Source organism: Leiobunum rupestre, chromosome 10, assembly GCF_980474605.1.
Source record: "Leiobunum rupestre chromosome 10, qqLeiRupe1.1.hap1, whole genome shotgun sequence".
NCBI lineage: Eukaryota > Metazoa > Arthropoda > Arachnida > Opiliones > Sclerosomatidae > Leiobunum > Leiobunum rupestre.
Genome location: NC_143393.1, coordinates 28,317,369 through 28,461,547, shown reverse-complemented (window position 1 = coordinate 28,461,547; position 144,179 = coordinate 28,317,369).

Sequence of the window (144,179 nt, the reverse complement as noted above, 5' to 3'; positions counted from 1 at the left end):
GAAATTTTGACACTAGCAATTGATTAACAAATCAATAAACTTGAATAATTATTGATATTAATAAGCCTGGCAGCTCTGTTTTGTTAACCACACTAAGAAAATAAATATAAATTTTGAATTAATTCCAGGTCCAAAATCCATTTATCTGGCAGATTGCCGTGTTGAAATGCCAAATTTTGGTAAATTTTGGTAAATTTCTTCAGTCAAACATGGTTTTGAAGAAATATTGACAATAGCAATTGATTAACAAATCATTAAACTTGAATAATTATTGATTTAAATAAGCTTGGCAGCTCTGTTTTTTTAACCACGTTAAGAAAATAAATATAAATTTTGAATTAATTCCAGCTCCAAAATCCATTTATCTGGCAGATTGCCGTGTGGAAATGCAAAATTTTGGTAATATTCTTCAGTCAAACAGGGTTTTGAAGAAATTTTGACACTAGCAATTGATATAAAAATCAATAAACTTGAATAATTATTGATATTAATAAGCCTGGCAGCTCTGTTTTGTTAACCACACTAAGAAAATAAATATAAATTTTGAAATAATTCCAGCTCCAAAATCCATTTATCTGGCAGATTGCCGTGTGGAAATGGCAAATTTTGGTAAATTACTTCCGTCAAACAGGGTTTTGAAGAAATTTTGACACTAGCAATTGATTAACAAATCAATAAACTTGAATAATTATTGATATAAATAAGCCTGGCAGCTCTGTTTTCTTAACCACACTAAGAAAATAAATATAAATTTTGAATTAATTCTTAAGAATAATGAATAGCTGCAGCTCCAAAATCCATTTATCTGGCAGATTGCCGTGTTGAAATGCCAAAATTTGCTAAATTTCTTCAGTCAAACAGGGTTTTGAAGAAACATTGACACTAGCAATTGATTAACAAATCAATAAACTTGAATAATTATTGATATAAATAAGCCTGGCAGCTCTGTTTTTTTAACCACGTTAAGAAAATAAATATAAATTTTGAATTAATTCCAGCTCCAAAATCCATTTATCTGGCAGATTGCTGTGTGGAAATGCAAAATTTTGGTAAATTTCTTCAGTCAAACAGGGTTTTGAAGAAATTTTGACACTAGCAATTGATTAACAAATCAATAAACTTGAATAATTATTGATATTAATTAGCCTGGAAGCTCTGTTTTGTTAACCACACTAAGAAAATAAATATAAATTTTGAATTAATTCCAGCTCCAAAATCCATTTATCTGGCAGATTGCCGTGTTGAAATGTCAAATTTTGGAAAATTTCTTCAGTCAAACAGGGTTTTGAAGAAACATTGACACTAGCAATTGATTAACAAATCAATAAACAGTATAATTATTGATATAAATAAGCCTGGCAGCTCTGTTTTATTAACTACACTAAGAAAATAAATATAAATTTTACATTAATTTTTAAGAATTATGAATATTTCCAGCTCCAAAATCCATTTATCTGGCAGATTGCCGTGTTGAAATGCCAAATTTTGGTACATTTCTTCAGTCAAATATGGTTTTGAAGAAATTTTGACACTAGCAATTTATTAACAAATCAATAAACTTGAATAATTATTAAATAAGCCTGGCTGCTCTGTTTTGTTAACCACACTAAGAAAATAAATATAAATTTTGAATTAATTCCAGCTCCAAAATCCATTTATCTGGCAGATTGCCGTGTGGAAATGGCAAATTTTGGTAAATTACTTCCGTCAAACAGGGTTTTGAAGAAATTTTGACACTAGCAATTTATTAACAAATCAATAAACTTGAATTTTTATGTATATAAATAAGCCTGGCAGCTCTGTTTTGTTAACCACATTAAGAAAATAAATATAAATTTTGAATTAATTCCAGCTCCAAAATCCATTTATCTGGCAGATTGCTGTGTGGAAATGCAAAATTTTGGTAAATTTCTTCAGTCAAACAGGGTTTTGAAGAAATTTTGACACTAGCAATTGATTAACAAATCAATAAACTTGAATAATTATTGATATTAATTAGCCTGGCAGCTCTGTTTTGTTAACCACACTAAGAAAATAAATATAAATTTTGAATTAATTCCAGCTCCAAAATCCATTTATCTGGCAGATTGCCGTGTTGAAATGTCAAATTTTGGAAAATTTCTTCAGTCAAACAGGGTTTTGAAGAAACATTGACACTAGCAATTGATTAACAAATCAATAAACAGTATAATTATTGATATAAATAAGCCTGGCAGCTCTGTTTTATTAACTACACTAAGAAAATAAATATAAATTTTACATTAATTTTTAAGAATTATGAATATTTCCAGCTCCAAAATCCATTTATCTGGCAGATTGCCGTGTTGAAATGCCAAATTTTGGAAAATTTCTTCAGTGAAACAGGGTTTTGAAGAAACATTGACACTAGCAATTGATTAACAAATCAATAAACTTGTATAATTATTGATATAAATAAGCCTGGCAGCTCTGTTTTATTAACTACACTAAGAAAATAAATATAAATTTTGAATTAATTCCAGCTACAAAATCCATTTATCTGGCAGATTGCCGTGTTGAAATGCCAAATTTTGGTACATTTCTTCAGTCAAATATGGTTTTGAAGAAATTTTGACACTAGCAATTTATTAACAAATCAATAAACTTGAATAATTATTAAATAAGCCTGGCTGCTCTGTTTTGTTAACCACACTAAGAAAATAAATATAAATTTTGAATTAATTCCAGCTCCAAAATCCATTTATCTGGCAGATTGCCGTGTGGAAATGGCAAATTTTGGTAAATTACTTCCGTCAAACAGGGTTTTGAAGAAATTTTGACACTAGCAATTTATTAACAAATCAATAAACTTGAATTTTTATGTATATAAATAAGCCTGGCAGCTCTGTTTTGTTAACCACATTAAGAAAATAAATATAAATTTTGAATTAATTCCAGCTCCAAAATCCATTTATCTGGCAGATTGCTGTGTGGAAATGCAAAATTTTGGTAAATTTCTTCAGTCAAACAGGGTTTTGAAGAAATTTTGACACTAGCAATTGATTAACAAATCAATAAACTTGAATAATTATTGATATTAATTAGCCTGGAAGCTCTGTTTTGTTAACCACACTAAGAAAATAAATATAAATTTTGAATTAATTCCAGCTCCAAAATCCATTTATCTGGCAGATTGCCGTGTTGAAATGTCAAATTTTGGAAAATTTCTTCAGTCAAACAGGGTTTTGAAGAAACATTGACACTAGCAATTGATTAACAAATCAATAAACAGTATAATTATTGATATAAATAAGCCTGGCAGCTCTGTTTTATTAACTACACTAAGAAAATAAATATAAATTTTACATTAATTTTTAAGAATTATGAATATTTCCAGCTCCAAAATCCATTTATCTGGCAGATTGCCGTGTTGAAATGCCAAATTTTGGTACATTTCTTCAGTCAAATATGGTTTTGAAGAAATTTTGACACTAGCAATTTATTAACAAATCAATAAACTTGAATAATTATTAAATAAGCCTGGCTGCTCTGTTTTGTTAACCACACTAAGAAAATAAATATAAATTTTGAATTAATTCCAGCTCCAAAATCCATTTATCTGGCAGATTGCCGTGTGGAAATGGCAAATTTTGGTAAATTACTTCCGTCAAACAGGGTTTTGAAGAAATTTTGACACTAGCAATTGATTAACAAATCAATAAACTTGAATAATTATTGATATTAATTAGCCTGGCAGCTCTGTTTTGTTAACCACACTAAGAAAATAAATATAAATTTTGAATTAATTCCAGCTCCAAAATCCATTTATCTGGCAGATTGCTGTGTGGAAATGCAAAATTTTGGTAAATTTCTTCAGTCAAACAGGGTTTTGAAGAAATTTTGACACTAGCAATTGATTAACAAATCAATAAACTTGAATAATTATTGATATTAATTAGCCTGGCAGCTCTGTTTTGTTAACCACACTAAGAAAATAAATATAAATTTTGAATTAATTCCAGCTCCAAAATCCATTTATCTGGCAGATTGCCGTGTTGAAATGTCAAATTTTGGAAAATTTCTTCAGTCAAACAGGGTTTTGAAGAAACATTGACACTAGCAATTGATTAACAAATCAATAAACAGTATAATTATTGATATAAATAAGCCTGGCAGCTCTGTTTTATTAACTACACTAAGAAAATAAATATAAATTTTACATTAATTTTTAAGAATTATGAATATTTCCAGCTCCAAAATCCATTTATCTGGCAGATTGCCGTGTTGAAATGCCAAATTTTGGAAAATTTCTTCAGTGAAACAGGGTTTTGAAGAAACATTGACACTAGCAATTGATTAACAAATCAATAAACTTGTATAATTATTGATATAAATAAGCCTGGCAGCTCTGTTTTATTAACTACACTAAGAAAATAAATGTAAATTTTGAATTAATTCCAGCTACAAAATCCATTTATCTGGCAGATTGCCGTGTTGAAATGCCAAATTTTGGTACATTTCTTCAGTCAAATATGGTTTTGAAGAAATATTGACCATAGCAATTGATTAACAAATCATTAAACTTGAATAATTATTGATATAAATAAGCTTGGCAGCTCTGTTTTTTTAACCACGTTAAGAAAATAAATATAAATTTTGAATTAATTCCAGCTCCAAAATCCATTTATCTGGCAGATTGCCGTGTGGAAATGCAAAATTTTGGTAAATTTCTTCAGTCAAACAGGGTTTTGAAGAAACATTGACACTAGCAATTGATTAACAAATCAATTACCTTGAATAATTATTAAATAAGCCTGGCTGCTCTGTTTTGTTAACCACACTAAGAAAATAAATATAAATTTTAAATTAATTCCCGCTCCAAAATCCATTTATGTGGCAGATTGCCGTGTTGAAATGCCAAATTTTGGTAAAATTCTTCAGTCAAACATGGTTTTGAAGAAATTTTGACACTAGCAATTGATTAACAAATCAATAAACTTGAATAATTATTGATATTAATAAGCCTGGCAGCTCTGTTTTGTTAACCACACTAAGAAAATAAATATAAATTTTGAATTAATTCCAGGTCCAAAATCCATTTATCTGGCAGATTGCCGTGTTGAAATGCCAAATTTTGGTAAATTTCTTCAGTCAAACATGGTTTTGAAGAAATATTGACAATAGCAATTGATTAACAAATCATTAAACTTGAATAATTATTGATATAAATAAGCTTGGCAGCTCTGTTTTTTTAACCACGTTAAGAAAATAAATATAAATTTTGAATTAATTCCAGCTCCAAAATCCATTTATCTGGCAGATTGCCGTGTGGAAATGCAAAATTTTGGTAAATTTCTTCAGTCAAACAGGGTTTTGAAGAAATTTTGACACTAGCAATTGATTAAAAAATCAATAAACTTGAATAATTATTGATATTAATAAGCCTGGCAGCTCTGTTTTGTTAACCACACTAAGAAAATAAATATAAATTTTGAAATAATTCCAGCTCCAAAATCCATTTATCTGGCAGATTGCCGTGTTGAAATGCCAAATTTTGGTACATTTCTTCAGTCAAATATGGTTTTGAAGAAATATTGACACTAGCAATTGATTAACAAATCAATTACCTTGAATAATTATTAAATAAGCCTGGCTGCTCTGTTTTGTTAACCACACTAAGAAAATAAATATAAATTTTGAATTAATTCCAGCTCCAAAATCCATTTATCTGGCAGATTGCCGTGTGGAAATGCCAAATTTTGGTAAATTTCTTCAGTCAAACAGGGTTTTGAAGAAATTTTGACACTAGCAATTTATTAACAAATCAATAAACTTGAATAATTATTAAATAAGCCTGGCTGCTCTGTTTTGTTAACCACACTAAGAAAATAAATATAAATTTTGAATTAATTCCAGATCCAAAATCCATTTATCTGGCAGATTGCCGTGTGGAAATGGCAAATTTTGGTAAATTACTTCCGTCAAACAGGGTTTTGAAGAAATTTTGACACTAGCAATTTATTAACAAATCAATAAACTTGAATTATTATTGATATAAATAAGCCTGGCAGCTCTGTTTTGTTAACCACATTAAGAAAATAAATATAAATTTTGAATTAATTCCAGCTCCAAAATCCAATATCTGGCAGATTGCCGTGTTGAAATGCCAAAATTTGCTAAATTTCTTCAGTCAAACAGGGTTTTGAAGAAGCATTGACACTAGCAATTGATTAACAAATCAATAAACTTGAATAATTATTGATATAAATAAGCCTGGCAGCTCTGTTTTCTTAACCACACTAAGAAAATAAATATAAATTTTGAATTAATTCTTAAGAATAATGAATAGCTGCAGCTCCAAAATCCATTTATCTGGCAGATTGCCGTGTTGAAATGCCAAAATTTGCTAAATTTCTTCAGTCAAACAGGGTTTTGAAGAAACATTGACACTAGCAATTGATTAACAAATCAATAAACTTGAATAATTATTGATATAAATAAGCCTGGCAGCTCTGTTTTTTTAACCACGTTAAGAAAATAAATATAAATTTTGAATTAATTCCAGCTCCAAAATCCATTTATCTGGCAGATTGCTGTGTGGAAATGCAAAATTTTGGTAAATTTCTTCAGTCAAACAGGGTTTTGAAGAAATTTTGACACTAGCAATTGATTAACAAATCAATAAACTTGAATAATTATTGATATTAATTAGCCTGGCAGCTCTGTTTTGTTAACCACACTAAGAAAATAAATATAAATTTTGAATTAATTCCAGCTCCAAAATCCATTTATCTGGCAGATTGCCGTGTTGAAATGTCAAATTTTGGAAAATTTCTTCAGTCAAACAGGGTTTTGAAGAAACATTGACACTAGCAATTGATTAACAAATCAATAAACAGTATAATTATTGATATAAATAAGCCTGGCAGCTCTGTTTTATTAACTACACTAAGAAAATAAATATAAATTTTACATTAATTTTTAAGAATTATGAATATTTCCAGCTCCAAAATCCATTTATCTGGCAGATTGCCGTGTTGAAATGCCAAATTTTGGAAAATTTCTTCAGTGAAACAGGGTTTTGAAGAAACATTGACACTAGCAATTGATTAACAAATCAATTACCTTGAATAATTATTAAATAAGCCTGGCTGCTCTGTTTTGTTAACCACACTAAGAAAATAAATATAAATTTTAAATTAATTCCCGCTCCAAAATCCATTTATGTGGCAGATTGCCGTGTTGAAATGCCAAATTTTGGTAAAATTCTTCAGTCAAACAGGGTTTTGAAGAAACATTGACACTAGCAATTGATTAACAAATCAATTACCTTGAATAATTATTAAATAAGCCTGGCTGCTCTGTTTTGTTAACCACACTAAGAAAATAAATATAAATTTTGAAATAATTTCAGGTCCAAAATCCATTTATCTGGCAGATTGCCGTGTTGAAATGCCAAATTTTGGTAAATTTCTTCAGTCAAACAGGGTTTTGAAGAAATTTTGACACTAGCAATTGATTAACAAATCAATAAACTTGAATAATTATTGATATTAATAAGCCTGGCAGCTCTGTTTTGTTAACCACACTAAGAAAATAAATATAAATTTTAAATTAATTCCCGCTCCAAAATCCATTTATGTGGCAGATTGCCGTGTTGAAATGCCAAATTTTGGTAAAATTCTTCAGTCAAACATGGTTTTGAAGAAATTTTGACACTAGCAATTTATTGACAAATCAATAAACTTGAATAATTATTAAATAAGCCTGGCTGCTCTGTTTTGTTAACCACACTAAGAAAATAAATATAAATTTTGAATTAATTCCAGCTCCAAAATCCATTTATCTGGCAGATTGCCGTGTGGAAATGGCAAATTTTGGTAAATTACTTCCGTCAAACAGGGTTTTGAAGAAATTTTGACACTAGCAATTTATTAACAAATCAATAAACTTGAATTATTATTGATATAAATAAGCCTGGCAGCTCTGTTTTGTTAACCACATTAAGAAAATAAATATAAATTTTGAATTAATTCCAGCTCCAAAATCCATTTATCTGGCAGATTGCTGTGTGGAAATGCAAAATTTTGGTAAATTTCTTCAGTCAAACAGGGTTTTGAAGAAATTTTGACACTAGCAATTGATTAACAAATCAATAAACTTGAATAATTATTGATATTAATTAGCCTGGCAGCTCTGTTTTGTTAACCACACTAAGAAAATAAATATAAATTTTGAATTAATTCCAGCTCCAAAATCCATTTATCTGGCAGATTGCCGTGTGGAAATGGCAAATTTTGGTAAATTACTTCCGTCAAACAGGGTTTTGAAGAAATTTTGACACTAGCAATTTATTAACAAATCAATAAACTTGAATTATTATTGATATAAATAAGCCTGGCAGCTCTGTTTTGTTAACCACATTAAGAAAATAAATATAAATTTTGAATTAATTCCAGCTCCAAAATCCAATATCTGGCAGATTGCCGTGTTGAAATGCCAAAATTTGCTAAATTTCTTCAGTCAAACAGGGTTTTGAAGAAGCATTGACACTAGCAATTGATTAACAAATCAATAAACTTGAATAATTATTGATATAAATAAGCCTGGCAGCTCTGTTTTCTTAACCACACTAAGAAAATAAATATAAATTTTGAATTAATTCTTAAGAATAATGAATAGCTGCAGCTCCAAAATCCATTTATCTGGCAGATTGCCGTGTTGAAATGCCAAAATTTGCTAAATTTCTTCAGTCAAACAGGGTTTTGAAGAAACATTGACACTAGCAATTGATTAACAAATCAATAAACTTGAATAATTATTGATATAAATAAGCCTGGCAGCTCTGTTTTTTTAACCACGTTAAGAAAATAAATATAAATTTTGAATTAATTCCAGCTCCAAAATCCATTTATCTGGCAGATTGCTGTGTGGAAATGCAAAATTTTGGTAAATTTCTTCAGTCAAACAGGGTTTTGAAGAAATTTTGACACTAGCAATTGATTAACAAATCAATAAACTTGAATAATTATTGATATTAATTAGCCTGGCAGCTCTGTTTTGTTAACCACACTAAGAAAATAAATATAAATTTTGAATTAATTCCAGCTCCAAAATCCATTTATCTGGCAGATTGCCGTGTTGAAATGTCAAATTTTGGAAAATTTCTTCAGTCAAACAGGGTTTTGAAGAAACATTGACACTAGCAATTGATTAACAAATCAATAAACAGTATAATTATTGATATAAATAAGCCTGGCAGCTCTGTTTTATTAACTACACTAAGAAAATAAATATAAATTTTACATTAATTTTTAAGAATTATGAATATTTCCAGCTCCAAAATCCATTTATCTGGCAGATTGCCGTGTTGAAATGCCAAATTTTGGAAAATTTCTTCAGTGAAACAGGGTTTTGAAGAAACATTGACACTAGCAATTGATTAACAAATCAATTACCTTGAATAATTATTAAATAAGCCTGGCTGCTCTGTTTTGTTAACCACACTAAGAAAATAAATATAAATTTTAAATTAATTCCCGCTCCAAAATCCATTTATGTGGCAGATTGCCGTGTTGAAATGCCAAATTTTGGTAAAATTCTTCAGTCAAACAGGGTTTTGAAGAAACATTGACACTAGCAATTGATTAACAAATCAATTACCTTGAATAATTATTAAATAAGCCTGGCTGCTCTGTTTTGTTAACCACACTAAGAAAATAAATATAAATTTTGAAATAATTTCAGGTCCAAAATCCATTTATCTGGCAGATTGCCGTGTTGAAATGCCAAATTTTGGTAAATTTCTTCAGTCAAACAGGGTTTTGAAGAAATTTTGACACTAGCAATTGATTAACAAATCAATAAACTTGAATAATTATTGATATTAATAAGCCTGGCAGCTCTGTTTTGTTAACCACACTAAGAAAATAAATATAAATTTTAAATTAATTCCCGCTCCAAAATCCATTTATGTGGCAGATTGCCGTGTTGAAATGCCAAATTTTGGTAAAATTCTTCAGTCAAACATGGTTTTGAAGAAATTTTGACACTAGCAATTTATTGACAAATCAATAAACTTGAATAATTATTAAATAAGCCTGGCTGCTCTGTTTTGTTAACCACACTAAGAAAATAAATATAAATTTTGAATTAATTCCAGCTCCAAAATCCATTTATCTGGCAGATTGCCGTGTGGAAATGGCAAATTTTGGTAAATTACTTCCGTCAAACAGGGTTTTGAAGAAATTTTGACACTAGCAATTTATTAACAAATCAATAAACTTGAATTATTATTGATATAAATAAGCCTGGCAGCTCTGTTTTGTTAACCACATTAAGAAAATAAATATAAATTTTGAATTAATTCCAGCTCCAAAATCCATTTATCTGGCAGATTGCTGTGTGGAAATGCAAAATTTTGGTAAATTTCTTCAGTCAAACAGGGTTTTGAAGAAATTTTGACACTAGCAATTGATTAACAAATCAATAAACTTGAATAATTATTGATATTAATTAGCCTGGCAGCTCTGTTTTGTTAACCACACTAAGAAAATAAATATAAATTTTGAATTAATTCCAGCTCCAAAATCCATTTATCTGGCAGATTGCCGTGTTGAAATGTCAAATTTTGGAAAATTTCTTCAGTCAAACAGGGTTTTGAAGAAACATTGACACTAGCAATTGATTAACAAATCAATAAACAGTATAATTATTGATATAAATAAGCCTGGCAGCTCTGTTTTATTAACTACACTAAGAAAATAAATATAAATTTTACATTAATTTTTAAGAATTATGAATATTTCCAGCTCCAAAATCCATTTATCTGGCAGATTGCCGTGTTGAAATGCCAAATTTTGGAAAATTTCTTCAGTGAAACAGGGTTTTGAAGAAACATTGACACTAGCAATTGATTAACAAATCAATAAACTTGTATAATTATTGATATAAATAAGCCTGGCAGCTCTGTTTTATTAACTACACTAAGAAAATAAATATAAATTTTGAATTAATTCCAGCTACAAAATCCATTTATCTGGCAGATTGCCGTGTTGAAATGCCAAATTTTGGTACATTTCTTCAGTCAAATATGGTTTTGAAGAAATATTGACCATAGCAATTGATTAACAAATCATTAAACTTGAATAATTATTGATATAAATAAGCCTGGAAGCTCTGTTTTGTTAACCACACTAAGAAAATAAATATAAATTTTAAATTAATTCCAGCTCCAAAATCCATTTATGTGGCAGATTGCCGTGTTGAAATGCCAAATTTTGGTAAAATTCTTCAGTCAAACAGGGTTTTGAAGAAACATTGACACTAGCAATTGATTAACAAATCAATTACCTTGAATAATTATTAAATAAGCCTGGCTGCTCTGTTTTGTTAACCACACTAAGAAAATAAATATAAATTTTAAATTAATTCCCGCTCCAAAATCCATTTATGTGGCAGATTGCCGTGTTGAAATGCCAAATTTTGGTAAAATTCTTTAGTCAAACATGGTTTTGAAGAAATTTTGACACTAGCAATTGATTAACAAATCAATAAACTTGAATAATTATTGATATTAATAAGCCTGGCAGCTCTGTTTTGTTAACCACACTAAGAAAATAAATATAAATTTTGATTTAATTCCAGGTCCAAAATCCATTTATCTGGCAGATTGCCGTGTTGAAATGCCAAATTTTGGTAAATTTCTTCAGTCAAACATGGTTTTGAAGAAATATTGACAATAGCAATTGATTAACAAATCATTAAACTTGAATAATTATTGATATAAATAAGCTTGGCAGCTCTGTTTTTTTAACCACGTTAAGAAAATAAATATAAATTTTGAATTAATTCCAGCTCCAAAATCCATTTATCTGGCAGATTGCCGTGTGGAAATGCAAAATTTTGGTAAATTTCTTCAGTCAAACAGGGTTTTGAAGAAATTTTGACACAAGCAATTGATTAAAAAATCAATAAACTTGAATAATTATTGATATTAATAAGCCTGGCAGCTCTGTTTTGTTAACCACACTAAGAAAATAAATATAAATTTTAAATTAATTCCCGCTCCAAAATCCATTTATGTGGCAGATTGCCGTGTTGAAATGCCAAATTTTGGTAAAATTCTTCAGTCAAACAGGGTTTTGAAGAAACATTGACACTAGCAATTGATTAACAAATCAATTACCTTGAATAATTATTAAATAAGCCTGGCTGCTCTGTTTTGTTAACCACACTAAGAAAATAAATATAAATTTTGAAATAATTTCAGGTCCAAAATCCATTTATCTGGCAGATTGCCGTGTTGAAATGCCAAATTTTGGTAAATTTCTTCAGTCAAACAGGGTTTTGAAGAAATTTTGACACTAGCAATTGATTAACAAATCAATAAACTTGAATAATTATTGATATAAATAAGCCTGGTAGCTCTGTTTTTTTAACCACGTTAAGAAAATAAATATAAATTTTGAATTAATTCCAGCTCCAAAATCCATTTATCTGGCAGATTGCTGTGTGGAAATGCAAAATTTTGGTAAATTTCTTCAGTCAAACAGGGTTTTGAAGAAATTTTGACACTAGCAATTGATTAACAAATCAATAAACTTGAATAATTATTGATATTAATTAGCCTGGCAGCTCTGTTTTGTTAACCACACTAAGAAAATAAATATAAATTTTGAATTAATTCCAGCTCCAAAATCCATTTATCTGGCAGATTGCCGTGTTGAAATGTCAAATTTTGGAAAATTTCTTCAGTCAAACAGGGTTTTGAAGAAACATTGACACTAGCAATTGATTAACAAATCAATAAACAGTATAATTATTGATATAAATAAGCCTGGCAGCTCTGTTTTATTAACTACACTAAGAAAATAAATATAAATTTTACATTAATTTTTAAGAATTATGAATATTTCCAGCTCCAAAATCCATTTATCTGGCAGATTGCCGTGTTGAAATGCCAAATTTTGGAAAATTTCTTCAGTGAAACAGGGTTTTGAAGAAACATTGACACTAGCAATTGATTAACAAATCAATTACCTTGAATAATTATTAAATAAGCCTGGCTGCTCTGTTTTGTTAACCACACTAAGAAAATAAATATAAATTTTAAATTAATTCCCGCTCCAAAATCCATTTATGTGGCAGATTGCCGTGTTGAAATGCCAAATTTTGGTAAAATTCTTCAGTCAAACAGGGTTTTGAAGAAACATTGACACTAGCAATTGATTAACAAATCAATTACCTTGAATAATTATTAAATAAGCCTGGCTGCTCTGTTTTGTTAACCACACTAAGAAAATAAATATAAATTTTGAATTAATTCCAGCTCCAAAATCCATTTATCTGGCAGATTGCCGTGTGGAAATGCCAAATTTTGGTAAATTTCTTCAGTCAAACAGGGTTTTGAAGAAATTTTGACACTAGCAATTTATTAACAAATCAATAAACTTGAATAATTATTAAATAAGCCTGGCTGCTCTGTTTTGTTAACCACACTAAGAAAATAAATATAAATTTTGAATTAATTCCAGATCCAAAATCCATTTATCTGGCAGATTGCCGTGTGGAAATGGCAAATTTTGGTAAATTACTTCCGTCAAACAGGGTTTTGAAGAAATTTTGACACTAGCAATTTATTAACAAATCAATAAACTTGAATTATTATTGATATAAATAAGCCTGGCAGCTCTGTTTTGTTAACCACATTAAGAAAATAAATATAAATTTTGAATTAATTCCAGCTCCAAAATCCAATATCTGGCAGATTGCCGTGTTGAAATGCCAAAATTTGCTAAATTTCTTCAGTCAAACAGGGTTTTGAAGAAGCATTGACACTAGCAATTGATTAACAAATCAATAAACTTGAATAATTATTGATATAAATAAGCCTGGCAGCTCTGTTTTCTTAACCACACTAAGAAAATAAATATAAATTTTGAATTAATTCTTAAGAATAATGAATAGCTGCAGCTCCAAAATCCATTTATCTGGCAGATTGCCGTGTTGAAATGCCAAAATTTGCTAAATTTCTTCAGTCAAACAGGGTTTTGAAGAAACATTGACACTAGCAATTGATTAACAAATCAATAAACTTGAATAATTATTGATATAAATAAGCCTGGCAGCTCTGTTTTTTTAACCACGTTAAGAAAATAAATATAAATTTTGAATTAATTCCAGCTCCAAAATCCATTTATCTGGCAGATTGCTGTGTGGAAATGCAAAATTTTGGTAAATTTCTTCAGTCAAACAGGGTTTTGAAGAAATTTTGACACTAGCAATTGATTAACAAATCAATAAACTTGAATAATTATTGATATTAATTAGCCTGGCAGCTCTGTTTTGTTAACCACACTAAGAAAATAAATATAAATTTTGAATTAATTCCAGCTCCAAAATCCATTTATCTGGCAGATTGCCGTGTTGAAATGTCAAATTTTGGAAAATTTCTTCAGTCAAACAGGGTTTTGAAGAAACATTGACACTAGCAATTGATTAACAAATCAATAAACAGTATAATTATTGATATAAATAAGCCTGGCAGCTCTGTTTTATTAACTACACTAAGAAAATAAATATAAATTTTACATTAATTTTTAAGAATTATGAATATTTCCAGCTCCAAAATCCATTTATCTGGCAGATTGCCGTGTTGAAATGCCAAATTTTGGAAAATTTCTTCAGTGAAACAGGGTTTTGAAGAAACATTGACACTAGCAATTGATTAACAAATCAATTACCTTGAATAATTATTAAATAAGCCTGGCTGCTCTGTTTTGTTAACCACACTAAGAAAATAAATATAAATTTTAAATTAATTCCCGCTCCAAAATCCATTTATGTGGCAGATTGCCGTGTTGAAATGCCAAATTTTGGTAAAATTCTTCAGTCAAACAGGGTTTTGAAGAAACATTGACACTAGCAATTGATTAACAAATCAATTACCTTGAATAATTATTAAATAAGCCTGGCTGCTCTGTTTTGTTAACCACACTAAGAAAATAAATATAAATTTTGAAATAATTTCAGGTCCAAAATCCATTTATCTGGCAGATTGCCGTGTTGAAATGCCAAATTTTGGTAAATTTCTTCAGTCAAACAGGGTTTTGAAGAAATTTTGACACTAGCAATTGATTAACAAATCAATAAACTTGAATAATTATTGATATTAATAAGCCTGGCAGCTCTGTTTTGTTAACCACACTAAGAAAATAAATATAAATTTTAAATTAATTCCCGCTCCAAAATCCATTTATGTGGCAGATTGCCGTGTTGAAATGCCAAATTTTGGTAAAATTCTTCAGTCAAACATGGTTTTGAAGAAATTTTGACACTAGCAATTTATTGACAAATCAATAAACTTGAATAATTATTAAATAAGCCTGGCTGCTCTGTTTTGTTAACCACACTAAGAAAATAAATATAAATTTTGAATTAATTCCAGCTCCAAAATCCATTTATCTGGCAGATTGCCGTGTGGAAATGGCAAATTTTGGTAAATTACTTCCGTCAAACAGGGTTTTGAAGAAATTTTGACACTAGCAATTTATTAACAAATCAATAAACTTGAATTATTATTGATATAAATAAGCCTGGCAGCTCTGTTTTGTTAACCACATTAAGAAAATAAATATAAATTTTGAATTAATTCCAGCTCCAAAATCCATTTATCTGGCAGATTGCTGTGTGGAAATGCAAAATTTTGGTAAATTTCTTCAGTCAAACAGGGTTTTGAAGAAATTTTGACACTAGCAATTGATTAACAAATCAATAAACTTGAATAATTATTGATATTAATTAGCCTGGCAGCTCTGTTTTGTTAACCACACTAAGAAAATAAATATAAATTTTGAATTAATTCCAGCTCCAAAATCCATTTATCTGGCAGATTGCCGTGTTGAAATGTCAAATTTTGGAAAATTTCTTCAGTCAAACAGGGTTTTGAAGAAACATTGACACTAGCAATTGATTAACAAATCAATAAACAGTATAATTATTGATATAAATAAGCCTGGCAGCTCTGTTTTATTAACTACACTAAGAAAATAAATATAAATTTTACATTAATTTTTAAGAATTATGAATATTTCCAGCTCCAAAATCCATTTATCTGGCAGATTGCCGTGTTGAAATGCCAAATTTTGGAAAATTTCTTCAGTGAAACAGGGTTTTGAAGAAACATTGACACTAGCAATTGATTAACAAATCAATAAACTTGTATAATTATTGATATAAATAAGCCTGGCAGCTCTGTTTTATTAACTACACTAAGAAAATAAATATAAATTTTGAATTAATTCCAGCTACAAAATCCATTTATCTGGCAGATTGCCGTGTTGAAATGCCAAATTTTGGTACATTTCTTCAGTCAAATATGGTTTTGAAGAAATATTGACCATAGCAATTGATTAACAAATCATTAAACTTGAATAATTATTGATATAAATAAGCCTGGAAGCTCTGTTTTGTTAACCACACTAAGAAAATAAATATAAATTTTAAATTAATTCCAGCTCCAAAATCCATTTATGTGGCAGATTGCCGTGTTGAAATGCCAAATTTTGGTAAAATTCTTCAGTCAAACAGGGTTTTGAAGAAACATTGACACTAGCAATTGATTAACAAATCAATTACCTTGAATAATTATTAAATAAGCCTGGCTGCTCTGTTTTGTTAACCACACTAAGAAAATAAATATAAATTTTAAATTAATTCCCGCTCCAAAATCCATTTATGTGGCAGATTGCCGTGTTGAAATGCCAAATTTTGGTAAAATTCTTTAGTCAAACATGGTTTTGAAGAAATTTTGACACTAGCAATTGATTAACAAATCAATAAACTTGAATAATTATTGATATTAATAAGCCTGGCAGCTCTGTTTTGTTAACCACACTAAGAAAATAAATATAAATTTTGATTTAATTCCAGGTCCAAAATCCATTTATCTGGCAGATTGCCGTGTTGAAATGCCAAATTTTGGTAAATTTCTTCAGTCAAACATGGTTTTGAAGAAATATTGACAATAGCAATTGATTAACAAATCATTAAACTTGAATAATTATTGATATAAATAAGCTTGGCAGCTCTGTTTTTTTAACCACGTTAAGAAAATAAATATAAATTTTGAATTAATTCCAGCTCCAAAATCCATTTATCTGGCAGATTGCCGTGTGGAAATGCAAAATTTTGGTAAATTTCTTCAGTCAAACAGGGTTTTGAAGAAATTTTGACACAAGCAATTGATTAAAAAATCAATAAACTTGAATAATTATTGATATTAATAAGCCTGGCAGCTCTGTTTTGTTAACCACACTAAGAAAATAAATATAAATTTTAAATTAATTCCCGCTCCAAAATCCATTTATGTGGCAGATTGCCGTGTTGAAATGCCAAATTTTGGTAAAATTCTTCAGTCAAACAGGGTTTTGAAGAAACATTGACACTAGCAATTGATTAACAAATCAATTACCTTGAATAATTATTAAATAAGCCTGGCTGCTCTGTTTTGTTAACCACACTAAGAAAATAAATATAAATTTTGAAATAATTTCAGGTCCAAAATCCATTTATCTGGCAGATTGCCGTGTTGAAATGCCAAATTTTGGTAAATTTCTTCAGTCAAACAGGGTTTTGAAGAAATTTTGACACTAGCAATTGATTAACAAATCAATAAACTTGAATAATTATTGATATAAATAAGCCTGGTAGCTCTGTTTTTTTAACCACGTTAAGAAAATAAATATAAATTTTGAATTAATTCCAGCTCCAAAATCCATTTATCTGGCAGATTGCTGTGTGGAAATGCAAAATTTTGGTAAATTTCTTCAGTCAAACAGGGTTTTGAAGAAATTTTGACACTAGCAATTGATTAACAAATCAATAAACTTGAATAATTATTGATATTAATTAGCCTGGCAGCTCTGTTTTGTTAACCACCCCCAGTAACATTAGGGGTCCGTTTTGCAGTCGGCTGAGAGTCGACTCAGACGGATAACAGTCGAAGTCGGCATTGAGTCGGAGAAAGACCAAAAATTGGCGTGAAGTCGAAGGTCGACCCTTACCCGACTGTCGGGCCGACGGCCGAGCCCCGATTGTTAAACGTCTACACAAACCGACCCTTACTTGAATGTCGGCCCGACGGTCAGGCCACGACTGAAAAGCGTCAGTACAAATTATGCCTGTCTGATTTTACTACGGAGACCCCGTAGTGACTTTGCCCCTCGTCTTACAGTAGAAATCGCAGAACACCCTTGGCGTTTTGCTTCTCTTTTCCGTTGTTACGCTTCATGAATTAAATCTTATATAATTTGAATATGCTAATGCATTTACAAATTTAAAAAAAAATGTTTTAAATATTTTATTGTCGGTTTAAAAAAAAGAAAGAGATCACTAAATGTTCCCCTCCACCAATGTGGGGAAAATTTAAATTTTTTCTTAATTTTGCTTTCTTTTAGGCATACCAATTGACTAACTAAAGTACTTTTCAAAGCGTATTTAAATTAGTCTTAGAGCTCATCGTTGGCTGAAAGATAAGCCCACGTAACTTGAATTACGTGGTTTTGCATTAAAGAGTTATTTAAGTTTATTATAGAACTATGATCTAGAGCGAAAACTGCAGTCCTTGATGGTAAATGCTCGCCTAGATAAACACGTTCTAAAATGAGTGTACCTTAAGAATTGATTATTATTTAGAATATTTAAATCAATATGCCAGTTCAAAAGATATGTGGATTTTGCTTTAAATTGACTATTTTTATTATTATTTATCCTTTTTTCTTGAAATAATCAGGTAGCCCTGTCACATGCTTATCTTGTCCACCCCCCTCCCCTCCCCCCCATTCGCTGCATTTCCTCGGTCTTTCTTTACACATTCGAGACTTCGAGTCGGTTTAACCTCAGTTACCTCACTTCAACGTAAATTTTCGAAAAACGGATCGTTAAGCCTTTTTAGTCGCTCGTGTATTTTTTTAAAATCTTCAAAATTATTGCTGTTATCTGGATACGAACAAGGCGAAATCGAATTGTTAAAGGTAAGAATAAGATATTTTATATAATCCTAATCCTATATTTAATCTGATAGGTTTTATCTTGTGGGCTTTAATCTAAGCCTTAATACCTCGTGGAGTCTTGCCTAACTTAAAAGTAGCCTTTTATTGTTAGTCCTTATTTATTTTAATCATTTGTTTTAAAATAAATAATTGAATTTAGTTTAAAAAGCAGTTATCTGTTTTCGGTAAGGTTAAAATTAGATTAGTAAGTACTTCGTCTTAGAAATTTATTGTACTCTTATACGCCGAGTTACCCGAGTATGCTCTAGGAATGCTCAATGCATAGCGCGACCAATGAGGCTGCCAGACATTTTTTCTAAGCATGCTCAATGCATAGCGCGACCAATGAGGCTGCCAGACATTTTTTCTACTCTTTCCACAAACCAAATTCAATATTAAATTTACTAGTCCAACCCTGTTTTAGTTAATGGAAGTGGTCTACTGGTCTGTCGGCCGTTTTCGCTTGGTCGCTTTCTTATATTGCTATAGATTTCTTTCGTGTTTGGAGACTGAAATTTAAGTCAAAATATTACTTTTAGCCTAATAGTGTAGTAGAAATTAACCTCACCTACTTCTATATCTAAAGGGCTAAACAACCATGGTCATTTTTTTTTTTTTTAGTTACTATTCTGCTCTGGTGGTCTTATTTTTTTTTGCGAAACCCTATGGACGGAAGTGATAAGAAAGTGAGTAAACTTTAATTCGTTTAGCTTGAGAAATAAATAATTTTTCAATATTAAATATGTAATTTAATAATTAAAAAAATTAGTTAAACTTTTCAGTTTATTAGTAAATTTTGCCTTTCCATTTAGCTTTTTATTTTATTATATATTTTCTGTTCATATGTTGTAGAAATAGATTTCAATATGGATCATTTGGCATCACCTGATGATGGCTACAATCTGAAACCCTTGTCTGCAAGGCAAAGACGTCGAAATAATAAAATATCTTACGAGGAATTGTTTCATAATGAAAGCAATATTGATTTTATATCAGATAGTAGTAAAGAAAGTGAGATAGATTTAGAAATGGGTTTAGTCAGTGATGAGAACGAGATAGATGATGTTTTGAGATCAATTCAATGCTCACCAACCCATAGCGTATTTGAGAGCTCAGACAATCAGTCTAATTTAGAAAGTGATAGTAATGATGAAACTAAATTAATTTCAACTGATACAGAAGATATTAGCCAGGCTCCCAATATTCAATTTGACACTGACTTAGCTGTTTGGGCACTTAGAAATAGGACCACACACGTAGCTTTGGATAATTTATTACAACTGTTACGCAAACATGGGCATGATCTACCAAAGGATAGTAGAACACTTTTAAAAACTGAAAAAACGGTTGCCGTTGTTAAAACTTTTGGAAATGGAGAGTTCGTTTACTTTGGGATTAAAAAGGGTTTAAATTATTTTCTACTACAAAATTATCCATATGATAAAGAAATTTCACTTGCGGTGAATATTGATGGTATTCCCATTTCCAAAAGCGGTACTCTGGAGTTTTGGCCAATTTTAATTTCAGTTTTTAATTTTGATGATGGGCTTGTTGGTAAACCCTTTATTGTTGGGATATTTTGTGGTGAAAAAAAACCAGTTCCATTAAGAGATTATTTGGAAGATTTCATTGAAGAATTTCTAGAGCTTATGAGAAATGGTTTTAAACTGGGTGACAAATGCTACCGTGTAAATTCAAAGGGCCCGTTTATTTTAGACACCCCCGCCAAAGCGCATTTGAAACGAACTAAAGGGCACGCAGGGTACAACTCTTGCGATAAATGTGATATTGAAGGGGAACGGGTTGACCATACCATGACGTTTATTGGTGATAATTCTATATTGCGCACAGATAAATCCTTTTTGGATAAAGTAGATGAAGAACACCATTCAGTTGGAGAACAGTCCCCTCTAATAGAACTCAAAATTGGTATGGTATCTCAATTTCCCTACGACTATTTACATTTGGTATGTTTAGGAATTATGCGAAGATTAATCTACTTTTGGATGAGAAAAGGCCCTTTCTCTGTTCGTTTAGGCCAGAAAAATATAGGTTTCATTTCTGAAAAACTTTTAAATGCACGAAAATTCATTCCTTCAGAGTTTGCTCGAAAACCTAAGGCACTCAAACATATTGATAAATGGAAAGGCACGGAATTGAGACAATTTCTTTTGTATACTGGCCCTATTTTACTAATTGGTATTCTCGGCAAAAACTGTCTAAAACACTTCAGGCTTTTCCAAACTGCTATCTATATTTTATCCAGTCGCCATCTATTTAGGACCCTTAACGGTTATGCATCTGAACTTATTAATATGTTTGTAGTAGAGTGTCAAAAAGTTTATGGCGAAAAATTCATTGTTATGAATGTGCATAGTCTAACACATTTGCATTTAGATGTTTTAAGATATGGCCCTCTTGATAATTTTAGTGCCTTTTCATTTGAAAATGAACTACAATTTATCAAAAAGGAATTGAGAACTCCAAATAAACCTCTGCAGCAGTTATGCAAGAGACTAAGTGAAAAAGAAAACTTTGAATTATTGAGTTTTGGCAGTAAAAAAGAATACCAATTTATAAGTCCCTGTGACTTTAACTACAACAAGCAGGGTTGTACTCAACTGCCTAAAAGAGGAAAATCATTTCATAAGATAAAAACCGAGAAATATGTTATATCAAATTGTATGGCTGATTCCTGCGTGTTGTTAGAAAATGGTAATTATGCGAAGGTTGATAATATATTCCAAAATTACGATAAAAAGGTCTTCATATTTGCACGAATCTATAAAGTGGTCAGTGACTTATTTGATTACCCTATGAAGTCTTCTCGTATAGGAATAGTTAAAGTGTCTAGTTTATCAAAAACTGTCCATGTCTATGACATCGGTAGTATTAGTAAAAAATGTGTAGCAATTCCTCATAAAGGTGAAGTAGCGGTTGTGCCAATGCTTCATTATTAATGTGTGGGTGAAAAATTTAGTATTTATTTTTTGAACAGTGGCTGACTGTCAATATAGCTTGTCCAATGGGAAGTGGCCCCTTTAATATGATAACTTTTAGTTGTTTTAAGTGGGGCCTTTTATCCCCTGGCAATTAATATTTTTAGACCCAGTCAGCTACCGTTTATGAATATTTTATAACTGAATAACATGGTTTTTTTTACATTAGTACGCGGTGGGTCATTTTACGGAAGATGACACAGTTGAGGTGATCTTAACATTGTGGTTAAAGGAAAATGGAACCAAATGTTATTACCCCCCAAAAGGACCGTCATATTTCTTCAGAGCATTAAAACATTCTATAGTGCCTGATAACTCTTGGTCACTTTACGACGTAGTTGTCGTGTTGATTACAAGTAAGTTATATATTTTTTCAGACAATTGAATGTATTTATAATAATTGATTAATGCTAAAATTTAAGATGATTATGAAAAAGCGATGGAAAAAGCCAATAGGAGCAGAGATGAAATGGAAATATCCAAAAGTACGGATAGTGAAGAAATTAAGAAAAGAAGAGTGAAAAAACCCATATCCGTTCAATTTGAAAGAGAAAATGGTGATGCAAGCCAATTGTCTTCAGATGCCCCACCGTTGAAAAAGAGAAAAAAAAATAAGGAAGTATATGAAGTACCTGCAGCACCAATTTTCCCCAGTCTTCTCTTGAATGGTAAATTTTATTAAATCATTCAATATTTATATGTGCGTATATGTGTATAGGGTTTTAAAAACTGATGAGCTTCGCTATATTTAGGAGACAATTCATTAGAAGTACACATACAGGATGCGGAGTTATTAGAAAAACAGCACAATGATTTTTTAAAAGAGCGCTCCAAAAAAAATTGTAACGTTAAAATAATGAAACCGCTAACTATTTTTCATACTTGATATTAAATATTTCAGACGAGTCTCTTGAGGAAGCTACGGACAAAGCTAACCCCAACAGTAAGTCAAGCCCAACTGTAAAAAGCAAGGAAAATATTTCATTTGTAACCGATTTTTCAAGTGATAATGGTAAATATATTTTCCCAAGTTTATAAAAATTAATAGCGGAAAGTAAAATAACAATAAATTATAGATTCAAATCCTGAATGCAACCGATCTAACTCTTGTGAATTTTCCGAGGAAATCCGTTCACCTTGTAAGTTGAAAAATAAATAGCTTTATTTATAGTAACAAGTTTATTGAAATTGTAATTTTAGGCAAAAAACGCAGCATCGGTTTGGTTAGACCTAAGAATTCTAGGGACTCAACTGAGTCTGAAAGCGACTTTGAGCCTCGTGAAAAAAATAAAATACCTGGTAAGTCCAAAGTGTTTGTTGAAATATATGGACGGAGCATGGCTTAATTTTTGGTTTTACGCCAATAGGTGCATGGACCAACCCTAAAATTCGAATTCCATCATGTGAGAATGTCCTAATAAGCAGGGAAATGCAATCCCCTCATTTGTGCCTATGAAAAAATTTAGAGCCAATGGCGTAGCCAGGGGGGGGCACTTGTATTTTTTTCATTGTGTACCACCTCCAAAACCAAATCCTGGCTACGCCACTGTTTAGAGCATCCCTAGCCTTGTCCGTTAAGACAAGCATGTCCACATTCTAGAGGGATAGAATACACATTATATATACAACATATCCGCTTGACAAATTAAATTACCGTTTTATTATGCATCGAATATTTATCAGTTAATTTATCTCTTTTAGGTAAATTTAAATCAAGTCAAAGTGGGAGTCATCAATATTTTAAAAAAAACCGAGGTTGGTAAAGTTTATTCTTAATTATTAAATTCCTCTTTTAATAATTAGCTCTATTAAAAAAAAATTAATTTGTAATCAATTGTAGCTAATCAAGGAAAATGCCAAAATGGCTTTAAAGAAACTGTTGAAATGAGTAAGATTTCATTATAATTTTTTGTGCTGGATTATTTCTAATAAGCTTTTTCAGAGTTTCGAAAAAAGGTCATCTACCAACTTCAAGATATGAAACAACAAGTTGAGCATTTAACAGCTATATGTAATAAAATTTCCACTGCTTTATCTGGCAACCACCAACTAGAGGTCGAAGAAGTTCCATTTGTAACGTTGCCCTTAAAAACGATAGAGGACGTAAAAGATCTAGAAGAAAGATTGGATGAACCAGAAAATTTAACAAAACTAGTAAGTCGACTATAATTTTATTGCTTTAAAATAATATTCTTAACTTACTTTAAAATTATAGGTGCGTAAGCTGTCATCCTGGGGTGGAAACAATTCCAAAAACACAACCAGAAGGATTTTAAAGGAAGTAATTGGACACGATCTTTCATTGAAAATAAATTGGATTGGAGCCAATGGAAAGTGCGCTTTGAAAAATTTGAAACTACTTAAATCAATGAAAGGTATGTTATTTAGATTTAATATTTTATATTTGTCCTTTTAATTAACACTACCGGGCTGATGTTAACAAAACTTTTTATTTTAAAAACCATAAAATTGATAAAATGGCCTAATAGTCAAAAATATTTTAAAAGCAGTTTTTGCCACAATTAGCCTTTAAATAAAACCACTCTCTACTCTTATTGCTGCCAGAACTTTGAATAAAAAAACTGGATAAAGACGAACCGATTTTGAGTCCGATCGCGCTAGCACAAACTCTAGTTCTAAAATATAATATTTGATAGAAATGCTAATGGTTGGTTAACCCTAGACGATTATATTTGCATTGAAGGTTTTACATATACATGCTTTTAAAAAATTATTGAGAAGTAAAACATTTATTACTTCTAAAAAAACTTTGGGTTTTTAGTCACTAATTAAAGCAATCCTTTTGTTTTCAAACTACTAATGAATGGTTATTTTTTTGTATTTTTCCTTAGATGCTGTTCGATCCAACTCTAAATGCATTAGAGCTACGGATTTTGAGATTGAGCAGCATATTCGAGATTGGATCAAGCATGCAAAAGATCGCTATGGAGGAAGGAAAAATAGGGAAAAAGTTAAAGAGAATTAAGTGTTTGTACATAAAACAATAAACCATTTTGAATGAAAATACTGGTGTATTAATTTTATTATTTTTCACATTTTATCGTTTCTAAGCCTACTGCTAACTGGGTAGTCGTTTTTCAGTCGGCGAGGAGTCGATTAGGCTTCATGACCGTTTCTCAGCCTACTGCTAAATGTGTAGTCGTTTTTTAGTCTGCTAGGAGTCATTTAGGTTTCATTACCGTTTCTCAGCCTACTGCTAAATGGGTAGTCGTTTTCGAGTCGGCTACGAGTCGAATAGTCTTCGTAACCGTTTCTTAGCCGACTACCAAATGGGTAGTCGTTTTCGAGTCGGCTAAAAGTCTAGAACGTGTCCTATCCGACTCTTATTCGTTCACTATATGGATAGCCATAATTTAGTCGGCTGCCAGTCATTTAGGTTTCATTACCGTTTCTCAGCCTACTGCTAAATGGGTAGTCGTTTTCGAGTCGGCTACGAGTCGAATAGTCTTCGTAACCGTTTCTTAGCCGACTACCAAATGGGTAGTCGTTTTCGAGTCGGCTAAAAGTCTAGAACGTGTCCTATCCGACTCTTATTCGTTCACTATATGGATAGCCAAAATTTAGTCGGCTGGCAGTCGACCCGACTGTTTTTCGACCGTCCATAGGGTAGCCATTGCCGAGGACATCGACTTCAATGGACCGACTGTGCGAATAGCAAGCCAGCCGACCCTTTTTAATTCCGTCGGCCCGACTGTTTTATGCTACTGGGGACACTAAGAAAATAAATATAAATTTTGAATTAATTCCAGCTCCAAAATCCATTTATCTGGCAGATTGCCGTGTTGAAATGTCAAATTTTGGAAAATTTCTTCAGTCAAACAGGGTTTTGAAGAAACATTGACACTAGCAATTGATTAACAAATCAATAAACAGTATAATTATTGATATAAATAAGCCTGGCAGCTCTGTTTTATTAACTACACTAAGAAAATAAATATAAATTTTACATTAATTTTTAAGAATTATGAATATTTCCAGCTCCAAAATCCATTTATCTGGCAGATTGCCGTGTTGAAATGCCAAATTTTGGAAAATTTCTTCAGTGAAACAGGGTTTTGAAGAAACATTGACACTAGCAATTGATTAACAAATCAATTACCTTGAATAATTATTAAATAAGCCTGGCTGCTCTGTTTTGTTAACCACACTAAGAAAATAAATATAAATTTTAAATTAATTCCCGCTCCAAAATCCATTTATGTGGCAGATTGCCGTGTTGAAATGCCAAATTTTGGTAAAATTCTTCAGTCAAACAGGGTTTTGAAGAAACATTGACACTAGCAATTGATTAACAAATCAATTACCTTGAATAATTATTAAATAAGCCTGGCTGCTCTGTTTTGTTAACCACACTAAGAAAATAAATATAAATTTTGAAATAATTTCAGGTCCAAAATCCATTTATCTGGCAGATTGCCGTGTTGAAATGCCAAATTTTGGTAAATTTCTTCAGTCAAACAGGGTTTTGAAGAAATTTTGACACTAGCAATTGATTAACAAATCAATAAACTTGAATAATTATTGATATTAATAAGCCTGGCAGCTCTGTTTTGTTAACCACACTAAGAAAATAAAAATAAATTTTAAATTAATTCCCGCTCCAAAATCCATTTATGTGGCAGATTGCCGTGTTGAAATGCCAAATTTTGGTAAAATTCTTCAGTCAAACATGGTTTTGAAGAAATTTTGACACTAGCAATTTATTAACAAATCAATAAACTTGAATAATTATTAAATAAGCCTGGCTGCTCTGTTTTGTTAACCACACTAAGAAAATAAATATAAATTTTGAATTAATTCCAGCTCCAAAATCCATTTATCTGGCAGATTGCCGTGTGGAAATGGCAAATTTTGGTAAATTACTTCCGTCAAACAGGGTTTTGAAGAAATTTTGACACTAGCAATTTATTAACAAATCAATAAACTTGAATTATTATTGATATAAATAAGCCTGGCAGCTCTGTTTTGTTAACCACATTAAGAAAATAAATATAAATTTTGAATTAATTCCAGCTCCAAAATCCATTTATCTGGCAGATTGCTGTGTGGAAATGCAAAATTTTGGTAAATTTCTTCAGTCAAACAGGGTTTTGAAGAAATTTTGACACTAGCAATTGATTAACAAATCAATAAACTTGAATAATTATTGATATTAATTAGCCTGGCAGCTCTGTTTTGTTAACCACACTAAGAAAATAAATATAAATTTTGAATTAATTCCAGCTCCAAAATCCATTTATCTGGCAGATTGCCGTGTTGAAATGTCAAATTTTGGAAAATTTCTTCAGTCAAACAGGGTTTTGAAGAAACATTGACACTAGCAATTGATTAACAAATCAATAAACAGTATAATTATTGATATAAATAAGCCTGGCAGCTCTGTTTTATTAACTACACTAAGAAAATAAATATAAATTTTACATTAATTTTTAAGAATTATGAATATTTCCAGCTCCAAAATCCATTTATCTGGCAGATTGCCGTGTTGAAATGCCAAATTTTGGAAAATTTCTTCAGTGAAACAGGGTTTTGAAGAAACATTGACACTAGCAATTGATTAACAAATCAATAAACTTGTATAATTATTGATATAAATAAGCCTGGCAGCTCTGTTTTATTAACTACACTAAGAAAATAAATATAAATTTTGAATTAATTCCAGCTACAAAATCCATTTATCTGGCAGATTGCCGTGTTGAAATGCCAAATTTTGGTACATTTCTTCAGTCAAATATGGTTTTGAAGAAATATTGACCATAGCAATTGATTAACAAATCATTAAACTTGAATAATTATTGATATAAATAAGCCTGGAAGCTCTGTTTTGTTAACCACACTAAGAAAATAAATATAAATTTTAAATTAATTCCAGCTCCAAAATCCATTTATGTGGCAGATTGCCGTGTTGAAATGCCAAATTTTGGTAAAATTCTTCAGTCAAACAGGGTTTTGAAGAAACATTGACACTAGCAATTGATTAACAAATCAATTACCTTGAATAATTATTAAATAAGCCTGGCTGCTCTGTTTTGTTAACCACACTAAGAAAATAAATATAAATTTTAAATTAATTCCCGCTCCAAAATCCATTTATGTGGCAGATTGCCGTGTTGAAATGCCAAATTTTGGTAAAATTCTTCAGTCAAACATGGTTTTGAAGAAATTTTGACACTAGCAATTGATTAACAAATCAATAAACTTGAATAATTATTGATATTAATAAGCCTGGCAGCTCTGTTTTGTTAACCACACTAAGAAAATAAATATAAATTTTGATTTAATTCCAGGTCCAAAATCCATTTATCTGGCAGATTGCCGTGTTGAAATGCCAAATTTTGGTAAATTTCTTCAGTCAAACATGGTTTTGAAGAAATATTGACAATAGCAATTGATTAACAAATCATTAAACTTGAATAATTATTGATATAAATAAGCTTGGCAGCTCTGTTTTTTAACCACGTTAAGAAAATAAATATAAATTTTGAATTAATTCCAGCTCCAAAATCCATTTATCTGGCAGATTGCCGTGTGGAAATGCAAAATTTTGGTAAATTTCTTCAGTCAAACAGGGTTTTGAAGAAATTTTGACACAAGCAATTGATTAAAAAATCAATAAACTTAAATAATTATTGATATTAATAAGCCTGGCAGCTCTGTTTTGTTAACCACACTAAGAAAATAAATATAAATTTTAAATTAATTACCGCTCCAAAATCCATTTATGTGGCAGATTGCCGTGTTGAAATGCCAAATTTTGGTAAAATTCTTCAGTCAAACAGGGTTTTGAAGAAACATTGACACTAGCAATTGATTAACAAATCAATTACCTTGAATAATTATTAAATAAGCCTGGCTGCTCTGTTTTGTTAACCACACTAAGAAAATAAATATAAATTTTGAAATAATTTCAGGTCCAAAATCCATTTATCTGGCAGATTGCCGTGTTGAAATGCCAAATTTTGGTAAATTTCTTCAGTCAAACAGGGTTTTGAAGAAATTTTGACACTAGCAATTGATTAACAAATCAATAAACTTGAATAATTATTGATATAAATAAGCTTGGCAGCTCTGTTTTTTTAACCACGTTAAGAAAATAAATATAAATTTTGAATTAATTCCAGCTCCAAAATCCATTTATCTGGCAGATTGCCGTGTGGAAATGCAAAATTTTGGTAAATTTCTTCAGTCAAACAGGGTTTTGAAGAAATTTTGACACAAGCAATTGATTAAAAAATCAATAAACTTGAATAATTATTGATATTAATAAGCCTGGCAGCTCTGTTTTGTTAACCACACTAAGAAAATAAATATAAATTTTAAATTAATTACCGCTCCAAAATCCATTTATGTGGCAGATTGCCGTGTTGAAATGCCAAATTTTGGTAAAATTCTTCAGTCAAACAGGGTTTTGAAGAAACATTGACACTAGCAATTGATTAACAAATCAATTACCTTGAATAATTATTAAATAAGCCTGGCTGCTCTGTTTTGTTAACCACACTAAGAAAATAAATATAAATTTTGAAATAATTTCAGGTCCAAAATCCATTTATCTGGCAGATTGCCGTGTTGAAATGCCAAATTTTGGTAAATTTCTTCAGTCAAACAGGGTTTTGAAGAAATTTTGACACTAGCAATTGATTAACAAATCAATAAACTTGAATAATTATTGATATTAATAAGCCTGGCAGCTCTGTTTTGTTAACCACACTAAGAAAATAAATATAAATTTTAAATTAATTCCCGCTCCAAAATCCATTTATGTGGCAGATTGCCGTGTTGAAAAACCAAATTTTGGTAAAATTCTTCAGTCAAACATGGTTTTGAAGAAATTTTGACACTAGCAATTTATTAACAAATCAATAAACTTGAATAATTATTAAATAAGCCTGGCTGCTCTGTTTTGTTAACCACACTAAGAAAATAAATATAAATTTTGAATTAATTCCAGCTCCAAAATCCATTTATCTGGCAGATTGCCGTGTGGAAATGGCAAATTTTGGTAAATTTCTTCCGTCAAACAGGGTTTTGAAGAAATTTTGACACTAGCAATTTATTAACAAATCAATAAACTTGAATTATTATTGATATAAATAAGCCTGGCAGCTCTGTTTTGTTAACCACATTAAGAAAATAAATATAAATTTTGAATTAATTCCAGCTCCAAAATCCATTTATCTGGCAGATTGCTGTGTGGAAATGCAAAATTTTGGTAAATTTCTTCAGTCAAACAGGGTTTTGAAGAAATTTTGACACTAGCAATTGATTAACAAATCAATAAACTTGAATAATTATTGATATTAATTAGCCTGGCAGCTCTGTTTTGTTAACCACACTAAGAAAATAAATATAAATTTTGAATTAATTCCAGCTCCAAAATCCATTTATCTGGCAGATTGCCGTGTTGAAATGTCAAATTTTGGAAAATTTCTTCAGTCAAACAGGGTTTTGAAGAAACATTGACACTAGCAATTGATTAACAAATCAATAAACAGTATAATTATTGATATAAATAAGCCTGGCAGCTCTGTTTTATTAACTACACTAAGAAAATAAATATAAATTTTACATTAATTTTTAAGAATTATGAATATTTCCAGCTCCAAAATCCATTTATCTGGCAGATTGCCGTGTTGAAATGCCAAATTTTGGAAAATTTCTTCAGTGAAACAGGGTTTTGAAGAAACATTGACACTAGCAATTGATTAACAAATCAATAAACTTGTATAATTATTGATATAAATAAGCCTGGCAGCTCTGTTTTATTAACTACACTAAGAAAATAAATATAAATTTTGAATTAATTCCAGCTACAAAATCCATTTATCTGGCAGATTGCCGTGTTGAAATGCCAAATTTTGGTACATTTCTTCAGTCAAATATGGTTTTGAAGAAATATTGACCATAGCAATTGATTAACAAATCATTAAACTTGAATAATTATTGATATAAATAAGCCTGGAAGCTCTGTTTTGTTAACCACACTAAGAAAATAAATATAAATTTTAAATTAATTCCAGCTCCAAAATCCATTTATGTGGCAGATTGCCGTGTTGAAATGCCAAATTTTGGTAAAATTCTTCAGTCAAACAGGGTTTTGAAGAAACATTGACACTAGCAATTGATTAACAAATCAATTACCTTGAATAATTATTAAATAAGCCTGGCTGCTCTGTTTTGTTAACCACACTAAGAAAATAAATATAAATTTTAAATTAATTCCCGCTCCAAAATCCATTTATGTGGCAGATTGCCGTGTTGAAATGCCAAATTTTGGTAAAATTCTTCAGTCAAACATGGTTTTGAAGAAATTTTGACACTAGCAATTGATTAACAAATCAATAAACTTGAATAATTATTGATATTAATAAGCCTGGCAGCTCTGTTTTGTTAACCACACTAAGAAAATAAATATAAATTTTGATTTAATTCCAGGTCCAAAATCCATTTATCTGGCAGATTGCCGTGTTGAAATGCCAAATTTTGGTAAATTTCTTCAGTCAAACATGGTTTTGAAGAAATATTGACAATAGCAATTGATTAACAAATCATTAAACTTGAATAATTATTGATATAAATAAGCTTGGCAGCTCTGTTTTTTTAACCACGTTAAGAAAATAAATATAAATTTTGAATTAATTCCAGCTCCAAAATCCATTTATCTGGCAGATTGCCGTGTGGAAATGGCAAATTTTGGTAAATTTCTTCCGTCAAACAGGGTTTTGAAGAAATTTTGACACTAGCAATTTATTAACAAATCAATAAACTTGAATTATTATTGATATAAATAAGCCTGGCAGCTCTGTTTTGTTAACCACATTAAGAAAATAAATATAAATTTTGAATTAATTCCAGCTCCAAAATCCATTTATCTGGCAGATTGCTGTGTGGAAATGCAAAATTTTGGTAAATTTCTTCAGTCAAACAGGGTTTTGAAGAAATTTTGACACTAGCAATTGATTAACAAATCAATAAACTTGAATAATTATTGATATTAATTAGCCTGGCAGCTCTGTTTTGTTAACCACACTAAGAAAATAAATATAAATTTTGAATTAATTCCAGCTCCAAAATCCATTTATCTGGCAGATTGCCGTGTTGAAATGTCAAATTTTGGAAAATTTCTTCAGTCAAACAGGGTTTTGAAGAAACATTGACACTAGCAATTGATTAACAAATCAATAAACAGTATAATTATTGATATAAATAAGCCTGGCAGCTCTGTTTTATTAACTACACTAAGAAAATAAATATAAATTTTGAATTAATTCCAGCTACAAAATCCATTTATCTGGCAGATTGCCGTGTTGAAATGCCAAATTTTGGTACATTTCTTCAGTCAAATATGGTTTTGAAGAAATATTGACCATAGCAATTGATTAACAAATCATTAAACTTGAATAATTATTGATATAAATAAGCCTGGAAGCTCTGTTTTGTTAACCACACTAAGAAAATAAATATAAATTTTAAATTAATTCCAGCTCCAAAATCCATTTATGTGGCAGATTGCCGTGTTGAAATGCCAAATTTTGGTAAAATTCTTCAGTCAAACAGGGTTTTGAAGAAACATTGACACTAGCAATTGATTAACAAATCAATTACCTTGAATAATTATTAAATAAGCCTGGCTGCTCTGTTTTGTTAACCACACTAAGAAAATAAATATAAATTTTAAATTAATTCCCGCTCCAAAATCCATTTATGTGGCAGATTGCCGTGTTGAAATGCCAAATTTTGGTAAAATTCTTCAGTCAAACATGGTTTTGAAGAAATTTTGACACTAGCAATTGATTAACAAATCAATAAACTTGAATAATTATTGATATTAATAAGCCTGGCAGCTCTGTTTTGTTAACCACACTAAGAAAATAAATATAAATTTTGATTTAATTCCAGGTCCAAAATCCATTTATCTGGCAGATTGCCGTGTTGAAATGCCAAATTTTGGTAAATTTCTTCAGTCAAACATGGTTTTGAAGAAATATTGACAATAGCAATTGATTAACAAATCATTAAACTTGAATAATTATTGATATAAATAAGCTTGGCAGCTCTGTTTTTTTAACCACGTTAAGAAAATAAATATAAATTTTGAATTAATTCCAGCTCCAAAATCCATTTATCTGGCAGATTGCCGTGTGGAAATGCAAAATTTTGGTAAATTTCTTCAGTCAAACAGGGTTTTGAAGAAATTTTGACACAAGCAATTGATTAAAAAATCAATAAACTTGAATAATTATTGATATTAATAAGCCTGGCAGCTCTGTTTTGTTAACCACACTAAGAAAATAAATATAAATTTTAAATTAATTCCCGCTCCAAAATCCATTTATGTGGCAGATTGCCGTGTTGAAAAACCAAATTTTGGTAAAATTCTTCAGTCAAACATGGTTTTGAAGAAATTTTGACACTAGCAATTTATTAACAAATCAATAAACTTGAATAATTATTAAATAAGCCTGGCTGCTCTGTTTTGTTAACCACACTAAGAAAATAAATATAAATTTTAAATTAATTACCGCTCCAAAATCCATTTATGTGGCAGATTGCCGTGTTGAAATGCCAAATTTTGGTAAAATTCTTCAGTCAAACAGGGTTTTGAAGAAACATTGACACTAGCAATTGATTAACAAATCAATTACCTTGAATAATTATTAAATAAGCCTGGCTGCTCTGTTTTGTTAACCACACTAAGAAAATAAATATAAATTTTGAAATAATTTCAGGTCCAAAATCCATTTATCTGGCAGATTGCCGTGTTGAAATGCCAAATTTTGGTAAATTTCTTCAGTCAAACAGGGTTTTGAAGAAATTTTGACACTAGCAATTGATTAACAAATCAATAAACTTGAATAATTATTGATATTAATAAGCCTGGCAGCTCTGTTTTGTTAACCACACTAAGAAAATAAATATAAATTTTAAATTAATTCCCGCTCCAAAATCCATTTATGTGGCAGATTGCCGTGTTGAAAAACCAAATTTTGGTAAAATTCTTCAGTCAAACATGGTTTTGAAGAAATTTTGACACTAGCAATTTATTAACAAATCAATAAACTTGAATAATTATTAAATAAGCCTGGCTGCTCTGTTTTGTTAACCACACTAAGAAAATAAATATAAATTTTGAATTAATTCCAGCTCCAAAATCCATTTATCTGGCAGATTGCCGTGTGGAAATGGCAAATTTTGGTAAATTACTTCCGTCAAACAGGGTTTTGAAGAAATTTTGACACTAGCAATTTATTAACAAATCAATAAACTTGAATTATTATTGATATAAATAAGCCTGGCAGCTCTGTTTTGTTAACCACATTAAGAAAATAAATATAAATTTTGAATTAATTCCAGCTCCAAAATCCATTTATCTGGCAGATTGCTGTGTGGAAATGCAAAATTTTGGTAAATTTCTTCAGTCAAACAGGGTTTTGAAGAAATTTTGACACTAGCAATTGATTAACAAATCAATAAACTTGAATAATTATTGATATTAATTAGCCTGGCAGCTCTGTTTTGTTAACCACACTAAGAAAATAAATATAAATTTTGAATTAATTCCAGCTCCAAAATCCATTTATCTGGCAGATTGCCGTCTTGAAATGTCAAATTTTGGAAAATTTCTTCAGTCAAACAGGGTTTTGAAGAAACATTGACACTAGCAATTGATTAACAAATCAATAAACAGTATAATTATTGATATAAATAAGCCTGGCAGCTCTGTTTTATTAACTACACTAAGAAAATAAATATAAATTTTACATTAATTTTTAAGAATTATGAATATTTCCAGCTCCAAAATCCATTTATCTGGCAGATTGCCGTGTTGAAATGCCAAATTTTGGAAAATTTCTTCAGTGAAACAGGGTTTTGAAGAAACATTGACACTAGCAATTGATTAACAAATCAATAAACTTGTATAATTATTGATATAAATAAGCCTGGCAGCTCTGTTTTATTAACTACACTAAGAAAATAAATATAAATTTTGAATTAATTCCAGCTACAAAATCCATTTATCTGGCAGATTGCCGTGTTGAAATGCCAAATTTTGGTACATTTCTTCAGTCAAATATGGTTTTGAAGAAATATTGACCATAGCAATTGATTAACAAATCATTAAACTTGAATAATTATTGATATAAATAAGCCTGGAAGCTCTGTTTTGTTAACCACACTAAGAAAATAAATATAAATTTTAAATTAATTCCAGCTCCAAAATCCATTTATGTGGCAGATTGCCGTGTTGAAATGCCAAATTTTGGTAAAATTCTTCAGTCAAACAGGGTTTTGAAGAAACATTGACACTAGCAATTGATTAACAAATCAATTACCTTGAATAATTATTAAATAAGCCTGGCTGCTCTGTTTTGTTAACCACACTAAGAAAATAAATATAAATTTTAAATTAATTCCCGCTCCAAAATCCATTTATGTGGCAGATTGCCGTGTTGAAATGCCAAATTTTGGTAAAATTCTTCAGTCAAACATGGTTTTGAAGAAATTTTGACACTAGCAATTGATTAACAAATCAATAAACTTGAATAATTATTGATATTAATAAGCCTGGCAGCTCTGTTTTGTTAACCACACTAAGAAAATAAATATAAATTTTGATTTAATTCCAGGTCCAAAATCCATTTATCTGGCAGATTGCCGTGTTGAAATGCCAAATTTTGGTAAATTTCTTCAGTCAAACATGGTTTTGAAGAAATATTGACAATAGCAATTGATTAACAAATCATTAAACTTGAATAATTATTGATATAAATAAGCTTGGCAGCTCTGTTTTTTTAACCACGTTAAGAAAATAAATATAAATTTTGAATTAATTCCAGCTCCAAAATCCATTTATCTGGCAGATTGCCGTGTGGAAATGCAAAATTTTGGTAAATTTCTTCAGTCAAACAGGGTTTTGAAGAAATTTTGACACAAGCAATTGATTAAAAAATCAATAAACTTGAATAATTATTGATATTAATAAGCCTGGCAGCTCTGTTTTGTTAACCACACTAAGAAAATAAATATAAATTTTAAATTAATTACCGCTCCAAAATCCATTTATGTGGCAGATTGCCGTGTTGAAATGCCAAATTTTGGTAAAATTCTTCAGTCAAACAGGGTTTTGAAGAAACATTGACACTAGCAATTGATTAACAAATCAATTACCTTGAATAATTATTAAATAAGCCTGGCTGCTCTGTTTTGTTAACCACACTAAGAAAATAAATATAAATTTTGAAATAATTTCAGGTCCAAAATCCATTTATCTGGCAGATTGCCGTGTTGAAATGCCAAATTTTGGTAAATTTCTTCAGTCAAACAGGGTTTTGAAGAAATTTTGACACTAGCAATTGATTAACAAATCAATAAACTTGAATATTTATTGATATTAATAAGCCTGGCAGCTCTGTTTTGTTAACCACACTAAGAAAATAAATATAAATTTTAAATTAATTCCCGCTCCAAAATCCATTTATGTGGCAGATTGCCGTGTTGAAAAACCAAATTTTGGTAAAATTCTTCAGTCAAACATGGTTTTGAAGAAATTTTGACACTAGCAATTTATTAACAAATCAATAAACTTGAATAATTATTAAATAAGCCTGGCTGCTCTGTTTTGTTAACCACACTAAGAAAATAAATATAAATTTTGAATTAATTCCAGCTCCAAAATCCATTTATCTGGCAGATTGCCGTGTGGAAATGGCAAATTTTGGTAAATTACTTCCGTCAAACAGGGTTTTGAAGAAATTTTGACACTAGCAATTTATTAACAAATCAATAAACTTGAATTATTATTGATATAAATAAGCCTGGCAGCTCTGTTTTGTTAACCACATTAAGAAAATAAATATAAATTTTGAATTAATTCCAGCTCCAAAATCCATTTATCTGGCAGATTGCTGTGTGGAAATGCAAAATTTTGGTAAATTTCTTCAGTCAAACAGGGTTTTGAAGAAATTTTGACACTAGCAATTGATTAACAAATCAATAAACTTGAATAATTATTGATATTAATTAGCCTGGCAGCTCTGTTTTGTTAACCACACTAAGAAAATAAATATAAATTTTGAATTAATTCCAGCTCCAAAATCCATTTATCTGGCAGATTGCCGTCTTGAAATGTCAAATTTTGGAAAATTTCTTCAGTCAAACAGGGTTTTGAAGAAACATTGACACTAGCAATTGATTAACAAATCAATAAACAGTATAATTATTGATATAAATAAGCCTGGCAGCTCTGTTTTATTAACTACACTAAGAAAATAAATATAAATTTTACATTAATTTTTAAGAATTATGAATATTTCCAGCTCCAAAATCCATTTATCTGGCAGATTGCCGTGTTGAAATGCCAAATTTTGGAAAATTTCTTCAGTGAAACAGGGTTTTGAAGAAACATTGACACTAGCAATTGATTAACAAATCAATAAACTTGTATAATTATTGATATAAATAAGCCTGGCAGCTCTGTTTTATTAACTACACTAAGAAAATAAATATAAATTTTGAATTAATTCCAGCTACAAAATCCATTTATCTGGCAGATTGCCGTGTTGAAATGCCAAATTTTGGTACATTTCTTCAGTCAAATATGGTTTTGAAGAAATATTGACCATAGCAATTGATTAACAAATCATTAAACTTGAATAATTATTGATATAAATAAGCCTGGAAGCTCTGTTTTGTTAACCACACTAAGAAAATAAATATAAATTTTAAATTAATTCCAGCTCCAAAATCCATTTATGTGGCAGATTGCCGTGTTGAAATGCCAAATTTTGGTAAAATTCTTCAGTCAAACAGGGTTTTGAAGAAACATTGACACTAGCAATTGATTAACAAATCAATTACCTTGAATAATTATTAAATAAGCCTGGCTGCTCTGTTTTGTTAACCACACTAAGAAAATAAATATAAATTTTAAATTAATTCCCGCTCCAAAATCCATTTATGTGGCAGATTGCCGTGTTGAAATGCCAAATTTTGGTAAAATTCTTCAGTCAAACATGGTTTTGAAGAAATTTTGACACTAGCAATTGATTAACAAATCAATAAACTTGAATAATTATTGATATTAATAAGCCTGGCAGCTCTTTTTTGTTAACCACACTAAGAAAATAAATATAAATTTTGATTTAATTCCAGGTCCAAAATCCATTTATCTGGCAGATTGCCGTGTTGAAATGCCAAATTTTGGTAAATTTCTTCAGTCAAACATGGTTTTGAAGAAATATTGACAATAGCAATTGATTAACAAATCATTAAACTTGAATAATTATTGATATAAATAAGCTTGGCAGCTCTGTTTTTTTAACCACGTTAAGAAAATAAATATAAATTTTGAATTAATTCCAGCTCCAAAATCCATTTATCTGGCAGATTGCCGTGTGGAAATGCAAAATTTTGGTAAATTTCTTCAGTCAAACAGGGTTTTGAAGAAATTTTGACACAAGCAATTGATTAAAAAATCAATAAACTTGAATAATTATTGATATTAATAAGCCTGGCAGCTCTGTTTTGTTAACCACACTAAGAAAATAAATATAAATTTTGAAATAATTCCAGCTCCAAAATCCATTTATCTGGCAGATTGCCGTGTTGAAATGCCAAATTTTGGTACATTTCTTCAGTCAAATATGGTTTTGAAGAAATATTGACACTAGCAATTGATTAACAAATCAATTACCTTGAATAATTATTAAATAAGCCTGGCTGCTCTGTTTTGTTAACCACACTAAGAAAATAAATATAAATTTTGAATTAATTCCAGCTCCAAAATCCATTTATCTGGCAGATTGCCGTGTGGAAATGCCAAATTTTGGTAAATTTCTTCAGTCAAACAGGGTTTTGAAGAAATTTTGACACTAGCAATTTATTAACAAATCAATAAACTTGAATAATTATTAAATAAGCCTGGCTGCTCTGTTTTGTTAACCACACTAAGAAAATAAATATAAATTTTGAATTAATTCCAGCTCCAAAATACATTTATCTGGCAGATTGCCGTGTTGAAATGCCAAAATTTGCTAAATTTCTTCAGTCAAACAGGGTTTTGAAGAAACATTGACACTAGCAATTGATTAACAAATCAATAAACTTGAATAATTATTGATATAAATAAGCCTGGCAGCTCTGTTTTTTTAACCACGTTAAGAAAATAAATATAAATTTTTAATTAATTCCAGCTCCAAAATCCATTTATCTGGCAGATTGCTGTGTGTAAATGCAAAATTTTTGTAAATTGCTTCAGTCAAACAGGGTTTTGAAGAAATTTTGACACTAGCAATTGATTAACAAATCAATAAACTTGAATAATTATTGATATTAATTAGCCTGGCAGCTCTGTTTTGTAAACCACACTAAGAAAATAAATATAAATTTTGAATTAATTCCAGCTCCAAAATCCATTTATCTGGCAGATTGCCGTGTTGAAATGTCAAATTTTGGAAAATTTCTTCAGTCAAACAGGGTTTTGAAGAAACATTGACACTAGCAATTGATTAACAAATCAATAAACAGTATAATTATTGATATAAATAAGCCTGGCAGCTCTGTTTTATCAACTACACTAAGAAAATAAATATAAATTTTACATTAATTTTTAAGAATTATGAATATTTCCAGCTCCAAAATCCATTTATCTGGCAGATTGCCGTGTTGAAATGCCAAATTTTGGAAAATTTCTTCAGTCAAATATGGTTTTGAAGAAATATTGACACAAGCAATTGATTAACAAATCAATTACCTTGAATAATTATTAAATAAGCCTGGCTGCTCTGTTTTGTTAACCACACTAAGAAAATAAATATAAATTTTGAATTAATTCCAGCTCCAAAATCCATTTATCTGGCAGATTGCCGTGTGGAAATGCCAAATTTTGGTAAATTTCTTCAGTCAAACAGGGTTTTGAAGAAATTTTGACACTAGCAATTTATTAACAAATCAATAAACTTGAATAATTATTAAATAAGCCTGGCTGCTCTGTTTTGTTAACCACACTAAGAAAATAAATATAAATTTTGAATTAATTCCAGCTCCAAAATACATTTATCTGGCAGATTGCCGTGTTGAAATGCCAAAATTTGCTAAATTTCTTCAGTCAAACAGGGTTTTGAAGAAACATTGACACTAGCAATTGATTAACAAATCAATAAACTTGAATAATTATTGATATAAATAAGCCTGGCAGCTCTGTTTTTTTAACCACGTTAAGAAAATAAATATAAATTTTTAATTAATTCCAGCTCCAAAATCCATTTATCTGGCAGATTGCTGTGTGTAAATGCAAAATTTTGGTAAATTGCTTCAGTCAAACAGGGTTTTGAAGAAATTTTGACACTAGCAATTGATTAACAAATCAATAAACTTGAATAATTATTGATATTAATTAGCCTGGCAGCTCTGTTTTGTAAACCACACTAAGAAAATAAATATAAATTTTGAATTAATTCCAGCTCCAAAATCCATTTATCTGGCAGATTGCCGTGTTGAAATGTCAAATTTTGGAAAATTTCTTCAGTCAAACAGGGTTTTGAAGAAACATTGACACTAGCAATTGATTAACAAATCAATAAACAGTATAATTATTGATATAAATAAGCCTGGCAGCTCTGTTTTATCAACTACACTAAGAAAATAAATATAAATTTTACATTAATTTTTAAGAATTATGAATATTTCCAGCTCCAAAATCCATTTATCTGGCAGATTGCCGTGTTGAAATGCCAAATTTTGGAAAATTTCTTCAGTGAAACAGGGTTTTGAAGAAACATTGACACTAGCAATTGATTAACAAATCAATAAACTTGTATAATTATTGATATAAATAAGCCTGGCAGCTCTGTTTTATTAACTACACTAAGAAAATAAATATAAATTTTAAATTAATTCCAGCTCCAAAATCCATTTATCTGGCAGATTGCCGTGTTGAAATGCCAAATTTTGGTAAATTTCTTCAGTCAAACAGGGTTTTGAAGAAACATTGACACTAGCAATTGATTAACAAATCAATAAACTTGAATAATTATTGATATAAATAAGAATGGCAGCTCTGTTTTGTTAACCACACTAAGAAAATAAATATAAGTTTTGAATTAATTCCAGCTCCAAAATCCAATATCTGGCAGATTGCCGTGTTGAAATGCCAAATTTTGGAAAATTTCTTCAGTCAAACATGGTTTTGAAGAAACATTGACACTAGCAATTGATTAACAAATCAATAACCTTGAATAATTATTAAATAAGCCTGGCTGCTCTGCTTTGTTAACCACACTAAGAAAATAAATATAAATTTTGAATAAATTCCAGCTCCAAAATCCATTTATCTGGCAGATTGCCGTGTGGAAATGCAAAATTTTGGTAAATTTCTTCAGTCAAACAGGGTTTTGAAGAAATTTTGACACTAGCAATTGATTAACAAATCAATAAACTTGAATAATTATTGATATTAATAAGCCTGGCAGCTCTGTTTTGTTAACCACACTAAGAAAATAAATATAAATTTTGAATTAATTCCAGCTACAAAATCCATTTATCTGGCAGATTGCCGTGTGGAAATGCAAAATTTTGGTAAATTTCTTCAGTCAAACAGGGTTTTGAAGAAATTTTGACACTAGCAATTGATTAACAAATCAATAAACTTGAATAATTATTGATATTAATAAGCCTGGCAGCTCTGTTTTGTTAACCACACTAAGAAAATAAATATAAATTTTGAATTAATTCCAGCTCCAAAATCCATTTATCTGGCAGATTGCCGTGTTGAAATGCCAAATTTTGGAAAATTTCTTCAGTCAAACAGGGTTTTGAAGAAACATTGACACTAGCAATTGATTAACAAATCAATAAACTTGTATAATTATTGATATAAATAAGCCTGGCAGCTCGGTTTTATTAACTACACTAAGAAAATAAATATAAATTTTACATTAATTTTTAAGAATTATGAATATTTCCAGCTCCAAAATCCATTTATCTGGCAGATTGCCGTGTTGAAATGCCAAATTTTGGTATATTTCTTAAGTCAAACAGGGTTTTGAAGAAACATTGACACTAGCAATTGATTAACAAATCAATAAACTTGAATAACTATTGATATAAATAAGCCTGGCAGCTCTGTTTTGTTAACCACACTAAGAAAATAAATATAAATTTTGAAATAATTCCAGCTCCAAAATCCATTTATCTGGCAGATTGCCGTGTTGAAATGCCAAATTTTGGTAAATTTCTTCAGTCAAACAGGGTTTTGAAGAAATTTTGACACTAGCAATTGATTAACAAATCAATAAACTTGAATAATTATTGATATTAATAAGCCTGGCAGCTCTGTTTTGTTAACCACACTAAGAAAATAAATATAAATTTTGAAATAATTCCAGCTCCAAAATCCATTTATCTGGCAGATTGCCGTGTTGAAATGCCAAATTTTGGTAAATTTCTTCAGTCAAACAGGGTTTTGAAGAAATTTTGACACTAGCAATTGATTAACAAATCAATAAACTTGAATAATTATTGATATTAATAAGCCTGGCAGCTCTGTTTTGTTAACCACACTAAGAAAATAAATATAAATTTTGAAATAATTCCAGCTCCAAAATCGATTTATCTGGCAGATTGCCGTGTTGAAATGCCAAATTTTGGTAAATTTCTTCAGTCAAACAGGGTTTTGAAGAAATTTTGACACTAGCAATTGATTAACAAATCAATAAACTTGAATAATTATTGATATTAATAAGCCTGGCAGCTCTGTTTTGTTAACCACACTAAGAAAATAAATATAAATTTTGAAATAATTCCAGCTCCAAAATCCATTTATCTGGCAGATTGCCGTGTTGAAATGCCAAATTTTGGTAAATTTCTTCAGTTAAACAGGGTTTTGAAGAAATATTGACAATAGCAATTGATTAACAAATCATTAAACTTGAATAATTATTGATATAAATAAGCTTGGCAGCTCTGTTTTTTTAACCACGTTAAGAAAATAAATATAAATTTTGAATTAATTCCAGCTCCAAAATCCATTTATCTGGCAGATTGCCGTGTGGAAATGCAAAATTTTGGTAAATTTCTTCAGTCAAACAGGGTTTTGAAGAAATTTTGACACGAGCAATTGATTAAAAAATCAATAAACTTGAATAATTATTGATATTAATAAGCCTGGCAGCTCTGTTTTGTTAACCACACTAAGAAAATAAATATAAATTTTGAAATAATTCCAGCTCCAAAATCCATTTATCTGGCAGATTGCCGTGTTGAAATGCCAAATTTTGGTAAATTTTTTTCAGTCAAACAGGGTTTTGAAGAAATTTTGACACTAGCAATTGATTAACAAATCAATAAACTTGAATAATTATTGATATTAATAAGCCTGGCAGCTCTGTTTTGTTAACCACACTAAGAAAATAAATATAAATTTTGAATTAATTCCAGCTCCAAAATCCTTTTATCTGGCAGATTGCCGTGTTGAAATGCCAAATTTTGGTACATTTCTTCAGTCAAATATGGTTTTGAAGAAATATTGACACTAGCAATTGATTAACAAATCAATTACCTTGAATAATTATTATATAAGCCTGGCTGCTCTGTTTGGTTAACCACACTAAGAAAATAAATATAAATTTTGAATTAATTCCAGCTCCAAAATCCATTTGTCTGGCAGATTGCCGTGTGGAAATGCCAAATTTTGGTAAATTTCTTCAGTCAAACAGGGTTTTGAAGAAATTTTGACACTAGCAATTTATTAACAAATCAATAAACTTGAATAATTATTAAATAAGCCTGGCTGCTCTGTTTTGTTAACCACACTAAGAAAATAAATATAAATTTTGAATTAATTCCAGCTCCAAAATCCATTTATCTGGCAGATTGCCGTGTGGAAATGGCAAATTTTGGTAAATTTCTTCCGTCAAACAGGGTTTTGAAGCAATTTATTAACAAATCAATAAACTTGAATTATTATTGATATAAATAAGCCTGGCAGATCTGTTTTGTTAACCACACTAAGAAAATAAATATAAATTTTGAATTAATTCTTAAGAATAATGAATAGCTGCAGCTCCAAAATCCATTTATCTGGCAGATTGCCGTGTTGAAATGCCAAAATTTGCTAAATTTCTTCAGTCAAACAGGGTTTTGAAGAAACATTGACACTAGCAATTGATTAACAAATCAATAAACTTGAATAATTATTGATATAAATAAGCCTGGCAGCTCTGTTTTTTTAACCACGTTAAGAAAATAAATATAAATTTTGAATTAATTCCAGCTCCAAAATCCATTTATCTGGCAGATTGCTGTGTGGAAATGCAAAATTTTGGTAAATTTCTTCAGTCAAACAGGGTTTTGAAGAAATTTTGACACTAGCAATTGATTAACAAATCAATAAACTTGAATAATTATTGATATTAATAATTCTGGCAGCTCTGTTTTGTTAACCACACTAAGAAAATAAATATAAGTTTTGAATTAATTCCAGCTCCAAAATCCAATATCTGGCAGATTGCCGTGTTGAAATGTCAAATTTTGGAAAATTTCTTCAGTCAAACATGGTTTTGAAGAAACATTGACACTAGCAATTGATTAACAAATCAATAAACTTGTATAATTATTGATATAAATAAGCCTGGCAGCTCTGTTTTATTAACTACACTAAGAAAATAAATATAAATTTTGAATTAATTTTTAAGAATTATGAATATTTCCAGCTCCAAAATCCATTTATCTGGCAGATTGCCGTGTTGAAATGCCAAATTTTGGTATATTTCTTCAGTCAAACAGGGTTTTGAAGAAACATTGACACTAGCAATTGATTAACAAATCAATAAACTTGAATAATTATTGATATAAATAAGCCTGGCAGCTCTGTTTTTTTAACCACGTTAAGAAAATAAATATAAATTTTGAATTAATTCCAGCTCCAAAATCCATTTATCTGGCAGATTGCCGTGTGGAAATGGCAAATTTTGGTAAATTTCTTCCGTCAAACAGGGTTTTGAAGCAATTTATTAACAAATCAATAAACTTGAATTATTATTGATATAAATAAGCCTGGCAGCTCTGTTTTGTTAACCACATTAAGAAAATAAATATAAATTTTGAATTAATTCCAGCTCCAAAATCCAATATCTGGCAGATTGCCGTGTTGAAATGCCAAAATTTGCTAAATTTCTTCAGTCAAACAGGGTTTTGAAGAAGCATTGACACTAGCAATTGATTAACAAATCAATAAACTTGAATAATTATTGATATAAATAAGCCTGGCAGATCTGTTTTGTTAACCACACTAAGAAAATAAATATAAATTTTGAATTAATTCTTAAGAATAATGAATAGCTGCAGCTCCAAAATCCATTTATCTGGCAGATTGCCGTGTTGAAATGCCAAAATTTGCTAAATTTCTTCAGTCAAACAGGGTTTTGAAGAAACATTGACACTAGCAATTGATTAACAAATCAATAAACTTGAATAATTATTGATATAAATAAGCCTGGCAGCTCTGTTTTTTTAACCACGTTAAGAAAATAAATATAAATTTTGAATTAATTCCAGCTCCAAAATCCATTTATCTGGCAGATTGCTGTGTGGAAATGCAAAATTTTGGTAAATTTCTTCAGTCAAACAGGGTTTTGAAGAAATTTTGACACTAGCAATTGATTAACAAATCAATAAACTTGAATAATTATTGATATTAATAATTCTGGCAGCTCTGTTTTGTTAACCACACTAAGAAAATAAATATAAGTTTTGAATTAATTCCAGCTCCAAAATCCAATATCTGGCAGATTGCCGTGTTGAAATGTCAAATTTTGGAAAATTTCTTCAGTCAAACATGGTTTTGAAGAAACATTGACACTAGCAATTGATTAACAAATCAATAAACTTGTATAATTATTGATATAAATAAGCCTGGCAGCTCTGTTTTATTAACTACACTAAGAAAATAAATATAAATTTTGAATTAATTTTTAAGAATTATGAATATTTCCAGCTCCAAAATCCATTTATCTGGCAGATTGCCGTGTTGAAATGCCAAATTTTGGTATATTTCTTCAGTCAAACAGGGTTTTGAAGAAACATTGACACTAGCAATTGATTAACAAATCAATAAACTTGAATAATTATTGATATAAATAAGCCTGGCAGCTCTGTTTTGTTAACCACACTAAGAAAATAAATATAAATTTTGAATTAATTCCAGCTCCAAAATCCATTTATCTGGCAGATTGCCGTGTTGAAATGCCAAATTTTGGTATATTTCTTCAGTCAAACAGGGTTTTGAAGAAACATTGACACTAGCAATTGATTAACAAATCAATAAACTTGAATAATTATTGATATAAATAAGCCTGGCAGCTCTGTTTTGTTAACCACACTAAGAAAATAAATATAAATTTTGAATTAATTCCAGCTCCAAAATCCATTTGTCTGGCAGATTGCCGTGTGGAAATGCCAAATTTTGGTAAATTTCTTCAGTCAAACAGGGTTTTGAAGAAATTTTGACACTAGCAATTTATTAACAAATCAATAAACTTGAATAATTATTAAATAAGCCTGGCTGCTCTGTTTTGTTAACCACACTAAGAAAATAAATATAAATTTTGAATTAATTCCAGCTCCAAAATCCATTTATCTGGCAGATTGCCGTGTGGAAATGGCAAATTTTGGTAAATTTCTTCCGTCAAACAGGGTTTTGAAGCAATTTATTAACAAATCAATAAACTTGAATTATTATTGATATAAATAAGCCTGGCAGCTCTGTTTTGTTAACCACATTAAGAAAATAAATATAAATTTTGAATTAATTCCAGCTCCAAAATCCAATATCTGGCAGATTGCCGTGTTGAAATGCCAAAATTTGCTAAATTTCTTCAGTCAAACAGGGTTTTGAAGAAGCATTGACACTAGCAATTGATTAACAAATCAATAAACTTGAATAATTATTGATATAAATAAGCCTGGCAGATCTGTTTTGTTAACCACACTAAGAAAATAAATATAAATTTTGAATTAATTCTTAAGAATAATGAATAGCTGCAGCTCCAAAATCCATTTATCTGGCAGATTGCCGTGTTGAAATGCCAAAATTTGCTAAATTTCTTCAGTCAAACAGGGTTTTGAAGAAACATTGACACTAGCAATTGATTAACAAATCAATAAACTTGAATAATTATTGATATAAATAAGCCTGGCAGCTCTGTTTTTTTAACCACGTTAAGAAAATAAATATAAATTTTGAATTAATTCCAGCTCCAAAATCCATTTATCTGGCAGATTGCTGTGTGGAAATGCAAAATTTTGGTAAATTTCTTCAGTCAAACAGGGTTTTGAAGAAATTTTGACACTAGCAATTGATTAACAAATCAATAAACTTGAATAATTATTGATATTAATAATTCTGGCAGCTCTGTTTTGTTAACCACACTAAGAAAATAAATATAAGTTTTGAATTAATTCCAGCTCCAAAATCCAATATCTGGCAGATTGCCGTGTTGAAATGTCAAATTTTGGAAAATTTCTTCAGTCAAACATGGTTTTGAAGAAACATTGACACTAGCAATTGATTAACAAATCAATAAACTTGTATAATTATTGATATAAATAAGCCTGGCAGCTCTGTTTTATTAACTACACTAAGAAAATAAATATAAATTTTGAATTAATTTTTAAGAATTATGAATATTTCCAGCTCCAAAATCCATTTATCTGGCAGATTGCCGTGTTGAAATGCCAAATTTTGGTATATTTCTTCAGTCAAACAGGGTTTTCAAGAAACATTGACACTAGCAATTGATTAACAAATCAATAAACTTGAATAATTATTGATATAAATAAGCCTGGCAGCTCTGTTTTGTTAACCACACTAAGAAAATAAATATAAATTTTGAATTAATTCCAGCTCCAAAATCCATTTATCTGGCAGATTGCCGTGTTGAAATGCCAAATTTTGGTATATTTCTTCAGTCAAACAGGGTTTTGAAGAAACATTGACACTAGCAATTGATTAACAAATCAATAAACTTGAATAATTATTGATATAAATAAGCCTGGCAGCTCTGTTTTGTTAACCACACTAAGAAAATAAATATAAATTTTGAATTAATTCCAGCTCCAAAATCCATTTATCTGGCAGATTGCCGTGTGGAAATGGCAAATTTTGGTAAATTTCTTCCGTCAAACAGGGTTTTGAAGCAATTTATTAACAAATCAATAAACTTGAATTATTATTGATATAAATAAGCCTGGCAGCTCTGTTTTGTTAACCACATTAAGAAAATAAATATAAATTTTGAATTAATTCCAGCTCCAAAATCCAATATCTGGCAGATTGCCGTGTTGAAATGCCAAAATTTGCTAAATTTCTTCAGTCAAACAGGGTTTTGAAGAAGCATTGACACTAGCAATTGATTAACAAATCAATAAACTTGAATAATTATTGATATAAATAAGCCTGGCAGATCTGTTTTGTTAACCACACTAAGAAAATAAATATAAATTTTGAATTAATTCTTAAGAATAATGAATAGCTGCAGCTCCAAAATCCATTTATCTGGCAGATTGCTGTGTGGAAATGCAAAATTTTGGTAAATTTCTTCAGTCAAACAGGGTTTTGAAGAAATTTTGACACTAGCAATTGATTAACAAATCAATAAACTTGAATAATTATTGATATTAATAAGCCTGGCAGCTCTGTTTTGTTAACCACACTAAGAAAATAAATATAAATTTTGAATTAATTCCAGCTCCAAAATCCATTTATCTGGCAGATTGCCGTGTTGAAATGGAAAATTTTGGAAAATTTCTTCAGTCAAACAGGGTTTTGAAGAAACATTGACACTAGCAATTGATTAACAAATCAATAAACTTGAATAATTATTGATATAAATAAACCTGGCAGCTTTGTTTTGTTAACCACACTAAGAAAATAAATATAAATTTTGAATTAATTCCAGCTCCAAAATCCATTTATCTGGCAGATTGCCGTGTTGAAATGCCAAATTTTGGTATATTTCTTCAGTCAAACAGGGTTTTGAAGAAACATTGACACTAGCAATTGATTAACAAATCAATAAACTTGAATAATTATTGATATAAATAAGCCTGGCAGCTCTGTTTTGTTAACCACACTAAGAAAATAAATATAAATTTTGAATTAATTCCAGCTCCAAAATCCATTTATCTGGCAGATTGCCGTAGGGAAATGGCAAATTTTGGTAAATTTCTTCCGTCAAACAGGGTTTTGAAGCAATTTATTAACAAATCAATAAACTTGAATTATTATTGATATAAATAAGCCTGGCAGCTCTGTTTTGTTAACCACATTAAGAAAATAAATATAAATTTTGAATTAATTCCAGCTCCAAAATCCAATATCTGGCAGATTGCCGTGTTGAAATGCCAAAATTTGCTAAATTTCTTCAGTCAAACAGGGTTTTGAAGAAGCATTGACACTAGCAATTGATTAACAAATCAATAAACTTGAATAATTATTGATATAAATAAGCCTGGCAGATCTGTTTTGTTAACCACACTAAGAAAATAAATATAAATTTTGAATTAATTCTTAAGAATAATGAATAGCTGCAGCTCCAAAATCCATTTATCTGGCAGATTGCCGTGTTGAAATGCCAAAATTTGCTAAATTTCTTCAGTCAAACAGGGTTTTGAAGAAACATTGACACTAGCAATTGATTAACAAATCAATAAACTTGAATAATTATTGATATAAATAAGCCTGGCAGCTCTGTTTTTTTAACCACGTTAAGAAAATAAATATAAATTTTGAATTAATTCCAGCTCCAAAATCCATTTATCTGGCAGATTGCTGTGTGGAAATGCAAAATTTTGGTAAATTTCTTCAGTCAAACAGGGTTTTGAAGAAATTTTGACACTAGCAATTGATTAACAAATCAATAAACTTGAATAATTATTGATATTAATAAGCCTGGCAGCTCTGTTTTGTTAACCACACTAAGAAAATAAATATAAGTTTTGAATTAATTCCAGCTCCAAAATCCAATATCTGGCAGATTGCCGTGTTGAAATGTCAAATTTTGGAAAATTTCTTCAGTCAAACATGGTTTTGAAGAAACATTGACACTAGCAATTGATTAACAAATCAATAAACTTGTATAATTATTGATATAAATAAGCCTGGCAGCTCTGTTTTATTAACTACACTAAGAAAATAAATATAAATTTTGAATTAATTTTTAAGAATTATGAATATTTCCAGCTCCAAAATCCATTTATCTGGCAGATTGCCGTGTTGAAATGCCAAATTTTGGTATATTTCTTCAGTCAAACAGGGTTTTGAAGAAACATTGACACTAGCAATTGATTAACAAATCAATAAACTTGTATAATTATTGATATAAATAAGCCTGGCAGCTCTGTTTTGTTAACCACACTAAGAAAATAAATATAAATTTTGAATTAATTCCAGCTCCAAAATCCATTTATCTGGCAGATTGCCGTGTTGAAATGGAAAATTTTGGAAAATTTCTTCAGTCAAACAGGGTTTTGAAGAAACATTGACACTAGCAATTGATTAACAAATCAATAAACTTGAATAATTATTGATATAAATAAGCCTGGCAGCTCTGTTTTGTTAACCACACTAAGAAAATAAATATAAATTTTGAATTAATTCCAGCTCCAAAATCCATTTATCTGGCAGATTGCCGTGTTGAAATGCCAAATTTTGGTATATTTCTTCAGTCAAACAGGGTTTTGAAGAAACATTGACACTAGCAATTGATTAACAAATCAATAAACTTGAATAATTATTGATATAAATAAGCCTGGCAGCTCTGTTTTGTTAACCACACTAAGAAAATAAATATAAATTTTGAATTAATTCCAGCTCCAAAATCCATTTATCTGGCAGATTGCCGTGTGGAAATGGCAAATTTTGGTAAATTTCTTCCGTCAAACAGGGTTTTGAAGCAATTTATTAACAAATCAATAAACTTGAATTATTATTGATATAAATAAGCCTGGCAGCTCTGTTTTGTTAACCACATTAAGAAAATAAATATAAATTTTGAATTAATTCCAGCTCCAAAATCCAATATCTGGCAGATTGCCGTGTTGAAATGCCAAAATTTGCTAAATTTCTTCAGTCAAACAGGGTTTTGAAGAAGCATTGACACTAGCAATTGATTAACAAATCAATAAACTTGAATAATTATTGATATAAATAAGCCTGGCAGATCTGTTTTGTTAACCACACTAAGAAAATAAATATAAATTTTGAATTAATTCTTAAGAATAATGAATAGCTGCAGCTCCAAAATCCATTTATCTGGCAGATTGCTGTGTGGAAATGCAAAATTTTGGTAAATTTCTTCAGTCAAACAGGGTTTTGAAGAAATTTTGACACTAGCAATTGATTAACAAATCAATAAACTTGAATAATTATTGATATTAATAAGCCTGGCAGCTCTGTTTTGTTAACCACACTAAGAAAATAAATATAAATTTTGAATTAATTCCAGCTCCAAAATCCATTTATCTGGCAGATTGCCGTGTTGAAATGGAAAATTTTGGAAAATTTCTTCAGTCAAACAGGGTTTTGAAGAAACATTGACACTAGCAATTGATTAACAAATCAATAAACTTGAATAATTATTGATATAAATAAACCTGGCAGCTTTGTTTTGTTAACCACACTAAGAAAATAAATATAAATTTTGAATTAATTCCAGCTCCAAAATCCATTTATCTGGCAGATTGCCGTGTTGAAATGCCAAATTTTGGTATATTTCTTCAGTCAAACAGGGTTTTGAAGAAACATTGACACTAGCAATTGATTAACAAATCAATAAACTTGAATAATTATTGATATAAATAAGCCTGGCAGCTCTGTTTTGTTAACCACACTAAGAAAATAAATATAAATTTTGAATTAATTCCAGCTCCAAAATCCATTTATCTGGCAGATTGCCGTAGGGAAATGGCAAATTTTGGTAAATTTCTTCCGTCAAACAGGGTTTTGAAGCAATTTATTAACAAATCAATAAACTTGAATTATTATTGATATAAATAAGCCTGGCAGCTCTGTTTTGTTAACCACATTAAGAAAATAAATATAAATTTTGAATTAATTCCAGCTCCAAAATCCAATATCTGGCAGATTGCCGTGTTGAAATGCCAAAATTTGCTAAATTTCTTCAGTCAAACAGGGTTTTGAAGAAGCATTGACACTAGCAATTGATTAACAAATCAATAAACTTGAATAATTATTGATATAAATAAGCCTGGCAGATCTGTTTTGTTAACCACACTAAGAAAATAAATATAAATTTTGAATTAATTCTTAAGAATAATGAATAGCTGCAGCTCCAAAATCCATTTATCTGGCAGATTGCCGTGTTGAAATGCCAAAATTTGCTAAATTTCTTCAGTCAAACAGGGTTTTGAAGAAACATTGACACTAGCAATTGATTAACAAATCAATAAACTTGAATAATTATTGATATAAATAAGCCTGGCAGCTCTGTTTTTTTAACCACGTTAAGAAAATAAATATAAATTTTGAATTAATTCCAGCTCCAAAATCCATTTATCTGGCAGATTGCTGTGTGGAAATGCAAAATTTTGGTAAATTTCTTCAGTCAAACAGGGTTTTGAAGAAATTTTGACACTAGCAATTGATTAACAAATCAATAAACTTGAATAATTATTGATATTAATAAGCCTGGCAGCTCTGTTTTGTTAACCACACTAAGAAAATAAATATAAGTTTTGAATTAATTCCAGCTCCAAAATCCAATATCTGGCAGATTGCCGTGTTGAAATGTCAAATTTTGGAAAATTTCTTCAGTCAAACATGGTTTTGAAGAAACATTGACACTAGCAATTGATTAACAAATCAATAAACTTGTATAATTATTGATATAAATAAGCCTGGCAGCTCTGTTTTATTAACTACACTAAGAAAATAAATATAAATTTTGAATTAATTTTTAAGAATTATGAATATTTCCAGCTCCAAAATCCATTTATCTGGCAGATTGCCGTGTTGAAATGCCAAATTTTGGTATATTTCTTCAGTCAAACAGGGTTTTGAAGAAACATTGACACTAGCAATTGATTAACAAATCAATAAACTTGTATAATTATTGATATAAATAAGCCTGGCAGCTCTGTTTTGTTAACCACACTAAGAAAATAAATATAAATTTTGAATTAATTCCAGCTCCAAAATCCATTTATCTGGCAGATTGCCGTGTTGAAATGGAAAATTTTGGAAAATTTCTTCAGTCAAACAGGGTTTTGAAGAAACATTGACACTAGCAATTGATTAACAAATCAATAAACTTGAATAATTATTGATATAAATAAACCTGGCAGCTTTGTTTTGTTAACCACACTAAGAAAATAAATATAAATTTTGAATTAATTCCAGCTCCAAAATCCATTTATCTGGCAGATTGCCGTGTTGAAATGGAAAATTTTGGAAAATTTCTTCAGTCAAACAGGGTTTTGAAGAAACATTGACACTAGCAATTGAACAACAAATCAATAAACTTGAATAATTATTGATATAAATAAGCCTGGCAGCTCTGTTTTGTTAACCACACTAAGAAAATAAATATAAATTTTGAATTAATTCCAGCTCCAAAATCCATTTATCTGGCAGATTGCCGTGTTGAAATGGAAAATTTTGGAAAATTTCTTCAGTCAAACAGGGTTTTGAAGAAACATTGACACTAGCAATTGATTAACAAATCAATAAACTTGAATAATTATTGATATAAATAAGAATGGCAGCTCTGTTTTGTTAACCACACTAAGAAAATAAATATAAGTTTTGAATTAATTCCAGCTCCAAAATCCAATATCTGGCAGATTGCCGTGTTGAAATGCCAAATTTTGGAAAATTTCTTCAGTCAAACATGGTTTTGAAGAAACATTGACACTAGCAATTGATTAACAAATCAATAAACTTGAATAATTATTGATATAAATAAGCCTGGCAGCTCTGTTTTGTTAACCACACTAAGAAAATAAATATAAATTTTGAAATAATTCCAGCTCCAAAATCCATATATCTGGCAGATTGCCGTGTTGAAATGCCAAATTTTGGTAAATTTCTTCAGTCAAACAGGGTTTTGAAGAAATTTTGACACTAGCAATTGATTAACAAATCAATAAACTTGAATAATTATTGATATTAATAAGCCTGGCAGCTCTGTTTTCTTAACCACACTAAGAAAATAAATATAAATTTTGAATTAATTCCAGCTCTAAAATCCATTTATATGGCATATTGCCGTGTTGAAATGCCAAATTTTGGTAAATTTCTTCAGTCAAACAGGGTTTTGAAGAAACATTGACACTAGCAATTGATTAACAAATCAATAAACTTGAATAATTATTGATATTAATAAGCCTGGCAGCTCTGTTTTGTTAACCACACTAAGAAAATAAATATAAATTTTGAATTAATTCCAGCTCCAAAATCCGTTTATCTGGCAGATTGCCGTGTGGAAATGCAAAATTTTGGTAAATTTCTTCAGCCAAACAGGGTTTTGAAGAAACATTGACACTAGCAATTGATTAACAAATCAATAAACTTGAATAATTATTGATATTAATAAGCCTGGCAGCTCTGTTTTGTTAACCACACTAAGAAAATAAATATAAATTTTGAATTAATTCCAGCTCCAAAATCCGTTTATCTGGCAGATTGCCGTGTGGAAATGCAAAATTTTGGTAAATTTCTTCAGTCAAACAGGGTTTTGAAGAAACATTGACACTAGCAATTGATTAACAAATCAATAAACTTGAATAATTATTGATATTAATAAGCCTGGCAGCTCTGTTTTGTTAACCACACTAAGAAAATAAATATAAATTTTGAATTAATTCTTAAGAATAATGAATAGCTGCAGCTCCAAAATCCATTTATCTGGCAGATTGCCGTGTTGAAATGCCAAAATTTGCTAAATTTCTTCAGTCAAACAGGGTTTTGAAGAAACATTGACACTAGCAATTGATTAACAAATCAATAAACTTGAATAATTATTGATATAAATAAGCCTGGCAGCTCTGTTTTTTTAACCACGTTAAGAAAATAAATATAAATTTTGAATTAATTCCAGCTCCAAAATCCATTTATCTGGCAGATTGCTGTGTGGAAATGCAAAATTTTGGTAAATTTCTTCAGTCAAACAGGGTTTTGAAGAAATTTTGACACTAGCAATTGATTAACAAATCAATAAACTTGAATAATTATTGATATTAATAAGCCTGGCAGCTCTGTTTTGTTAACCACACTAAGAAAATAAATATAAGTTTTGAATTAATTCCAGCTCCAAAATCCAATATCTGGCAGATTGCCGTGTTGAAATGTCAAATTTTGGAAAATTTCTTCAGTCAAACATGGTTTTGAAGAAACATTGACACTAGCAATTGATTAACAAATCAATAAACTTGTATAATTATTGATATAAATAAGCCTGGCAGCTCTGTTTTATTAACTACACTAAGAAAATAAATATAAATTTTGAATTAATTTTTAAGAATTATGAATATTTCCAGCTCCAAAATCCATTTATCTGGCAGATTGCCGTGTTGAAATGCCAAATTTTGGTATATTTCTTCAGTCAAACAGGGTTTTGAAGAAACATTGACACTAGCAATTGATTAACAAATCAATAAACTTGTATAATTATTGATATAAATAAGCCTGGCAGCTCTGTTTTGTTAACCACACTAAGAAAATAAATATAAATTTTGAATTAATTCCAGCTCCAAAATCCATTTATCTGGCAGATTGCCGTGTTGAAATGGAAAATTTTGGAAAATTTCTTCAGTCAAACAGGGTTTTGAAGAAACATTGACACTAGCAATTGATTAACAAATCAATAAACTTGAATAATTATTGATATAAATAAACCTGGCAGCTTTGTTTTGTTAACCACACTAAGAAAATAAATATAAATTTTGAATTAATTCCAGCTCCAAAATCCATTTATCTGGCAGATTGCCGTGTTGAAATGCCAAATTTTGGTATATTTCTTCAGTCAAACAGGGTTTTGAAGAAACATTGACACTAGCAATTGATTAACAAATCAATAAACTTGAATAATTATTGATATAAATAAGCCTGGCAGCTCTGTTTTGTTAACCACACTAAGAAAATAAATATAAATTTTGAATTAATTCCAGCTCCAAAATCCATTTATCTGGCAGATTGCCGTAGGGAAATGGCAAATTTTGGTAAATTTCTTCCGTCAAACAGGGTTTTGAAGCAATTTATTAACAAATCAATAAACTTGAATTATTATTGATATAAATAAGCCTGGCAGCTCTGTTTTGTTAACCACATTAAGAAAATAAATATAAATTTTGAATTAATTCCAGCTCCAAAATCCAATATCTGGCAGATTGCCGTGTTGAAATGCCAAAATTTGCTAAATTTCTTCAGTCAAACAGGGTTTTGAAGAAGCATTGACACTAGCAATTGATTAACAAATCAATAAACTTGAATAATTATTGATATAAATAAGCCTGGCAGATCTGTTTTGTTAACCACACTAAGAAAATAAATATAAATTTTGAATTAATTCTTAAGAATAATGAATAGCTGCAGCTCCAAAATCCATTTATCTGGCAGATTGCCGTGTTGAAATGCCAAAATTTGCTAAATTTCTTCAGTCAAACAGGGTTTTGAAGAAACATTGACACTAGCAATTGATTAACAAATCAATAAACTTGAATAATTATTGATATAAATAAGCCTGGCAGCTCTGTTTTTTTAACCACGTTAAGAAAATAAATATAAATTTTGAATTAATTCCAGCTCCAAAATCCATTTATCTGGCAGATTGCTGTGTGGAAATGCAAAATTTTGGTAAATTTCTTCAGTCAAACAGGGTTTTGAAGAAATTTTGACACTAGCAATTGATTAACAAATCAATAAACTTGAATAATTATTGATATTAATAAGCCTGGCAGCTCTGTTTTCTTAACCACACTAAGAAAATAAATATAAATTTTGAATTAATTCCAGCTCTAAAATCCATTTATATGGCATATTGCCGTGTTGAAATGCCAAATTTTGGTAAATTTCTTCAGTCAAACAGGGTTTTGAAGAAACATTGACACTAGCAATTGATTAACAAATCAATAAACTTGAATAATTATTGATATTAATAAGCCTGGCAGCTCTGTTTTGTTAACCACACTAAGAAAATAAATATAAATTTTGAATTAATTCCAGCTCCAAAATCCGTTTATCTGGCAGATTGCCGTGTGGAAATGCAAAATTTTGGTAAATTTCTTCAGTCAAACAGGGTTTTGAAGAAACATTGACACTAGCAATTGATTAACAAATCAATAAACTTGAATAATTATTGATATAAATAAGCCTGGCAGCTCTGTTTTGTTAACCACACTAAGAAAATAAATATAAATTTTGAATTAATTCCAGCTCCAAAATCCATTTATCTGGCAGATTGCCGTGTGGAAAAGCCAAATTTTGGTAAATTTCTTCAGTCAAACAGGGTTTTGAAGAAACATTGACACTAGCAATTGATTAACAAATCAATAAACTTGAATAATTATTGATATAAATAAACCTGGCAACTCAGTTTTGTTAACCACACTAAGAAAATAAATATAAATTTTGAATTAATTCTTAAGAATTATGAATATTTGCAGCTCCAAAATCCATTTATCTGGCAGATTGCCGTGTTGAAATGCCAAAATTTGCTAAATTTCTTCAGTCAAACAGGGTTTTGAAGAATTATTGACACTAGCAATTGATTAACAAATCAATAAACTTGAATAATTATTGATATAAATAAACCTGGCAGCTTTGTTTTGTTAACCACACTAAGAAAATAAATATAAATTTTGAATTAATTCCAGCTCCAAAATCCATTTATCTGGCAGATTGCCGTGTTGAAATGCCAAATTTTGGAAAATTTCTTCAGTCAAACATGGTTTTGAAGAAACATTGACACTAGCAATTGATTAACAAATCAATAAACTTGAATAATTATTGATATAAATAAGCCTGGCAGCTCTGTTTTGTTAACCACACTAAGAAAATAAATATAAATTTTGAAATAATTCCAGCTCCAAAATCCATTTATCTGGCAGATTGCCGTGTTGAAATGCCAAATTTTGGTAAATTTCTTCAGTCAAACAGGGTTTTGAAGAAATTTTGACACTAGCAATTGATTAACAAATCAATAAACTTGAATAATTATTGATATTAATAAGCCTGGCAGCTCTGTTTTCTTAACCACACTAAGAAAATAAATATAAATTTTGAATTAATTCCAGCTCTAAAATCCATTTATATGGCATATTGCCGTGTTGAAATGCCAAATTTTGGTAAATTTCTTCAGTCAAACAGGGTTTTGAAGAAACATTGACACTAGCAATTGATTAACAAATCAATAAACTTGAATAATTATTGATATTAATAAGCCTGGCAGCTCTGTTTTGTTAACCACACTAAGAAAATAAATATAAATTTTGAATTAATTCCAGCTCCAAAATCCGTTTATCTGGCAGATTGCCGTGTGGAAATGGAAAATTTTGGTAAATTTCTTCAGTCAAACAGGGTTTTGAAGAAACATTGACACTAGCAATTGATTAACAAATCAATAAACTTGAATAATTATTGATATAAATAAGCCTGGCAGCTCTGTTTTGTTAACCACACTAAGAAAATAAATATAAATTTTGAATTAATTCCAGCTCCAAAATCCATTTATCTGGCAGATTGCCGTGTGGAAAAGCCAAATTTTGGTAAATTTCTTCAGTCAAACAGGGTTTTGAAGAAACATTGACACTAGCAATTGATTAACAAATCAATAAACTTGAATAATTATTGATATAAATAAACCTGGCAACTCAGTTTTGTTAACCACACTAAGAAAATAAATATAAATTTTGAATTAATTCTTAAGAATTATGAATATTTGCAGCTCCAAAATCCATTTATCTGGCAGATTGCCGTGTTGAAATGCCAAAATTTGCTAAATTTCTTCAGTCAAACAGGGTTTTGAAGAATTATTGACACTAGCAATTGATTAACAAATCAATAAACTTGAATAATTATTGATATAAATAAGCCTGGCAGCTCTGTTTTGTTAACCACACTAAGAAAATAAATATAAATTTTGAAATAATTCCAGCTCCAAAATCCATTTATCTGGCAGATTGCCGTGTTGAAATGCCAAATTTTGGTAAATTTCTTCAGTCAAACAGGGTTTTGAAGAATCTTTGACACTAGCAATTGATTAACAAATCAATAAACTTGAATAATTATTGATATTAATAAGCCTGGCAGCTCTGTTTTGTTAACCACACTAAGAAAATAAATATAAATTTTGAATTAATTCCAGCTCCAAAATCCATTTATCTGGCAGATTGCCGTGTTGAAATGGAAAATTTTGGAAAATTTCTTCAGTCAAACAGGGTTTTGAAGAAACATTGACACTAGCAATTGAATAACAAATCAATAAACTTGAATAATTATTGATATAAATAAGCCTGGCAGCTCTGTTTTGTTAACCACACTAAGAAAATAAATATAAATTTTGAATTAATTCCAGCTCCAAAATCCATTTATCTGGCAGATTGCCGTGTTGAAATGGAAAATTTTGGAAAATTTCTTCAGTCAAACAGGGTTTTGAAGAAACATTGACACTAGCAATTGATTAACAAATCAATAAACTTGAATAATTATTGATATAAATAAGAATGGCAGCTCTGTTTTGTTAACCACACTAAGAAAATAAATATAAGTTTTGAATTAATTCCAGCTCCAAAATCCAATATCTGGCAGATTGCCGTGTTGAAATGCCAAATTTTGGAAAATTTCTTCAGTCAAACATGGTTTTGAAGAAACATTGACACTAGCAATTGATTAACAAATCAATAAACTTGAATAATTATTGATATAAATAAGCCTGGCAGCTCTGTTTTGTTAACCACACTAAGAAAATAAATATAAATTTTGAATTAATTCCAGCTCCAAAATCCATTTATCTGGCAGATTGCCGTGTGGAAAAGCCAAATTTTGGTAAATTTCTTCAGTCAAACAGGGTTTTGAAGAAACATTGACACTAGCAATTGATTAACAAATCAATAAACTTGTATAATTATTGATATAAATAAGCCTGGCAGCTCTGTTTTATTAACTACACTAAGAAAATAAATATAAATTTTGAATTAATTCTTAAGAATTATGAATATTTCCAGCTCCAAAATCCATTTATCTGGCAGATTGCCGTGTTGAAATGCCAAATTTTGGTATATTTCTTCAGTCAAACAGGGTTTTGAAGAAACATTGACACTAGCAATTGAATAACAAATCAATAAACTTGAATAATTATTGATATAAATAAGCCTGGCAGCTCTGTTTTGTTAACCACACTAAGAAAATAAATATAAATTTTGAATTAATTCCAGCTCCAAAATCCATTTATCTGGCAGATTGCCGTGTTGAAATGCCAAATTTTGGTATATTTCTTAAGTCAAACAGGGTTTTGGAGAAACATTGACACTAGCAATTGATTAACAAATCAATAAACTTGAATAATTATTGATATAAATAAGCCTGGCAGCTCTGTTTTGTTAACCACACTAAGAAAATAAATATAAATTTTGAAATAATTCCAGCTCCAAAATCCATTTATCTGGCAGATTGCCGTGTTGAAATGCCAAAATTTGCTAAATTTCTTCAGTCAAACAGGGTTTTGAAGAATCTTTGACACTAGCAATTGATTAACAAATCAATAAACTTGAATAATTGTTGATATTAATAAGCCTGGCAGCTCTGTTTTGTTAACCACACTAAGAAAATAAATATAAATTTTGAATTAATTCCAGATCTAAAATCCATTTATATGGCATATTGCCGTGTTGAAATGCCAAATTTTGGTAAATTTCTTCAGTCAAACAGGGTTTTGAAGAAACATTGACACTAGCAATTGATTAACAAATCAATAAACTTGAATAATTATTGATATTAATAAGCCTGGCAGCTCTGTTTTGTTAACCACACTAAGAAAATAAATATAAATTTTGAATTAATTCCAGCTCCAAAATCCGTTTATCTGGCAGATTGCCGTGTGGAAATGCAAAATTTTGGTAAATTTCTTCAGTCAAACAGGGTTTTAAAGAAATTTTGACACTAGCAATTGATTAACAAATCAATAAACTTGAATAATTATTGATATAAATAAGCCTGGCAGCTCTGTTTTGTTAACCACACTAAGAAAATAAATATAAATTTTAAATTAATTCCAGCTCCAAAATCCATTAATCTGGCAGATTGCCGTGTTGAAATGCCAAATTTTGGTAAAATTCTTCAGTCAATGAGGGTTTTGAAGAAACATTGACACTAGCAATTTATTAACAAATCAATAAACTTGAATAATTATTAAATAAGCCTGGCAGCTCTGTTTTGTTAACCACATTAAGAAAATAAATATAAATTTTGAATTAATTCCAGCTCCAAAATCCAATAACTGGCAGATTGCCGTGTTGAAATGCCAAATTTTGGTAAATTTCTTCAGTCAAACAGGGTTTTGAAGAAACATTGACACTAGCAATTGATTAACAAATCAATAAACTTGAATAATTATTGATATAAATAAACCTGGCAACTCAGTTTTGTTAACCACACTAAGAAAATAAATATAAATTTTGAATTAATTCTTAAGAATTATGAATATTTGCAGCTCCAAAATCCATTTATCTGGCAGATTGCCTTGTTGAAATGCCAAAATTTGCTAAATTTCTTCAGTCAAACAGGGTTTTGAAGAAACATTGACACTAGCAATTGATTAACAAATCAATAAACTTGAATAATTATTGATATAAATAAGCCTGGCAGCTCTTTTTTGTTAACCACACTAAGAAAATAAATATAAATTTTGAATTAATTCTTAAGAATAATGAATAGCTGCAGCTCCAAAATCCATTTATCTGGCAGATTGCCGTGTTGAAATGCCAAAATTTGCTAAATTTCTTCAGTCAAACAGGGTTTTGAAGAAACATTGACACTAGCAATTGATTAACAAATCAATAAACTTGAATAATTATTGATATTAATAAGCCTGGCAGCTCTGTTTTATAAACTACACTAAGAAAATAAATATAAATTTTGCTCTGTTTTATAAACTACACTAAGAAAATAAATATAAATTTTGAATTAATTCCAGCTCCAAAATCCATTTATCTGGCAGATTGCCGTGTTGAAATGCCAAATTTTGGTACATTTCTTCAGTCAAATATGGTTTTGAAGAAATATTGACCATAGCAATTGATTAACAAATCATTAAACTTGAATAATTATTGATATAAATAAGCCTGGCAGCTCTGTTTTGTTAACCACACTAAGAAAATAAATATAAATTTTAAATTAATTCCAGCTCCAAAATCCATTTATCTGGCAGATTGCCGTGTTGAAATGCCAAATTTTGGTAAAATTCTTCAGTCAAACAGGGTTTTGAAGAAACATTGACACTAGCAATTGATTAACAAATCAATAAACTTGAATAATTATTGATATTAATAAGCCTGGCAGCTCTGTTTTATAAACTACACTAAGAAAATAAATATAAATTTTGCTCTGTTTTATAAACTACACTAAGAAAATAAATATAAATTTTGAATTAATTCCAGCTCCAAAATCCATTTATCTGGCAGATTGCCGTGTTGAAATGCCAAAATTTGCTAAATTTCTTCAGTCAAACAGGGTTTTGAAGAATTATTGACACTAGCAATTGATTAACAAATCAATAAACTTGAATAATTATTGATATAAATAAGCCTGGCAGCTCTGTTTTGTTAACCACACTAAGAAAATAAATATAAATTTTGAAATAATTCCAGCTCCAAAATCCATTTATCTGGCAGATTGCCGTGTTGAAATGCCAAATTTTGGTAAATTTCTTCAGTCAAACAGGGTTTTGAAGAATCTTTGACACTAGCAATTGATTAACAAATCAATAAACTTGAATAATTATTGATATTAATAAGCCTGGCAGCTCTGTTTTGTTAACCACACTAAGAAAATAAATATAAATTTTGAATTAATTCCAGCTCCAAAATCCATTTATCTGGCAGATTGCCGTGTTGAAATGGAAAATTTTGGAAAATTTCTTCAGTCAAACAGGGTTTTGAAGAAACATTGACACTAGCAATTGAATAACAAATCAATAAACTTGAATAATTATTGATATAAATAAGCCTGGCAGCTCTGTTTTGTTAACCACACTAAGAAAATAAATATAAATTTTGAATTAATTCCAGCTCCAAAATCCATTTATCTGGCAGATTGCCGTGTTGAAATGGAAAATTTTGGAAAATTTCTTCAGTCAAACAGGGTTTTGAAGAAACATTGACACTAGCAATTGATTAACAAATCAATAAACTTGAATAATTATTGATATAAATAAGAATGGCAGCTCTGTTTTGTTAACCACACTAAGAAAATAAATATAAGTTTTGAATTAATTCCAGCTCCAAAATCCAATATCTGGCAGATTGCCGTGTTGAAATGCCAAATTTTGGAATATTTCTTCAGTCAAACATGGTTTTGAAGAAACATTGACACTAGCAATTGATTAACAAATCAATAAACTTGAATAATTATTGATATAAATAAGCCTGGCAGCTCTGTTTTGTTAACCACACTAAGAAAATAAATATAAATTTTGAATTAATTCCAGCTCCAAAATCCATTTATCTGGCAGATTGCCGTGTGGAAAAGCCAAATTTTGGTAAATTTCTTCAGTCAAACAGGGTTTTGAAGAAACATTGACACTAGCAATTGATTAACAAATCAATAAACTTGTATAATTATTGATATAAATAAGCCTGGCAGCTCTGTTTTATTAACTACACTAAGAAAATAAATATAAATTTTGAATTAATTCTTAAGAATTATGAATATTTCCAGCTCCAAAATCCATTTATCTGGCAGATTGCCGTGTTGAAATGCCAAATTTTGGTATATTTCTTCAGTCAAACAGGGTTTTGAAGAAACATTGACACTAGCAATTGAATAACAAATCAATAAACTTGAATAATTATTGATATAAATAAGCCTGGCAGCTCTGTTTTGTTAACCACACTAAGAAAATAAATATAAATTTTGAAATAATTCCAGCTCCAAAATCCATTTATCTGGCAGATTGCCGTGTTGAAATGCCAAATTTTGGTAAATTTCTTCAGTCAAACAGGGTTTTGAAGAAACATTGACACTAGCAATTGATTAACAAATCAATAAACTTGAATAATTATTGATATTAATAAGCCTGGCAGCTCTGTTTTGTTAACCACACTAAGAAAATAAATATAAATTTTGAATTAATTCCAGCTCCAAAATCCGTTTATCTGGCAGATTGCCGTGTGGAAATGCAAAATTTTGGTAAATTTCTTCAGTCAAACAGGGTTTTGAAGAAATTTTGACACTAGCAATTGATTAACAAATCAATAAACTTGAATAATTATTGATATTAATAAGCCTGGCAGCTCTGTTTTGTTAACCACACTAAGAAAATAAATATTAATTTTAAATTAATTCCAGCTCCAAAATCCATTAATCTGGCAGATTGCCGTGTTGAAATGCCAAATTTTGGTAAAATTCTTCAGTCAATGAGGGTTTTGAAGAAACATTGACACTAGCAATTTATTAACAAATCAATAAACTTGAATAATTATTAAATAAGCCTGGCAGCTCTGTTTTGTTAACCACATTAAGAAAATAAATATAAATTTTGAATTAATTCCAGCTCCAAAATCCAATAACTGGCAGATTGCCGTGTTGAAATGCCAAATTTTGGTAAATTTCTTCAGTCAAACTGGGTTTTGAAGAAACATTGACACTAGCAATTGATTAACAAATCAATAAACTTGAATAATTATTGATATAAATAAACCTGGCAACTCAGTTTTGTTAACCACACTAAGAAAATAAATATAAATTTTGAATTAATTCTTAAGAATTATGAATATTTGCAGCTCCAAAATCCATTTATCTGGCAGATTGCCTTGTTGAAATGCCAAAATTTGCTAAATTTCTTCAGTCAAACAGGGTTTTGAAGAAACATTGACACTAGCAATTGATTAACAAATCAATAAACTTGAATAATTATTGATATAAATAAGCCTGGCAGCTCTTTTTTGTTAACCACACTAAGAAAATAAATATAAATTTTGAATTAATTCTTAAGAATAATGAATAGCTGCAGCTCCAAAATCCATTTATCTGGCAGATTGCCGTGTTGAAATGCCAAAATTTGCTAAATTTCTTCAGTCAAACAGGGTTTTGAAGAAACATTGACACTAGCAATTGATTAACAAATCAATAAACTTGAATAATTATTGATATTAATAAGCCTGGCAGCTCTGTTTTATAAACTACACTAAGAAAATAAATATAAATTTTGCTCTGTTTTATAAACTACACTAAGAAAATAAATATAAATTTTGAATTAATTCCAGCTCCAAAATCCATTTATCTGGCAGATTGCCGTGTTGAAATGCCAAATTTTGGTACATTTCTTCAGTCAAATATGGTTTTGAAGAAATATTGACCATAGCAATTGATTAACAAATCATTAAACTTGAATAATTATTGATATAAATAAGCCTGGCAGCTCTGTTTTGTTAACCACACTAAGAAAATAAATATAAATTTTAAATTAATTCCAGCTCCAAAATCCATTTATCTGGCAGATTGCCGTGTTGAAATGCCAAATTTTGGTAAAATTCTTCAGTCAAACAGGGTTTTGAAGAAACATTGACACTAGCAATTGATTAACAAATCAATAACCTTGAATAATTATTAAATAAGCCTGGCTGCTCTGTTTTGTTGACCACACTAAGAAAATAAATATAAATTTTGAATTAATTCCAGCTCCAAAATCCAATATCTGGCAGATTGCCGTGTTGAAAGGCCAAATTTTGGAAAATTTCTTCAGTCAAACATGGTTTTGAAGAAACATTGACACTAGCAATTTATTAACAAATCAATAAACTTGTATAGTTATTGATATAAATAAGCCTGGCAGCTCTGTTTTATTAACTACACTAAGAAAATAAATATAAATTTTGAATTAATTTTTAAGAATTATGAATATTTCCAGCTCCAAAATCCATTTATCTGGCAGATTGCCGTGTTGAAATGCCAAATTTGGGCAAATTTCTTCAGTCAAACAGGGTTTTGAAGAAACATTGACACTAGCAATTGATTAACAAATCAATAAACTTGAATAATTATTGATATTAATAAGCCTGGCAGCTCTGTTTTGTTAACCACACTAAGAAAATAAATATAAATTTTGAATTAATTCCAGCTCCAAAATCCATTTATCTGGCAGATTGCCGTGTTGAAATGCCAAATTTTGGAAAATTTCTTCAGTCAAACAGGGTTTTGAAGAAACATTGACACTAGCAATTGATTAACAAATCAATAAACTTGTATAATTATTGATATAAATAAGCCTGGCAGCTCTGTTTTATTAACTACACTAAGAAAATAAATATAAATTTTGAATTAATTCCAGCTCCAAAATCCATTTATCTGGCAGATTGCCGTGTTGAAATGCCAAATTTTGGTACATTTCTTCAGTCAAATATGGTTTTGAAGAAATATTGACCATAGCAATTGATTAACAAACCATTAAACTTGAATAATTATTGATATAAATAAGCCTGGCAGCTCTATTTTGTTAACCCAACTAAGAAAATAAATATAAATTTTAAATTAATTCCAGCTCCAAAATCCATTTATCTGGCAGATTGCCGTGTTGAAATGTCAAATTTTGGTAAAATTCTTCAGTCAAACAGGGTTTTGAAGAAACATTGACACTAGCAATTGATTGACAAATCAATAACCTTGTATAATTATTAAATAAGCCTGGCTGCTTTGTTTTGTTCACCACACTAAGAAAATAAATATAAATTTTGAATTAATTCCAGCTCCAAAATCCAATATCTGGCAGATTGCCGTGTTGAAAGGCCAAATTTTGGAAAATTTCTTCAGTCAAACATGGTTTTGAAGAAACATTGACACTAGCAATTTATTAACAAATCAATAAACTTGTATAGTTATTGATATAAATAAGCCTGGCAGCTCTGTTTTATTAACTACACTAAGAAAATAAATATAAATTTTGAATTAATTTTTAAGAATTATGAATATTTCCAGCTCCAAAATCCATTTATCTGGCAGATTGCCGTGTTGAAATGCCAAATTTGGGCAAATTTCTTCAGTCAAACAGGGTTTTGAAGAAACATTGACACTAGCAATTGATTAACAAATCAATAAACTTGAATAATTATTGATATTAATAAGCCTGGCAGCTCTGTTTTGTTAACCACACTAAGAAAATAAATATAAATTTTGAATTAATTCCAGCTCCAAAATCCATTTATCTGGCAGATTGCCGTGTTGAAATGCCAAATTTTGGAAAATTTCTTCAGTCAAACAGGGTTTTGAAGAAACATTGACACTAGCAATTGATTAACAAATCAATAAACTTGTATAATTATTGATATAAATAAGCCTGGCAGCTCTGTTTTATTAACTACACTAAGAAAATAAATATAAATTTTGAATTAATTCCAGCTCCAAAATCCATTTATCTGGCAGATTGCCGTGTTGAAATGCCAAATTTTGGTACATTTCTTCAGTCAAATATGGTTTTGAAGAAATATTGACCATAGCAATTGATTAACAAACCATTAAACTTGAATAATTATTGATATAAATAAGCCTGGCAGCTCTATTTTGTTAACCCAACTAAGAAAATAAATATAAATTTTAAATTAATTCCAGCTCCAAAATCCATTTATCTGGCAGATTGCCGTGTTGAAATGTCAAATTTTGGTAAAATTCTTCAGTCAAACAGGGTTTTGAAGAAACATTGACACTAGCAATTGATTGACAAATCAATAACCTTGTATAATTATTAAATAAGCCTGGCTGCTTTGTTTTGTTCACCACACTAAGAAAATAAATATAAATTTTGAATTAATTCCAGCTCCAAAATCCAATATCTGGCAGATTGCCGTGTTGAAATGCCAAATTTTGGAAAATTTCTTCAGTCAAACATGGTTTTGAAGAAACATTGACACTAGCAATTTATTAACAAATCAATAAACTTGTATAGTTATTGATATAAATAAGCCTGGCAGCTCTGTTTTATTAACTACACTAAGAAAATAAATATAAATTTTGAATTAATTTTTAAGAATTATGAATATTTCCAGCTCCAAAATCCATTTATCTGGCAGATTGCCGTGTTGAAATGCCAAATTTGGGCAAATTTCTTCAGTCAAACAGGGTTTTGAAGAAACATTGACACTAGCAATTGATTAACAAATCAATAAACTTGAATAATTATTGATATTAATAAGCCTGGCAGCTCTGTTTTGTTAACCACACTAAGAAAATAAATATAAATTTTGAATTAATTCCAGCTCCAAAATCCATTTATCTGGCAGATTGCCGTGTGGAAATGCAAAATTTTGGTAAATTTCTTCAGTCAAACAGGGTTTTGAAGAAATTTTGACACTAGCAATTGATTAACAAATCAATAAACTTGAATAATTATTGATATTAATAAGCCTGGCAGCTCTGTTTTGTTAACCACACTAAGAAAATAAATATAAATTTTGAATTAATTCCAGCTCCAAAATCCGTTTATCTGGCAGATTGCCGTGTGGAAATGCAAAATTTTGGTAAATTTCTTCAGTCAAACAGGGTTTTGAAGAAATTTTGACACTAGCAATTGATTAACAAATCAATAAACTTGAATAATTATTGATATTAATAAGCCTGGCAGCTCTGTTTTGTTAACCACACTAAGAAAATAAATATAAATTTTGAATTAATTCCAGCTCCAAAATCCATTTATCTGGCAGATTGCCGTGTTGAAATGCCAAATTTTGGAAAATTTCTTCAGTCAAACAGGGTTTTGAAGAAACATTGACACTAGCAATTGATTAACAAATCAATAAACTTGTATAATTATTGATATAAATAAGCCTGGCAGCACTGTTTTATTAACTACACTAAGAAAATAAATATAAATTTTGAATTAATTCCAGCTCCAAAATCCATTTATCTGGCAGATTGCCGTGTTGAAATGCCAAATTTTGGTACATTTCTTCAGTCAAATATGGTTTTGAAGAAATATTGACCATAGCAATTGATTAACAAATCATTAAACTTGAATAATTATTGATATAAATAAGCCTGGCAGCTCTATTTTGTTAACCCAACTAAGAAAATAAATATAAATTTTAAATTAATTCCAGCTCCAAAATCCATTTATCTGGCAGATTGCCGTGTTGAAATGTCAAATTTTGGTAAAATTCTTCAGTCAAACAGGGTTTTGAAGAAACATTGACACTAGCAATTGATTGACAAATCAATAACCTTGTATAATTATTAAATAAGCCTGGCTGCTCTGTTTTGTTCACCACACTAAGAAAATAAATATAAATTTTGAATTAATTCCAGCTCCAAAATCCAATATCTGGCAGATTGCCGTGTTGAAATGCCAAATTTTGGAAAATTTCTTCAGTCAAACATGGTTTTGAAGAAACATTGACACTAGCAATTTATTAACAAATCAATAAACTTGTATAGTTATTGATATAAATAAGCCTGGCAGCTCTGTTTTATTAACTACACTAAGAAAATAAATATAAATTTTGAATTAATTTTTAAGAATTATGAATATTTCCAGCTCCAAAATCCATTTATCTGGCAGATTGCCGTGTTGAAATGCCAAATTTGGGCAAATTTCTTCAGTCAAACAGGGTTTTGAAGAAACATTGACACTAGCAATTGATTAACAAATCAATAAACTTGAATAATTATTGATATTAATAAGCCTGGCAGCTCTGTTTTGTTAACCACACTAAGAAAATAAATATAAATTTTGAATTAATTCCAGCTCCAAAATCCATTTATCTGGCAGATTGCCGTGTGGAAATGCAAAATTTTGGTAAATTTCTTCAGTCAAACAGGGTTTTGAAGAAATTTTGACACTAGCAATTGATTAACAAATCAATAAACTTGAATAATTATTGATATTAATAAGCCTGGCAGCTCTGTTTTGTTAACCACACTAAAAAAATAAATATAAATTATGAATATTTCCAGCTCCAAAATCCATTTATCTGGCAGATTGCCGTGTTGAAATGCCAAATTTTGGTATATTTCTTAAGTCAAACAGGGTTTTGGAGAAACATTGACACTAGCAATTGATTAACAAATCAATAAACTTGAATAATTATTGATATAAATAAGCCTGGCAGCTCTGTTTTGTTAACCACACTAAGAAAATAAATATAAATTTTGAAATAATTCCAGCTCCAAAATCCATTTATCTGGCAGATTGCCGTGTTGAAATGCCAAATTTTGGTAAATTTCTTCAGTCAAACAGGGTTTTGAAGAAATTTTGACACTAGCAATTGATTAACAAATCAATAAACTTGAACAATTATTGATATTAATAAGCCTGGCAGCTCTGTTTTGTTAACCACACTAAGAAAATAAATATAAATTTTGAATTAATTCCAGCTCCAAAATCCAATATCTGGCAGATTGCCGTGTTGAAATGCCAAATTTTGGAAAATTTCTTCAGTCAAACATGGTTTTGAAGAAACATTGACACTAGCAATTTATTAACAAATCAATAAACTTGTATAGTTATTGATATAAATAAGCCTGGCAGCTCTGTTTTATTAACTACACTAAGAAAATAAATATAAATTTTGAATTAATTTTTAAGAATTATGAATATTTCCAGCTCCAAAATCCATTTATCTGGCAGATTGCCGTGTTGAAATGCCAAATTTGGGCAAATTTCTTCAGTCAAACAGGGTTTTGAAGAAACATTGACACTAGCAATTGATTAACAAATCAATAAACTTGAATAATTATTGATATTAATAAGCCTGGCAGCTCTGTTTTGTTAACCACACTAAGAAAATAAATATAAATTTTGAATTAATTCCAGCTCCAAAATCCATTTATCTGGCAGATTGCCGTGTGGAAATGCAAAATTTTGGTAAATTTCTTCAGTCAAACAGGGTTTTGAAGAAATTTTGACACTAGCAATTGATTAACAAATCAATAAACTTGAATAATTATTGATATTAATAAGCCTGGCAGCTCTGTTTTGTTAACCACACTAAGAAAATAAATATAAATTATGAATATTTCCAGCTCCAAAATCCATTTATCTGGCAGATTGCCGTGTTGAAATGCCAAATTTTGGTATATTTCTTAAGTCAAACAGGGTTTTGGAGAAACATTGACACTAGCAATTGATTAACAAATCAATAAACTTGAATAATTATTGATATAAATAAGCCTGGCAGCTCTGTTTTGTTAACCACACTAAGAAAATAAATATAAATTTTGAAATAATTCCAGCTCCAAAATCCATTTATCTGGCAGATTGCCGTGTTGAAATGCCAAATTTTGGTAAATTTCTTCAGTCAAACAGGGTTTTGAAGAAATTTTGACACTAGCAATTGATTAACAAATCAATAAACTTGAATAATTATTGATATTAATAAGCCTGGCAGCTCTGTTTTCTTAACCACACTAAGAAAATAAATATAAATTTTGAATTAATTCCAGCTCTAAAATCCATTTATATGGCATATTGCCGTGTTGAAATGCCAAATTTTGGTAAATTTCTTCAGTCAAACAGGGTTTTGAAGAAACATTGACACTAGCAATTGATTAACAAATCAATAAACTTGAATAATTATTGATATTAATAAGCCTGGCAGCTCTGTTTTGTTAACCACACTAAGAAAATAAATATAAATTTTGAATTAATTCCAGCTCCAAAATCCGTTTATCTGGCAGATTGCCGTGTGGAAATGCAAAATTTTGGTAAATTTCTTCAGTCAAACAGGGTTTTGAAGAAACATTGACACTAGCAATTGATTAACAAATCAATAAACTTGAATAATTATTGATATTAATAAGCCTGGCAGCTCTGTTTTGTTAACCACACTAAGAAAATAAATATAAATTTTGAATTAATTCCAGCTCCAAAATCCATTTATCTGGCAGATTGCCGTGTTGAAATGCCAAATTTTGGAAAATTTCTTCAGTCAAACAGGGTTTTGAAGAAACATTGAAACTAGCAATTGATTAACAAATCAATAAACTTTTATAATTATTGATATAAATAAGCCTGGCAGCTCTGTTTTATTAACTACACTAAGAAAATAAATATAAATTTTGAATTAATTCCAGCTCCAAAATCCATTTATCTGGCAGATTGCCGTGTTGAAATGCCAAATTTTGGTACATTTCTTCAGTCAAATATGGTTTTGAAGAAATATTGACCATAGCAATTGATTAACAAATCATTAAACTTGAATAATTATTGATATAAATAAGCCTGGCAGCTCTATTTTGTTAACCCAACTAAGAAAATAAATATAAATTTTAAATTAATTCCAGCTCCAAAATCCATTTATCTGGCAGATTGCCGTGTTGAAATGTCAAATTTTGGTAAAATTCTTCAGTCAAACAGGGTTTTGAAGAAACATTGACACTAGCAATTGATTGACAAATCAATAACCTTGTATAATTATTAAATAAGCCTGGCTGCTCTGTTTTGTTCACCACACTAAGAAAATAAATATAAATTTTAAATTAATTCCAGCTCCAAAATCCAATATCTGGCAGATTGCCGTGTTGAAATGCCAAATTTTGGAAAATTTCTTCAGTCAAACATGGTTTTGAAGAAACATTGACACTAGCAATTTATTAACAAATCAATAAACTTGTATAGTTATTGATATAAATAAGCCTGGCAGCTCTGTTTTATTAACTACACTAAGAAAATAAATATAAATGTTGAATTAATTTTTAAGAATTATGAATATTTCCAGCTCCAAAATCCATTTATCTGGCAGATTGCCGTGTTGAAATGCCAAATTTGGGCAAATTTCTTCAGTCAAACAGGGTTTTGAAGAAACATTGACACTAGCAATTGATTAACAAATCAATAAACTTGAATAATTATTGATATTAATAAGCCTGGCAGCTCTGTTTTGTTAACCACACTAAGAAAATAAATATAAATTTTGAATTAATTCCAGCTCCAAAATCCATTTATCTGGCAGATTGCCGTGTGGAAAAGCAAAATTTTGGTAAATTTCTTCAGTCAAACAGGGTTTTGAAGAAATTTTGACACTAGCAATTGATTAACAAATCAATAAACTTGAATAATTATTGATATTAATAAGCCTGGCAGCTCTGTTTTCTTAACCACACTAAGAAAATAAATATAAATTTTGAATTAATTCCAGCTCTAAAATCCATTTATATGGCATATTGCCGTGTTGAAATGCCAAATTTTGGTAAATTTCTTCAGTCAAACAGGGTTTTGAAGAAACATTGACACTAGCAATTGATTAACAAATCAATAAACTTGAATAATTATTGATATTAATAAGCCTGGCAGCTCTGTTTTGTTAACCACACTAAGAAAATAAATATAAATTTTGAATTAATTCCAGCTCCAAAATCCGTTTATCTGGCAGATTGCCGTGTGGAAATGCAAAATTTTGGTAAATTTCTTCAGTCAAACAGGGTTTTGAAGAAATTTTGACACTAGCAATTGATTAACAAATCAATAAACTTGAATAATTATTGATATTAATAAGCCTGGCAGCTCTGTTTTGTTAACCACACTAAGAAAATAAATATAAATTTTGAATTAATTCCAGCTCCAAAATCCATTTATTTGGCAGATTGCCGTGTTGAAATGCCAAATTTTGGAAAATTTCTTCAGTCAAACAGGGTTTTGAAGAAACATTGACACTAGCAATTGATTAACAAATCAATAAACTTTTATAATTATTGATATAAATAAGCCTGGCAGCTCTGTTTTATTAACTACACTAAGAAAATAAATATAAATTTTGAATTAATTCCAGCTCCAAAATCCATTTATCTGGCAGATTGCCGTGTTGAAATGCCAAATTTTGGTACATTTCTTCAGTCAAATATGGTTTTGAAGAAATATTGACCATAGCAATTGATTAACAAATCATTAAACTTGAATAATTATTGATATAAATAAGCCTGGCAGCTCTATTTTGTTAACCCAACTAAGAAAATAAATATAAATTTTAAATTAATTCCAGCTCCAAAATCCATTTATCTGGCAGATTGCCGTGTTGAAATGTCAAATTTTGGTAAAATTCTTCAGTCAAACAGGGTTTTGAAGAAACATTGACACTAGCAATTGATTGACAAATCAATAAACTTGTATAGTTATTGATATAAATAAGCCTGGCAGCTCTGTTTTATTAACTACACTAAGAAAATAAATATAAATTTTGAATTAATTTTTAAGAATTATGAATATTTCCAGCTCCAAAATCCATTTATCTGGCAGATTGCCGTGTTGAAATGCCAAATTTGGGCAAATTTCTTCAGTCAAACAGGGTTTTGAAGAAACATTGACACTAGCAATTGATTAACAAATCAATAAACTTGAATAATTATTGATATTAATAAGCCTGGCAGCTCTGTTTTGTTAACCACACTAAGAAAATAAATATAAATTTTGAATTAATTCCAGCTCCAAAATCCATTTATCTGGCAGGTTGCCGTGTGGAAAAGCAAAATTTTGGTAAATTTCTTCAGTCAAACAGGGTTTTGAAGAAATTTTGACACTAGCAATTGATTAACAAATCAATAAACTTGAATAATTATTGATATTAATAAGCCTGGCAGCTCTGTTTTCTTAACCACACTAAGAAAATAAATATAAATTTTGAATTAATTCCAGCTCTAAAATCCATTTATATGGCATATTGCCGTGTTGAAATGCCAAATTTTGGTAAATTTCTTCAGTCAAACAGGGTTTTGAAGAAACATTGACACTAGCAATTGATTAACAAATCAATAAACTTGAATAATTATTGATATTAATAAGCCTGGCAGCTCTGTTTTCTTAACCACACTAAGAAAATAAATATAAATTTTGAATTAATTCCAGCTCTAAAATCCATTAATCTGGCAGATTGCCGTGTTGAAATGCCAAATTTTGGTAAAATTCTTCAGTCAATGAGGGTTTTGAAGAAACATTGACACTAGCAATTTATTAACAAATCAATAAACTTGAATAATTATTAAATAAGCCTGGCAGCTCTGTTTTGTTAACCACATTAAGAAAATAAATATAAATTTTGAATTAATTCCAGCTCCAAAATCCAATATCTGGCAGATTGCCGTGTTGAAATGCCAAATTTTGGTAAATTTCTTCAGTCAAATATGGTTTTGAAGAAATATTGACCATAGCAATTGATTAACAAATCATTAAACTTGAATAATTATTGATATAAATAAGCCTGGCAGCTCTGTTTTGTTAACCACACTAAGAAAATAAATATAAATTTTAAATTAATTCCAGCTCCAAAATCCATTTATCTGGCAGATTGCCGTGTTGAAATGCCAAATTTTGGTAAAATTCTTCAGTCAAACAGGGTTTTGAAGAAACATTGACACTAGCAATTGATTAACAAATCAATAACCTTGAATAATTATTAAATAAGCCTGGCTGCTCTGTTTTGTTGACCACACTAAGAAAATAAATATAAATTTTGAATTAATTCCAGCTCCAAAATCCAATATCTGGCAGTTGCCGTGTTGAAATGCCAAATTTTGGAAAATTTCTTCAGTCAAACATGGTTTTGAAGAAACATTGACACTAGCAATTTATTAACAAATCAATAAACTTGTATAGTTATTGATATAAATAAGCCTGGCAGCTCTGTTTTATTAACTACACTAAGAAAATAAATATAAATTTTGAATTAATTTTTAAGAATTATGAATATTTCCAGCTCCAAAATCCATTTATCTGGCAGATTGCCGTGTTGAAATGCCAAATTTGGGCAAATTTCTTCAGTCAAACAGGGTTTTGAAGAAACATTGACACTAGCAATTGATTAACAAATCAATAAACTTGAATAATTATTGATATTAATAAGCCTGGCAGCTCTGTTTTGTTAACCACACTAAGAAAATAAATATAAATTTTGAATTAATTCCAGCTCCAAAATCCATTTATCTGGCAGATTGCCGTGTGGAAATGCAAAATTTTGGTAAATTTCTTCAGTCAAACAGGGTTTTGAAGAAATTTTGACACTAGCAATTGATTAACAAATCAATAAACTTGAATAATTATTGATATTAATAAGCCTGGCAGCTCTGTTTTGTTAACCACACTAAGAAAATAAATATAAATTATGAATATTTCCAGCTCCAAAATCCATTTATCTGGCAGATTGCCGTGTTGAAATGCCAAATTTTGGTATATTTCTTAAGTCAAACAGGGTTTTGGAGAAACATTGACACTAGCAATTGATTAACAAATCAATAATCTTGAATAATTATTGATATAAATAAGCCTGGCAGCTCTGTTTTGTTAACCACACTAAGAAAATAAATATAAATTTTGAAATAATTCCAGCTCCAAAATCCATTTATCTGGCAGATTGCCGTGTTGAAATGCCAAATTTTGGTAAATTTCTTCAGTCAAACAGGGTTTTGAAGAAATTTTAACACTAGCAATTGATTAACAAATCAATAAACTTGAATAATTATTGATATTAATAAGCCTGGCAGCTCTGTTTTGTTAACCACACTAAGAAAATAAATATAAATTTTGAATTAATTCCAGCTCCAAAATCCATTTATCTGGCAGATTGCCGTGTTGAAATGCCAAATTTTGGAAAATTTCTTCAGTCAAACAGGGTTTTGAAGAAACATTGACACTAGCAATTGATTAACAAATCAATAAACTTGTATAATTATTGATATAAATAAGCCTGGCAGCTCTGTTTTGTTAACCACACTAAGAAAATAAATATAAATTTTGAATTAATTCCAGCTCCAAAATCCATTTATCTGGCAGATTGCCGTGTTGAAATGCCAAATTTTTGTACATTTCTTCAGTCAAATATGGTTTTGAAGAAATATTGACAGTAGTAGCACTTTTATTTCCAAGATGGCCGCCAAGATGGCCACCAAAACAACCCCCCACCCCCCCAAAATATTTTCCAAAAATTTTTGTCCTTGGAAAAATCGAAAAACATATTTTTGTTTTCAAATTTCACCTTGAAGATAATCTTTGACCTCGACGCCTGACACCTGTCAACAACCACTAAGCCTCGGTATATCAAATCAACAAGTTTGGTCACGATCGGACAAGGTCGAACCGAGATATCGGCGGTAATGTGTGACCCCACCAAATACTTATGTTAATTTACTTTTGGTGTCATTTTTTCGTTTTTTTCGTTTTTTCGCCGTTTAAAATGCTAATTAGTTATTTGCGAGATGGGGAAACGAATTCGCGACCTTCGCTTTATATCCTTGGCGGTTTTGGCCCCACCCAAAATACTTTAAACAGCTAATAAACGTGTCTAAACTTGCAATAATAACTATTTCTATAAATAATAATTGTTTTTACATTTAAAAGTCAAAGGATATGTGTAAGCGTAAGACGTCTCAAAAATCGAGCTCTTTAAAGGTTAAAAAAATGAAGTTATTTATGGGGAAACCAGAAATTAAATGCAAATCGCCTACCGAGAATCCTTGTTATTATAATGAGCCATGTCGCAAACACGCTTTTAATTTCTTTGATAATTTAAACTTTAATGTTAAATGCTGGATTTGTCAAGAACAATGTCTTGACAAGACAATTTTTAAACAACACTTAATGGATCACTTATCGAGTAGTTATAAAAATCAAATTCGTATTGATGTTTGCGATTGTCTTCATTCAAAGAAACCAGAATATACAACCAAAGAAGAAATATTAGACGATCAAATTATTGATTATTTGAACGAGTTTAACGTAAAACATCAAGAATGGTTAAATGAGTTTGTTAATGGTACTGGAACTCCAAAGAAAATTCAACGTAAAAAAAAGACAACTGGTATTAAGTCCGAAGAAACTTTAAATTCAACAATAAAATCAAATGTTGTATTTCCACCAGACTTTGTCATGCCATCTGATGAGCAGATGGAAGCAATTATTTTTTTTCAAGAATATTGTAAAAATAATCAAATTTTAACTCTTAATCAAGTTGAAACACCCATTGAGGTTTTGGAAAATCTTGAACAAACTTGTCAAATGATTGAAAATATGTGAATAAATATGTTTTCTAATATATTGTGATTATTTTTCCTACGTAAAAAAATAGATATTTTAACTCTTTCATGTTTAGGTTTAGCGTGGTAGATCGGTAGCGTTGCAGGACGTTATTCAAACAGTCTCAAGTTCAAATCCCAATTCTTTCGATCTATCACGCTAAATCTTTTATTAGTATAAAACGAGATGTCGCCCAACTGAAACTGTCATTATAAAGATGACAAGTTTCGTAGTATTTCTACCTTCGAACGCATCACCCGATATTTACCCGGAAAATACACCTTCTAGTTTTAAAGTTCAATTAGCAAAACCTTTAAATTTTAATAATGAAAAATGGTCTTGCGCATTAGCAGAAATAATTCTTCCTGAAACTTATTCGAATATAACAAATGAGTATTCGCATTTCCAAGTAGGGCACGTGTCAGATGTTATTTCACCCGAAGAAAATCAATGGGATTATATTAAAATTGAAATTCCACCAAAACGTTACGAGGGTGATCTAGATCGAAATAAGAATAATATTCCAACATCTCTTCAAAATAATATACTCAACGAGTTTGCTAAAACTATTGAGGCCAATCAATCACTTAAAGGAGCGCCAGCAGTTTGAACTCGAACTAATTCGATATTCCTGTCTTCCAGATCTGCCAAGAAACGTGTCAACGCTATCGTTTCATTTGTCTGGAGAAAAGGATCATATAATCTAAAAGAATCGTCTCTAACAACTATTTCCAAGTAAAATATCATAATTCGTCTCTCCGACTGTATTTACTCGGGAAGTGCGCATCTTTAATATCTACGCGGCGTGCCTAGCCGGTTAAATTGTGTTTTACGCATATCTTCGACGCCAGAGTACGAGAGATAACGACAACGAAACAATAAAAAATTCCACCGTCATCTTTTTTTTCGTCCATTGAAAGCGAAGTGATTTAAGGAGCGACAGCACAATCAAGACTCCAGAGCGCCAGCAGTTTGAACTCGAACTAATTCGATATTCCTGTCTTCCAGATCTGCCAAGAAACGTGTCAACGCTATCGTTTCATTTGTCTGGAGAAAAGGATCATATAATCTAAAAGAATCGTCTCTAACAACTATTTCCAAGTAAAATATCATAATTCGTCTCTCCGACTGTATTTACTCGGGAAGTGCGCATCTTTAATATCTACGCGGCGTGCCTAGCCGGTTAAATTGTGTTTTACGCATATCTTCGACGCCAGAGTACGAGAGATAACGACAACGAAACAATAAAAAATTCCACCGTCATCTTTTTTTCGTCCATTGAAAGCGAAGTGATTTAAGGAGCGACAGCACAATCAAGACTCCAGAGCGCCAGCAGTTTGAACTCGAACTAATTCGATATTCCTGTCTTCCAGGTAATAAACATTTTTGTTTTTCTCTTATCTTGTATCTGCTGGTGCTCTCAACATTGTGTTATATCTGCTTTGAATATGGAAACGGAACCTACTTTAGCTATAATTCTGAATGAATTAAAACAATTCAGAACAGACACTAACACAGAACTAGATAAAATAAATACGTCGAACAAACAAATTGTTTCTAAAATCGATAAAATGTGTAAAAAAATAAATGAACATGAGTCCCGACTAGTTAAAATAGAAGATAAAATTGAAGATATTGATGGTCTACGTTTAGAATTAGATAACTTTAAAGACAATGTGAATAGTGGCTTAATCGATAAAGATAAGGTGATATTGGAGTTAAAAAATCATATTGATTCCCTAGAGATTGATAAAAGACGTAACAATATTATCATAACAGGACTACCAGAAAAACCAGGGGAAGATAAATCTCAATTAGCTAAAGAAGTAAAAACAATTCTTAAGGAGTTATTAAACATAGAATGCAATTTGACCCAGCATCAAGTATTTAGGAGAGGTGAAAAAAAAAGAATAATTGTCAAACTCGATAATCCCGCTCTTAAAACGGAAGTAATGAAACAGGTATATAAATTAAAACATTCCGATATTTTCATCTCTCATGATTACACCGTAAGGCAAGAAACCACGAGATATCATCTGAGACAATTTGTCAGAAAAAATATCAATAACGGGGCAAAATTCAATTCGCAGTACACAGTGGTGATGGATGGTAAAATTTATTATTATAATGAAAAAGATAATGGTGTTCAATTAAAAATTTAAAAACTAAAAAAAGCAAAAGATCTCGAATTTTCTCCCTAACCCTGTTAATGAAAATAACCTATATAAATATTTGTAGTGCGAACTGCAATTTGCCTAAATTAGAAGCCCAGTGTGCGGGTGAAAACATGGATTTATTTGCTATTACTGAGACCTGGTTTATGAATGATTTTGTGACTTATTTTCCCAACTATATTTTCGTCGGTCTAGGCGGAAGAATAGGCGGTGGTATAGGTTTTTATATAAAGGAAGGATTAGGATTTTCAGTAATAAATGACAACTGTTTTTTTAACGAAAATATTGAAAGTTTTTGTATTAAATTAACTGCTTCCGGTGAGATAATCACTGTCATATATAGACCGCATTCAGCGAAATTTGATTACTTTATTGAAAAATGTGAGGAAATCCTACTAAACTCTAACAACATCTCATCTAGACAAATTACAATGGGTGACTATAACTTTGACTTCAATTCAAATACTCCATGCCCTTTAGCGATCAGTGATTTATATTCTAGCTACGGCTTAAAAAAAACTATATTTCAAAGTACAAGACCCAGATCGGGAAAATGCATAGACAATCTGTTTACTAATATCGATGGTGTAGCTGATGTTATACAGAACGCCGATATATCTGATCACTCTCCAATTAGGTTTTTTTATGAAGGAGAAAGCAAGATAATTCAATGTATTAAAATTAGAGATATGTCACTAAAAAATATGAAAAAATTTTCTTGTACCGTAAACTATATTAACTGGGATAAGTTGTACGAAATAGATGATGTAAATATAGCTTTTAATTTTTTTAGTGACAATCTGAGGTTGGCTTATACAAAAAGTTTTCCATTTAAAAATGTAAAATTATCAAAACAATCATGGATCACGGAGAGTATCAAAGCTCTGATAAAAAAGAAACGTAAATTATACAAAATTAGTAAACGTAGTCCGACGGCTGTGAACAGAGATAACTATATTAAATGGCGCAACTACTGCAATAACCAAATTAGAAATGCCAGGAGCTCTTTTATTTACAATAAAATTCAGAACGCTAAGTCTAGTAAAGAAAAGTGGAAGATAATTAATCAAGTTACTGGCAAAAATAAAACTAAAAAACCGATACCTAGTTCTCTCACACCAGATATAATGAACACCCACTTTACAACTGTTATTGACGCTAATAGAAAGTTTGATTCCCCTATTGATATAAATATGAACCCCGAAACCTTTGCTTTATTTGATATTAACGAAACAGAACTTAAAACTATAGTTGAAGGGCTCGCACCAAATAGTTCCCCAGGATGTGACGAATTTAATCCCCGACCTATCAAATTTATTCTAAATCAAATAATAACTCCATTACTCTTCCTTATAAACATGACTTTTGCTAAAGGAACATATCCAGATCGTCTAAAAATAGCAACAATTACTCCAATTTTTAAAAAGGGTGACCCTACGTGTCCAAATAATTATAGGCCAATCTCCGTATTGTCTATCTTCGCTAAGATATTTGATAAATGCTACATGCTACGTCTTACAAATTTCTGTGACAAATTTAAATTAATATCAGACAACCAATTTGGATTTAGGAAAGGAGGGGGAACAGATCAGGCTTTGGCATCAGTATATAAAAAAATATTAGACGCATTAGACGAATCAAAATATCTTTTGGGCATTTTCTTAGATCTCGAGAAGGCCTTTGATAGCGTTCAGTATGATCGCCTTATTAAAAAATTATATCGTCTGGGTGTAAGAGGTTTAGCATTAGATTGGATAAAGAGCTACCTTACGAATAGAGTTTGTGTAACCAAAGTAAATAAATATGTATCTAGTCCAAAAAAAATCTTAATAGGCGTTCCACAGGGCTCAATTTTATCCCCTATTTTATTTAACTTGTATATCAACGATATAACAAAACTATTATCTTCGGAATATCTAAAACTTTATGCAGACGACACAGTACTAATGATTGTAGGGACAAAGTTAAAAGCACTAATAAACAAAGGGAATGAGCTATTAAATATTGTAAATAATTGGATAGAAAATAACGGTCTAAAATTAAATAAACTTAAAACAGAGTATATGATCTTTGCTAATGTTAATAAAAAAGTAAACGAGTCGGACTGCAAAATAATGGTTAAAGGAGTTGAAATAATAAGAGTTCACAAATTTAAATATCTGGGGGTATGGCTAGATGACAAATTAACATGGAGCAGTCATATCGATTATTTATGTACAAAATTGGCTGCCGCAACATATATAATTAGAAAATGTAGGGATTTTTTCCCAAGAAGTGCACTTTTTAATTTATATTACAGTTTCTTTTATTCCCATGTGAATTATGGTATTGTGTTGTGGGGTAATGCCGCGGATAATTATCTTGTCAGAATAAAAACCTTGCAAAAAAGGGCCTTACGAGGAATTTACAATTTAAATTGGCAGGCACCATCGGAACCTCTCTTTGTTAAAAATAAACTTTTAAATGTTGAACAAATGTATAAAATATCATGTTTAAAATTTATCTATAAAAATATTACTACCGTGTCAATCCCTTTATTTACTTATAATATTAAAAACCGTCTAACTAAGTTAAAAATTTTGTTAAAACCGCCACTATGCCGCACTACAAAAAAACTAAACTCTATTTTTTATCAAGGCGTAGTATTATATAATATGTATCACATCAGCATTGAGGGAATAAAAACAGTGGGTGCCGTCTTTAATGCGTTTAAAAATATAATAATGAATAATTTCTAACTTTGGTATGAAACTGTGAGATAGTGTTTGAATATTATGTTTTTTTTATAGTGGTTTTTTTTTTATGTTGTTTTTTTTCCGGTTTATTATTAGATATGTTAAAAAAAAATTTTTACTTAATTAAATTTGTTGTTTTAATAGCAAGTGGCAGGGCTATAAGTCGCTAGAAGACTTGGCCCTCCAACAACTTATGTATTACTAAAAAATTAATAAATTTGAATTTGAAGGAAAAATACATATGAATACGGTAAAAGTTGACGAAAACGAAGACAGTTCAAAATTAAAAATACAGTTACAAAAAGATGTGCAAGTAAGAATACCTCAAGCATCGCCCCTAGCATCTGTTCTGGAATTTCGAGAAAATGATTTTGTCGACAGTGATTATCTGTCTAATTATCCTCTCTCGAATCACGCTAAAACTATTTCTTTAACTTACGCAACAAATTTTATCGAAGTACGAATTAAAAAGGCGTTAGTTGTGAATAAATATCAACAAAAATATTTACCACGACAAATTCCCGTGGAAGAAATACAATCACAACCCAGGAGAAAAAAACAGAAAATTAACAAGAAACCGAAACTAAAACCAGAAGTGAAACAAGAGGAAAAACCAAAACTTGAACCAAAAACAAATTTAGAAGAAAAGCCAAATTTTAAACTAGAAGAAAATATAAACAACATTTTACCAACAGAACCTTTAATTCTAAATATTAATGAAGACGTCAACCAACCAGAAGTTTTAAATCCTTCCGAAGAAAATATTCTACCAAGTTCTCTCCCAATACCCATTAATCCACCATCTCAGCCTGTTATTAAACAAATACAATGGAATAATTACGCGATTGTTTTTGAAGCGGGCAGATATGAGGGAGAAAGACAATATAATAATGAAATTCAACCGTTCACATTACACTTAATTATACGTGATTTATTAGAACGATGTAAACCAAGACAGTTTGATGGATTAAAAACCGCGATATCTTCCGATGATGAAGATAATTTATATTTTAATTTAGAAATACCGGTAGGAATGGAAATTAAATTTCAAAATCCATTAGCAGATCTTTTTAAAATTCCAACAGACACTTATTTTACGGGTATTCAAAAATTTGGACCGTTAAATAATTTAAATAATATTACTTTTAATTCGCGTACTAATTTTATCGACATACGTATTGAGACAACAAAAATACCGCAATTTGAGCAGGAAGATTGGGCTTTCTATTCCGTATCAATTATCCAACCTTTTTTATTTGAAGGTCAGAGAGATGATTTTGGAAATATTATCCCATTATCTTTGCATAGGCAATTAAAAAACGAGATTCAACAGGCGACTAACTTCCCCCTTTAAATCGGTACGAAATTAGTTACGCAATAGAAGAAATAAATCGAGGTCATTACTTGAGAATTTCATTTCCTAGAGATCTACAAATTGCCTTCACTGGGAGATTAGCAAATATTTTTAATATAAACGCGCCAGAATTTCAAAATGGTGTAATTAGCAGTAAAAATCCTTTAAAAGTGTATGAGGAAAAATTTATGTCAGATGAAGAATCGGTTATAGATTTTAGGTACAATAAAAATATTCCAATCGAACACCCTAACTGGGAAAATGACAGTTATACGTTTGAACGAAACTATTACGAGTCTGATAAAGATTTAGGCGGGAATTTTATACCGTTATCTCTTCATTTCAAAATTTTGAATGAACTTCAAAAATATTTTGATTCTCATATCTCACTTAAGGCGGGTTTTTTTATTTTCAAAGAAAATGGAAATTATTATTTTCAAATTGAATTAATGAGTGGGTTGGAAATTAAAATATTCGGTCCTCTAGCAGACCTCTTACAAATTGAGTACAAAGTAGATTATATATCCTCAGTTTATAAAAGCAAAGCATTAGACCCTCTTCAAATTAGATTAGAATTAGATAATACGGCTAATTTTATAATTTTTCGAAACGATTTAAACAGAGTTGAGAATAGTCGACGACAAAAACGTGATATTGATTTCCACAATTACGAACATGGTAAAAATAATAAACTAAATATTGTAGACAAATTCCATTGTCGAATTCCAACTGGGGTGTACCACACTATTGATGATATTTTATTAGCAATGAAACAATCATTGCCACATCAGAGTTGGGCTAAATTCGAGTTTAATTTTAATTCAGATTCGACAGTTTCAGTTAAAGGTTTGGGTGGAAACAGTTTTTTAACCTTTCCAATAGATAACCCCAAACTCGGGCGAATGTTAGGATTTTCAAACAATCAAATTGAAAGGCCTCTTTTTAACGAAATAGGCATGTACCCCGCAGATCTCAACCACGGAATATCCGGAATTTATGTCTATACAAATATTATACAACCTATAATAACAGGACACACTAATACCCCCCTGCTGAGAATTATCAAATTAAACGAAAATAAAAATCGAGCACAGGTTGAAAGATTTCATTTTTTAGACCATTTTCCAGTTCTCTACGATCAAATACAGACTATAGAAATTTCTTTAAGGTCGGATTACGGTGAACTCCTGCCATATAAAACAGGCAAGACTATTATTAAATTAATATTTAAAAGACTGGATGCTTAGTCTAAAGTACACTTAAAACAAGCTCATCATGGAAAGATATTATCATCATTATGTTCAAACAGGACGCGGATATAACATCTTTCGAGGAAGTCAATATCAGACTGGGCGTGGATTTGGGTCAATTTTTAAAAGTTTAGCAAGATTCGTAACACCTCTTTTTCGACCCGTAGCTAAATCACTCGGTATTCAAGGGTTGGTTATGGGGAAAAGGATAATGGACGATGTTGTTGCTGGTCAAAATTTTAAGGAGTCGTTAAAAAAAAATAGTAAAATTGCTGGAACAAATCTTTTAAATAGTCTCGGTGATACCATATTAAATACACAGAAAGGCTCTGGAGCTCGAAGAGTAAAGAAGCGCAAATCAAAATTACGCAATAAGCAAAGAAAACGCAAGAGAACAAAAACCGATTTTCTTGACTAAAGCATTATGCCTCAATTTGAATCTATGTGTTCGGAGTTGGAGCTTTTTAACGAACCCCTGATTAATGGTAATATTGAGGGAAATAAATTTGTAGACTATTTCCCTATAGCTCCCTTGTCTAATGCTACACAGATTGATTTTTCTATCCCCGGGGGAGATTATTATATTGACATGTCAAACTTGATGCTTAAAATTCGAATTCGGGTTAAAAAAGAACAAAACGGTGTTTTAATAGATATACCTGCAGCCGAAAAAAAAGTATCATTATGCAATCTTCCATTGCATTCTATTTTTAGCCAAATAGACGTGTTTATGAATGAGACTTTAGTACAATCTAGCAACAACTGCTACCCATATTTAGCATATTTAGCAACAGTTTTAAATTTTGATAAAGGCGCCAAACAATCTTACAAAACCGCCGAGGGCTATTACGAAGACGGGTTTTGCGACCCAACGCTAGCGTTTAACGATGTTCATAAAGATAAAAAAAATAATGGAATTTTAAAAAGAAGTAAAGATATTGCGGGATCGAAACTTTGTGAATATATGGGAAGACTTCATGTAGACTCTTGTAAAATAGACAAATTTCTTTTAAACAAAGTGAATTTAAGAATTCGACTCTTGAAAAATTCCGATGAATTTATAATTATATCACAAGAAGATGTTAATATCAAATATAGATTAATTATCGAAGAAGCTGTTCTTACTGCTAAACATATTATCGTAAATCCAGATCTACAGCTGGCACATAATGCTATATTGCACAAACAGAGGGCTTTGTACGATCTAACACAAACTGTTGTTAAAACTCTGACAATTTCAGCAGGCGCGAGCGATTTCGTGAAGTCAAATATTTTTTTAGGTAAAATTCCAAATCGGGTAATAATCGGAATGGTAAACAATTCTGCTTACAACGGGTCTAGTCGAGAAAATCCCTTTCAATTTAACCATAATAATCTCTCGTTCTTACAACTTTCATTAGACGACCAGAATATACCAGAAACTGCTCTAACTCCAGATTTTAATAAAAACCTCTATACTCGGTCGTATTATTCACTATTCTCGGCAATGGATTTAATTGGAAATAACTCTGGTAATTGTATTGATTACGAAAATTATAAAAACGGTAATACATTATTCGCGTTTGATTTAACTTACGATTCCTCGGCAAACTCTAACAACCTCTCAATTCAACGAAATGGTAGTTTACGTATGGTAATGAAGTTTGCTTCCCCCTTAACTAATATTCAAAACATAATTATTATTGGAGAATACGAAAACCGATTTGTCATTAACCAAGAGCGTCAAGTTACGTATATTACGGAATAAAACCAATCAACGACGGCAAAGATTAATTAGTTGTTTCGCGAAATCGTAGTGGTAAAGATGTCTCGAACTCACAGTCTCTCACCCAAACAAGAAGTAACGGTGCTAGGATATGTAAATCCATCCATCAAAATTTACCGACTAGACACTTGCGCCGAATTTGAACTGAATTTAGAAGCCTGGCAATCTCTATTCACATTCGAAAAGGAAATAACTGATTTTTTTGAAGACCAAGTTGCTAGTTTTCACACCTGGCTTCCGCTTGAAGGTTCAAAGATAAAAATCGACTGTTTCAAGGGACAAAAGGAAAAACTCGTGGATGTACGCGCTTGTGCCAGAGGAAAAAACCATTTGTATCATCTTTTCTATTCTACAAATTATGGTTTTAATCTCAACCAAGCAGGGTGGAAAAGATTAAAACATTGTAAACATACAATTGATCAGGAGATTAATTTAATTTTGTCGGCAAAAAATATTATGCGTGACATAATTGTACATGAGCTTACGGATAAAATGTTTGAAATTACCGAAAATTGTGAGAATCCGCATTGTAAATCTTCGATTGCTCACGATGTCTCTTGTAAACTAGGATTTAGCACAAATTTTGAAGACCGAGTGGAAAATATGATATTAATAGCTATCGCCCAATTAAACTACGATCATATTGTTGTAAGATTCCAAAAGGAATTTGGTCTTGACCCCTTAATAGTAGAAAGTCAATTATATTTTGATATTGTACAAAATGTTTCAAACTTAAAATGCGATTTAATTTATTAAAATAAAAAACTTTTACTATAATCTGTTTTTATTATTTCTATTCACACATTTAAAGATGTTGTTGTCAAAAACAGACAAACAATTAAGTAAAGTTTATTACGATGTTGAAAACCCATACAGTTATTCTGACAGTGTTACTTTAAGAAAAAAATTTCCCAAAATTTCGGAAAAAGAAATTAAAAATTTTCTCAGCAAACAACCAACCTACACACAACACAGAGCTAGGAGATTAAATTTTAAACGTAACAAATTATATGTAACGACGATTGATGAGACATTTATGGCCGATTTATTAGACCTCCCTATTTTACAAACTTTTAATAAAAAGTACCGCTATACGTTATTAGTTCAGGACATTCTAAGCAAATTCGCTTTCATTCTGCCAATTAAAAATAAAACCTCGAGCGAGATTGTGAAGGCCTTTAGAGAGATTTTCAAAAAACGAGTACCCCTTAATTTATGTACCGACGCAGGGACAGAATTTCGAAACGCCCCATTTCGCGCTCTCTTAAAACGTTATAACATCCACCATTACCTCACGTACTCCGAGAAAAAAGCTTCTATGATCGAGAGACTCGTTCGCACGGTAAAATCTAAAATTTTTAAAATAATTACCAAGACCGGCGATTTACACTATCTTAATAAACTACCATTAATTGCAAAAGCTTATAACGCTCGAAAACATTCAACAACGGGAATCGCCCCTAAAGATGTCAATAAAAACAATGAATCGGCAATTTGGGAAAAAAACTATGGCAATCTTAGTATGATTGGAAAGGCAAATTTAAAAATTGGGGATAAAGTTCGATTAGCCGTTGCAAAAACAACATTTGATAAATCATACAAGGGAACGTTTACAGCCGAAATATTTGAAATTCATAGAGTAATTACGAGAGATCCCTGTATGTATATTGTGAAAGATTTGACCGGCAATATAATTAAAGGAGCTTTTTACGCTCAAGAAATAGTTAAAATTCAAGTGTAGAGCGCTACAGTCTTTATTCAACATTTTGTTATCCATGGGTAAAGTACACATTCTCCTGGGTCTCGCGATTGTAATATTTGGAGTGAGCGCAACAATAGTTTCCTCCGCGATGAAATTTAAAAAAAGAAGTCCAGAATACAGCTTAGATATTGGAATTTGCGACAAAGCCTTCAATTTAGGAAGAGACACGTACCTTGTAAAATGTAACGAAACTTTTGACGTGCGACATTTTAAAAAAGAAGACGGTAGTTTAAAACCATCTATCAGAGGAATCAACTTAACAAAAGATCAATATGAGAAATTATGCATTTTGACAGTGACGTGAAAGATGAATACTAATCAAATCCAAGCTATACTTAAGTGTGACCCCCGTTCGAGAGATAAATTTATCGGAGTGTTTCCCGCTAATAGATTACCAAAAGTTCCAATTAAAAAAAAATCATATTGTTTCGTAATCAACACCGATCCCGATACGCTTCCAGGGTCTCATTGGACGGCTGTTTACAAATCGGGCGACACTCTGGACTTTTTTTGTTCTCTAGGAAGATCACATCGTGACTATGGATTTTTGCTAGAGCGATATAGCAAGCGTATTCGACACAATACTCATAAATTTCAATCAAATAAAAGCCAAAACTGCGGACCACATGTGATTTATTTTCTAACCTCGAGATGTATGGGGATTTCATACAGTAAAATAATTAACGAATTGTATAATTTCGATTTAAAAAGAAACGATAGTTTAGCGTTGTTGAATATATGTATTCATTTGATGAAAGAGTGGAAACGAAATAAATCAATTTGTTTAAAATAAAAAAAAATGTTTATTTATTTCACACATAATTATTTTTACACATTTTTTATTATTCTTGCCAACGAGAAGGAGGGCGGGTCTGTCTTTTAGGCCTCGGCGATTTTTTTGGGGGGGATGGTAATTTTAATTTTTTTTGCGGCGATATTGGAACGCCACCGACAGCACCCTCCTCCTCCAAAGACAGCTCTCGATCCCAATCCTCTTCCTGGCTTAATTGACTTCCAATATCGGTATTTTCTAAGTATTCTTCAAATATTTCATTTTCTCGACTTAATCGTTTACGCATTCTATCATCGGTAATTGTCTTTTGTTGCTTAACAATCGGCGTAGATGCTTTCCTCTTCCAAGATTCTACATTTTTTAAGAGACTCAGGAATTTTCTACTCTGATCGTTTTCTCTCTCACTGAGATATTCTTTCATTTTGCGTGTCATAGTATTTAAACGAACCTCCGCAGCGTCGCCAGCGTTAACTCCCTCGGGCGTTTTGAAGGGTGAATAAATTTGCGAGGTGAACGGGGAATTTAATGGAGCAACAGGTCCGGGGGCTTGAAAGTTTGTAATTTCAACTTTAGGTACCGGTATCGCTTTTCTCATTTCCCGGGCCTCGCTCAGTATTTTTAGAAATTCTCGCAATTTAGAGCGGCTGTTTAAATTAGAAGTTAATATATTTTGCAACTCATTATCTAATAAGTTATAATACGTTTCCTGGGGAGAAACAAGCTGTTTATTTTCTTGAGATATTTGTCCGACACTCGAGGCGGGAACTAAAATCATTTTTTTCATTTTATCTTTTATTGAATAAATTGGCAATTAAAGGAACAATAGAACCTAATAAAGCCGGTATGAAGAATCCCGTACCTTTCTGAATTATTAGAGCACGCTTCTTTTTTTGCGAAATTTTCGGACTGGCTAAGAAGCGTATTGTTTTTTTATATTTAGAAAGTTGTTTTTTTTTCGCTTTAGATAATATAATTCCACCACCTTTCAAGTTTTTGCAAACGCTTTGTAAGGCTTTTAATTGCTTTGGAGAACTGTTAGCTAATAAATTTTTACGTACCCCTCCTTTAGATTTATACAATAAATTTAAATATGGATAGTGTGTTTTAAACCTGTCAGAGGGATTTGCAATAGGAGTAGTTTTTTTACGTACTGTCTTTTTTGGTGTCATTTTCTTTAATGAACTTGATAATAATATAGTAAATTATTTATTATTGGAAAAAACTACCATTTGTGGTCCGTTTTGATTAAATGTGTACGATCTTAATCGTAAGCTATCTGGAGTGGTTACAGATGTGTCTATAAATAGTGAATTGTAAGGTTCTCCAGTAGCCATATTGTAGGCCATTTTAATTATTTTTGTGTTATTTGGAGATATTTGATTGGCCAGATATTGGATTTGACTTAGATCTCGAGGAGATTTAAACAGATTTAGATATGACATATTAAGAGAGATTAAACGAGATTGTTTGCCTCGAGGAAATAGGGTTTGTGAGATTAATACAACTGAAATTTCATAATGATGACTGTCTACGGTAACTAATTTCGCAATTTGATCATTTTTGTAAAGTTCGTCTGCTAAATCGTCAATAATAAGTAAAGAATTTCTATTTGATTCCCAGAACTCGCTGTCCATTGGTGGAAGTCCTTGAATAAACTCTATATCGGTTAAAAACTGAGATAAATCGTGGTAACCTGATTGCCAAACCGAATAACAATAAATAATTTTAATAGGAGGTTTATCAATTAATTCATTCCTCCATCTAATTAGTGAGTTCGCCCATGCTGACTTGCCCGACATAGTAGGGCCTGTCACCATCATTCGAAACGGTGAAAGAAATTTTATATAAGACATTACTGTTTAAACAAAAACAACATACTACGTATTTTGTTAGTACATTGTCTGTTTTATAGAATATATGAAAAAATAAACACATTTTTAAATTTAAAAAATTATTTTATTAAAGTTTAATGTTTCTTATCAAAAACATCCCTTCACCAGTTATATAAAGTTTCAAAACAACATACAAAAATAACATTTTGAATAAAAAATAAAATCATAATAGCTCTTTCACCAAAAAATAATTAATTCCCGTTTTTTAGTAAAAATTCAATTTTGGAAGTTAAAAGTTTAAATCTTAGGTTATTTAAAAATAAAGTATTTACTCGATTTTCGGAAGAGATTTCATTTACGATAACTATGTGGTTAAATGACACCTGTTTTGCAAGTTTTTTTGTTACATGTTTTTTAGATTTATAATTAAAAGACAACTTTATTTTACAATTCGCCATTTTCACATTCTAAATATCCATAGGGGACACTGGAAATATTATCTTGTAGCACACGTTTACAAAAAGTCTTTTTGAAAGTTTTACTTAAGTTGCCAACACGTAAAAGCATTTTGTACTTATCTTTTATTACGTTAAAGGGAATTTTCACCTTAAACTCGGTATTTGGCACAAAAATCATTTGTTTGAAGGCGTCGAAATGTATGATGTCTGAGTTTTCCCTGGTAAGAGTTATTCCTTTAAGTTTTATAATTGTCCGATTATTTTCAAGTTTATAGCTGTAGCTTTTTGGTCCAGTTGATACGAATTTTGTGATATATGAATTCGGAGTCTCGCACGTAAGTTCACCTAAATTACCACCGAGGGGTGGTAGCCACTCGTGTGGTTTATGTGTAAATTTTATTCCGTCCGTGTCATAATAAATTACACGCTTCCCCAGCCTATTAATTAGCTTATGCAGATGAATACGACCGTAACTGGTGACAAAGGAAGCCACAATAACGTTACCTTTGCTAAAAGTTGGCGCAAGCTCACTTTTTTTTTATAGCTTACCATGGCAACATCGTTGTTGATTAAATGAAAGTCTGTTAATTTATTCGATGTGTCTGCTATAATCTCAGTTAATTGGGAGTAGCGATGTATAATTTTAGTTGATGATTTGTCCATTCTTAACGCCATTCTGCCATATAACGAATTTTGCGCCAATTTCGCGGAAGTTCTTAAGGATGGGTTATCAACAATTTCCTCAGGCTCTAACCGTACTCCATCAGCTTCGTATATCGCGTCTAAATACTCTTTTTGCTCTTGATATGTTTTAATATTGGGTGGAAATCCTGAATTTTTAACTTTTGCTTTAAAAAAAATATCAATATATGTTTTGAAAAAATTTGTTGTAATACTATAGTGATATACTTCGAAAATTTCTAACAGTTTGTAGTTACATTCTTTTATTGAATAGTAGATTTCCACCGAGGGTAAGACTACCGTTATAGCTCGTTCGTCAATACTATGGGTACATTTGCTGTCATTATTTATTACACAACTTCCGCATAAAGGATAATAAAGTTTTTTATTAAATCGGTATGGAAGAACGGGTAAGTAGAGATCTCTGGGGGGGAGGATTCGACAACTAATTATTCCAAAATACGCGTCTGGGGCATAATCAAAATTGTGTGTGATAACTTTAACATTTTTACAACCGTATTCCATTTTTTGTAAACAATAGGCGTACAGACTACAAAAGTCAAAATATCGGATTTGTTCTCCAAGTAAGGGCTCTACTTCATGATACAGCTTGATTGTTTCTACACGGCCACCCACTAGCGAATCTCTAGGGTTAATTTTAGGAATGATTTTAATTGTATTAAAAAATGCTTTCGCCTCGACATTTTTTCTCAACAGTTCTAATATCTCACATTCAAAAATTTGAATATATGTGTGGTTTGGTAAACTTTGTTCAATAAATTCTTTTCGGTCTAATTCCCTTTCTCTAATTTCTTTGAATGTTTTTCCGACAATTGAATTAAAGCTCGAGCCAGAAAAATGTTTTGGACAACCGTGCCAGAAATCACCCATTACATCAATTACTATGGGTGGATTTTCACAGTAACCATCTACAAAATACGGTCCTACAGACTGTTCTCCCCCTGAACTTCTGACAGTTTGCAAAATTAAATTATTTTCCTTTTCATACCAAGATAAATATTTTAATGCAATCTCGCTTTGATTCTGTCTACTTGCCAAACCGATAGCAGGAATAGTACATAGTGTATATGGTTCTAAAAACTTGTCAATAAATACATTATTAAGTGCCCCGGAAAGAGAAATACCCCCATAATTACTGATATCAATTTCAATTAGTTCTTTATATAAGATGCGAAATTTCTGCATAGCTAAGCGTAATAAATTACAATCTAAAAGACAATACGCTCTGGATTCTGATTTAATACAATAGACCGGTTCGAGCTGTTTGTGTGAATACCATTTTCTAAATTCTCGGTATTCAAATTCTTTCATTTTATGGGGTTCAAAGTATTTTTCGTCCGGAATTTTACCTGAATAGTTCAAAGTGTCTTTCGTCCAAAAAATATAGGGAAAATATCCTTTAGATTGAGGTAAAGAAAACATTTTAGGAAAATGTCTTAAAGGAGCACTAACATAGTTCAAAGAATCTACAAAACGAATGTCTACCCCTTTAATATAAATAGTTAGTATCTTGGCTCCATCGTAAATAACCTCGGGAATGACATGATTAATTAATTTAGAAATAATAAACATTCCGTCGAAAGATCTTAGATTATGGGCCATTACGATGAGGTTGGTAAATTTTGGTCTAATAGTTTTTCGCTTTCGTTTCCCATCCGTAAGTAAAACAGTTTCATGTTGAAACAAAAAATTGAGAAAGTTATTTACACAATATTGTCCTTCAAAAACCGTGGTTTCCACAGGCTGATTTAAAATTTCACTTTGGGCCACTAAGAGAATGGGTTTATGCACATTATTCTCAATTATGGTTTCAATATCGAAATATACATAGGATCTTGGATTCTTTTTAAATGTCGACTGTTTAACATAATGTTGGTTTGGAGGATGATCGATTTTACAAGACTCGCAAGTTGTTTCACATTTGTGAGTTTTTGAAGTTTCAAATTGAACACAGCATTTTTCGCATCTGTGGAAAAGCTTGCAAGTTTCATTTTTTAGGTGAAAACTATAACATTCCCCTTGTTTTAAATATCTATTGCAAAGTTTACATCGAATTAAAGGAATTTCTAAAATTTCGTGAAATTCTCGACCTAAACACCTTTTACATTTTATATTTGAAGCAGAAAAACAGTGGTGTTTGTTCCTATGTGTGGTGGAATAAAAATTTTTTTCGCAATTTAAACATGAAGCTACACCGCCCCAAATGGAATGAAGATTTTTAGCTAAATGAACGTGCGTGCCAATTTTTACAAGTAGAATTTTGTGTTCGGCAGGGGGAAAACCCTTGAAATAAATTTGAAAATTTTCCGTGGCGTTAAATATTATTATCTGATACTTTGGGGCTAAATATGATTGAAATTTGGCTATATCACCAATTTCTACAGCGCCTCGAGCAATTCCTACATCATCGTGCAATTTCTTAGCGGCTTTAGTTTGTAATTTACTACGAAAGAGTGTTAAGGTTCGATATTCTTTAAGAACGGTTGTTAATGGAAGTTTATTCTTTTTGTACTCGGCAATTTCACAGAGTTTTATTCCTACTGTAAGGGCTCTTGCTACGCACAAATTATCGATATTATTGATATAGTAAAAATTGGCTTTAGTTTTTAAAAAAGCATCAAGATCGATAATATCTCTATTTTTTAGAGATAAAAATTTTTTTCCCATTTTCTGTGGGGATTTCAAAAGAATTATACTAAATTTAATTTCTCCATCTAGTAAGAAATCTTTTTTTGATTGAGCAACGCGAGCTATATGGTTAAATATTCGCGAAACAGTTAACTGATCAATTTTAATAAATTTAATGTTAATTGGATGTTCTAAATTTTCCGATTGAATTGCAAATCTGAGGAAATCGAAACCGGGTGCTTCTTGTCTTACGTATTTGATAATTTTAAACAGAATCTTTTCAAATACTGTAAAAAATAAATGTGTGGGGATTTCGTTTAAGTCTATTAGATCTAGGTCAATGTCCAGTTGTTTACATTTCCACTTTTTTGAATTTCTAGGGCTTAATTTTTTAATTTTATAAAACTTTTTATAATTAAAACTGTTTAACGATGAAAAGTCTAATTGAGAGTCCGAATCGTAATCACTCGAGTCTTCCATGTTCTAATTTCGTTTCCAGGTCTAAAATATTATTCTAATTACTATTACGAATAATTAATTAATGAGTTTAACTTGCCTTCGTGGGTGGAACAACAATTTTTCCTTCCGTCTGCTCAATTAATTTTTTCAGCCTGTTTGTTGAGTTTATTATTCGAATAACATCCATGGATAGGGTGTTAGCTAAGAATTTCACCCTCTTATAATCACCCTTCCAGAGTTCATCTTGGGGAAGATGTTTGATGTTTTTATATGAATATATCTGGATATCTAGATATAATCCCTTGTCGCTCGCTTTTTTTCTCGGAGTTTTAGTTTCGTAAGACACTCCCCCTTTCTTGACTTTCACTGATTGTTCGATTCCAACTTGTTCGATGTTTGACATGCGACGAACCTCTTGAATATAGTCCCCATCCGATTCGTCAGACTCTAATAACATCTCCTGTTCAGGACTATCGAAAACTGAAACTACCTGACTCTCGGAGATTTGACTATTACTTGTGGAAGCCATTTTAGCCTGTTATGATTCAATAGAAAATTTTGCCCTTTTATACCAAATGTATTTTTCATTAATTTTTTTTCGAAATATAAAACCTTGAATATTAAAGTGATTAATACTACAAGGATAGAACCTAGTTATAATTTATCAGTATTTCAACGGTATTTAAAATTGTTTGTGAATAACAATTTAAATATGTAGACATGTATAAAAATATAAAATTATTAATTATTTTTTTGAAGGACTTTATATTTAATTTTCGTGACAAAAAAGACAACGCCCTAAGAGTTTTAATATTATTTTGCTTTAAAAATCGATTATGGATGTAAGAATTTTGGTAATTACAGGGTTAGATGTTTTAAAATTCTATGGGAAGAAATATATTTCTGCGAGGTATAAAATTTAAACGAATGGATAAAATTATATTTCTGCAGGGTGTATTTGATAAAAAATTGTCTTTTGACTTGATTTTAAAACAGGTTAAAATCAGGATGTAAAAATTAAATATTCTGAAATCTTTCTTATAAAAGCATGATTTTCAACGTATTCCTTTTATAAACCATGGGCTCTCGCGAAGTTTTGACTGTTTCTGGTAAGATTACTCATCCTCTCGCTATTAACCCTTTTTCACTAAAATATTTAGCTTTACGTAAAGTTAGGAATTATAACCTTTTTAAAATTAACGATATTTCAATTAGAGTTGAAAATTACTGTATGAGAACTGTCTTTCTTGAGTGTAAAACATTAATAGAACCCTTTAACAAAATTGTTTTTGCCTGTCCCTTTATAAAAAATTCTTTCAAATTATCACTAGCTGTTTTCGCTTCGGTTTTTTCTACAAGAATCAATAACAATTCTTGTCTATTTGACGTTCATTCTGTTAATTTTGTCTGTCCCCACGAGGCTTTTGAGTTTGACGGCTTATTGTTTCACACTCAATCCTCTCTTGAAGGCTGGTTTTTTTACGAAATTTTACGCCTAATTGGAAAACATATGCGCCTATATAAAAATTTAAATAAGATCCCATGGTTCCGTCAACATAAAAATCGTAGGAGCCTTCAACGTGATCTTTTAATACTCTTTCAATTACAACAAGTTTCCTTTTTCCGAAAAAAACATTTATCTATTACCACTGACTTTCGCCTAACACGGTATAACATCCGTTTGGAATTAGGCATGATCGTTCTATTTTTTATTAATGATTTGGATCGACAAGAAGTTAAAATAGTTACAACTTTAGAGTAAGGAATACTAATTTTAAAAAAATAATTACAATAATTAAAATAAATATTTTTATTTAGTTGCAAATTATCTCGACCGAATCAAAATTTAAACGATCGTCGGCAACTTTTCCAACTGCGACTCAAGGTAATTACAAAAATTTATTTATTTTTAAAAAACTAAAACTATTTATTTTTTGAAATAGGACTCAAACCTGATAAAATTTTAATTTTTTTATTTAAAGACTTTTTTGTGTTTTTATTTTTTAATTTGTTTATTTTGGTGAAAGGTTTTAATTTTTAAAATGTTTTATATTTTTTATTTTAAATGTTTTTATTTTAGAAAGTTTAAGTGTTTAAATATGTTTTCCAAATCAACTAGCTTTATTAATTTAATTCAGGCGGTGGAGGTGGTTTTTAATATTTCATAATCTACTTTTTCTTTTTTAACTAGCTTTATTAATTTAATGTTGGGATTGGTGTAAAGTTCTTTTTTCTCTATATTAAATTTTGCTTTCATCTTTTTATCCAATAAGTTTTCAAGAAATGATATTAGTACGCTTTGTATTAGATTTAATGTTTTTCTATTATTATTATTATTATCTTTTTTGTTTTTTTCATCTCTTGCGCTATCTTTTTTGTTTCTTCATCTCTTTCGCTATATAACCTTGATCCTACCGCTCATAACAAACGAACCATTGATTATTTATTATTCTTTCTGTTTTTTTTTCGGTTCTTTTTCATGTATTCTATGTACTTTTTTATACTAATATCTGTTAAACTTTAATGTTTTATGTTTGTTTTTGTAATTGATTAGTATATTAACTGAAAAATGTCTAAGTACATTTTGTACTAGGTTGTTTTTTTAAAAATTGAATATAATTGTTTTTATTAATTTATAAAAACATGTTTAAGAAGGATAGTGATAATTAGTTAACCTTCGTTGTATTAAAAATTAATAATTATTCCCAAAGACAATATTTTTAAATTTTTAAATAAAAGTCGGGCTTAAACTATAAAATCTCAATGTAAAGGATTTTACCAGGAGAAATCTAAACTCAAGATGTCTGGTGAATTACATCTAAAGCCTGTACTTTCTTTTGCCGCGATCTTTAAAATTTTTCTCTTCGAGTAGTAAGAATGTTTATTCTTTGTAATACTCGTCAAATTTCGCGATGGAATCACAAGAATTTAAAGTCTGAACTTCGTATGTTAGATCAAATTCAACATGTTGGCATTGAACAACATTCGATCTGTTTTAATTCAGACATTCTCGAACTGTATACTTCCGAAGCGATTAAGACCAAAACCAGTGTTTTATTCGTGCGATGATAGAGCAACAAAAAGAATTCTTGTGGTAAATATTTTTTAGATATATTCATTTTTAATAGGTTAATTTATTTATATTTATAAATTCTAGCCTGAATTTCCAACCCGACATCTCGTTTTGTACCGAAGAGGAAAAATACCTTCTACGAATTGATGTAATTATAATTATTTTTAATTATACACTTAAAATATTTTTAACATTTGTGTTTTTATATTTTTCAGCCTTCAAATTATTTATACAACCTTCTTTAATTCTTTATTATTAATTTAATTTGTTAGCTTTTAGTTTTATTGTTAGTGTTTCATATTTTGTTAAATGTTTAAAAAAATATATTGAAATATCATAGTTATTAAATATTACAATAACTAATTGTGTTTTTTGATTACTTAAACTAGCATTGTTTTTAAAATAATAAAATATTTGCGAAAAATGAAAACTTATTTATATTAGTTTAATTATTTAAAGTATTTTGGGTGGGGCCAAAACCGCCAAGGGTATAAAGCGAAGGTCGCGAATTCGTTTCCCCATCTCGCAAATAACTAATTAGCATTTTAAACGGCGAAAAAACGAAAAAAACGAAAAAATGACACCAAAAGTAAATTAACATGAGTATTTGGTGGGGTCACACATTACCGCCCATATCTCGGTTCGACCTTGTCCGATCGTGACCAAACTTGTTGATTTGATAGACCGAGGCTTAGTGGTTGTGTACAGGTGTCAGGCGTCGAGGTCAAAGATTATCTTCAAGGTGAAATTTGAAAACAAAAATATGTTTTTCGATTTTTCCCAAGGACAAAAATTTTTTGAAAATATTTTGGGGGGGTGGGGGGTTGTTTTGGTGGCCATCTTGGCGGCCATCTTGGAAATAAAAGTGCTAAGTTTTAGTTTACTACTACTATTGACCATAGCAATTGATTAACAAATCATTAAACTTGAATAATTATTGATATAAATAAGCCTGGCAGCTCTATTTTGTTAACCCAACTAAGAAAATAAATATAAATTTTAAATTAATTCCAGCTCCAAAATCCATTTATCTGGCAGATTGCCGTGTTGAAATGTCAAATTTTGGTAAAATTCTTCAGTCAAACAGGGTTTTGAAGAAACATTGACACTAGCAATTGATTGACAAATCAATAACCTTGTATAATTATTAAATAAGCCTGGCTGCTCTGTTTTGTTCACCACACTAAGAAAATAAATATAAATTTTGAATTAATTCCAGCTCCAAAATCCAATATCTGGCAGATTGCCGTGTTGAAATGCCAAATTTTGGAAAATTTCTTCAGTCAAACATGGTTTTGAAGAAACATTGACACTAGCAATTTATTAACAAATCAATAAACTTGTATAGTTATTGATATAAATAAGCCTGGCAGCTCTGTTTTATTAACTACACTAAGAAAATAAATATAAATTTTGAATTAATTTTTAAGAATTAGGAATATTTCCAGCTCCAAAATCCATTTATCTGGCAGATTGCCGTGTTGAAATGCCAAATTTGGGCAAATTTCTTCAGTCAAACAGGGTTTTGAAGAAAAATTGACACTAGCAATTGATTAACAAATCAATAAACTTGAATAATTATTGATATTAATAAGCCTGGCAGCTCTGTTTTGTTAACCACACTAAGAAAATAAATATAAATTTTGAAATAATTCCAGCTCCAAAATCCATTTATCTGGCAGATTGCCGTGTTGAAATGCCAAATTTTGGTAAATTTCTTCAGTCAAACAGGGTTTTGAAGAAATTTTGACACTAGCAATTGATTAACAAATCAATAAACTTGAATAATTATTGATATTAATAAGCCTGGCAGCTCTGTTTTCTTAACCACACTAAGAAAATAAATATAAATTTTGAATTAATTCCAGCTCTAAAATCCATTTATATGGCATATTGCCGTGTTGAAATGCCAAATTTTGGTAAATTTCTTCAGTCAAACAGGGTTTTGAAGAAACATTGACACTAGCAATTGATTAACAAATCAATAAACTTGAATAATTATTGATATTAATAAGCCTGGCAGCTCTGTTTTGTTAACCACACTAAGAAAATAAATATAAATTTTGAATTAATTCCAGCTCCAAAATCCGTTTATCTGGCAGATTGCCGTGTGGAAATGCAAAATTTTGGTAAATTTCTTCAGTCAAACAGGGTTTTGAAGAAATTTTGACACTAGCAATTGATTAACAAATCAATAAACTTGAATAATTATTGATATTAATAAGCCTGGCAGCTCTGTTTTGTTAACCACACTAAGAAAATAAATATAAATTTTAAATTAATTCCAGCTCCAAAATCCATTTATCTGGCAGATTGCCGTGTTGAAATGCCAAATTTTGGTACATTTCTTCAGTCAAATATGGTTTTGAAGAAATATTGACCATAGCAATTGATTAACAAATCATTAAACTTGAATAATTATTGATATAAATAAGCCTGGCAGCTCTGTTTTGTTAACCACACTAAGAAAATAAATATAAATTTTAAATTAATTCCAGCTCCAAAATCCATTTATCTGGCAGATTGCCGTGTTGAAATGCCAAATTTTGGTAAATTTCTTCAGTCAAACAGGGTTTTGAAGAAATTTTGACACTAGCAATTGATTAACAAATCAATAAACTTGAATAATTATTGATATTAATAAGCCTGGCAGCTCTGTTTTCTTAACCACACTAAGAAAATAAATATAAATTTTGAATTAATTCCAGCTCTAAAATCCATTTATATGGCATATTGCCGTGTTGAAATGCCGAATTTTGGTAAATTTCTTCAGTCAAACAGGGTTTTGAAGAAACATTGACACTAGCAATTGATTAACAAATCAATAAACTTGAATAATTATTGATATTAATAAGCCTGGCAGCTCTGTTTTGTTAACCACACTAAGAAAATAAATATAAATTTTGAATTAATTTTTAAGAATTATGAATATTTCCAGCTCCAAAATCCATTTATCTGGCAGATTGCCGTGTTGAAATGCCAAATTTGGGCAAATTTCTTCAGTCAAACAGGGTTTTGAAGAAACATTGACACTAGCAATTGATAAACAAATCAATAAACTTGAATAATTATTGATATTAATAAGCCTGGCAGCTCTGTTTTGTTAACCACACTAAGAAAATAAATATAAATTTTGAAATAATTCCAGCTCCAAAATCCATTTATCTGGCAGATTGCCGTGTTGAAATGCCAAATTTTGGTAAATTTCTTCAGTCAAACAGGGTTTTGAAGAAATTTTGACACTAGCAATTGATTAACAAATCAATAAACTTGAATAATTATTGATATTAATAAGCCTGGCAGCTCTGTTTTGTTAACCACACTAAGAAAATAAATATAAATTTTGAATTAATTCCAGCTCCAAAATCCATTTATCTGGCAGATTGCCGTGTTGAAATGCCAAATTTTGGAAAATTTCTTCAGTCAAACAGGGTTTTGAAGAAACATTGACACTAGCAATTGATTAACAAATCAATAAACTTGTATAATTATTGATATAAATAAGCCTGGCAGCTCTGTTTTATTAACTACACTAAGAAAATAAATATAAATTTTGAATTAATTCCAGCTCCAAAATCCATTTATCTGGCAGATTGCCGTGTTGAAATGCCAAATTTTGGTACATTTCTTCAGTCAAATATGGTTTTGAAGAAATATGGACCATAGCAATTGATTAACAAATCATTAAACTTGAAAAATTATTGATATAAATAAGCCTGGCAGCTCTATTTTGTTAACCCAACTAAGAAAATAAATATAAATTTTAAATTAATTCCAGCTCCAAAATCCATTTATCTGGCAGATTGCCGTGTTGAAATGTCAAATTTTGGTAAAATTCTTCAGTCAAACAGGGTTTTGAAGAAACATTGACACTAGCAATTGATTGACAAATCAATAACCTTGTATAATTATTAAATAAGCCTGGCTGCTCTGTTTTGTTCACCACACTAAGAAAATAAATATAAATTTTGAATTAATTCCAGCTCCAAAATCCAATATCTGGCAGATTGCCGTGTTGAAATGCCAAATTTTGGAAAATTTCTTCAGTCAAACATGGTTTTGAAGAAACATTGACACTAGCAATTTATTAACAAATCAATAAACTTGTATAGTTATTGATATAAATAAGCCTGGCAGCTCTGTTTTATTAACTACACTAAGAAAATAAATATAAATTTTGAATTAATTTTTAAGAATTATGAATATTTCCAGCTCCAAAATCCATTTATCTGGCAGATTGCCGTGTTGAAATGCCAAATTTGGGCAAATTTGTTCAGTCAAACAGGGTTTTGAAGAAACATTGACACTAGCAATTGATTAACAAATCAATAAACTTGAATAATTATTGATATTAATAAGCCTGGCAGCTCTGTTTTGTTAACCACACTAAGAAAATAAATATAAATTATGTATATTTCCAGCTCCAAAATCCATTTATCTGGCAGATTGCCGTGTTGAAATGCCAAATTTTGGTATATTTCTTAAGTCAAACAGGGTTTTGGAGAAACATTGACACTAGCAATTGATTAACAAATCAATAAACTTGAATAATTATTGATATAAATAAGCCTGGCAGCTCTGTTTTGTTAACCACACTAAGAAAATAAATATAAATTTTGAAATAATTCCAGCTCCAAAATCCATTTATCTGGCAGATTTCCGTGTTGAAATGCCAAATTTTGGTAAATTTCTTCAGTCAAACAGGGTTTTGAAGAAATTTTGACACTAGCAATTGATTAACAAATCAATAAACTTGAATAATTATTGATATTAATAAGCCTGGCAGCTCTGTTTTCTTAACCACACTAAGAAAATAAATATAAATTTTGAATTAATTCCAGCTCTAAAATCCATTTATATGGCATATTGCCGTGTTGAAATGCCAAATTTTGGTAAATTTCTTCAGTCAAACAGGGTTTTGAAGAAACATTGACACTAGCAATTGATTAACAAATCAATAAACTTTTATAATTATTGATATAAATAAGCCTGGCAGCTCTGTTTTATTAACTACACTAAGAAAATAAATATAAATTTTGAATTAATTCCAGCTCCAAAATCCATTTATCTGGCAGATTGCCGTGTTGAAATGCCAAATTTTGGTACATTTCTTCAGTCAAATATGGTTTTGAAGAAATATTGACCATAGCAATTGATTAACAAATCATTAAACTTGAATAATTATTGATATAAATAAGCCTGGCAGCTCTATTTTGTTAACCCAACTAAGAAAATAAATATAAATTTTAATTAATTCCAGCTCCAAAATCCATTTATCTGGCAGATTGCCGTGTTGAAATGTCAAATTTTGGTAAATTTCTTCAGTCAAACAGGGTTTTGAAGAAATTTTGACACTAGCAATTGATTAACAAATCAATAAACTTGAATAAATATTGATATTAATAAGCCTGGCAGCTCTGTTTTGTTAACCACACTAAGAAAATAAATATAAATTTTGAATTAATTCCAGCTCCAAAATCCGTTTATCTGGCAGATTGCCGTGTGGAAATGCAAAATTTTGGTAAATTTCTTCAGTCAAACAGGGTTTTGAAGAAATATTGACCATAGCAATTGATTAACAAATCATTAAACTTGAATAATTATTGATATAAATAAGCCTGGCAGCTCTATTTTGTTAACCCAACTAAGAAAATAAATATAAATTTTAAATTAATTCCAGCTCCAAAATCCATTTATCTGGCAGATTGCGGTGTTGAAATGTCAAATTTTGGTAAATTTCTTCAGTCAAACAGGGTTTTGAAGAAATTTTGACACTAGCAATTGATTAACAAATCAATAAACTTGAATAAATATTGATATTAATAAGCCTGGCAGCTCAGTTTTGTTAACCACACTAAGAAAATAAATATAAATTTTGAATTAATTCCAGCTCCAAAATCCGTTTATCTGGCAGATTGCCGTGTGGAAATGCAAAATTTTGGTAAATTTCTTCAGTCAAACAGGGTTTTGAAGAAATTTTGACACTAGCAATTGATTAACAAATCAATAAACTTGAATAATTATTGATATTAATAAGCCTGGCAGCTCTGTTTTGTTAACCACACTAAGAAAATAAATATAAATTTTGAATTAATTCCAGCTCCAAAATCCATTTATCTGGCAGATTGCCGTGTTGAAATGCCAAATTTTGGAAAATTTCTTCAGTCAAACAGGGTTTTGAAGAAACATTGACACTAGCAATTGATTAACAAATCAATAAACTTTTATAATTATTGATATAAATAAGCCTGGCAGCTCTGTTTTATTAACTACACTAAGAAAATAAATATAAATTTTGAATTAATTCCAGCTCCAAAATCCATTTATCTGGCAGATTGCCGTGTTAAAATGCCAAATTTTGGTACATTTCTTCAGTCAAATATGGTTTTGAAGAAATATTGACCATAGCAATTGATTAACAAATCATTAAACTTGAATAATTATTGATATAAATAAGCCTGGCAGCTCTATTTTGTTAACCCAACTAAGAAAATAAATATAAATTTTAAATTAATTCCAGCTCCAAAATCCATTTATCTGGCAGATTGCCGTGTTGAAATGTCAAATTTTGGTAAAATTCTTCAGTCAAACAGGGTTTTGAAGAAACATTGACACTAGCAATTGATTGACAAATCAATAACCTTGTATAATTATTAAATAAGCCTGGCTGCTCTGTTTTGTTCACCACACTAAGAAAATAAATATAAATTTTGAATTAATTCCAGCTCCAAAATCCAATATCTGGCAGATTGCCGTGTTGAAATGCCAAATTTTGGAAAATTTCTTCAGTCAAACATGGTTTTAAAGAAACATTGACACCAGCAATTTATTAACAAATCAATAAACTTGTATAGTTATTGATATAAATAAGCCTGGCAGCTCTGTTTTATTAACTACACTAAGAAAATAAATATAAATTTTGAATTAATTTTTAAGAATTATGAATATTTCCAGCTCCAAAATCCATTTATCTGGCAGATTGCCGTGTTGAAATGCCAAATTTGGGCAAATTTCTTCAGTCAAACAGGGTTTTGAAGAAACATTGACATTAGCAATTGATTAACAAATCAATAAACTTGAATAATTATTGATATTAATAAGCCTGGCAGCTCTGTTTTGTTAACCACACTAAGAAAATAAATATAAATTTTGAATTAATTCCAGCTCCAAAATCCATTTATCTGGCAGATTGCCGTGTGGAAATGCAAAATTTTGGTAAATTTCTTCAGTCAAACAGGGTTTTGAAGAAATTTTGACACTAGCAATTGATTAACAAATCAATAAACTTGAATAATTATTGATATTAATAAGCCTGGCAGCTCTGTTTTCTTAACCACACTAAGAAAATAAATATAAATTTTGAATTAATTCCAGCTCTAAAATCCATTTATATGGCATATTGCCGTGTTGAAATGCCAAATTTTGGTAAATTTCTTCAGTCAAACAGGGTTTTGAAGAAACATTGACACTAGCAATTGATTGACAAATCAATAACCTTGTATAATTATTAAATAAGCCTGGCTGCTCTGTTTTGTTCACCACACTAAGAAAATAAATATAAATTTTGAATTAATTCCAGCTCCAAAATCCAATATCTGGCAGATTGCCGTGTTGAAATGCCAAATTTTGGAAAATTTCTTCAGTCAAACATGGTTTTGAAGAAACATTGACACTAGCAATTTATTAACAAATCAATAAACTTGTATAGTTATTGATATAAATAAGCCTGGCAGCTCTGTTTTATTAACTACACTAAGAAAATAAATATAAATTTTTAATTAATTTTTAAGAATTATGAATATTTCCAGCTCCAAAATCCATTTATCTGGCAGATTGCCGTGTTGAAATGCCAAATTTGGGCAAATTTCTTCAGTCAAACAGGGTTTTGAAGAAACATTGACACTAGCAATTGATTAACAAATCAATAAACTTGAATAATTATTGATATTAATAAGCCTGGCAGCTCTGTTTTGTTAACCACACTAAGAAAATAAATATAAATTTTGAAATAATTCCAGCTCCAAAATCCATTTATCTGGCAGATTGCCGTGTTGAAATGCCAAATTTTGGTAAATTTCTTCAGTCAAACAGGGTTTTGAAGAAACATTGACACTAGCAATTTATTAACAAATCAATAAACTTGTATAGTTATTGATATAAATAAGCCTGGCAGCTCTGTTTTATTAACTACACTAAGAAAATAAATATAAATTTTGAATTAATTTTTAAGAATTATGAATATTTCCAGCTCCAAAATCCATTTATCTGGCAGATTGCCGTGTTGAAATGCCAAATTTGGGCAAATTTCTTCAGTCAAACAGGGTTTTGAAGAAACATTGACACTAGCAATTGATTAACAAATCAATAAACTTGAATAATTATTGATATTAATAAGCCTGGCAGCTCTGTTTTGTTAACCACACTAAGAAAATAAATATAAATTTTGAAATAATTCCAGCTCCAAAATCCATTTATCTGGCAGATTGCCGTGTTGAAATGCCAAATTTTGGTAAATTTCTTCAGTCAAACAGGGTTTTGAAGAAATTTTGACACTAGCAATTGATTAACAAATCAATAAACTTGAATAATTATTGATATTAATAAGCCTGGCAGCTCTGTTTTGTTAACCACACTAAGAAAATAAATATAAATTTTGAATTAATTCCAGCTCCAAAATCCATTTATCTGGCAGATTGCCGTGTTGAAATGCCAAATTTTGGAAAATTTCTTCAGTCAAACAGGGTTTTGAAGAAACATTGACACTAGCAATTGATTAACAAATCAATAAACTTGTATAATTATTGATATAAATAAGCCTGGCAGCTCTGTTTTATTAACTACACTAAGAAAATAAATATAAATTTTGAATTAATTCCAGCTCCAAAATCCATTTATCTGGCAGATTGCCGTGTTGAAATGCCAAATTTTGGTACATTTCTTCAGTCAAATATGGTTTTGAAGAAATATGGACCATAGCAATTGATTAACAAATCATTAAACTTGAAAAATTATTGATATAAATAAGCCTGGCAGCTCTATTTTGTTAACCCAACTAAGAAAATAAATATAAATTTTAAATTAATTCCAGCTCCAAAATCCATTTATCTGGCAGATTGCCGTGTTGAAATGTCAAATTTTGGTAAAATTCTTCAGTCAAACAGGGTTTTGAAGAAACATTGACACTAGCAATTGATTGACAAATCAATAACCTTGTATAATTATTAAATAAGCCTGGCTGCTCTGTTTTGTTCACCACACTAAGAAAATAAATATAAATTTTGAATTAATTCCAGCTCCAAAATCCAATATCTGGCAGATTGCCGTGTTGAAATGCCAAATTTTGGAAAATTTCTTCAGTCAAACATGGTTTTGAAGAAACATTGACACTAGCAATTTATTAACAAATCAATAAACTTGTATAGTTATTGATATAAATAAGCCTGGCAGCTCTGTTTTATTAACTACACTAAGAAAATAAATATAAATTTTTAATTAATTTTTAAGAATTATGAATATTTCCAGCTCCAAAATCCATTTATCTGGCAGATTGCCGTGTTGAAATGCCAAATTTGGGCAAATTTCTTCAGTCAAACAGGGTTTTGAAGAAACATTGACACTAGCAATTGATTAACAAATCAATAAACTTGAATAATTATTGATATTAATAAGCCTGGCAGCTCTGTTTTGTTAACCACACTAAGAAAATAAATATAAATTATGTATATTTCCAGCTCCAAAATCCATTTATCTGGCAGATTGCCGTGTTGAAATGCCAAATTTTGGTATATTTCTTAAGTCAAACAGGGTTTTGGAGAAACATTGACACTAGCAATTGATTAACAAATCAATAAACTTGAATAATTATTGATATAAATAAGCCTGGCAGCTCTGTTTTGTTAACCACACTAAGAAAATAAATATAAATTTTGAAATAATTCCAGCTCCAAAATCCATTTATCTGGCAGATTTCCGTGTTGAAATGCCAAATTTTGGTAAATTTCTTCAGTCAAACAGGGTTTTGAAGAAATTTTGACACTAGCAATTGATTAACAAATCAATAAACTTGAATAATTATTGATATTAATAAGCCTGGCAGCTCTGTTTTCTTAACCACACTAAGAAAATAAATATAAATTTTGAATTAATTCCAGCTCTAAAATCCATTTATATGGCATATTGCCGTGTTGAAATGCCAAATTTTGGTAAATTTCTTCAGTCAAACAGGGTTTTGAAGAAACATTGACACTAGCAATTGATTAACAAATCAATAAACTTTTATAATTATTGATATAAATAAGCCTGGCAGCTCTGTTTTATTAACTACACTAAGAAAATAAATATAAATTTTGAATTAATTCCAGCTCCAAAATCCATTTATCTGGCAGATTGCCGTGTTGAAATGCCAAATTTTGGTACATTTCTTCAGTCAAATATGGTTTTGAAGAAATATTGACCATAGCAATTGATTAACAAATCATTAAACTTGAATAATTATTGATATAAATAAGCCTGGCAGCTCTATTTTGTTAACCCAACTAAGAAAATAAATATAAATTTTAATTAATTCCAGCTCCAAAATCCATTTATCTGGCAGATTGCCGTGTTGAAATGTCAAATTTTGGTAAATTTCTTCAGTCAAACAGGGTTTTGAAGAAATTTTGACACTAGCAATTGATTAACAAATCAATAAACTTGAATAAATATTGATATTAATAAGCCTGGCAGCTCTGTTTTGTTAACCACACTAAGAAAATAAATATAAATTTTGAATTAATTCCAGCTCCAAAATCCGTTTATCTGGCAGATTGCCGTGTTGAAATGCCAAATTTTGGTAAATTTCTTCAGTCAAACAGGGTTTTGAAGAAACATTGACACTAGCAATTGATTAACAAATCAATAAACTTGAATAATTATTGATATTAATAAGCCTGGCAGCTCTGTTTTGTTAACCACACTAAGAAAATAAATATAAATTTTGAAATAATTCCAGCTCCAAAATCCATTTATCTGGCAGATTGCCGTGTTGAAATGCCAAATTTTGGTAAATTTCTTCAGTCAAACAGGGTTTTGAAGAAATTTTGACACTAGCAATTGATTAACAAATCAATAAACTTGAATAATTATTGATATTAATAAGCCTGGCAGCTCTGTTTTGTTAACCACACTAAGAAAATAAATATAAATTTTGAATTAATTCCAGCTCCAAAATCCATTTATCTGGCAGATTGCCGTGTTGAAATGCCAAATTTTGGAAAATTTCTTCAGTCAAACAGGGTTTTGAAGAAACATTGACACTAGCAATTGATTAACAAATCAATAAACTTGTATAATTATTGATATAAATAAGCCTGGCAGCTCTGTTTTATTAACTACACTAAGAAAATAAATATAAATTTTGAATTAATTCCAGCTCCAAAATCCATTTATCTGGCAGATTGCCGTGTTGAAATGCCAAATTTTGGTACATTTCTTCAGTCAAATATGGTTTTGAAGAAATATGGACCATAGCAATTGATTAACAAATCATTAAACTTGAAAAATTATTGATATAAATAAGCCTGGCAGCTCTATTTTGTTAACCCAACTAAGAAAATAAATATAAATTTTAAATTAATTCCAGCTCCAAAATCCATTTATCTGGCAGATTGCCGTGTTGAAATGTCAAATTTTGGTAAAATTCTTCAGTCAAACAGGGTTTTGAAGAAACATTGACACTAACAATTGATTGACAAATCAATAACCTTGTATAATTATTAAATAAGCCTGGCTGCTCTGTTTTGTTCACCACACTAAGAAAATAAATATAAATTTTGAATTAATTCCAGCTCCAAAATCCAATATCTGGCAGATTGCCGTGTTGAAATGCCAAATTTTGGAAAATTTCTTCAGTCAAACATGGTTTTGAAGAAACATTGACACTAGCAATTTATTAACAAATCAATAAACTTGTATAGTTATTGATATAAATAAGCCTGGCAGCTCTGTTTTATTAACTACACTAAGAAAATAAATATAAATTTTTAATTAATTTTTAAGAATTATGAATATTTCCAGCTCCAAAATCCATTTATCTGGCAGATTGCCGTGTTGAAATGCCAAATTTGGGCAAATTTCTTCAGTCAAACAGGGTTTTGAAGAAACATTGACACTAGCAATTGATTAACAAATCAATAAACTTGAATAATTATTGATATTAATAAGCCTGGCAGCTCTGTTTTGTTAACCACACTAAGAAAATAAATATAAATTTTGAAATAATTCCAGCTCCAAAATCCATTTATCTGGCAGATTGCCGTGTTGAAATGCCAAATTTTGGTAAATTTCTTCAGTCAAACAGGGTTTTGAAGAAACATTGACACTAGCAATTTATTAACAAATCAATAAACTTGTATAGTTATTGATATAAATAAGCCTGGCAGCTCTGTTTTATTAACTACACTAAGAAAATAAATATAAATTTTGAATTAATTTTTAAGAATTATGAATATTTCCAGCTCCAAAATCCATTTATCTGGCAGATTGCCGTGTTGAAATGCCAAATTTGGGCAAATTTCTTCAGTCAAACAGGGTTTTGAAGAAACATTGACACTAGCAATTTATTAACAAATCAGTAAACTTGAATAATTATTGATATTAATAAGCCTGGCAGCTCTGTTTTCTTAACCACACTAAGAAAATAAATATAAATTTTGAATTAATTCCAGCTCTAAAATCCATTTATATGGCATATTGCCGTGTTGAAATGCCAAATTTTGGTAAATTTCTTCAGTCAAACAGGGTTTTGAAGAAACATTGACACTAGCAATTGATTAACAAATCAATAAACTTGAATAATTATTGATATTAATAAGCCTGGCAGCTCTGTTTTGTTAACCACACTAAGAAAATAAATATAAATTTTGAAATAATTCCAGCTCCAAAATCCATTTATCTGGCAGATTGCCGTGTTGAAATGCCAAATTTTGGTAAATTTCTTCAGTCAAACAGGGTTTTGAAGAAATTTTGACACTAGCAATTGATTAACAAATCAATAAACTTGAATAATTATTGATATTAATAAGCCTGGCAGCTCTGTTTTGTTAACCACACTAAGAAAATAAATATAAATTTTGAATTAATTCCAGCTCCAAAATCCATTTATCTGGCAGATTGCCGTGTTGAAATGCCAAATTTTGGAAAATTTCTTCAGTCAAACAGGGTTTTGAAGAAACATTGACACTAGCAATTGATTAACAAATCAATAAACTTGTATAATTATTGATATAAATAAGCCTGGCAGCTCTGTTTTATTAACTACACTAAGAAAATAAATATAAATTTTGAATTAATTCCAGCTCCAAAATCCATTTATCTGGCAGATTGCCGTGTTGAAATGCCAAATTTTGGTACATTTCTTCAGTCAAATATGGTTTTGAAGAAATATGGACCATAGCAATTGATTAACAAATCATTAAACTTGAAAAATTATTGATATAAATAAGCCTGGCAGCTCTATTTTGTTAACCCAACTAAGAAAATAAATATAAATTTTAAATTAATTCCAGCTCCAAAATCCATTTATCTGGCAGATTGCCGTGTTGAAATGTCAAATTTTGGTAAAATTCTTCAGTCAAACAGGGTTTTGAAGAAACATTGACACTAGCAATTGATTGACAAATCAATAACCTTGTATAATTATTAAATAAGCCTGGCTGCTCTGTTTTGTTCACCACACTAAGAAAATAAATATAAATTTTGAATTAATTCCAGCTCCAAAATCCAATATCTGGCAGATTGCCGTGTTGAAATGCCAAATTTTGGAAAATTTCTTCAGTCAAACATGGTTTTGAAGAAACATTGACACTAGCAATTTATTAACAAATCAATAAACTTGTATAGTTATTGATATAAATAAGCCTGGCAGCTCTGTTTTATTAACTACACTAAGAAAATAAATATAAATTTTGAATTAATTTTTAAGAATTATGAATATTTCCAGCTCCAAAATCCATTTATCTGGCAGATTGCCGTGTTGAAATGCCAAATTTGGGCAAATTTGTTCAGTCAAACAGGGTTTTGAAGAAACATTGACACTAGCAATTGATTAACAAATCAATAAACTTGAATAATTATTGATATTAATAAGCCTGGCAGCTCTGTTTTGTTAACCACACTAAGAAAATAAATATAAATTATGTATATTTCCAGCTCCAAAATCCATTTATCTGGCAGATTGCCGTGTTGAAATGCCAAATTTTGGTATATTTCTTAAGTCAAACAGGGTTTTGGAGAAACATTGACACTAGCAATTGATTAACAAATCAATAAACTTGAATAATTATTGATATAAATAAGCCTGGCAGCTCTGTTTTGTTAACCACACTAAGAAAATAAATATAAATTTTGAAATAATTCCAGCTCCAAAATCCATTTATCTGGCAGATTTCCGTGTTGAAATGCCAAATTTTGGTAAATTTCTTCAGTCAAACAGGGTTTTGAAGAAATTTTGACACTAGCAATTGATTAACAAATCAATAAACTTTTATAATTATTGATATAAATAAGCCTGGCAGCTCTGTTTTATTAACTACACTAAGAAAATAAATATAAATTTTGAATTAATTCCAGCTCCAAAATCCATTTATCTGGCAGATTGCCGTGTTGAAATGCCAAATTTTGGTACATTTCTTCAGTCAAATATGGTTTTGAAGAAATATTGACCATAGCAATTGATTAACAAATCATTAAACTTGAATAATTATTGATATAAATAAGCCTGGCAGCTCTATTTTGTTAACCCAACTAAGAAAATAAATATAAATTTTAATTAATTCCAGCTCCAAAATCCATTTATCTGGCAGATTGCCGTGTTGAAATGTCAAATTTTGGTAAATTTCTTCAGTCAAACAGGGTTTTGAAGAAATTTTGACACTAGCAATTGATTAACAAATCAATAAACTTGAATAAATATTGATATTAATAAGCCTGGCAGCTCTGTTTTGTTAACCACACTAAGAAAATAAATATAAATTTTGAATTAATTCCAGCTCCAAAATCCGTTTATCTGGCAGATTGCCGTGTGGAAATGCAAAATTTTGGTAAATTTCTTCAGTCAAACAGGGTTTTGAAGAAATATTGACCATAGCAATTGATTAACAAATCATTAAACTTGAATAATTATTGATATAAATAAGCCTGGCAGCTCTATTTTGTTAACCCAACTAAGAAAATAAATATAAATTTTAAATTAATTCCAGCTCCAAAATCCATTTATCTGGCAGATTGCGGTGTTGAAATGTCAAATTTTGGTAAATTTCTTCAGTCAAACAGGGTTTTGAAGAAATTTTGACACTAGCAATTGATTAACAAATCAATAAACTTGAATAAATATTGATATTAATAAGCCTGGCAGCTCAGTTTTGTTAACCACACTAAGAAAATAAATATAAATTTTGAATTAATTCCAGCTCCAAAATCCGTTTATCTGGCAGATTGCCGTGTGGAAATGCAAAATTTTGGTAAATTTCTTCAGTCAAACAGGGTTTTGAAGAAATTTTGACACTAGCAATTGATTAACAAATCAATAAACTTGAATAATTATTGATATTAATAAGCCTGGCAGCTCTGTTTTGTTAACCACACTAAGAAAATAAATATAAATTTTGAATTAATTCCAGCTCCAAAATCCATTTATCTGGCAGATTGCCGTGTTGAAATGCCAAATTTTGGAAAATTTCTTCAGTCAAACAGGGTTTTGAAGAAACATTGACACTAGCAATTGATTAACAAATCAATAAACTTTTATAATTATTGATATAAATAAGCCTGGCAGCTCTGTTTTATTAACTACACTAAGAAAATAAATATAAATTTTGAATTAATTCCAGCTCCAAAATCCATTTATCTGGCAGATTGCCGTGTTAAAATGCCAAATTTTGGTACATTTCTTCAGTCAAATATGGTTTTGAAGAAATATTGACCATAGCAATTGATTAACAAATCATTAAACTTGAATAATTATTGATATAAATAAGCCTGGCAGCTCTATTTTGTTAACCCAACTAAGAAAATAAATATAAATTTTAAATTAATTCCAGCTCCAAAATCCATTTATCTGGCAGATTGCCGTGTTGAAATGTCAAATTTTGGTAAAATTCTTCAGTCAAACAGGGTTTTGAAGAAACATTGACACTAGCAATTGATTGACAAATCAATAACCTTGTATAATTATTAAATAAGCCTGGCTGCTCTGTTTTGTTCACCACACTAAGAAAATAAATATAAATTTTGAATTAATTCCAGCTCCAAAATCCAATATCTGGCAGATTGCCGTGTTGAAATGCCAAATTTTGGAAAATTTCTTCAGTCAAACATGGTTTTGAAGAAACATTGACACCAGCAATTTATTAACAAATCAATAAACTTGTATAGTTATTGATATAAATAAGCCTGGCAGCTCTGTTTTATTAACTACACTAAGAAAATAAATATAAATTTTGAATTAATTTTTAAGAATTATGAATATTTCCAGCTCCAAAATCCATTTATCTGGCAGATTGCCGTGTTGAAATGCCAAATTTGGGCAAATTTCTTCAGTCAAACAGGGTTTTGAAGAAACATTGACATTAGCAATTGATTAACAAATCAATAAACTTGAATAATTATTGATATTAATAAGCCTGGCAGCTCTGTTTTGTTAACCACACTAAGAAAATAAATATAAATTTTGAATTAATTCCAGCTCCAAAATCCATTTATCTGGCAGATTGCCGTGTGGAAATGCAAAATTTTGGTAAATTTCTTCAGTCAAACAGGGTTTTGAAGAAATTTTGACACTAGCAATTGATTAACAAATCAATAAACTTGAATAATTATTGATATTAATAAGCCTGGCAGCTCTGTTTTCTTAACCACACTAAGAAAATAAATATAAATTTTGAATTAATTCCAGCTCTAAAATCCATTTATATGGCATATTGCCGTGTTGAAATGCCAAATTTTGGTAAATTTCTTCAGTCAAACAGGGTTTTGAAGAAACATTGACACTAGCAATTGATTGACAAATCAATAACCTTGTATAATTATTAAATAAGCCTGGCTGCTCTGTTTTGTTCACCACACTAAGAAAATAAATATAAATTTTGAATTAATTCCAGCTCCAAAATCCAATATCTGGCAGATTGCCGTGTTGAAATGCCAAATTTTGGAAAATTTCTTCAGTCAAACATGGTTTTGAAGAAACATTGACACTAGCAATTTATTAACAAATCAATAAACTTGTATAGTTATTGATATAAATAAGCCTGGCAGCTCTGTTTTATTAACTACACTAAGAAAATAAATATAAATTTTTAATTAATTTTTAAGAATTATGAATATTTCCAGCTCCAAAATCCATTTATCTGGCAGATTGCCGTGTTGAAATGCCAAATTTGGGCAAATTTCTTCAGTCAAACAGGGTTTTGAAGAAACATTGACACTAGCAATTGATTAACAAATCAATAAACTTGAATAATTATTGATATTAATAAGCCTGGCAGCTCTGTTTTGTTAACCACACTAAGAAAATAAATATAAATTTTGAAATAATTCCAGCTCCAAAATCCATTTATCTGGCAGATTGCCGTGTTGAAATGCCAAATTTTGGTAAATTTCTTCAGTCAAACAGGGTTTTGAAGAAACATTGACACTAGCAATTTATTAACAAATCAATAAACTTGTATAGTTATTGATATAAATAAGCCTGGCAGCTCTGTTTTATTAACTACACTAAGAAAATAAATATAAATTTTGAATTAATTTTTAAGAATTATGAATATTTCCAGCTCCAAAATCCATTTATCTGGCAGATTGCCGTGTTGAAATGCCAAATTTGGGCAAATTTCTTCAGTCAAACAGGGTTTTGAAGAAACATTGACACTAGCAATTTATTAACAAATCAGTAAACTTGAATAATTATTGATATTAATAAGCCTGGCAGCTCTGTTTTCTTAACCACACTAAGAAAATAAATATAAATTTTGAATTAATTCCAGCTCTAAAATCCATTTATATGGCATATTGCCGTGTTGAAATGCCAAATTTTGGTAAATTTCTTCAGTCAAACAGGGTTTTGAAGAAACATTGACACTAGCAATTGATTAACAAATCAATAAACTTGAATAATTATTGATATTAATAAGCCTGGCAGCTCTGTTTTGTTAACCACACTAAGAAAATAAATATAAATTTTGAATTAATTTTTAAGAATTATGAATATTTCCAGCTCCAAAATCCATTTATCTGGCAGATTGCCGTGTTGAAATGCCAAATTTGGGCAAATTTCTTCAGTCAAACAGGGTTTTGAAGAAACATTGACACTAGCAATTGATAAACAAATCAATAAACTTGAATAATTATTGATATTAATAAGCCTGGCAGCTCTGTTTTGTTAACCACACTAAGAAAATAAATATAAATTTTGAAATAATTCCAGCTCCAAAATCCATTTATCTGGCAGATTGCCGTGTTGAAATGCCAAATTTTGGTAAATTTCTTCAGTCAAACAGGGTTTTGAAGAAATTTTGACACTAGCAATTGATTAACAAATCAATAAACTTGAATAATTATTGATATTAATAAGCCTGGCAGCTCTGTTTTGTTAACCACACTAAGAAAATAAATATAAATTTTGAATTAATTCCAGCTCCAAAATCCATTTATCTGGCAGATTGCCGTGTTGAAATGCCAAATTTTGGAAAATTTCTTCAGTCAAACAGGGTTTTGAAGAAACATTGACACTAGCAATTTATTAACAAATCAATAAACTTGAATAATTATTGATATTAATAAGCCTGGCAGCTCTGTTTTCTTAACCACACTAAGAAAATAAATATAAATTTTGAATTAATTCCAGCTCTAAAATCCATTTATATGGCATATTGCCGTGTTGAAATGCCAAATTTTGGTAAATTTCTTCAGTCAAACAGGGTTTTGAAGAAACATTGACACTAGCAATTGATTAACAAATCAATAAACTTGAATAATTATTGATATTAATAAGCCTGGCAGCTCTGTTTTGTTAACCACACTAAGAAAATAAATATAAATTTTGAATTAATTTTTAAGAATTATGAATATTTCCAGCTCCAAAATCCATTTATCTGGCAGATTGCCGTGTTGAAATGCCAAATTTGGGCAAATTTCTTCAGTCAAACAGGGTTTTGAAGAAACATTGACACTATCAATTGATAAACAAATCAATAAACTTGAATAATTATTGATATTAATAAGCCTGGCAGCTCTGTTTTGTTAACCACACTAAGAAAATAAATATAAATTTTGAAATAATTCCAGCTCCAAAATCCATTTATCTGGCAGATTGCCGTGTTGAAATGCCAAATTTTGGTAAATTTCTTCAGTCGAACAGGGTTTTGAAGAAATTTTGACACTAGCAATTGATTAACAAATCAATAAACTTGAATAATTATTGATATTAATAAGCCTGGCAGCTCTGTTTTGTTAACCACACTAAGAAAATAAATATAAATTTTGAATTAATTCCAGCTCCAAAATCCATTTATCTGGCAGATTGCCGTGTTAAAATGCCAAATTTTGGTACATTTCTTCAGTCAAATATGGTTTTGAAGAAATATTGACCATAGCAATTGATTAACAAATCATTAAACTTGAATAATTATTGATATAAATAAGCCTGGCAGCTCTATTTTGTTAACCCAACTAAGAAAATAAATATAAATTTTAAATTAATTCCAGCTCCAAAATCCATTTATCTGGCAGATTGCCGTGTTGAAATGTCAAATTTTGGTAAAATTCTTCAGTCAAACAGGGTTTTGAAGAAACATTGACACTAGCAATTGATTGACAAATCAATAACCTTGTATAATTATTAAATAAGCCTGGCTGCTCTGTTTTGTTCACCACACTAAGAAAATAAATATAAATTTTGAATTAATTCCAGCTCCAAAATCCAATATCTGGCAGATTGCCGTGTTGAAATGCCAAATTTTGGAAAATTTCTTCAGTCAAACATGGTTTTGAAGAAACATTGACACCAGCAATTTATTAACAAATCAATAAACTTGTATAGTTATTGATATAAATAAGCCTGGCAGCTCTGTTTTATTAACTACACTAAGAAAATAAATATAAATTTTGAATTAATTTTTAAGAATTATGAATATTTCCAGCTCCAAAATCCATTTATCTGGCAGATTGCCGTGGTGAAATGCCAAATTTGGGCAAATTTCTTCAGTCAAACAGGGTTTTGAAGAAACATTGACATTAGCAATTGATTAACAAATCAATAAACTTGAATAATTATTGATATTAATAAGCCTGGCAGCTCTGTTTTGTTAACCACACTAAGAAAATAAATATAAATTTTGAATTAATTCCAGCTCCAAAATCCATTTATCTGGCAGATTGCCGTGTGGAAATGCAAAATTTTGGTAAATTTCTTCAGTCAAACAGGGTTTTGAAGAAATTTTGACACTAGCAATTGATTAACAAATCAATAAACTTGAATAATTATTGATATTAATAAGCCTGGCAGCTCTGTTTTCTTAACCACACTAAGAAAATAAATATAAATTTTGAATTAATTCCAGCTCTAAAATCCATTTATATGGCATATTGCCGTGTTGAAATGCCAAATTTTGGTAAATTTCTTCAGTCAAACAGGGTTTTGAAGAAACATTGACACTAGCAATTGATTGACAAATCAATAACCTTGTATAATTATTAAATAAGCCTGGCTGCTCTGTTTTGTTCACCACACTAAGAAAATAAATATAAATTTTGAATTAATTCCAGCTCCAAAATCCAATATCTGGCAGATTGCCGTGTTGAAATGCCAAATTTTGGAAAATTTCTTCAGTCAAACATGGTTTTGAAGAAACATTGACACTAGCAATTTATTAACAAATCAATAAACTTGTATAGTTATTGATATAAATAAGCCTGGCAGCTCTGTTTTATTAACTACACTAAGAAAATAAATATAAATTTTGAATTAATTTTTAAGAATTATGAATATTTCCAGCTCCAAAATCCATTTATCTGGCAGATTGCCGTGTTGAAATGCCAAATTTGGGCAAATTTCTTCAGTCAAACAGGGTTTTGAAGAAACATTGACACTAGCAATTGATTAACAAATCAATAAACTTGAATAATTATTGATATTAATAAGCCTGGCAGCTCTGTTTTGTTAACCACACTAAGAAAATAAATATAAATTTTGAATTAATTCCAGCTCCAAAATCCATTTATCTGGCAGATTGCCGTGTGGAAATGCAAAATTTTGGTAAAATTCTTCAGTCAAACAGGGTTTTGAAGAAACATTGACACTAGCAATTTATTAACAAATCAATAAACTTGAATAATTATTGATATTAATAAGCCTGGCAGCTCTGTTTTCTTAACCACACTAAGAAAATAAATATAAATTTTGAATTAATTCCAGCTCTAAAATCCATTTATATGGCATATTGCCGTGTTGAAATGCCAAATTTTGGTAAATTTCTTCAGTCAAACAGGGTTTTGAAGAAACATTGACACTAGCAATTGATTAACAAATCAATAAACTTGAATAATTATTGATATTAATAAGCCTGGCAGCTCTGTTTTGTTAACCACACTAAGAAAATAAATATAAATTTTGAAATAATTCCAGCTCCAAAATCCATTTATCTGGCAGATTGCCGTGTTGAAATGCCAAATTTTGGTAAATTTCTTCAGTCAAACAGGGTTTTGAAGAAATTTTGACACTAGCAATTGATTAACAAATCAATAAACTTGAATAATTATTGATATTAATAAGCCTGGCAGCTCTGTTTTGTTAACCACACTAAGAAAATAAATATAAATTTTGAATTAATTCCAGCTCCAAAATCCATTTATCTGGCAGATTGCCGTGTTGAAATGCCAAATTTTGGAAAATTTCTTCAGTCAAACAGGGTTTTGAAGAAACATTGACACTAGCAATTGATTAACAAATCAATAAACTTGAATAATTATTGATATTAATAAGCCTGGCAGCTCTGTTTTGTTAACCACACTAAGAAAATAAATATAAATTTTGAATTAATTCCAGCTCCAAAATCCATTTATCTGGCAGATTGCCGTGTGGAAATGCAAAATTTTGGTAAAATTCTTCAGTCAAACAGGGTTTTGAAGAAACATTGACACTAGCAATTTATTAACAAATCAATAAACTTGAATAATTATTGATATTAATAAGCCTGGCAGCTCTGTTTTCTTAACCACACTAAGAAAATAAATATAAATTTTGAATTAATTCCAGCTCTAAAATCCATTTATATGGCATATTGCCGTGTTGAAATGCCAAATTTTGGTAAATTTCTTCAGTCAAACAGGGTTTTGAAGAAACATTGACACTAGCAATTGATTAACAAATCAATAAACTTGAATAATTATTGATATTAATAAGCCTGGCAGCTCTGTTTTGTTAACCACACTAAGAAAATAAATATAAATTTTGAATTAATTTTTAAGAATTATGAATATTTCCAGCTCCAAAATCCATTTATCTGGCAGATTGCCGTGTTGAAATGCCAAATTTGGGCAAATTTCTTCAGTCAAACAGGGTTTTGAAGAAACATTGACACTAGCAATTGATAAACAAATCAATAAACTTGAATAATTATTGATATTAATAAGCCTGGCAGCTCTGTTTTGTTAACCACACTAAGAAAATAAATATAAATTTTGAAATAATTCCAGCTCCAAAATCCATTTATCTGCAGATTGCCGTGTTGAAATGCCAAATTTTGGTAAATTTCTTCAGTCAAACAGGGTTTTGAAGAAATTTTGACACTAGCAATTGATTAACAAATCAATAAACTTGAATAATTATTGATATTAATAAGCCTGGCAGCTCTGTTTTGTTAACCACACTAAGAAAATAAATATAAATTTTGAATTAATTCCAGCTCCAAAATCCATTTATCTGGCAGATTGCCGTGTTGAAATGCCAAATTTTGGAAAATTTCTTCAGTCAAACAGGGTTTTGAAGAAACATTGACACTAGCAATTGATTAACAAATCTATAAACTTGTATAATTATTGATATAAATAAGCCTGGCAGCTCTATTTTGTTAACCCAACTAAGAAAATAAATATAAATTTTAAATTAATTCCAGCTCCAAAATCCATTTATCTGGCAGATTGCCGTGTTGAAATGCCAAATTTTGGAAAATTTCTTCAGTCAAACAGGGTTTTGAAGAAATATTGACCATAGCAATTGATTAACAAATCATTAAACTTGAATAATTATTGATATAAATAAGCCTGGCAGCTCTATTTTGTTAACCCAACTAAGAAAATAAATATAAATTTTAAATTAATTCCAGCTCCAAAATCCATTTATCTGGCAGATTGCCGTGTTGAAATGTCAAATTTTGGTAAAATTCTTCAGTCAAACAGGGTTTTGAAGAAACATTGACACTAGCAATTGTTTGACAAATCAATAACCTTGTATAATTATTAAATAAGCCTGGCTGCTCTGTTTTGTTCACCACACTAAGAAAATAAATATAAATTTTGAATTAATTCCAGCTCCAAAATCCAATATCTGGCAGATTGCCGTGTTGAAATGCCAAATTTTGGAAAATTTCTTCAGTCAAACATGGTTTTGAAGAAACATTGACACTAGCAATTTATTAACAAATCAATAAACTTGTATAGTTATTGATATAAATAAGCCTGGCAGCTCTGTTTTATTAACTACACTAAGAAAATAAATATAAATTTTGAATTAATTTTTAAGAATTATGAATATTTCCAGCTCCAAAATCCATTTATCTGGCAGATTGCCGTGTTGAAATGCCAAATTTGGGCAAATTTCTTCAGTCAAACAGGGTTTTGAAGAAACATTGACACTAGCAATTGATTAACAAATCAATAAACTTGAATAATTATTGATATTAATAAGCCTGGCAGCTCAATTTTGTTAATCACACTAAGAAAATAAATATAAATTTTGAATTAATTCCAGCTCCAAAATCCATTTATCTGGCAGATTGCCGTGTGGAAATGCAAAATTTTGGTAAATTTCTTCAGTCAAACAGGGTTTTGAAGAAATTTTGACACTAGCAATTGATTAACAAATCAATAAACTTGAATAATTATTGATATTAATAAGCCTGGCAGCTCTGTTTTGTTAACCACACTAAGAAAATAAATATAAATTATGAATATTTCCAGCTCCAAAATCCATTTATCTGGCAGATTGCCGTGTTGAAATGCCAAATTTTGGTATATTTCTTAAGTCAAACAGGGTTTTGGAGAAACATTGACACTAGCAATTGATTAACAAATCAATAAACTTGAATAATTATTGATATAAATAAGCCTGGCAGCTCTGTTTTGTTAACCACACTAAGAAAATAAATATAAATTTTTAATTAATTCCAGCTCCAAAATCCATTTATCTGGCAGATTGCCGTGTTGAAATGCCAAATTTTGGTACATTTCTTCAGTCAAATATGGTTTTGAAGAAATATTGACCATAGCAATTGATTAACAAATCATTAAACTTGAATAATTATTGATATAAATAAGCCTGGCAGCTCTATTTTGTTAACCCAACTAAGAAAATAAATATAAATTTTAAATTAATTCCAGCTCCAAAATCCATTTATCTGGCAGATTGCCGTGTTGAAATGTCAAATTTTGGTAAAATTCTTCAGTCAAACAGGGTTTTGAAGAAACATTGACACTAGCAATTGATTGACAAATCAATAACCTTGTATAATTATTAAATAAGCCTGGCTGCTCTGTTTTGTTCACCACACTAAGAAAATAAATATAAATTTTGAATTAATTCCAGCTCCAAAATCCAATATCTGGCAGATTGCCGTGTTGAAATGCCAAATTTTGGAAAATTTCTTCAGTCAAACATGGTTTTGAAGAAACATTGACACTAGCAATTTATTAACAAATCAATAAACTTGTATAGTTATTGATATAAATAAGCCTGGCAGCTCTGTTTTATTAACTACACTAAGAAAATAAATATAAATTTTGAATTAATTTTTAAGAATTATGAATATTTCCAGCTCCAAAATCCATTTATCTGGCAGATTGCCGTGTTGAAATGCCAAATTTGGGCAAATTTCTTCAGTCAAACAGGGTTTTGAAGAAACATTGACACTAGCAATTGATTAACAAATCAATAAACTTGAATAATTATTGATATTAATAAGCCTGGCAGCTCTGTTTTGTTAACCACACTAAGAAATAAATATAAATTATGAATATTTCCAGCTCCAAAATCCATTTATCTGGCAGATTGCCGTGTTGAAATGCCCAATTTTGGTATATTTCTTAAGTCAAACAGGGTTTTGGAGAAACATTGACACTAGCAATTGATTAACAAATCAATAAACTTGAATAATTATTGATATTAATAAGCCTGGCAGCTCTGTTTTGTTAACCACACTAAGAAAATAAATATAAATTTTGAATTAATTCCAGCTCCAAAATCCGTTTATCTGGCAGATTGCCGTGTGGTAATGCAAAATTTTGGTAAATTTCTTCAGTCAAACAGGGTTTTGAAGAAATTTTGACACTAGCAATTGATTAACAAATCAATAAACTTGAATAATTATTGATATTAATAAGCCTGGTAGCTCTGTTTTGTTAACCACACTAAGAAAATAAATATAAATTTTGAATTAATTCCAGCTCCAAAATCCATTTATCTGGCAGATTGCCGTGTTGAAATGCCAAATTTTGGAAAATTTCTTCAGTCAAACAGGGTTTTGAAGAAACATTGACACTAGCAATTGATTAACAAATCAATAAAATTGTATAATTATTGATATAAATAAGCCTGGCAGCTCTGTTTTATTAACTACACTAAGAAAATAAATATAAATTTTGAATTAATTCCAGCTCCAAAATCCATTTATCTGGCAGATTGCCGTGTTGAAATGCCAAATTTTGGAAAATTTCTTCAGTCAAACAGGGTTTTGAAGAAACATTGACACTAGCAATTGATTAACTAATCAATAAACTTGAATAATTATTGATATAAATAAGCCTAACTGCTCTGTTTTGTTAACCACACTAAGAAAATAAATATAAATTTTGAATTAATTCCAGCTCCAAAATCCATTTATCTGGCAGATTGCCGTGTTGAAATGCCAAATTTTGGAAAATTTCTTCAGTCAAACAGGGTTTTGAAGAAACATTGACACTAGCAATTGATTAACAAATCAATAAACTTGTATAATTATTGATATAAATAAGCCTGGCAGCTCTGTTTTATTAACTACACTAAGAAAATAAATATAAATATTTGAATTAATTCCAGCTCCAAAATCCATTTATCTGGCAGATTGCCGTGTTGAAATGCCAAATTTTGGTACATTTCTTCAGTCAAATATGGTTTTGAAGAAATATTGACCATAGCAATTGATTAACAAATCATTAAACTTGAATAATTATTGATATAAATAAGCCTGGCAGCTCTATTTTGTTAACCCAACTAAGAAAATAAATATAAATTTTAAATTAATTCCAGCTCCAAAATCCATTTATCTGGCAGATTGCCGTGTTGAAATGTCAAATTTTGGTAAAATTCTTCAGTCAAACAGGGTTTTGAAGAAACATTGACACTAGCAATTGATTGACAAATCAATAACCTTGTATAATTATTAAATAAGCCTGGCTGCTCTGTTTTGTTCACCACACTAAGAAAATAAATATAAATTTTGAATTAATTCCAGCTCCAAAATCCAATATCTGGCAGATTGCCGTGTTGAAATGCCAAATTTTGGAAAATTTCTTCAGTCAAACATGGTTTTGAAGAAACATTGACACTAGCAATTTATTAACAAATCAATAAACTTGTATAATTATTGATATAAATAAGCCTGGCAGCTCTGTTTTATTAACTACACTAAGAAAATAAATATAAATTTTGAATTAATTCCAGCTCCAAAATCCATTTATCTGGCAGATTGCCGTGTGGAAATGCAAAATTTTGGTAAATTTCTTCAGTCAAACAGGGTTTTGAAGAAATTTTGACACTAGCAATTGATTAACAAATCAATAAACTTGAATAATTATTGATATTAATAAGCCTGGCAGCTCTGTTTTGTTAACCACACTAAGAAAATAAATATAAATTATGAATATTTCCAGCTCCAAAATCCATTTATCTGGCAGATTGCCGTGTTGAAATGCCAAATTTTGGTATATTTCTTAAGTCAAACAGGGTTTTGGAGAAACATTGACACTAGCAATTGATTAACAAATCAATAAACTTGAATAATTATTGATATAAATAATCCTGGCAGCTCTGTTTTGTTAACCACACTAAGAAAATAAATATAAATTTTGAATTAATTCCAGCTCCAAAATCCATTTATCTGGCAGATTGCCGTGTGGAAATGCAAAATTTTGGTAAATTTCTTCAGTCAAACAGGGTTTTGAAGAAACATTGACACTAGCAATTGATTAACAAATCAATAAACTTGTATAATTATTGATATAAATAAGCCTGGCAGCTCTGTTTTATTAACTACACTAAGAAAATAAATATAAATTTTGAATTAATTCCAGCTCCAAAATCCATTTATCTGGCAGATTGCCGTGTGGAAATGCAAAATTTTGGTAAATTTCTTCAGTCAAACAGGGTTTTGAAGAAATTTTGACACTAGCAATTGATTAACAAATCAATAAACTTGAATAATTATTGATATTAATAAGCCTGGCAGCTCTGTTTTGTTAACCACACTAAGAAAATAAATATAAATTATGAATATTTCCAGCTCCAAAATCCATTTATTTGGCAGATTGCCGTGTTGAAATGCCAAATTTTGGTATATTTCTTAAGTCAAACAGGGTTTTGGAGAAACATTGACACTAGCAATTGATTAACAAATCAATAAACTTGAATAATTATTGATATAAATAATCCTGGCAGCTCTGTTTTGTTAACCACACTTAGAAAATAAATATAAATTTTGAATAAATTCCAGCTCCAAAATCCATTTATCTGGCAGATTGCCGTGTGGAAATGCAAAATTTTGGTAAATTTCTTCAGTCAAACAGGGTTTTGAAGAAATTTTGACACTAGCAATTGATTAACAAATCAATAAACTTGAATAATGATTGATATTAATAAGCCTGGCAGCTCTGTTTTGTTAACCACACTAAGAAAATAAATATAAATTATGAATATTTCCAGCTCCAAAATCCATTTATCTGGCAGATTGCCGTGTTGAAATGCCAAATTTTGGTATATTTCTTAAGTCAAACAGGGTTTTGGAGAAACATTGACACTAGCAATTGATTAACAAATCAATAAACTTGAATAATTATTGATATAAATAAGCCTGGCAGCTCTGTTTTGTTAACCACACTAAGAAAATAAATATAAATTTTTAAATAATTCCAGCTCCAAAATCCATTTATCTGGCAGATTGCCGTGTTGAAATGCCAAATTTTGGTAAATTTCTTCAGTCAAACAGGGTTTTGAAGAAATTTTGACACTAGCAATTGATTAACAAATCAATAAACTTGAATAATTATTGATATTAATAAGCCTGGCAGATCTGTTTTGTTAACCACACTAAGAAAATAAATATAAATTTTGAATTAATTCCAGCTCTAAAATCCATTTATATGGCATATTGCCGTGTTGAAATGCCAAATTTTGGTAAATTTCTTCAGTCAAACAGGGTTTTGAAGAAACATTGACACTAGCAATTGATTGACAAATCAATAACCTTGTATAATTATTAAATAAGCCTGGCTGCTCTGTTTTGTTCACCACACTAAGAAAATAAATATAAATTTTGAATTAATTCCAGCTCCAAAATCCAATATCTGGCAGATTGCCGTGTTGAAATGCCAAATTTTGGTACATTTCTTCAGTCAAATATGGTTTTGAAGAAATATTGACCATAGCAATTGATTAACAAATCATTAAACTTGAATAATTATTGATATAAATAAGCCTGGCAGCTCTGTTTTGTTAACCAAACTAAGAAAATAAATATAAATTTTAAATTAATTCCAGCTCCAAAATCCATTTATCTGGCAGATTGCCGTGTTGAAATGCCAAATTTTGGTAAAATTCTTCAGTCAAACAGGGTTTTGAAGAAACATTGACACTAGCAATTGATGAACAAATCAATAACCTTGAATAATTATTAAATAAGCCTGGCTGCTCTGTTTTGTTAACCACACTAAGAAAATAAATATAAATTTTGAATTAATTCCAGCTCCAAAATCCATTTATCTGGCAGATTGCCGTGTGGAAATGCCAAATTTTGGTAAATTTCTTCAGTCAAACAGGGTTTTGAAGAAATTTTGACACTAGCAATTTATTAACAAATCAATAAACTTGAATTATTATTGATATAAATAAGCCTGGCAGCTCTGTTTTGTTAACCACATTAAGAAAATAAATATAAATTTTGAATTAGTTCCAGCTCCAAAATCCAATATCTGGCAGATTGCCGTGTTGAAATGCCAAATTTTGCTAAATTTCTTCAGTCAAACAGGGTTTTGAAGAAACATTGACACTAGCAATTGATTAAAAAATCAATAAACTTGAATAATTATTGATATAAATAAGCCTGGCAGCTCTGTTTTTTTTAACCACGTTAAGAAAATAAATATAAATTTTGAATTAATTCCAGCTCCAAAATCCATTTATCTGGCAGATTGCCGTGTTGAAATGCCAAATTTTGGTACATTTCTTCAGTCAAATATGGTTTTGAAGAAATATTGACCATAGCAATTGATTAACAAATCAATAAACTTGAATAATTATTGATATAAATAAGCCTGGCAGCTCTGTTTTTTTTAACCACGTTAAGAAAATAAATATAAATTTTGAATTAATTCCAGCTCCAAAATCCATTTATCTGGCAGATGGCCGTGTGGAAATGCAAAATTTTGGTAAATTTCTTCAGTCAAACAGGGTTTTGAAGAAATTTTTACACTAGCAATTGATTAACAAATCAATAAACTTGAATAATTAATGATATTAATAAGCCTGGCAGCTCTGTTTTGTTAACCACACTAAGAAAATAAATATAAATTTTGAATTAATTCCAGCTCCAAAATCCATTTATCTGGCAGATTGCCGTGTTGAAATGCCAAATTTTGGTACATTTCTTCAGTCAAATATGGTTTTGAAGAAATATTGACCATAGCAATTGATTAACAAATCATTAAACTTGAATAATTATTGATATAAATAAGCCTGGCAGCTCTGTTTTGTTAACCACACTAAGAAAATAAATATAAATTTTAAATTAATTCCAGCTCCAAAATCCATTTATCTGGCAGATTGCCGTGTTGAAATGCCAAATTTTGGTACATTTCTTCAGTCAAATATGGTTTTGAAGAAATATTTACCATAGCAATTGATTAACAAATCATTAAACTTGAATAATTATTGATATAAATAAGCCTGGCAGCTCTGTTTTGTTAACCACACTAAGAAAATAAATATAAATTTTAAATTAATTCCAGCTCCAAAATCCATTTATCTGACAGATTGCCGTGTTGAAATGCCAAATTTTGGTAAAATTCTTCAGTCAAACAGGGTTTTGAAGAAACATTGACACTAGCAATTTATTAACAAATCAATAAACTTGAATAATTATTAAATAAGCCTGGCAGCTCTGTTTTGTTAACCACATTAAGAAAATAAATATAAATTTTGAATTAATTCCAGCTCCAAAATCCAATATCTGGCATATTGCCGTGTTGAAATGCCAAATTTTGGTAAATTTCTTCAGTCAAACAGGGTTTTGAAGATACATTGACACTAGCAATTGATTAACAAATCCATAAACTTGAATAATTATTGATATAAATAAACCTGGCAACTCTATTTTGTTAACCACACTAAGAAAATAAATATAAATTTTGAATTAATTTTTAAGAATTATGAATATTTGCAGCTCCAAAATCCATTTATCTGGCAGATTGCCGTGTTGAAATGCCAAAATTTGCTAAATTTCTTCAGTCAAACAGGGTTTTGAAGAAACATTGACACTAGCAATTGATTAACAAATCAATAAACTTGAATAATTATTGATATAAATAAGCCTGGCAGCTCTGTTTTGTTAACCACACTAAGAAAATAAATATAAATTTTGAATTAATTCTTAAGAATAATGAATAGCTGTAGCTCCAAAATCCATTTATCTGGCAGATTGCCGTGTTGAAATGCCAAAATTTGCTAAATTTCTTCAGTCAAACAGAGTTTTGAAGAAATATTGACCATAGCAATTGATTAACAAATCATTAAACTTGAATAATTGTTGATATAAATAAGCCTGGCAGCTCTGTTTTGTTAACCAAACTAAGAAAATAAATATAAATTTTAAATTAATTCCAGCTCCAAAATCCATTTATCTGGCAGATTGCCGTGTTGAAATGCCAAATTTTGGTAAAATTCTTCAGTCAAACAGGGTTTTGAAGAAACATTGACACTAGCAATTGATGAACAAATCAATAACCTTGAATAATTATTAAATAAGCCTGGCTGCTCTGTTTTGTTAACCACACTAAGAAAATAAATATAAATTTTGAATTAATTCCAGCTCCAAAATCCATTTATCTGGCAGATTGCCGTGTGGAAATGCCAAATTTTGGTAAATTTCTTCAGTCAAACAGAGTTTTGAAGAAATTTTGACACTAGCAATTTATTAACAAATCAATAAACTTGAATAATTATTAAATAAGCCTGGCTGCTCTGTTTCGTTAACCACACTAAGAAAATAAATATAAATTTTGAATTAATTCCAGCTCCAAAATCCATTTATCTGGCAGATTGCCGTGTGGAAATGCCAAATTTTGGTAAATTTCTTCAGTCAAACAGGGTTTTGAAGAAATTTTGACACTAGCAATTTATTAACAAATCAATAAACTTGAATTATTATTGATATAAATAAGCCTGGCAGCTCTGTTTTGTTAACCACATTAAGAAAATAAATATAAATTTTGAATTAGTTCCAGCTCCAAAATCCAATATCTGGCAGATTGCCGTGTTGAAATGCCAAATTTTGCTAAATTTCTTCAGTCAAACAGGGTTTTGAAGAAACATTGACACTAGCAATTGATTAAAAAATCAATAAACTTGAATAATTATTGATATAAATAAGCCTGGCAGCTCTGTTTTTTTTAACCACGTTAAGAAAATAAATATAAATTTTGAATTAATTCCAGCTCCAAAATCCATTTATCTGGCAGATTGCCGTGTTGAAATGCCAAAATTTGCTAAATTTCTTCAGTCAAACAGGGTTTTGAAGAAACATTGACACTAGCAATTGATTAACAAATCAATAAACTTGAATAATTATTGATATAAATAAGCCTGGCAGCTCTGTTTTTTTTAACCACGTTAAGAAAATAAATATAAATTTTGAATTAATTCCAGCTCCAAAATCCATTTATCTGGCAGATGGCCGTGTGGAAATGCAAAATTTTGGTAAATTTCTTCAGTCAAACAGGGTTTTGAAGAAATTTTGACACTAGCAATTGATTAACAAATCAATAAACTTGAATAATTAATGATATTAATAAGCCTGGCAGCTCTGTTTTGTTAACCACACTAAGAAAATAAATATAAATTTTGAATTAATTCCAGCTCCAAAATCCATTTATCTGGCAGATTGCCGTGTTGAAATGCCAAATTTTGGTACATTTCTTCAGTCAAATATGGTTTTGAAGAAATATTGACCATAGCAATTGATTAACAAATCATTAAACTTGAATAATTATTGATATAAATAAGCCTGGCAGCTCTGTTTTGTTAACCACACTAAGAAAATAAATATAAATTTTAAATTAATTCCAGCTCCAAAATCCATTTATCTAGCAGATTGCCGTGTTGAAATGCCAAATTTTGGTACATTTCTTCAGTCAAATATGGTTTTTCAATTCAATTCAATTCAATTCAATTATTTTATTAAATATTTCTTTTAAGGTTACATGAGTTGTAGGGCTAAGTCATAATTGACTTGTAAGCCCTTGCGTTTTGTTCTCTTATTTTTAGAATTTTAGCAATATTAAAAAACATATATAAAAAATAACAAACAAAAAAAAAATATTACATAAAAAAGTAATGATTATTGAAACTTTCTTAATTTAAATATACTCAATAAAAGTAAAATTAGGGATAAGAAATAACAAATAAGTAACGGGATCAGGGCGATTGGAAGATTTATATTTGATTTGGGGTATATTTAAATGTCATTCAATAGCAAGAGGGACTTTAAGCTACGTTTAAAATGGTGGTATTTTTCAGTAATGTTTAGTTTTTCAATTATGGAGTTAAAGAGTTTAACTCCGCTATAAAATATCGATGTAAATTTTTTTGAAGTCGTACAGAGAGGTAATTTAAACAATTTAGTTGATCTAGTTATTTTTGGGAATGTGTTTGATTGCAATAATTTCCTTTTTCCGTGATAGTCTTTATATAGAAATAATATTGATGAATAGTCTCGTAGCTGGAAGATATTTAATATCGAGTCTTTAATAAATAATTCTTTGGTGTGGGTTAAAAAGGGTACTTTATTTATTGCGCGGATGGCTCTTTTTTGAAGGACATTTATTCTTTTTAAATTATGCATTGTCGTGTTACCCCAGATACAGTAACCGTAGTTTAATTTAGAATGGAATAGAGAAAAATATATTTCTTTTAATATTTTATGGGTCATAATTGTATTGCATTTGTACATAATACCACAAACTGATCTTAATGATTTACAAAGTATGTCGACATGGGCGTTCCAGTTGAGACTTTCATCAAACAATATTCCTAGATATTTATACGTTTTAACTCTATTTAATTGATGGTTGTCGATTGTAATTTTTTCCACAGTATTTATATCTTTTCCTTTATTACTAAATACAATAAATTCCGTTTTGGTCAGATTCAGGTTTAAACTATTTTTCCTTAGCCACATATTAATTTTCTCTAAACGATTATTTACTTTTTGAATAACCCAATCGATAGTTTTCCCACCATAAAGCAGTAGCGTATCGTCCGCGTACAATACTAAACCAGTTTTGATGGTTTCTGTGACGTCATTTACATATAAATTGAAGAGTAGTGGCGAAAGGACCGAGCCCTGGGGAGTACCATTACGAAGTACTTTAGCCTCTGATAGAGTATCATTTACTTTTGTATAGCAAACCCTATCTGTTAAGTAGCTCTTTATCCAGTTACCCGCTACACCCCTAATTCCCATATTACATAGTTTATTTACTAGATTATTATGAGGTACTGAATCAAAGGCTTTGCGTAAGTCTAAAAACACTCCTATGCAAATTTCGCTTTTATCTAAGTAATTAAGTATTATATTATAGGCTTCTGTTATTGCATTAATTGTTCCTAGCCCCGACCGAAATCCGAACTGAGAGTCTGAGATAAGTTTATATTTATTGCTGAATGATAGTAAACGATTGTTAAATGCTTTATCGAAGAGTTTAGATATAAAAGGTAAAATTGAAATTGGCCTATAATTTTTACAATCGAGGGTATCTCCTTTTTTGTGAATAGGAGTAATAATAGTGCGTTTAAGTGCTTCTGGGTATTTGCCTGTACTGAAAGAAAGATTTATCATAAATACTATTGGTAGTAAAATAAAGGGAAGAATAAGTTTAATTGGTTTTGTCTGTAGATCATCGAATCCGGCGGCCGAGTTGTTAGGAATAGTAGCGGAAATAGAGCGAATTTCATCAGCGGTAACTGGGTAAAGACTCATGGTGTGTGGATTAGATGAAGAATAAGTGGGATCAGTTTGATTAGACGGAATGTCTTCGGTAAAGTAGTTATTTAAGTTATTTGCCGTTATTGGTATCTCTATCTGAGGCTTTTTATTTCTATTCAATAAAAAATTTATGGTTTTCCATTTTTCTCTAGGATTTTTGCTTTCTTTTAATTTATTATAGTAATAAATATTGCGTGCATTTCTTAGGGTATTATTTGTAGCATTTCTGAATTTTGTATAGTTATTGATATTTTCAGTCGTTGGGTGTCGTTTTGCTTTTTTCTGTAACTTGTGTTTTTCTTTAAGTAAATTGATCAGTTCTTTCGTTATCCAGGTATCTTTCTTCTTTGGCAAGGTTATTAATTTAAAGCAGTTGTCGTATTCTTTTTTTATTTTAGTTTCAAGGTAATTATACGCGTTGTTAACACAATTCATATTGTATAAATCTGACCAATCGATACTCGCAATTTTAGTGGTAAATTTCTTTAAATTATTTTGATTTAGGTTTCTAATTTTGGTTTCCTTAACTATTTTATCATAACTTAGCCCTTTTAAGTGAATAGTAATATGGTCAGATATATCTATATCAAGCACTGAAATATTTGGTTTGTAGTTTGTAAATATATTGTCTATACATTTACCCGACTTACGCGTTTGTTGGAAAATATTTTGTTGGAAGTGGTAGCTATTAAATAAATCTAAGAGTTCATTTGAGCATGGCGTGGAGGCTAACAGGTCAATATTGAAGTCACCAGCAATTGTTATTTTACTATGTTTAATTTTGATTGAGCTAGATATTATTTGCTCTAACTGAGTAAAGAAGTCTTTAATGTTAGCGGAGTGTGGTCTGTAGATTACAATATATATGTCCCTAGATTTATTATTTTTAATAGCGAAGCACTCTATATCCTTATTATAAATACATATTTCATTTATATTAGACATTTGCAGTTCATTTCTATAGTAGAAACCAATACCTCCGCCGATTCTGTCTCCCAAACCACAGAATGTATACCCAGTATGATAGAAAATTGCGCTGTCTCTGAACCATGTTTCAGTAAGTGCAAAAATTTCGGGGTTTATTTTTAAGCTTGCTAGGTTCGCATATAGGGAGGGAAAATTACAAAATGCGCTACGAATATTTGCATAAATAAAGCTCATAGTCTAAAAAAATGAAAAAACCTAATAAATGTTTCGTTAAATACAGGCATTTTTAATTTTTAATATCAACACAATTTTTTAACTCATTGAAATAGTAGATTTGCTCGTTTTTAATAACTGTAAATTGTGTTTTAAATCTAGCTGCTTCATTACCAGGAGCTCTAATAAACTGTCTCAGATTGTATCTAGCTACTTCTTGTTTAATCGTATAATCGTGGGCAATAAAAATTTTGGATCCTTTAAGTTTATAAGCGTATTTCATTATTTCATTTTTTATAGCAAAGTTATCGAGTTTTAAAATTATGAGTTTTCGTTCCCCTCTTCTATAAACTTGATGGGGTAAGATAGTAAGATCAATATTAAGTAATTCTTTTAAAAGTGCTTCTATTTCTTTTGCTAATTGTACACGATCTTCACCCGGTTTTGGCGGAAGGCCTGATATAGTTAAATTATTGCGTCTTTTTTCGGCTTCTAGCGAATCTACTTGTGTCATGAGGCTCATTATTTGCTTATCTTTAGTATCCAGTTTTTCTTTAATTGACTCTTGAAAGCTATCGTTTTCAAATTTCATGGTGTCTAGTTCGTTTGCTTTCTCTTCAAGTTTACCAATACGGGTTTCATGTTCATTGATTTTTTTACAGATTTTATCCATTTTTAGGCTAAAGGTTTGGTTAGCTGCATTTAATTTATCAAATTCTATTTTGTTGTCGGTCCTAAGTGTTTTAAGTTCTTGTAGAATAGCAATAAGGGTTGCGTCTTTTTCCATTTTATAAGTATGATAAATTCAAGTAGTAAGCAATTGTTTATAGCACTAATCTAAGGTATCAGTCACAGTAAGAGCACCAGCGAGAGAATGTTAAATATCGATAAAGTTTGTTATTACCTGAAATACATATAGCAATTAGTCCCAGTCTTAAAACGCTGGCGCTCTGAACTTCGGCGGCGATGAGGCAGCTCTTTATATACTCCCACTCGATCGTATATTTGCACAAAAGTTTGTTTTTTAGTTTTTTAATGATGTTCGATATCTCTTATCTGGCGAAGTGGCGGTTCGCAAAAAAGTCAATCGTAACTTTGCACGCCACGTAGTGGTGAAGTGGCACACTTTATTTATTTTTTCTTATTTAGAAGAGACAAGTTAGGAGATCACTGTTGACAGACGTAGATTACCCGACCAGGAAGCTGGAAGTATACCACTAGTAGAATTCTCGATGCGTTTACTATATAATTCAGATGGCGTAATGCGAGATTTCTCTATTTTGCTGTAGTGATGTTTTGACGAGGTATAGCAATGAGCAGGTGGCAGGAAGTATTCCCATCAGAAAATCAACGAGACGTCGGTTGTGTAATAAGGCAATATTGATTTGAAATCTCAGTTCTGGTCTGGAATCTGAAATACATATAGCAATTAGTCCCAGTCTTAAAACGCTGGCGCTCTGAAGAAATATTGACCATAGCAATTGATTAACAAATCATTAAACTTGAATAATTATTGATATAAATAAGCCTGGCAGCTCTGTTTTGTTAACCACACTAAGAAAATAAATATAAATTTTAAATTAATTCCAGCTCCAAAATCCATTTATCTGGCAGATTGCCGTGTTGAAATGCCAAATTTTGGTAAAATTCTTCAGTCAAACAGGGTTTTGAAGAAACATTGACACTAGCAATTTATTAACAAATCAATAAACTTGAATAATTATTAAATAAGCCTGGCAGCTCTGTTTTGTTAACCACATTAAGAAAATAAATATAAATTTTGAATTAATTCCAGCTCCAAAATCCAATATCTGGCATATTGCCGTGTTGAAATGCCAAATTTTGGTAAATTTCTTAAGTCAAACAGGGTTTTGAAGTTACATTGACACTAGCAATTGATTAACAAATCCATAAACTTGAATAATTATTGATATAAATAAACCTGGCAACTCTATTTTGTTAACCACACTAAGAAAATAAATATAAATTTTGAATTAATTTTTAAGAATTATGAATATTTGCAGCTCCAAAATCCATTTATCTGGCAGATTGCCGTGTTGAAATGCCAAAATTTGCTAAATTTCTTCAGTCAAACAGGGTTTTGAAGAAACATTGACACTAGCAATTGATTAACAAATCAATAAACTTGAATAATTATTGATATAAATAAGCCTGGCAGCTCTGTTTTGTTAACCACACTAAGAAAATAAATATAAATTTTGAATTAATTCTTAAGAATAATGAATAGCTGTAGCTCCAAAATCCATTTATCTGGCAGATTGCCGTGTTGAAATGCCAAAATTTGCTAAATTTCTTCAGTCAAACAGAGTTTTGAAGAAACATTGACACTAGCAATTGATTAACAAATAAATAAACTTGAATAATTATTGATATAAATAAGCCTGGCAGCTCTGTTTTTTTAACCACGTTAAGAAAATAAATATAAATTATGAATTAATTCCAGCTCCAAAATCCATTTATCTGGCAGATTGCCGTGTGGAAATGCAAAATTTTGGTAAATTTCTTCAGTCAAACAGGGTTTTGAAGAAATTTTGACACTAGCAATTGATTAACAAATCAATAAACTTGAATAATGATTGATATTAATAAGCCTGGCAGCTCTGTTTTGTTAACCACACTAAGAAAATAAATATAAATTATGAATATTTCCAGCTCCAAAATCCATTTATCTGGCAGATTGCCGTGTTGAAATGCCAAATTTTGGTATATTTCTTAAGTCAAACAGGGTTTTGGAGAAACATTGACACTAGCAATTGATTAACAAATCAATAAACTTGAATAATTATTGATATAAATAAGCCTGGCAGCTCTGTTTTGTTAACCACACTAAGAAAATAAATATAAATTTTTAAATAATTCCAGCTCCAAAATCCATTTATCTGGCAGATTGCCGTGTTGAAATGCCAAATTTTGGTAAATTTCTTCAGTCAAACAGGGTTTTGAAGAAATTTTGACACTAGCAATTGATTGACAAATCAATAACCTTGTATAATTATTAAATAAGCCTGGCTGCTCTGTTTTGTTCACCACACTAAGAAAATAAATATAAATTTTGAATTAATTCCAGCTCCAAAATCCAATATCTGGCAGATTGCCGTGTTGAAATGCCAAATTTTGGTACATTTCTTCAGTCAAATATGGTTTTGAAGAAATATTGACCATAGCAATTGATTAACAAATCATTAAACTTGAATAATTATTGATATAAATAAGCCTGGCAGCTCTGTTTTGTTAACCAAACTAAGAAAATAAATATAAATTTTAAATTAATTCCAGCTCCAAAATCCATTTATCTGGCAGATTGCCGTGTTGAAATGCCAAATTTTGGTAAAATTCTTCAGTCAAACAGGGTTTTGAAGAAACATTGACACTAGCAATTGATGAACAAATCAATAAACTTGAATAATTATTAAATAAGCCTGGCTGCTCTGTTTTGTTAACCACACTAAGAAAATAAATATAAATTTTGAATTAATTCCAGCTCCAAAATCCATTTATCTGGCAGATTGCCGTGTTGAAATGCCAAATTTTGGAAAATTTCTTCAGTCAAACAGGGTTTTGAAGAAACATTGACACTAGCAATTGATTAACAAATCAATAAACTTGTATAATTATTGATATAAATAAGCCTGGCAGCTCTGTTTTATTAACTACACTAAGAAAATAAATATAAATTTTGAATTAATTCCAGCTCCAAAATCCATTTATCTGGCAGATTGCCGTGTGGAAATGCAAAATTTTGGTAAATTTCTTCAGTCAAACAGGGTTTTGAAGAAATTTTGACACTAGCAATTGATTAACAAATCAATAAACTTGAATAATGATTGATATTAATAAGCCTGGCAGCTCTGTTTTGTTAACCACACTAAGAAAATAAATATAAATTATGAATATTTCCAGCTCCAAAATCCATTTATCTGGCAGATTGCCGTGTTGAAATGCCAAATTTTGGTATATTTCTTAAGTCAAACAGGGTTTTGGAGAAACATTGACACTAGCAATTGATTAACAAATCAATAAACTTGAATAATTATTGATATAAATAAGCCTGGCAGCTCTAATTTGTTAACCACACTAAGAAAATAAATATAAATTTTTAAATAATTCCAGCTCCAAAATCCATTTATCTGGCAGATTGCCGTGTTGAAATGCCAAATTTTGGTAAATTTCTTCAGTCAAACAGGGTTTTGAAGAAATTTTGACACTAGCAATTGATTAACAAATCAATAAACTTGAATAATTATTGATATTAATAAGCCTGGCAGCTCTGTTTTGTTAACCACACTAAGAAAATAAATATAAATTTTGAATTAATTCCAGCTCTAAAATCCATTTATATGGCATATTGCCGTGTTGAAATGCCAAATTTTGGTAAATTTCTTCAGTCAAACAGGGTTTTGAAGAAACATTGACACTAGCAATTGATTGACAAATCAATAACCTTGTATAATTATTAAATAAGCCTGGCTGCTCTGTTTTGTTCACCACACTAAGAAAATAAATATAAATTTTGAATTAATTCCAGCTCCAAAATCCAATATCTGGCAGATTGCCGTGTTGAAATGCCAAATTTTGGTACATTTCTTCAGTCAAATATGGTTTTGAAGAAATATTGACCATAGCAATTGATTAACAAATCATTAAACTTGAATAATTATTGATATAAATAAGCCTGGCAGCTCTGTTTTGTTAACCAAACTAAGAAAATAAATATAAATTTTAAATTAATTCCAGCTCCAAAATCCATTTATCTGGCAGATTGCCGTGTTGAAATGCCAAATTTTGGTAAAATTCTTCAGTCAAACAGGGTTTTGAAGAAACATTGACACTAGCAATTGATGAACAAATCAATAACCTTGAATAATTATTAAATAAGCCTGGCTGCTCTGTTTTGTTAACCACACTAAGAAAATAAATATAAATTTTGAATTAATTCCAGCTCCAAAATCCATTTATCTGGCAGATTGCCGTGTGGAAATGCCAAATTTTGGTAAATTTCTTCAGTCAAACAGAGTTTTGAAGAAATTTTGACACTAGCAATTTATTAACAAATCAATAAACTTGAATAATTATTAAATAAGCCTGGCTGCTCTGTTTCGTTAACCACACTAAGAAAATAAATATAAATTTTGAATTAATTCCAGCTCCAAAATCCATTTATCTGGCAGATTGCCGTGTGGAAATGCCAAATTTTGGTAAATTTCTTCAGTCAAACAGGGTTTTGAAGAAATTTTGACACTAGCAATTTATTAACAAATCAATAAACTTGAATTATTATTGATATAAATAAGCCTGGCAGCTCTGTTTTGTTAACCACATTAAGAAAATAAATATAAATTTTGAATTAGTTCCAGCTCCAAAATCCAATATCTGGCAGATTGCCGTGTTGAAATGCCAAATTTTGCTAAATTTCTTCAGTCAAACAGGGTTTTGAAGAAACATTGACACTAGCAATTGATTAAAAAATCAATAAACTTGAATAATTATTGATATAAATAAGCCTGGCAGCTCTGTTTTTTTTAACCACGTTAAGAAAATAAATATAAATTTTGAATTAATTCCAGCTCCAAAATCCATTTATCTGGCAGATTGCCGTGTTGAAATGCCAAAATTTGCTAAATTTCTTCAGTCAAACAGGGATTTGAAGAAATTTTGACACTAGCAATTGATTAACAAATCAATAAACTTGAATAATTAATGATATTAATAAGCCTGGCAGCTCTGTTTTGTTAACCACACTAAGAAAATAAATATAAATTTTGAATTAATTCCAGCTCCAAAATCCATTTATCTGGCAGATTGCCGTGTTGAAATGCCAAATTTTGGTAAATTTCTTCAGTCAAACAGGGTTTTGAAGAAACATTGACACTAGCAATTGATTAACAAATCAATAAACTTGAATAATTATTGATATTAATAAGCCTGGCAGCTCTGTTTTGTTAACCACACTAAGAAAATAAATATAAATTTTGAATTAATTCCAGCTCCAAAATCCATTTATCTGGCAGATTGCCGTGTGGAAATGCAAAATTTTGGTAAATTTATTCAGTCAAACAGGGTTTTGATGAAATTTTGACACTAGCAATTGATTAACAAATCAATAAACTTGAATAATTATTGATATTAATAAGCCTGGCAGCTCTGTTTTGTTAACCACACTAAGAAAATAAATATAAATTTTGAATTAATTCCAGCTCCAAAATCCATTTATCTGGCAGATTGCCGTGTTGAAATGCCAAATTTTGGAAAATTTCTTCAGTCAAACAGGGTTTTGAAGAAACATTGACACTAGCAATTGATTAACAAATCAATAAACTTGTATAATTATTGATATAAATAAGCCTGGCAGCTCTGTTTTATTAACTACACTAAGAAAATAAATAAAAATTTTGAATTAATTCCAGCTCCAAAATCCATTTATCTGGCAGATTGCCGTGTTGAATTCCAAATTTTGGTACATTTCTTCAGTCAAATATGGTTTTGAAGAAATATTGACCATAGCAATTGATTAACAAATCATTAAACTTGAATAATTATTGATATAAATAAGCCTGGCAGCTCTGTTTTGTTAACCACACTAAGAAAATAAATATAAATTTTGAATTAATTCCAGCTCCAAAATCCATTTATCTGGCAGATTGCCGTGTTGAAATGCCAAATTTTGGTAAAATTCTTCAGTAAAACAGGGTTTTGAAGAAACATTGACACTAGCAATTGATTAACAAATCAATAACCTTGAATAATTATTAATTAAGCGTGGCTGCTCTGTTTTGTTAACCACACTAAGAAAATAAATATAAGTTTTGAATTAATTCCAGCTCCAAAATCCAATATCTGGCAGATTGCCGTGTTGAAATGCCAAATTTTGGAAAATTTCTTCAGTCAAACATGGTTTTGAAGAAACATTGACACTAGCAATTGATTAACAAATCAATAAACTTGTATAATTATTGATATAAATAAGCCTGGCAGCTCTGTTTTATTAACTACACTAAGAAAATAAATATAAATTTTTAATTAATTTTTAAGAATTATGAATATTTCCAGCTCCAAAATCAATTTATCTGGAAGATTGCCGTGTTAAAATGGAAAATTTTGGAAAATTTCTTCAGTCAAACAGGGTTTTGAAGAAACATTGACACTAGCAATTGATTAACAAATTAATAAACTTGAATAATTATTGATATAAATAAACCTGGCAGCTCTGTTTTGTTAAAAACACTAAGAAAATAAATATAAATTTTGAATTAATTCCAGCTCCAAAATCCATTTATCTGGCAGATTGCCGTGTTGAAATTCCAAATTTTGGTAAATTTCTTCAGTCAAACAGGGTTTTGAAGAGACATTGACACTAGCAATTGATTAACAAATCAATAAACTTGAATAATTATTGATATAAATAAGAATGGCAGCTCTGTTTTGTTAACCACACTAAAAAAATAATTATAAATTTTGAATTAATTCCAGCTCTAAAATCCATTTATCTGGCAGATTGCCGTGTTGAAATGGCAAATTTTGGAAAATTTCTTCAGTCAAACAGGGTTTTGAAGAAACATTGACACTTGCAATTGATTAACAAATCAATAAACTTGAATAATTATTGATATAAATAAGCCTGGCAGCTCTGTTTTGTTAACCACACTAAGAAAATAAATATAAATTTTGAATTAATTCCAGCTCCAAAATCCATTTAATTGGCAGATTGCCGTGTGGAAATGCCAAATTTTGGTAAATTTCTTCAGTCAAACAGAGTTTTGAAGAAATTTTGACACTAGCAATTTATTAACAAATCAATAAACTTGAATAATTATTAAATAAGCCTGGCTGCTCTGTTTCGTTAACCACACTAAGAAAATAAATATAAATTTTGAATTAATTCCAGCTCCAAAATCCATTTATCTGGCAGATTGCCGTGTGGAAATGCCAAATTTTGGTAAATTTCTTCAGTCAAACAGGGTTTTGAAGAAATTTTGACACTAGCAATTTATTAACAAATCAATAAACTTGAATTATTATTGATATAAATAAGGTTGGCAGCTCTGTTTTGTTAACCACATTAAGAAAATAAATATAAATTTTGAATTAGTTCCAGCTCCAAAATCCAATATCTGGCAGATTGCCGTGTTGAAATGCCAAATTTTGCTAAATTTCTTCAGTCAAACAGGGTTTTGAAGAAACATTGACACTAGCAATTGATTAAAAAATCAATAAACTTGAATAATTATTGATATAAATAAGCCTGGCAGCTCTGTTTTTTTTAACCACGTTAAGAAAATAAATATAAATTTTGAATTAATTCCAGCTCCAAAATCCATTTATCTGGCAGATTGCCGTGTTGAAATGCCAAAATTTGCTAAATTTCTTCAGTCAAACAGGGTTTTGAAGAAACATTGACACTAGCAATTGATTAACAAATCAATAAACTTGAATAATTATTGATATAAATAAGCCTGGCAGCTCTGTTTTTCTTAACCACGTTAAGAAAATAAATATAAATTTTGAATTAATTCCAGCTCCAAAATCCATTTATCTGGCAGATTGCCGTGTGGAAATGCAAAATTTTGGTAAATTTATTCAGTCAAACAGGGTTTTGATGAAATTTTGACACTAGCAATTGATTAACAAATCAATAAACTTGAATAATTATTGATAATAATAAGCCTGGCAGCTCTGTTTTGTTAACCACACTAAGAAAATAAATATAAATTTTGAATTAATTCCAGCTCCAAAATCCATTTATCTGGCAGATTGCCGTGTTGAAATGCCAAATTTTGGAAAATTTCTTCAGTCAAACAGGGTTTTGAAGAAACATTGACACTAGCAATTGATTAACAAATTAATAAACTTGTATAATTATTGATATAAATAAGCCTGGCAGCTCTGTTTTATTAACTACACTAAGAAAATAAATATAAATTTTGAATTAATTCCAGCTCCAAAATCCATTTATCTGGCAGATTGCCGTGTTGAATTCCAAATTTTGGTACATTTCTTCAGTCAAATATGGTTTTGAAGAAATATTGACCATAGCAATTGATTAACAAA